This window comes from Melampsora larici-populina, assembly GCF_000204055.1.
Source record: "Melampsora larici-populina 98AG31 unplaced genomic scaffold MELLAscaffold_51, whole genome shotgun sequence".
Taxonomy (NCBI): domain Eukaryota; kingdom Fungi; phylum Basidiomycota; class Pucciniomycetes; order Pucciniales; family Melampsoraceae; genus Melampsora; species Melampsora laricis-populina.
In genome coordinates this window covers 65,522-190,539 of record NW_006768815.1, presented here as the reverse complement: position 1 = coordinate 190,539, position 125,018 = coordinate 65,522, and the positions used below count along the sequence as shown (strand labels likewise).

At 40.4% G+C, this 125,018-nt stretch overlaps 22 protein-coding genes across 22 annotated transcripts; 11 read left to right on the top strand and 11 right to left on the bottom strand.

Moving 5' to 3' along the window:
* Positions 1-9,214: 9,214 nt before the first annotated feature.
* MELLADRAFT_67224 (uncharacterized protein) lies at positions 9,215-10,502 on the bottom strand (the record flags this gene model as incomplete). The annotated part of the gene is made up of 5 exons (XM_007415424.1): positions 9,215-9,856; positions 9,930-10,033; positions 10,119-10,223; positions 10,295-10,378; positions 10,445-10,502. 5 exons carry the CDS (start codon positions 10,500-10,502, stop codon positions 9,215-9,217), a joined length of 993 nt encoding a protein of 330 aa, XP_007415486.1.
* A 2,145-nt stretch (positions 10,503-12,647) lies between these two features.
* Positions 12,648-14,030, top strand: MELLADRAFT_111171 (uncharacterized protein; the record flags this gene model as incomplete). Its single annotated transcript, XM_007415530.1, has 4 exons — positions 12,648-12,839; positions 12,923-13,268; positions 13,381-13,485; positions 13,633-14,030. The coding sequence occupies 4 exons, from the start codon at positions 12,648-12,650 to the stop codon at positions 14,028-14,030; spliced, it is 1,041 nt and encodes a 346-aa protein (XP_007415592.1).
* Positions 14,031-16,453: 2,423 nt separating this feature from the next.
* MELLADRAFT_50176 (uncharacterized protein) lies at positions 16,454-20,430 on the top strand (the record flags this gene model as incomplete). Its single annotated transcript, XM_007415531.1, has 9 exons — positions 16,454-17,300; positions 17,388-17,758; positions 17,853-18,059; positions 18,153-18,381; positions 18,451-18,600; positions 18,683-18,967; positions 19,046-19,453; positions 19,546-19,834; positions 19,908-20,430. 9 exons carry the CDS (start codon positions 16,454-16,456, stop codon positions 20,017-20,019), a joined length of 2,898 nt encoding a protein of 965 aa, XP_007415593.1.
* Positions 20,431-20,795: 365 nt separating this feature from the next.
* Positions 20,796-22,973, top strand: MELLADRAFT_92635 (uncharacterized protein; the record flags this gene model as incomplete). The annotated part of the gene is made up of 5 exons (XM_007415532.1): positions 20,796-21,367; positions 21,442-21,814; positions 21,911-22,212; positions 22,254-22,340; positions 22,436-22,973. 5 exons carry the CDS (start codon positions 20,796-20,798, stop codon positions 22,971-22,973), a joined length of 1,872 nt encoding a protein of 623 aa, XP_007415594.1.
* Positions 22,974-37,016: 14,043 nt separating this feature from the next.
* MELLADRAFT_111168 (uncharacterized protein) lies at positions 37,017-37,839 on the bottom strand (the record flags this gene model as incomplete). Its single annotated transcript, XM_007415423.1, has 5 exons — positions 37,017-37,204; positions 37,312-37,371; positions 37,494-37,653; positions 37,703-37,711; positions 37,834-37,839. 5 exons carry the CDS (start codon positions 37,837-37,839, stop codon positions 37,017-37,019), a joined length of 423 nt encoding a protein of 140 aa, XP_007415485.1.
* A 1,543-nt stretch (positions 37,840-39,382) lies between these two features.
* Positions 39,383-41,093, bottom strand: MELLADRAFT_111167 (uncharacterized protein; the record flags this gene model as incomplete). Its single annotated transcript, XM_007415422.1, has 9 exons — positions 39,383-39,561; positions 39,672-39,926; positions 40,013-40,101; positions 40,175-40,340; positions 40,431-40,510; positions 40,588-40,678; positions 40,752-40,771; positions 40,848-40,878; positions 40,958-41,093. The coding sequence occupies 9 exons, from the start codon at positions 41,091-41,093 to the stop codon at positions 39,383-39,385; spliced, it is 1,047 nt and encodes a 348-aa protein (XP_007415484.1).
* Positions 41,094-41,954: 861 nt separating this feature from the next.
* MELLADRAFT_73039 (uncharacterized protein) lies at positions 41,955-43,290 on the bottom strand (the record flags this gene model as incomplete). Its single annotated transcript, XM_007415421.1, has 3 exons — positions 41,955-42,650; positions 42,744-42,890; positions 42,963-43,290. The coding sequence occupies 3 exons, from the start codon at positions 43,249-43,251 to the stop codon at positions 42,208-42,210; spliced, it is 879 nt and encodes a 292-aa protein (XP_007415483.1).
* A 5,551-nt stretch (positions 43,291-48,841) lies between these two features.
* Positions 48,842-51,075, bottom strand: MELLADRAFT_117855 (uncharacterized protein; the record flags this gene model as incomplete). Its single annotated transcript, XM_007415420.1, has 5 exons — positions 48,842-49,297; positions 49,361-49,817; positions 49,884-50,021; positions 50,097-50,883; positions 50,952-51,075. The coding sequence occupies 5 exons, from the start codon at positions 51,026-51,028 to the stop codon at positions 49,074-49,076; spliced, it is 1,683 nt and encodes a 560-aa protein (XP_007415482.1).
* Positions 51,076-51,238: 163 nt separating this feature from the next.
* MELLADRAFT_111164 (uncharacterized protein) lies at positions 51,239-52,698 on the top strand (the record flags this gene model as incomplete). The annotated part of the gene is made up of 7 exons (XM_007415533.1): positions 51,239-51,307; positions 51,409-51,534; positions 51,608-51,655; positions 51,729-51,777; positions 51,850-51,971; positions 52,042-52,351; positions 52,619-52,698. The coding sequence occupies 7 exons, from the start codon at positions 51,239-51,241 to the stop codon at positions 52,696-52,698; spliced, it is 804 nt and encodes a 267-aa protein (XP_007415595.1).
* Positions 52,699-52,982: 284 nt separating this feature from the next.
* Positions 52,983-54,077, bottom strand: MELLADRAFT_92629 (uncharacterized protein; the record flags this gene model as incomplete). Its single annotated transcript, XM_007415419.1, has 5 exons — positions 52,983-53,118; positions 53,213-53,310; positions 53,393-53,651; positions 53,747-53,864; positions 54,014-54,077. The coding sequence occupies 5 exons, from the start codon at positions 54,075-54,077 to the stop codon at positions 52,983-52,985; spliced, it is 675 nt and encodes a 224-aa protein (XP_007415481.1).
* Positions 54,078-54,492: 415 nt separating this feature from the next.
* Positions 54,493-56,811, bottom strand: MELLADRAFT_45216 (uncharacterized protein; the record flags this gene model as incomplete). Its single annotated transcript, XM_007415418.1, has 5 exons — positions 54,493-54,902; positions 54,972-55,042; positions 55,108-55,897; positions 55,974-56,313; positions 56,388-56,811. 5 exons carry the CDS (start codon positions 56,685-56,687, stop codon positions 54,532-54,534), a joined length of 1,872 nt encoding a protein of 623 aa, XP_007415480.1.
* A 196-nt stretch (positions 56,812-57,007) lies between these two features.
* On the top strand, positions 57,008-60,458 carry MELLADRAFT_117853 (uncharacterized protein; the record flags this gene model as incomplete). The annotated part of the gene is made up of 12 exons (XM_007415534.1): positions 57,008-57,085; positions 57,513-57,667; positions 57,886-58,293; positions 58,368-58,551; positions 58,637-58,664; positions 58,743-58,828; positions 58,914-59,065; positions 59,130-59,363; positions 59,518-59,594; positions 59,660-59,827; positions 59,930-59,997; positions 60,076-60,458. 11 exons carry the CDS (start codon positions 57,617-57,619, stop codon positions 60,150-60,152), a joined length of 1,533 nt encoding a protein of 510 aa, XP_007415596.1.
* Positions 60,459-66,979: 6,521 nt separating this feature from the next.
* On the bottom strand, positions 66,980-67,845 carry MELLADRAFT_73034 (uncharacterized protein; the record flags this gene model as incomplete). Its single annotated transcript, XM_007415417.1, has 1 exon — positions 66,980-67,845. The coding sequence occupies one exon, from the start codon at positions 67,838-67,840 to the stop codon at positions 67,430-67,432; it is 411 nt and encodes a 136-aa protein (XP_007415479.1).
* Positions 67,846-68,906: 1,061 nt separating this feature from the next.
* Positions 68,907-70,471, bottom strand: MELLADRAFT_50170 (uncharacterized protein; the record flags this gene model as incomplete). Its single annotated transcript, XM_007415416.1, has 4 exons — positions 68,907-69,176; positions 69,245-69,556; positions 69,639-69,713; positions 69,798-70,471. 4 exons carry the CDS (start codon positions 69,834-69,836, stop codon positions 68,907-68,909), a joined length of 696 nt encoding a protein of 231 aa, XP_007415478.1.
* A 9,040-nt stretch (positions 70,472-79,511) lies between these two features.
* On the top strand, positions 79,512-79,865 carry MELLADRAFT_67213 (uncharacterized protein; the record flags this gene model as incomplete). The annotated part of the gene is made up of 1 exon (XM_007415535.1): positions 79,512-79,865. The coding sequence occupies one exon, from the start codon at positions 79,512-79,514 to the stop codon at positions 79,863-79,865; it is 354 nt and encodes a 117-aa protein (XP_007415597.1).
* Positions 79,866-86,948: 7,083 nt separating this feature from the next.
* On the bottom strand, positions 86,949-87,445 carry MELLADRAFT_92624 (uncharacterized protein; the record flags this gene model as incomplete). The annotated part of the gene is made up of 2 exons (XM_007415415.1): positions 86,949-87,269; positions 87,338-87,445. 2 exons carry the CDS (start codon positions 87,443-87,445, stop codon positions 86,949-86,951), a joined length of 429 nt encoding a protein of 142 aa, XP_007415477.1.
* Positions 87,446-88,763: 1,318 nt separating this feature from the next.
* MELLADRAFT_79059 (uncharacterized protein) lies at positions 88,764-90,731 on the top strand (the record flags this gene model as incomplete). The annotated part of the gene is made up of 5 exons (XM_007415536.1): positions 88,764-88,828; positions 88,901-88,929; positions 88,997-89,068; positions 89,175-89,306; positions 89,390-90,731. 5 exons carry the CDS (start codon positions 88,816-88,818, stop codon positions 90,500-90,502), a joined length of 1,359 nt encoding a protein of 452 aa, XP_007415598.1.
* A 10,834-nt stretch (positions 90,732-101,565) lies between these two features.
* MELLADRAFT_67211 (uncharacterized protein) lies at positions 101,566-102,158 on the bottom strand (the record flags this gene model as incomplete). The annotated part of the gene is made up of 2 exons (XM_007415414.1): positions 101,566-101,576; positions 101,627-102,158. 2 exons carry the CDS (start codon positions 102,156-102,158, stop codon positions 101,566-101,568), a joined length of 543 nt encoding a protein of 180 aa, XP_007415476.1.
* Positions 102,159-105,250: 3,092 nt separating this feature from the next.
* MELLADRAFT_111157 (uncharacterized protein) lies at positions 105,251-105,657 on the top strand (the record flags this gene model as incomplete). The annotated part of the gene is made up of 2 exons (XM_007415537.1): positions 105,251-105,476; positions 105,539-105,657. 2 exons carry the CDS (start codon positions 105,251-105,253, stop codon positions 105,655-105,657), a joined length of 345 nt encoding a protein of 114 aa, XP_007415599.1.
* Positions 105,658-110,254: 4,597 nt separating this feature from the next.
* Positions 110,255-111,177, top strand: MELLADRAFT_92621 (uncharacterized protein; the record flags this gene model as incomplete). Its single annotated transcript, XM_007415538.1, has 5 exons — positions 110,255-110,419; positions 110,544-110,648; positions 110,720-110,774; positions 110,881-110,969; positions 111,067-111,177. 5 exons carry the CDS (start codon positions 110,255-110,257, stop codon positions 111,175-111,177), a joined length of 525 nt encoding a protein of 174 aa, XP_007415600.1.
* Positions 111,178-118,019: 6,842 nt separating this feature from the next.
* Positions 118,020-118,212, top strand: MELLADRAFT_92620 (uncharacterized protein; the record flags this gene model as incomplete). Its single annotated transcript, XM_007415539.1, has 2 exons — positions 118,020-118,164; positions 118,205-118,212. 2 exons carry the CDS (start codon positions 118,020-118,022, stop codon positions 118,210-118,212), a joined length of 153 nt encoding a protein of 50 aa, XP_007415601.1.
* A 281-nt stretch (positions 118,213-118,493) lies between these two features.
* On the top strand, positions 118,494-118,711 carry MELLADRAFT_92619 (uncharacterized protein; the record flags this gene model as incomplete). Its single annotated transcript, XM_007415540.1, has 2 exons — positions 118,494-118,626; positions 118,674-118,711. The coding sequence occupies 2 exons, from the start codon at positions 118,494-118,496 to the stop codon at positions 118,709-118,711; spliced, it is 171 nt and encodes a 56-aa protein (XP_007415602.1).
* Between the last annotated feature and the right edge of the window lie 6,307 nt (positions 118,712-125,018).

Genomic DNA, 125,018 nt, shown 5'->3' with positions numbered 1-125,018 from the left:
TCAACTCTACAGCCTGTAGTCCATAGGTCGTCTAAAGATAAAGAACAACTAGCTTATTTCAGTGAATGTGTTAAGAAGATGCATGAGAATATTAAAGTTGTTCATGGTAAACTTGGATTTGGTTTAAATAATTACAATTCAATCTTGTCAGACCTTGTCCACCATCTTGAAATACAACACAATGAATTGATCAGTGAGAACCAAAAGTGCCACAGTGAGTTGATTGAGTTATTGGATATTAAAAAGATCCCTTTAGACAAAGAATCTCTAAAATAGATGAGTGATTTAGTGAGTAATAGAGTACAGAAATTACTCGAAGAAAAAATTGAGTCTACTCTACAAAATAATAATACCTTGAGTGTAAAACAAGAACCTTACAATTTTGAAAAGAATTTAGACGCAAAACTTGATCAGAAATTTGATCAACTCTTTGAAAACTTGAGCAATAAATTAGAAGCAGGTATTACAAACAAAGATCTGCTTACGCAACAATTGCAAGCTGAAAGAATTTTACATTCCAGGTTGGATTCTTTGGAAAATTTCCTTAAAGATATGGATCATGAGGGACGGATTCAAAGAGAAAAGATTTTATCTGAAGTTATACAGATCAAAGAAACTATTGCGGCAAGTCCGTGTGTAGAAAAAATACAACCTGAAGTAGTAAAGCCACTGCCCCTTAGGGACTTTGGAAGAGAAAGTCTTTTAAGAAAAGACATTGAAATGACTGTTTCACCAGCACCTGGGAAGAATCCTGAGGATGTAAGACACTTACTCAGTGATCTTAAAGAACAGATTGCAGCCCTTGAGTGTGGAGGGAAAGAACAATCAGTAGTGGTTAGAGAAAACAATGACGCACTTGAGTACAAAGAAGCAGTTAGTAAAGCGTTACGCAGAGACTGGCCTAAAGATTGGCCAACTTTTGATGGTGAGGGTGAATACAATCACCATGAATTTATTGATTGGGTTGACAGAACATCCAAAACTATGCAAATACCTGATGAACTTATAGTAGCCAAACTGGGCATTGTGTTCCAAGGTGTAGCCCGACAATGGTTCATAGATTTGGCCAAAGACAAAGATCTTCGGACTTGGACGGAATGGAAAGCAGCCATGCATGAAAGATTTGGTAACCAAGCATGGAAGAACAAAATGCAAAAATTATACATGGCTGACCACTTTATACCACGGTCAAACGTGGACTGTGTTAAGTGGGCGAATAAACAAAAGCAGAGAGTACAGGCCTTCCTGCCTACAGCAACACAAGAGGAACTTGTTGAAAAAGTTATGTGGCAGTTACCAGGTAACATGCGAATTTTTGTCACGAGCAAACTCAAGGAGCCAGCCAGATGGACTGACTTTTTATTAGCTTTGGAGGACATTTGCAAGACACTGTCGGAAAGAAGGAATACACAAGTGGTAAACAAGGGTAGACCCTTCATTCCACGGACAGCAGAGCCTCCAACCAACAGCAGTGCAAAAGCAACTGTTGGATCAACTGATAAGAAAAGCAGTAAAGCATGTCACACATGTGGGAGTACAGATCCTACACATGTGTGGAAAACCTGTAAAGGCAAAAACAGAGCTATAAATGAGGTTGATGCAACGGAGGAGACACATGATCAAGACATTGCGGAAGTAGGCATGGAGTTTGTTGAATATGTTAGTGATGAAGAAGATATCTTTGGGTTACTACAGGACGGAGAAGTGGAAGTCATTGAAAGTAATTTTTGCACTGACATAGATATTTCTCAGTTACAAGCGGAAGCAGACATGCCCATAATTGGCCATACTAAAGACGGTATACAACACATCTCAGATGCTAAGTTGCTCAAATCAAAACCATCAGCAGGCAGAGCTCACACATTAGGCTTCCATAGTCTTACAAGAGTGATCGTCGAAGGTGTAGAAGCGGAGATGCTTTTGGACAGCGGAGCATCTTGTTCTGTGGTGGGGAGCATTTATTTGGGCACCATTGTTCCTGATTGGAAACACAAACTTATGCCAAGTAATGATAACATGAAATTCTCCGGATGCAGAGGAAGTTTGTTTCCTTTAGGTGTTATTAACTTGAAAGCAATATTTCCCCATAAGCAAGGAGGGGTCCGCATTGACGCAGAGTTTGTAGTTATGGAAAACTCACACACAAAGTACTTCATCCTTGGAGATGATTACCTTGGTGCATATGGTATTGATATTTTCCACAGCGGAGAAAAGTATTTCACCATTGGAAATGATGTTAAGAAAAAGAAGTTTGGACTACCACTCCAAAGACCAATTTTAGCAGGACTAAGGGTCACTCAGTCTGAAGACCGGCCGGAAATTGAACCTGTGGGGACACAGATGTCTCAAATGCAGAAGGTTGAAGAAGGAATCAAAGAAGCAGCTTTCTCACCTAAGCTTGAGCCAGAGCAAAAAGGAAAGATTGTAAAGAATTTGGGCTAGGAGATTCCCCTTTAGGAAGCATCAAAAGCCATCCCGTCCATGTTCAACTCAATATTGAGAAGCCTTACCCGCCTATTCTGAGGAAAGCAGCTTATCCCGCTAGCCCCAGGAATAGAGTAGAGATTGAAAAGCATATTGAAGAGCTGCTGCAATATGGAGTTATCCGTAAAGTAGGAGAGGATGAAGAAGTAGATATAACTACACCAGTCATAATAGCCTGGCATAACGGTAAATCAAGGCTATGTGGTGATTTTCGAGCATTGAACACATACACAGTGCCAGATAGATACCCACTTCCTCGTATTGAGTATGCGCTCACGAACCTTGGAAAGGCTTTGTATATTACACTCATAGATGTAATGAAAGGTTTCCATCAAAATATAGTAGCAGAAGATAGCAGAAAATTCCTGAGAATCATCTGCTATCTAGGTATTTTCGAATATCTGAGGATGCCATTTGGAATCAAGAATGCACCAGCATTTTTTCAGAGGATGATGGACATAGAGTTTTCTCAAGAATTACGGGAAGGCTGGGTCATCATATACATTGATGATATCATCATCTTTCATGATAACTGGGAGGATCATATCAAAGGAGTACAAAGGATCCTACAGAAAGTACGAGAGATGGGTATGACTATTTCCCTTAAAAAGAGTCATTTTGGTTTTAAGAGTGTAAAAGCTTTGGGCCATATTGTGTCTGGTTTATGGATTGCCATAGATCAGAACAGAGTAGCAGCAGTTCTGAACAAACAATGTCCACAGAATATTAGTGAACTGCAAGCCTTTTTGGGATTTGCAAGCTACTATAGGAATTACTTGCAAGATTACGGGAAAATCTCCAGTAGTTTATACAAACTTTTAGGCAAGGGTGTTGCATTTGAAATGACCAAGGAAAGGACAGAGGTGTGGGCCACTATTAAACAGATGATTAGTAGTGCTCCGCTATTATTGCAACCAGATTTCACTAAACCTTTCAAACTCTATGTAGATGCTTCTTTTGATGGTTTAGGAGCAGCACTTCATCAATCCAGGATCATTGATGGGAAGTTGCAAGAGGGACCAATTGTGTTTATATCACGCAAACTGAAAGACAGTGAAACCAGATATGGGTCTCCACAACTTGAAGCTCTGGGATTAGTCTGGGCGCTTGAGAAACTCCACTATTATTTGGATGGAGCGTACTTTGAGGTCATCACTGACTGCACAGGAGTCAGGTCTTTGATGAATATCAAAACTCCAAATAGGCATATGCTTAGATGGATGCTTGCAATCCAGGAATACCGGCCTTATATGACCATTACACATAGACCTGGGAAAATGCACAACAATGCAGATGGATTGAGCAGAATGGCTTTACCCAATGATGAATCCAATCCAGCATGGGAGCCTGAGGAGGTAGAACTTGACATCCCAGTGATGGGATTGAGTTTGGCTGAACTTAGTGATGAATTTTTTGAAGAAATTCAGAAGAGTTATAATAACGATCCTAACACTACAAAGTTGATTAAGATTATGAGTCAAGATAAAATAGATATGTCTTTAGTTACCAGTTTGGATTCTCCATGGAAGGAACTTTACGCTGAAGGAAAATTTTCTTTGCAATCTGGATTACTCTATTACAGAGAAAAGCATACCTCCGTAATAGTACTTGTGGATAAAGCTCATAAAGAACAAGTGCTCAAAGTATGCCATGATGAGATACTTGCAGGACACATGGGTGAAGATAAAACACTAGAAAAAGTTTGTACTACGGCATGGTGGATCAAGAGAAACCTGGATACCAAGATGTATGTTACAGCTGTGAAAGATGCCAGAAGGCTAATAAAGCTACTGGAAAGAGGTATGGCCTATTACAACACATCCAAGAGCCAACATACCCGTGGGAGATAATTAATATGGATTTTGTCACAGCACTTCCACCAGCAGGAGTAGAGAACTATAATGCTTGCCTGGTTATTGTTGATAGGTTTTCAAGACGAGCTAGATTTCTGCCGTGTTACAAGGAGTCTACCGCAATGGATATTGCCCTTTTGTTTTGGGAAAGACTGATTAGTGATGTGGGACTTCCTAAAGTCATAATCAGTGATAGAAATCCAAAGTTTACTTCAGAGTTCTGGAAAGGACTTTACAGTATAATGGGGACCAAATTAGCATTCTCTACGGCACACCATCCACAAACGGATGGGCTTGCAGAAAAAATGACTCAGACCTTATCAGAAATGGTAAGGAGGTACTGTGCGTTTGGGCTAGAATACAAAGACAAAGACGGGATTACGCATGACTGGAAAAGTCTATTGCCTGCTTTAGAAATAGCTTACAATAGCAGTATACACAGTAGCACCAAGAAGAGCCCTTTTGAAGTAGAGAGAGGATTTTGTCCTAGGCTTCCCAGGGACAAATTTCATAGTAGGGATGTGGATATTCACCCTACCTCGCTAAGTTTTGCCACAATGCTGAACAGAGCAAGGGAATATGCTACTAAGTGTGTCAGAGAATCAGTAGAGTATAACAAAGAGAGATGGGATAAGTCACATAGAGAACCTGAATTTTCTGTTGGAGAACAAGTACTGCTTTCCACTGTTAATTTCAATAATATCCAGGGACCAAAGAAATTAAGAGATCAATTTGTAGGCCCTTTTGTGATATCAAAACTAGTTGGCACGAATGCAGTGGAACTGATATTGCATGGCGAGTTAGAAAGGAGGCATCCTGTTTTTCCAGTTTCCCTGATTAAGAAGTACACTCCTCCTGAGGCTAGTGATATTCGACAAACAAGGACGGTACCAGTAGTAGTCATACCTCCATATGAGCCAGAAGGAGAGAAGAAATTTTTGCAGATACTCAAAGATAAACGGGTTAAAGATAAGGATGGTAAGGACACCATCTTATACCTGGTCAGGTATAAAGGTAAAGGAGCAGATGGGGATGAATGGCTCCCAGGAGATAAAGTACCTAACTCAAAGGTGACTCTTAGAGCTTTTCGAGCATCTAAGAGGGATACAGCAGTTCAGTAGAAGGATAACCTTCTCTGGTGGTGGGGAATGTCAGCCCTGAGCCCTGTGTACAGGACCACGGACTAACAAACACACATGTAAATATATGTAATACATATGTAATTATATGAAACTTGTCTAAAACCATAAGAATTACAACTCATGGCTCAGTTTCAAGAGTCACTTAAGTAACAAGACTTACTAGGACTTAACTAGTAATAGTAAACCTAACCCAAACCTAACTCAAAGAAAAGCAAACCTAAGCGCCAACCACAAGTTGACGCCTAGATCTGGAATATATAAACTCCTCTTCTTCCCACTCTAGAAGAAGGACCAACTTATTATCATTCCACAATTCCACATCACAACTTACTTGATTCTTACCAAGAATATTGAGTATAGTGATTTTATTGTACTTGATCTTATAGTTCTACAACCTTCCTCAAGCCCTTGTAAGCTTTAAAGCGGTGGTTCTAAACTAGTGGGACTATATAGTTATAGAACCAAGCTTTAGAATTGCATAGGATACCTCCTGAGTTGAGTGTAAAGTATCCGGCGGAACCTTTGAGCAATCAGAGTGTAAAGTTCTGCAGGCTCTATCCCCAACAGAGCTCTTGAGTAAGCTCCTTTGAAGGATTACTCAGCCATCCCACTGGCTTTAAACCCTCTTCTTAGAGGTCAACTAACTGAAGTCTTTACTTGTTTATACCAAGTAAAGACTTTGTTAATCTTTATTCCACCCTTACTTCACCTTTTTTAGTGAAGAGTCAGCCAAAAAGTAGCTGACCCCTCACAATAAGAATGAAAAAGGAAAGATAACAGAGACAGCTGGTCTGAAAACCTGACAGGCTAGAAAACAACAGGAGTTTGGTGGGTGGAATTATTTTTAAAGCTGACTGTGAAAAAGATTTTCAGAACTTTCTTTTCAAAGACAAAGTAGTTTGAGACCTTTCTGGTTAAATGTAAAAACCCCCAAACTCAAGTTTTTAAGCCATATTTGAATAAAGCTTGGGTGGGTGGAAGGTAAACGAAATTGTAAGTTTTTTTAGAGGGTTTTGTGTAGATAATAAAAGGCTTGAGTGAGAGAAAAAACACAGGAGTACAAAAATTTTTGGATGATTCTTTTTATTGCAAAGTGGGACAAGGTGTTTTCCACAACAGGATGTGAATTATAGGGAACTGATGTTATTGAAAACTATGCATCCTAAAAATCCATCCTGTGCAGGCATGTGAGATGGAAATATCTCCGCCAGAGAGGATGAGACGTTATGGTTCTGACCTGTGTACTTTCACTACCCAGCACCTTTTGACCCATTCCCGTATGTCAATACATGTACTGACTCCCATTGTTTTTGTAACAAGTGTTGATGGAATGTTTGGTATGACCTGCATGTGCAAATTAAAGTGTTGCCAATGCCAGAAGAGACAGCTTGAATTTTCCGATCCAAGGTATCTGTGGATACAGATTCCCTTGGACTGTGTGTCCAAGGAAATGATCCAAAGCTTTCTTTGGCCCCAAAGGTTGCCTCAGATCAATTACTTGAAAGCTGTGCCCAAGGCTATTGCCAAGAGGTTGAGTAGGGTATCAAAGATGGCTGTGTATTGTTGAAGAACATGCTGGACATATGTGAGGGAGTGGTATGGTGCTGTCACAGAGGTACTGACACCTGAGAGGTCTACACCACGGGGTAAGTGTGACGTGGCACAAACTGGGAGAGAGTCGTTTTTGCAACGGTCTCGTTTTCCATTCAAAACAAACGGCCCCAGAGAGGTTCCCAGATGGGACCAGAAAAAACTCGTTCCCTGAACGTATCAGTCACGGGAAACCAGGCTGTATTGGACCTATCAATCGAAGCTCAGTCAGGCAAAGATTGAGGAGGATGAACTGCTCGCATCCTGATGGGATGCTTGCACTTGGCTGAGCATATGATCTCACCTAGGTCTTCCTCACACTTCAAACCCTCTTTGACCCCATTTTGGGTCTTTTTGAAGCCAGAAAAAAAGGCGAAAGAGACTGATTTTCCCACGATTAACGTACGTTGCGTGACTGAGACCATCATGTCTGCAGTCTCCACAACGTCTCATCTGGGAACCTCTCCAGCACCGTACGAGGCCGACAACATTTACCCCCTGGTGTACTTTTTGGTCTGAGATCAGTTTTGACCAAGGTTTTGGACTTTTTGATTTTTGCCAGATGTACAGGCTACTTGCTAAAGACTACCAATGATTCATAGAAGTGCTGTAGTATAGGGCTTGTCTCTTTAATTTGTGCTAGTCCTGTTGAGCTCCATATTTTACATGTGTGTTTATGGCCTTCTGCTCACACTGCTCTCCTGTGATATTACTAAGAAAATGTATGGGAAGCACAAATATATTACATGTGAGACTCACAATGATGACCCACTTTAACCCACCCATGGGAGTCAAACCTCCATGACCCTGAATTGAACAGGTGGGGGCAAGGTTTCAAACTTCAACACCCAATTGTCTCTAAACTATTAGAAGCCTCAAATGGTGACCAAGTCCATCAAAGTCAGCCAGGGACTTATTCCAAACTTGCACATAGGAATCCTATGATTTGAGGTGTTTGTCAAGGAGTATGTCACAACAAGAAGATCAAATCTCTTGAACTTTCAAAAACTCGTCTGCATTTTGGAAGTATATTGATCTTTAAGGTGTCAAAGTAGATCTTTCATGGAGTACTAAGAAAGGAGATGCTGAATCTTTTGTCTGAGGAGTGGACCTCCAATGTAAAATGATTCTAACTGCTGAATCATGCAAAGCTGTGCCTAATACTGCCTCCTCTACAGTCAAGACCAGGCTGTGTGTGAATTGCCACACGGTTCAAAAAACGACTTAAGAGGACTTAAGGGCTGGAGTCTCCGTGCCAGAACTCGACGATCAGTCACAAGCCCCTCTGCAAGGCGCGCGGACGTGGCCGCGCAGAGAGGGCTTGTGTTAAGCTAACGCAATCAGGGCTGCAGGGCAGGCAGATTTGCTGCACTCAGAATTATCGAAGGTCAGTGGCAAAGTCTGCGTAGTTCTTTCGCAATCAAGGACGTCGGCTCAATGAGTGCAACATGTCAATTGTGTCCATGAGATTATTTCTATTTTTGCACGCATACAACATTCTTGAGAAAGAAAAAGAGAGTACAAGGCTTTACTAGTGAAAGAACACACGGAGTACACGTGAGCAAGTTACAGGAAGAAGTCGAAGGGAAACGATCCTAATGAAGAAAAATAATGATAATCAGCTGGTAGCTACATTATGACAAGAATTCATCATAAGCCTTAAGCACATCAATTGATCAGCTAGCCGTTCTTAGAATACAATTGCTGTCCGTCAGACTACTCCAAGGGAGTATGATTTCGGTTTTAGCATGGAATATGTTTTATCATCGTTTCGATTGATGTGCTACAAGGCTTGTTGAGTTGAGAGAAAAGTGGAGAAGGATCAACTAACCCTGAAAACTTTGCACTCGTATGGAACCGTAAAGTTCGAAAAATACATTCAGAGGTATTACAACAGCTCGGCTACAAATCAGTCAACAATTGGATTCAGGAATTAGCTCATATCGCAGGAAAGTCAAAATCGAATGAGGATCGGACAAAAGAGATCAGAGTTTGCACTGAGTTTGGCATGTGCTATTATGTCAGTCCACACAGCCTGATCACCCAATGGATGGTCAGACTTCTCGGTCTGGGGCGACACTATTTTGCTCATCATATCGAGGGGGAAAAGGAGAGGTGAGAAGTGAATGTAAAGCTTACCGAAGATCAGATAGCACGTGCTTTCCACTTCACATCCGGCCGTTCTATGTGCTGCCGATTCTGAACGATCTTCAACTCCAGGGCTCGGGCAGTCTGTACTCTGAGTTGCTGAGGATCAAGGGTTGACTTGGAAAGCATTTCAAGTTCGACCTTCGCATCAGAGTAGGTGGCTGAGATGATGCCTTGCACAGTTGCAAGGGCTAACTCCGCCGCTCGAGAAAGTTGATGGGGGCCAGAGAGATTCAAGAAGTGACCAAGGAGGACGCTAGCAAACAGATCACCAACACCAACAAATTGTTGAGCAACTCGTGGAAAGACGATGGCCCAGGAGATGCCCAGAGTATCACCATCAAGTCGAGTGCTGCCGGCACAGACTAAGACGCTCCCTTCGGAGTCGGGATTGATGATCGTGTCACTCAAGTGACTCACTGTACTGGCTGGAAGGGCGACTGAGGTGATGACGATGTGAGGAATTCCGTATTGAGTATGAAAGGCACGAAGACAGTCTGAAAGGCTGGCTATGTTTGCAGGACGAATGCCGGTGAGAAGCTCGGCTTCAAAATCATTCGGAGTCGCGAGGGTGGCTGTTCTCAGTAAAGATTTATAGTGCATCGGTACCTCGGAATCGACACAGAGCTTGCCGCTGTCCTATTTGACATCAACAAAGAGGGACACATTAGGAACCGAACAATGGAGGTGTGAGATGGAAAATTACACTGACCCCCATGACTGGATCAACTAGATATACAGCTTGAGGATTGTTCGCCCGGAGTTTCTGCACAAACTCTTCTAAAGCTTCGACACCTTGAGTACCTGGGGTGAAACCTTCGCTTTGTAAGGGAAAACATAACATGATCAACCAATCAATCATCTCGCTACCACTTGAATGTAAGAGGATGAGGTTACTTACCAGTGAGAAGAGCTTTATGCGTAAGAAGACCGTTCTCATGCAGAGCAGTTATACAGCTTTGAAGATGTTCCACTGACATCTTGTCTCCGCCATGATGCCCATATCCTATGAAGAAGAATATTGGAATCAGCTAGCTGGCGAGGATGAAAGAGGAGACAAAAGGACAAGGAACATACCGAGATGATTAGAGAACTGGACAGTATTAAGGGCATCGACATCCCAACCTAATAACTGAAGTGGGAATGTAGCCGACTTATTACCTGTCGATCGATGGGTAACGGTGAATTCTTCGATCACTGAGATTCAGATAGACGAGGCTCTCTGACCAACATAGCCTCGAACGACATGAGATTGTATCGTGAGAATACGAGGAGATGGAGTCATTTTAGGAGGGAAGATGTTTGGATGAACCAGCGTGCCCGGCCATTGGGGGAGAACTTGAGTTTTTCATACTTCATCTCACTTGAAGGCTCACTTGTGGTTGAGACAGATCACATAGCTGACTGTCACTGGTTCCCCGGCTTACCCGACGGACGGGCGACGTCCCATAAGCTGGAACAAATACTGTTCCGCCATGTCACGTCTCCGACCTCCGTTCCACCGACACCTACCGGCCTCTACCAAAACCGCAAACAGAGATAGAAATTCAAAATCCAAAGGTGGATAGAATGTTGCATACCTACAAAAATGATGAAATCATGCATCGTGATTTTATAATTGGATATGTTTGAAATTGACGGAGGAGGTCAGATGTGAGGATGAGAAGAGAATAATTTAATGAAAATATTCATATAGATCCAAAGTTCATTGGCTTTCTGCCAGCTCAGCAAAGCCTAGCCTACACCTCCGGGCTCCAATAGTTCGTCGTATAAATGGAAGTCGAGTTTTGTATTACGGATCGAGTTTGGAAGAGCTATCTGTTAAACCAAGACAAATGTTTTATCCAACTTCAGTCACATGTGATGCAATTGAAGGTGTGAGGCAAATACCAGAAGGTAAGACAAGAAGTTATTTAATCAAATACCAGAAGGTAAGACAAGAAGTTATTTAATTGATGAGAGAACGCGAGAGTTCGTTATCATCGTTTGAAAACCATTTGGCATTCACTGTACTTCACGCTACTTGTAACTTCTGGCATCCAGTATTCCCAAGTTGTTATGGGACAGAATCCTCCCAAGTTCTTGTTTGTGTGTCAAACCCATGAACAAGGCTGGAACAGACTCGCCCGCGACGTATGGCAACAAACTCTTGGGATGGATAAACAAATCCTATTCACTACTATATAGCACCTTCAAATTAATAGCGACCTTGTGTGACTCCAGGGAGAATCCGAAACCAATGAATCCCGATGAATATATACCGTGTCAGTCTATACCGGAAGATAGAGCGCTATGATAGCGCTCTATCTTTGTACACTCTTCATTGTTTGATTTGTTTTTGTAGCAGTCAAGGACCGGCTACTTATTTAGCCACCGTAGGAATCTTTATACCCCAAACCCTTTAGCCTCACCCGATTTTGGGTAAAAGTCTCCCCTTCCTAGTAGGCATGATCAGGCTTGCTCGCCGAGAGGGACTTTGTTAGGTCAGTCAGTTCTTATGCATTATGTTGATAATGATTTGCTTAAATTGACAGTAGAGAGAAAAGTGTTCAATGGTATAACATCCATCAACATCATATAGGTATCCAAACAATGACCTAGCCTTGATTGCATAGGTCGTATCCTTGAGCACTTTGGGCAGTGCTCAACTGGGGGATGGAGCGTTTGATCAACTATGCGGATGGGTAGCCAACCATCATCAAGTTCTGTCATTATACCATGAGAGTTGACATGGTGTTGGGCGTTGACGTAACAGTCTTTCAATATGTTGAAAGAAGCCTCCCAGAGCAACTCCAAGTAGTTATGGATGGACAGTGGAAGACTTGCAGCGAGGTGTCGTATAGGCCTCTGGGCTGTAGTGAGCTCAAGAGACCGTTCACACCGCACAACCACGTTGGAGGTAACACATAAGAACTTGAAGAAGTCTTACACCGTGAGTTTCGACATGCTCTTGGCATCATAGGCGTCAAAAATCGAGATGAGGTCTTTCAAAAACATTGATAGGCCTTTCTTTTTGCCTTTCTTTTCTCGTGGTTCCCTATCTCTTTGCACATTGATTCACGTTGTTTACCTACCCAACGATTTGTACCCAAAACGTACTTTGTATCATTTTTGTCTCCCAACGCTCTTAGGATGAAACTTGTTCTAAGAATGCCACCGTCCTGATTTGTACGGTGCTCTTTGAGAGCTGTCTGTACGATATGTATGAAGTTCCGCACTTTCCACTTCCACGCTAAATTTTTCCACTTGTCAAGGGAGGATTTTCAATATGACACTCGCTGAGGACTCTGACCCATAAAAGCTCAAGTGCTATAGCTGTTTGCTTTTTGCGATTTGTTTATTTGTCTACATTCTGAGATCTGATTACAAACCGTGAAGCAGCTTCCGATATACAACATAGCTACTCTATCATCTTCTCTTTACATCCGAAATGCGTTTAATAAATTTTCTGGTGAGTGCGATCCTAATCAGCACTCAATCCATCGCAAAGCCATTCGAGCGAGGGATAGCCACTTTAAACTTGGGCAGGGCTCCCTTGAACGTTCCAGTTTTAGGATGGAAAGACAATGAAGTTGAAAAGGCTATTCACTCTAAGAGACTACTATTAGTTCTTGACTATCATGTAGGTACCCTGCTCCTTCATCAAGGCTTATTCTTCCATAATATGCTTCCCTAACTATACTTCTTGCCTGTTCAAAATTGTAGGGTACTTTAATGGGTCACGACGTTGGCAAGCAAGACCATCCAAAGCTAGAAAAAATACTCATGGACATATCTAAGACTTCAGATCTGGTCATCTCCTCAGGAGGTCCCGCTAAGGAGCTCCTTGGACGTTTTAACAATATACCTCACCTCACAATCTCTGCTGAGTTGGGAGTCGAAGTGCTTTTTCAAGGGAAGGTCATCAAAACTGCCCCGACGGGCACTCAAGAACAAGTGCAGAGGATCAAAAAGATCTGTGAGGAAGTTAGCAAAAGCAAGTCAACATTTTTTATACCTTTTTGCCTTTTACAACAAGAAATCATTGCATTTGCTGATTTTCTAGAAACCCGTCACGATGACTTTCAGAATTTAATGAAGGTAATCTTTAATTCCCGTTACATTAATAATGAAAGAATTTGTTGACTTTCTTGCCGGGGCCTTTCCTGTTTGTTGGCTAATAGAATTGAATCGAGATAGACACATAAAAGATAATCAATTTGAGCCTTACCCTGACAGGCTATATTCACATCGCGTTCATTTTGGAAACCAACTCGACTTGAAGTCTAGTCAGTGCTAAGAATTACTCAGATTCTTCTCCATATCATTCTAAAACATTGTTCATCGTCTTTTGCATGATCAAAGCAAAGAAATACTGATTGTAATCATTCCTGGATGTTTGTTTTAATTCCTGGCACACTGGTGCCTTTAAACAGTGGTCCGATATTTCCAGACTGTCAAGCAGAGGATCCAAGATGAAGGCTTAAAAGATTGGTTGGTTGAGTTACCCTCTAGTCAAACGTTTCTAAGCATCCGACTAGCAGATAAAGACAAGACAGATCTTACAAAAACTCTTATTGAAAACGCTATTGCTGAAGGTCATGAGTTTGATTATGTGATTGGTATGGGAGATGGCGAGATAGATGAACCTTTACTTGAGTATCTAAACCGACGTAATTTTCTTTCTATCCTCGTACACAATGCTTTTCATAAAAGAGTCAATACCTTTGCTCAGTTTCGTCTTCCTGATGTTGATGGTGCTCAAGCTCTACTGCAACATATTGCAGCTGAAAGGATCAAGAGGATGGAGGTACAGGGTTCAGTCTTAACATAATCATCTCAATAGATTGTATTAGCAGTATCACAGTAATTAATTAGATGCCAAGTTTTTAGCAAATAACAGCAGGAATGCTTGATGTAGACAAGATCTACAAACCATTGATGAGTCTTTAAGAAGTGGCAAAGAAAAATTCCAGTTTTTTTCAATGTAGCTTCTTGGCTTCTTAGTCACCTGCGCATCCCCGTTGTCGGTTTTCTACTATTCCACTTCTAGTTTTGGTCTCAATTAACTGCACTGAATGAGCTTCAAGTTGTTGGATCGTGTATGAAAACCATATGGGCATGTGTTTCCTTGAATTTTCATATCATTAAGATACAGTCTTGGATTTTTTTGGCAGACATAAATTGAATGTTCTTTCTTTTTTATTGCATCTTATATTGAGTCATTCTTTTTGTGCGAAGGCAGTGAGGATTTTTGTTGGCAGACACAATGAGGGAGGGTAGCAAAGAATACATTTTTCTCAATCACCTTGAAACAGAACTGCTTGATATACCTGATTGAACTTAAGTGAGAAGGTCAGATGAGATTTATCAGATGAAGAAACAGATTTCAGTCTGTTTCTCCAATGATAGTTTAAGACAAAATACGCATTTGGAAAGGATGTAAGATCTCAAGATAATTAACTCTTTACTCATTCAGTATCATATTATGACCACATTGTCATTGTTAATTTCTTATGATGTCTTTTCATTTCTTTCATTTTTACTCTGACATCATTACATTTGTTTCCTTCTCAATTTACTCAACTCTACCTTGGTTGTATGTATGAGATGTCTTTCCTATATAAGAATGAATGTTTTTCTTACTTTTCAGTTTCCTTTCTCATTCATTCTTATCTATCTTTCTCGTACCAATAGGCACTTTGCTACTGAGAACAACCCGTGTTCTATCAAAGCTTGTCCCTCTATATAAGACTGGAAGAAATTTGTACCTGTTTTATTTATAAGCTATGAGAATGAAGTCTGTTTTATTTATAAGCTATAAGAATGAGGTGAATTATAAGAGCCATCCAGCCCATCAGTAGGAAATCCATGACCCTATCAAACCAGACTTTATTCAAAATACAAGTGAATAGCATTACCACTTTGAGTGACTGTGATCATGAGATATTGTGGGATATTGAAAATCAATGTCTCATATCTATGGTACCATCCACAACACACAGACATTATGAAGCTTGATTTCTAAGACCAGCCTTTATCATGGGTAGAGACTGATAAGCTTATGCAAAACACTGGCAAAACAAAGATAGATCACACTGGGTTAATTGTTTTTGATTATATATATAGAACAGGTACTGATTAATAAGATATCAACTGAGTTATAGTTTCCAAGTATCTTGAGAACTGCTGAAGGTTACACAATGTGGTGTGCATGCATCAGGAGCTGTGTGAAATTTGAAATGCAAGAAAGTTTGTGTTTTAGTTTCCACCTGAGATCATGGTGGCTCACACACATTGTTTTTTTCAAAAGGCGATCATGTTAGGTATTACAGAGAACTGTGATATCAAGCAGTTTTTTTAGAATATCATCATCGGCTGATATGTTTGCGGATTGAAGATGTGATGGAGTGGATGTGATGAATCATGGGATTGTGATCATGGCTATAAACAAGTTGTGAATGAATTGTGGAATGATGATTTCTGGTTTTCGTCAATCCAACTCATCGATCGACCATCAACACCAGCCAAGCACCATCCAACACCATCCAAGCACCATCCAATATGTATCAACAACAACAACAACAACAACAGCAACCACCACTTCATCCAAATCACCCTCCACCTATATCTCCTAATCTTTCTCATCAGCAACATCCCCAATTTCAACAACAACAACAACCTCATTCACCTTTCAGTTCTCAATTTCCTTCAAATCTACCTCAAAGCCCTGGATGGCCTCATCCTCCTCAACAAAACCAACCTGCTCATCCACCCTGTTTGTTTCATTCTCAAAAACATATCTATCATTCTTGAACTCATTTCATGTTTCTTTTCCATATTCAGATCCTTCACAAGTCCCATCGAACGGAGCGCGACCTCAACAGCCGATGCATCCTACTGGCCAAGTCCAACCACCCTATCAAGCTCAACCTGGTCATCAACAACAATCTTATCACTCAAATCCTCAACATCAACCTATGCATCAAAGTGGGTATTCGCAGCCATTGAATGGGGTCCGACCTGAAGGATTTCAAGTTCAACATCCTGGTGTAAGATTACCGCCACCAGGGGATCCGGCTTCAGGTTCTGCCGCTGGCTTGGCTCAAGATTTGTCTAGGATGGACCTTGGTGGTCCTTCAGCTTCAGGTGTAAGCAATCATATAGTGTCTTCCTATGTGATCGGCGGTCGACCAATCGCATTTCTGAAGTTCTGTAACAACTGATACCGTTTCTGTTCCTTGATTACAATAGCATATGTCTCAAAATGTCGATCCAGCTCCAGTGAAAGCTAAACGACCGGCTCGAGCTTATCACCAAGAATTCGGTTCAACCAGCTCAGCAGGGCCTGGAATGATGTCTTCGAACGCACCACCGGCTCCTTCAGGTTATGGAGGTGTGGGTGTAGGAGCTACCTCTCCCATGCCTCCACGTCCTCAGTTAGGATCCCCTTCACTACCTCAAACTGGATTTCCGAACCCACCAACTTATCAGCAAAATGCACCACTTCGACATCCTGATCGACCAGCGCACCTACAAAACTATGAACATCGACCTATGTCTGCCTTACCACCTGGGCCTCCTCTCCAGCCTGAGTCTGCAATTGCCCAACCTCCTCATACTGCTGGTCAACGTCTCTCAGGACCTCGTAATCGAATCGATCCTAATCAAATCCCATCACCAGTAACAGTTCAAGAACAAGATGGTCTAGCATATGAAAGTGAACCATTTGTAACTTCGAGTGCGATTGCAAGATTAGCAGGTTTATCAGGTTTAGTACCAGCTCAAGTACCATTAAGTTTAACTGATTATGTTGCAGTAGATGATGGAAATTGTTCACCAAGGTTTATAAGAGCTACAACGTATAGTATACCACATTCAGATGAATTAGCTAATGCTGCACAATTGCCAATCGGTTTAATGATCCAACCATTTGCAGAATTAAAGTATGAAGAAGGTGGTCAAGTACCTTTAGTAGATTTTAGTCAAGGACCTGAAGGACCTCCTAGGTGTCAAGATTGTAGAGGGTATATCAATCCTTGGGTTCAATTTATTGAAGGTGGTCAAAAGTTTATTTGTAACTTGTGTGGGAAAACAACCGAAGGTTAGAAGAATTTAATCTCATTTTCCAAGAGAGTAAGAAACTGATGAAACACCCCCAAAAAACTTTCGGATTTCTCTTTTTAAACAGTTAGTTCAAGTTATTTTTGTAATTTAGATATGTCAGGACGAAGGATGGATTGTCATCAAAGAGCCGAGTTATGTAGAGGTTCAGTAGATTTTATAGTGAATAAAGATTATTGGGTTCAATCTGATTCATCAGATATAAACTTAAAACCAAGAAAACCAGAACCGATGATTCATCTGTTTGCAATTGATGTAAGTTGGTCTTCAGGTAAAAGTGGAATGTTGAATCAAGTTACCAAAGGGATCAAAGATATTTTGTATCCTTCTGATGATATCAATGAAGGAGATGAAGAAAGGTTTAGGAATACTTTGGTTCCTGGTTCTAGGGTTGGAATCATCACTTTTGATCGAACAGTTCATTTCTATAATCTTAAAGTAAGTCTTCCCTAACATTTGCAAAAACAACAGTTGATGATTTTTTTTGGTTTGAGCGACTGATTCTGATGATTTTTGTTTTGTGTACGTTTAGGCTGGATTAGAACAAGCACAAATGATGGTAGTTTCAGATTTAGATGATATGTTTGTACCTTTAGGATCAGAAGCTATGTTGGTAGATCCGATCGAATCTCGTTCGATCATTGAAGCTTTACTTGATTTGATTCCGGTCATGTTTGGTGAAAATCAAATTATTGAATCTGCTTTAGGAGGACCTGTACAAGCTGCACTTATGAGTCTGGTAATTATCTCATTGATTATCGTTTGATACTTTAAGGGAAATGTGCTATTTGATTGACTTTGAAAAAACTGGTGGTTTGATTTTTTCCATCAGAAACGGTTAGGTGGACAAGTGAATATCTTTTTAACTTCTTTACCTACTATTGGACCTGGTTCACTCAAACAACGTGAAGATACTAAACTATATAATACGGATAAAGAAAAAACTCTATTCTTACCGGCTGATCCTTGGTATCGACAAGTAGCTGAAGAATGTTCATTAGCTGGGATTGGAATCAATACGTTTTTATTCCCTTCTCAGTATATTGATGTGGCTTCAATTAGTAAGTTTTGTCTTTGTTTTACGGATCGTCTTTTTTTCTTACCATGCTATTCTTTGTCTTGGTTATCAGGTGTGTTATCCGGTATTACTGGTGGTGAAGTGTTCTTTCATCCTAGGTTTACACCTACTAGAGATGGCTGTAAGGTTCTTGCTGAGCTTCGTCGTGTGTTAACACGAGAGACAGCTGTAAGTGTAACGATGCGAATCCGATGTTCAAATGGTAAGAGATTTCTTTTTTTACCTTTTTAACATTATGATGTCCGATTGAATGAATCTTGATTTTGGTTTGGGTTTGTGAACAGGGATCCGAATTGCCGAACATTTTGGTTCATTCTTACAAAGGAATGTCACCGATTTAGATTTTGGTAATATGGATGCAGATAAAGCGATTGCAGCTATTATCAAACATGAAGGAAAATTAGATGAAAAATATGAAGCCCATTTTCAATGTGCATTACTTTATACTTCTGCCAATGGTGAACGTAGAGTTAGGTGTCATAATTTAGCACTTTCGGTGACTAGCGCTATGGGGAATGTGTTTAGAAGTGCTGATATGGATGCTACTATCGCTGTGGTTACTAAACAATGTTGGTTTCTTTCTTTTCGTCTTGTCTTTTTAAAAGGTTGATACTGATTCTAATGAGTTTTTTCTTTCTCTCGATTAGATGTGGCCCAAGTCACTCAAATCCCATTAAGAGATGTTAGAGCCACCTTAACAGACACATGTGTGAAGATCTTATTAGCATATCGAAAGAATTGTGCATCATCCACTTCACCAGGACAATTAATCTTACCAGAATCATATAAATTATTTCCACTTTATGCATTAGGATTAATGAAGACTAAAGCGATGAAAGGAGGTAATGTTTCATCAGATGTAAGAACACATTATATGAGATATTTGAAATCGTTAGGTGTAGCTTCAACAGTCTTAATGCTTTATCCTAGAATGGTACCCATTCATGCTTCAGAAGATGATGTGGGTGAGTTGAAAGGGAATGGCAGGATTAAGATTGCTACACAGATGAGAGCTAGTTATCTTAGGATGGAACCTCATGGTGCTTATTTACTTGGTAAAGCTTTTTTTCACTCTCTTCCCCCCCCCTTTTTCTTGAAAAATTCATTTTAACTGATCTTTTCGATTCGATTTTTTGATTGGTTGTAGAAAATGGAGATGTGATGTTATTATGGTTAGGATCAAGTGTATCACCTAAGATTATAGAAGATTTATATGGAGTGAATTCATTAGAAGAATTAGATCCACAACTTTCATCTTTACCGATCAGAGAGAATCGATTATCAAACCAAGTTAGAAGGATGATCAAGTATTTCGAAACTCAACGTGGTGGACGTCGGAATTTACCAATCTTGATTGCTAGACAAAACGTAGATGGATCTGAATTAGAGTTTGCTAATATGTTGGTTGAAGATCAAAATAATGATGCGATGTCTTAGTACGTTTTCTTTTTTCGATAGTTTTTTTCCAGAAATGATGTCAAGATTGATTTTTTTGATTTCTTTTTACAGTGTGGATTATTTATGTTTTGTACATAAACAAATTCAAATGGATTTATCAGGTGAAAGAAAAGATGAGAGTAGTGGAATTGATCCTAGTGCGTTATGGAGAGGAGCATGGTGATCAAAGAATGAAAAAAAAACGGAAAATAAAAGGTTCATGGCTTTTTTCTGGAAAAATAAGGGCAAGGGAATTGATCAGAAGAAGGAGGGATTAGATGGGGTTTTTTCTTTCTTTCTTTGCTTTGTGTTTTCGGTTTTTTTTTGGCTTTTGGCTTTTAGCTTTTCAAGTTTTGTTACTTTTTTTGATTACTTTTTATAGAGCATTTTTTTTTGTTTTGGAGGTTGAGGAACTTGTGGTAATGTGAAACCTATAAAAGAAACTCAAGAAAGAACAAAAGAAAGAAAAGAAAGATGAAAAGATGTTTTTTTTTTGGTTTTATGTCATGTTTGTGGTTATTTGATATTTCTGATTTTTTATTGTCTTATGGTTGTTCATTTTTTTGATGGAAGTCTTTGGGATAATATTTTTTTGATGATGATGATGATGATGATTTGATAAATTTAGTGAATTTTAATGTTGAATGAATGGTTTGAAAGGTTGGAGAAAATAGAAATTGAATGATGAACTGGGATCAAATCTTGGTGGTTCTTTAGGAAAAGGTTTTGGAAAGCTGATGTTTTTTTACTCAAGAAAATTATTGGGTCTAGACTCTAGAATCTATATGGACATTTTCCACCAATGAACCATGTCTTGCAAGTTGGAGGTTCAGCATTTGTGCCTGAAGAGGTCTGAAGCTCCGAGGAGGCAGTGTGACACTCAAGCTTAAAAAGGGGTCGGCCGATGGTTGACGGATCAGGTGGCCCGGTGCCTGACGGTACATCATAATATCTCACTCGATGACATCATACTTGGTCCTTGGATGCTTGCATGGTCGATGGACTGATCAGCATTCATCCACCATGGTCAACAGTTCATTGGTCTCTTTACCGCTCGATCTTCTACTTGACTCTCTTTTTCCTTATCTTTCAACCAAAGACTTGCTTTCTCTAGCTGCAACATGCAAGCCTTTCGAAAGGCTCATTCAATCTACTGAGACCATTTGGAGAGCTAGAGTTGAAGCCGAATATCGTTTCCCAGTTACAGCAACAGGTCGAGTAGATGGATTTAAAACATTATATCGAAAGCTTTCTAAACCTCAGGTATGGATATGGGGTCAATCTAGAAATTCGAGATTAGGATTAGATGGAGCAGAAGATTTATTAGAGAAAGCTAAGATTGGGTATGATCAAGTTCCTACTCCACTTAGACTTGAAGTAGTCGAATCAAAAGCTTTGATCGATCTTCAGGCTGGTGGTTGGAGCTTTCATGGTCTTACTTTAGATGGTCATATTTGGTGTTGGGGCACTATGGATGGTTCATTTTCAGGTTGGAACGTCCCTTGGAACACAGCCGTTCATGGTGCTGGCGAGTTAGTAAAATGACATCTCTTCTTAATATGTGATGTTTCATTCGTTCTAAAGTCGATCTTTGTTTATCATCAAGATCCAGGCCTCAGCCCGCACTTCTAGAGATCAAAGGAAACTCTACGTTTAAGTCTATTTCATGTGGAAGACAACACGCCTTAGCACTCACCGATGATGGTCAACTTTACGAATGGTACTCTTGGATACGTATCTCAAGACTGATTTCAACCCCATGGAAAACTTTAAGTCAGATTTCTGCCGGATGGAACTTTTCGGCTGCATTAAGCCATTCGGGTGAAGTTTATGTTTGGAAAAAAGCTCTGATAGGAGAAGTACAGGATAGTTTGAAAGAAATAAGTGAAGATAAGGCAGATGAAATGATTGTGTTTGATTTGGAGACTACTGATAGGTTTGTTCGATGTCCAAGGTTACCGGAACATATTGTCAAAATTGTTCGTCTCATCTCTTTTCGAATCTCTCCAAGCAAAGAAGTAAAGCCAGATATACTAATTTCCAATGAGTCCATCTTTATATGTTTGTTGGGGCAGGCTACCGGTGAAGACTTCATTATCTGCTTGACCGACACGGGAAAAGTTTACAAACTCGACCTTTCTCTTCCCAACCGGGCTACTCTCCCACCTCACCTCCAACAAGACCCTACGATTTCTGATGAAGAACGTTTCAGAAGCGGCATGCATGCCTCCTTCCTTGATCAGAGTAGGAAATGGATATACCTTCCTAACTTTTGTGAGCCAGAACTACTCAATGGCGCTTTGTCAACGGCGTTACCGAACCATAGTCCGAATCCGAAAAATGATCCACGAATCACCCATATCTCGGCTCAATTTCGGTCTTTTGTTAGTTATAGTGTCACCACGGAACCCAACGGAGATTCTTTCGTGTTTTAGGAAAGAAGGACTCGGGTGTTGATGATGAACCTGAAGTGATTCCGGAGCTTCAAAAGCGAGGAGTGATCCAGTTGAGTGATACGATAAATTCTTAGCTTTCCTTGTGAGTTCTTGAAAGAGCTGACTCCTTTGATGTCTCTTTTACCAATTTTCACCATGTATCAGAATCTCCCTTGGTGATCATCACTTCTTAGCACTCTTGTCCAATGGACAACTTTTGAGTTGGGGAAGTTATTCAGCTGGAGCCCTTGGATTAGGACATCCAAGACAACCTCACCAAGCTCTTTTCTCGGAGAATTCCGAGTTGGAAATATATGATCAGCCTGATAAACCCACTCCCACTTTACTTCAAAGTTTTTCTGGAAGTGATGGCAAATGGGCAAAGGATGATACAGGGATGAAGCGTAGGTATGTGTTTGCTGCAACAGCAGCTGGATGGCATTCAGGATGCTTAGCCTTTGGAATAGACGATGATGAAGATAAAGATCTTGGATTAGGAGTGATTGATAAAGATAAAAATAAAAGTAACGAGGAAACAGAGTCGACCAGGCGACCTATTTTAAATCCTAATGGAAGGGTTAGATTTAGGATTGGATATCCTGGTCGGTTTATGAGAGGTCCTGGAAGAGGAAGAGGTGGAGTAGATCATTATGGTCAAGGATCTTCACAAGGCTTTGAACATGACGATTTTGGGCCTGAGTGACAGAGTGTTGACCATTGATTTCTCTGTATCACAAACTTGTTTTTTTGTTTCTGCTACTCTGAGGTACAACTAAGATCTTGTAAGTAAAGTCAATTGCACAGATCTTTTTACACAGATCCAAATGCTTTCATTAATTCAAAGTGTAATATTTTCCTTTGTAATGATATGTGTATAATAATCATTGAGAATGGTAGTTTTAAATCATGTGGTACAACAGACTCAGTCCACATGTTCAGTTGAATTGGTGTTTAGATTTTGAATGAGCAAGACTTCAAGGGCCCCTTTCTTTGGTGTCTTGTTTGTTTTGCACTTTTCAGTGTATGTGAAATTATCCCTTTGACAATACCTGTTACGCACCTTGTTTATGTACTAAGGGTGGTTGAGGAACACCATGGCAAGTCTTCTCTTGTGCATGATCAAATTCTGCTGCAGTTTTTCTAACAGTCAAGTAGCACAATGTTAGGTAGAGACAAGATGTATAATATGAGATATGATAAATGTACGCCTCATGTGTCAGGCCCAAGATGAAGACAAAATTGCTCAGCTCATAAATCAATTGTTTATTGGAAGGAAGTTTGATAGATATCACTACTGGCAAAGATACTTCAGATTAGAAAATCCAAGGTATCCTTGTATATAAATTCCCTTGGACTGAGTGTGGGAAGAATTAATCCACCCCAAAGATTGCCTTGGATCATTTACTCAGATGTTGTGTCTGAGGCTTTTGCCATCCAAGGAGACCTCAGATTGGAAAAACCAAGGCATCTGTGTTGGTGGTGTATATTTATTGTACATTTTTTAAGAATTGAAATCATAAGATTCAGTCATGGTGATGATTGAAAATTAATGAATTTCTACGTTCTTGGATCTACAGTTGGATCTACAGTCACATATGACCTCCTGTTCATATATATAATTGATCAGGTCAAATGGAACTTCATTGAATTCATAAAAAAGATGAATATCTTTTTAGAAGAATTCCAATTATCTTGATTTTGGATGAAGTTGAATCATCTAACAATTTTTTGAAATTACACCAATTGTGGATTTCCCAATGAGCTATAAGTTCTATATATCAATGATCAGCTTCATGAATGCAAGACTGAATTTTGAAAACTATGAGAACAAGTCAAAGTGGATACAATTTCCTCTTGAAAGTCATTGAAATTCATGCTGTCTTTGTATCTGTTTCAAATAACCCTCAACCACCAGTCAAAAAACCGCTAGCAATCAATCCAGAGCGCTTAGGAAGCAGTGGGAACAGAGCGGCAGTTGGAGAATTTGCACAATATTACAAATGTTCAATTGGTTCTGTAATTAATTGTACTTGCTGTTGTATCTCAAATAACACAAACTGTGGCCATTACTTGAAGTGGCCTGGTCCCAAACAACAGAAAGAGATATATCAAGTTATGGCACTTGAAGGTTTTTCCAGCTGTGTAACATTCATCAATGGAACTACTTCCCCACTTTATCAATGTCTAGGGCCCAATGGTAGAATAGCGGTACACAAACCTGGAAACCCAACCTAAAAACCCATGGACAAAACCCACAACAACCTGATTGTTTTGGGGGTTTTGTTCAACAGGGAAGGGAAAACCAATGGACAAAACCCCAAAAACAATTGGGTTGTCATGGGTTTTCAGGTTGGGTTTTTATGTTTGTGTACCACTAATGTTTTTTGATTGCAAAAAGCAATATACAATCAGCTGTTAAATTGTGTGTGATTGTTAGCTTAACAAAGCCCTCTCTGTACTCAGATTTCAACAATTACCATATAATCTTGCTTAAGTAGGATTTGTTTTAAAATGTTTTTGTGTTTCTCAGGCATAGAGAGTTTTGTGTCTCTATCTTTGTTTTCTTTGCACAACAAAAAGCTAGTTTGTTACTTATGTTTGGGTTATAATTTTCCTGTGCTCAAAGTTCAGAGATTTTTCTTGTTTAGTTTTACATATTTTGTTGTTTGACTTCTCAACTTGCTATATACCAACAGTGTGTCATAGCAATTGCACTCTCAAAAAACCAAAAAACTTATTATATGTGGTACCTGTACTGACGGGCCAAAGCTAGTTGGACTTGGATAAGTTTGCTTGCAAAGGAGGTTGTTCAAGCACTTCAATATTGAATGTTGAACTTAACAAAGTCCCAAGCAGGCATTAAAACCCAAAGCCTGCTTACGGACTTAGGCACAATGTGGCTTTCCTGGTGTGAGAGGTGGTGAGTTTTAATAGGTGTCAAAGGGCTCAATGAGAAACTTTTGCTACGCAAAAGCTTTTCAAATTGCCTCACAAACAATGGAAGTCTTGCCTTCCGGGCAATACCCTATATTCAGATCCTCCAAGGTTCTATTGTTGTCCAGATTGTGTCTTTTTATTTACATACAACTGTGTCATTTGTGTAACATTGTCCTCTGCTTTGGATTTTTGAAAATCAAAAATCTGCCTTTTTGGCATAAATGAAGACTTGAGCACAACTCCAAATATGGATGATCTGAGTTGAGGTTGGACTCAGATGCAGCAGGACTTCGATTTCCCCAGGTACAATTTGGAAAAGTCTTCTGCTGCAAAACTTTTTCATTGAGTCCGTTTTTCCTCTATTAATTCCCATGACCTCTTCATGCCAGGAGAGCCACATTGCGCGCAAGTCCCTCCGCAGGTTTGGTCTTACCGCCTGCGAGGGACTTTGTCAAGTTCAATTGAATGTGCTATGTTGCATCAATTTTTCAGCTTTTAGGAAAGTGTTTACAGTGAGGTGATATGAATGAATTTCGGGTGATCAATTGACCAGCAACCTTATCATTTTGTTGCCGCTGCTGGCTCTCATGACGTAGGTCACCCCCTGTCTTAAAACTACAGACGTCACAGTGTAACCGTACTTCTTCAACTCTCACTGTCGCGAAAATTCCATGTGGATGTGATCATGTGATATCCGTAGTCGAAGTCGCGAAGGAAATCGATCGGTATGTGACACTGAATGTGCCAAGTTGCCCAGGTTTTTCTGATTTTCCAGCTTTGCGGATACATATGTAGTACTTGTGTCCAGGCAAGTGAAATGAATGGATTGCGGACGTTCATTTACCTAACAACCCTTCGATTGGGCAACCGCTATTATTTATTGATTTGGCCATTCTTGCTGACAATTCAAATTCTCACCACCGCTGGGATGATGTTCATATAATATATTCCCTCCCATCAGCCTTCATTGGTTGACTATTTCACTCGACTCTACTTGACTTGAATCATCTTTTGGTGCTCACTGCCAATTATACAAGATAATTCTCACAAAGTCCATTTTTCCTATCACATAATGAAGTTTATCTTGTTTTTACCCATCCTCTCTCATCTCCTCTTCCTTGTCGGAGAAACTAAGGTGAGCGGGCGCCTTCAAGCGCGTTGGGTTCATCCAGACAATCAGGACATCAGCAGCAGTAGCGAGAGAAGATGGCTCTCGTATAGTGATCAGGGTGATTGGTCGGACAACGAATCAAATGACCCGTCAAATAATGTATTGCGAAGGCGAAAAAACGATAAACCCAAGAAACCGACTAAAGATAAAGAAAAATGCAAAGATTCGTTCAAGAAGCCACCTAAATCGTCTGGAACAAAATGTGACAAGAAAGATACAAAGGGTGGCAAGGATGATACAAAGAAGAAGCCAACGAGTCATAAAAAGAGTCATAAAAAGAGTAAAAGGGACAAAAAGAAACAACCGGACAAAAAGAAACAGCCGGACAAAACAAAACCACCGAATGGCAAGAGTGGATCAGAAGGTTCAAACACTGCGACGTGCAAAGCTGCAGGCGGCGGGAAGATGGTCGCAAACACCAACGACTGCGAAGCGTCAGTCGATCACTGTTTTTTATCATCTTTGTAATGTTTCCTGTCATAAACAACATGCTTGTAACAATCCGGCCTCTGCACCTAGCACTGATAAGCTAATTGACACTGATTTCGAATGGGTGGATTACACAGTGCTGCCAGACATGCGGCCCAAGCAAGTTTAGCGTGTGTCAAGTTCAAGAGCTGTGCTGTAAGTTCTGTCATCTAATCAGGTCAATTGATATGCTCCACCGCAAGCTGAAAGGCTTGGCTTCAACAGGTCATGACAAGGGTCGTCAAAGGCCAGGTGAAGAAAGCACAGGCAATGAAGGAGTAGGTTTCTAGCCACTGAGTACCTCTGATCAACATCTTGTGTCAACTAACAGAAACATGGACATTCTGATTGATCTGTCTGAACACAGTGCATCTGGGAATGACGCTGCAAGTTCGTTTGGAAACTTGCTCAGCAATGAATGCAATGTTGAATGTCCAATCCCCTGTGTGAGTCTTGCAATCCCACCTCTCAATATGGAAAAAAATTGATCTGGGTCTCCACATTGTCATGTTGATAGAAAGATTGGCCAGTCAAAAAAAACAGTCCGGACTACGACCTACAATGGTCATATCTCTTTTTCAACAAATTAGAAACATCCCCAACCCCTCAAGCTTGTGATAAGGAGATATTTGACGCGTTGCAGGCGGCTCCTTGATAAATCCTTTACCACGAGGTTTGCCTTTATAGATGTATGGTTTCAGTTGTTGAAGATGCACTTTGACAAACCTAGCTGAAGATGACTGTCATCTAGCCTTACTATGTTTTCACTAATTAGCTTTTTAAGTATTCATGCTTCAAAAATTTTCTCATCCTGCTGCCGGAACAGCCTTGCTGTATTCCTTGATCTCTCTGTCTTATGTTATCACTTCTTGTCCATTGTTTCTAATTATTTTGAATTTCACAAAATCACTTTCTTTTTGTGATTCTCACAATATAATATATATGATGATGGACTACAATCAAGCAGACTTCTGTGATGAAGAAATTTAGTGAGCAATTTATATGGCTAATTTAAAATCAAAATTTCAAAATGTATAACAATTTTTTTATTTTAAGAAAAATCTGACCAGAACTTCAGAAACCATTCATGCCTGATTTCTTATTTACTTGCGCAATTTGAAGTCAGATCATTATAATTAATTTTTATAATTCATTATATATTAACCACTAACTATTTACTTTTTATAATAACTCAAAAAATCAGAAGAGAAAGACTTGGCAAAAATTGATAAGGTAAAGAGCAGAGTAGTTGTTTTCATTCTTTAAGATAAGATGAGTGTGATCAATGTTGATGTATTGAAGAATTCAAACAGTTATTCATAGGAGAGCTTGAAAGAACTTACTCTGATAATTAGAAAAGGAAGGGATTTAAGAAGAGGTGCAGAAGTGGTGATACAAACAAACAAAAATCAGTCAAATTGAGCCATTTTCACATGTACAAATCTCAAATTTCATTGCACAAACATGAGTAAGCTTTCATTCAAGGCAGCATCCTTCAATAGACAATAAAGCTTAGGTGAAAGGCTGATCAAGTTGTAGCCAGAGGTTCTGGCAGGACCCTGGTATGCTCCTATGAGGGATACTGATGTAAAAATATGAATTTTGAGCTCCCACAGAGATAAGCCCCTTGCTATACCCTTACTTTCAGACAAGTTCAATTTTCCAAATCAGCTGTATGATACCTTTAAGCAGCTCTGGAATGGGCAGAAACCGGCAAAATCTAAGTCACTAGTGCATAATCCCATGAAGTGCAATTATGTGGGAGCTCAAAAGTCATCTTTTTACATCAGTACCCCTTATAGGGAGCATACCGGGGTCCTGTTCTGGCACCATACAATTTGTAGGAATTTGGTTGAATGCCACCAAATCATATCAGAAGTGTCACATATACCTTTTGCTGAGATTCCCAGGGCCAACATACAAATCAATTGATGTGTTGGATCACTAGAGAATTGATACCTGTGACAGGAATCAAGCCAGCCAAACAGAAATGCTTTTGAAAAGCCTGTTTGTTTGGCCAGACAAAATTTTAGCAGGATCAGAAATACAAATTTATAAGAATAATTAGTCATATTTTAAACAGATATGTACAGTCAATCCAGAATAGCTTGATAAAATGAAATTTATTTTTTTTAAATTTCACAGCAATACAGCCCAATACAGGCATTCTTATAAGCATATGTAGCCTACAGTCGAGCAACCCTTGATTGAATTTGGGCTGCTTACCGTTTCACCTCTTTACCCTTGATCCCACCACCTCTTTCCCATCGATACCTTCCAATACCTCTTGTTTCCCATCGATACCTTCCAATACCTATTCCAAACCACCAGTATACCATCATGCCCACCAGAAAAACAAAGAAACAACTTGCTGAGGAAGAAGAGGCCAGAAAGAAAGATTTGTGAGTATTCCAAACTGTTTCCTTCTTTCGATACTTGTTACTGACCATCTTATTTGTAGTGCGCGACGCCGAGCCCGTCAGGCTGGGCCAGAAGGCCTTAGTCCTGATCCCGGCAGGACTGGGACTCCTTGTTATTTTGACAAGTGAGTTCCTTTTCTTTTTTTCTCTTTCATCGTCTTCAAGTCTCTGATCAGCTTCTGTTTGGTTTTCAGACCCGGTCATCATTGGGAGGACCGTCGATACGGCAGACGCCAATACCTCAACACCGATTTAGTCCACATCGATCCCTTCGCCGAGCCAGGCTTCCAGGAATTTTCTTGCCCTTTCCAAATTCGTCAGTTCTTTTTTTTAAATCTCACTTCCTTCTCATTTCAATATCAACTGACCTTCGATTGATTTGTAGAAATCAATGTTGATGCTGGTATCGCACCAATAGTTTTTCCAATAGCCCACCAAGGCTTTGGAATGCCTATGGCGGCTGTTGGAGAACATCAACACGATTTAGATGTCCATCGGGACCCTCTCTTTGGCGTTCAAGAGGCCAGAAATCGAGTTGCTGAAAGTAAGCTTTTACCTTATCTATCAGAAGCTACCGAAAAGAAAACAACTGATCTCTTTATCATTAGATCCACATCGATATGTGGATCTAACTCAATCACCAAGCCCAGGCCCTGGAGAAGCTGATCACCATGTCGAACCCGTGGAGCGCAAACCAATCCCGGCCAAGTTCTACTTCAACCTTTTCCTTGCTAATCCCCTCACTGACGCCGACAAACGATCCGGTGTGCCCATCTCGTACATTGAATATGGCATCCCGGTCAAGACCCCTTTGGACATCATGATCCAAGTCGATGGACAATCACTTGGGCAGGTCAAGTCGTCTCTTTTCGATGCATGCGACGGCCACAAGAAGGGATGTGGCAAGATGTTGAGGGTAGCTGACAGCGAAGGAAGAGTGATACTTAAGGGTTACGTGACTACTGGTGGCATCTTTGGTAAGACTGCAATGCCAAAAATTTCATCCGAGGATATTTTGAAGGAGTTCCAAGCCATGATCATCTTGAAGAAGGGGAAGGAGGTCGGCTTCAGTCTCTTCATGGACAACCCAAAGAAAACCGCCAAAAACAATTCCAAAGTAAGCCCTTTTCGTCTTTCTTATTATTCTCATTCTCAATTTGGTATTGATTTTGTTTAAATCAATTGAACAGACAGTGGATTTTAATCGGGCGTTGCAACACCAACTTCCAAATGTGTTGACCGATGATCAAGTCGATGAGATGGAGATGGCGGTAAGTTTTCTTTTGATTTTTTCAATGTTTCAATTGATTCTTATCAATCTTCTCAAACAGGCTATACACGTTGAACCGGATGTTCAGGCCCTTCGAGTGACTCTAATGACGATGTATGGCTGTGTTTCAATTGGAGGTAAAGAGTGTATGGGTATTATCAACCCAGCCAACACCAACGAGGCGATGCATCTCTCACATTTGGCAATGGACATATGGGCAGAACTCTTGGCACAGGTGGCCAAAGGTACGACGTTACCTAGTGAGTTCCATCGAGACAAGTGTCGCGGTGTATGAGTCCGAAACCAGGGCCGGGACAATACCCGGCCCAAGAGAGAGAGAGCGATACAAACTGGCGAAAATTTCATTCCCAAAGTTCTGTATACGCTACATCACTCAACACCTTCAGACTCGAATTGCAAATCTACAAGATTTACGCTGTACCCCGCAAAGAAACATATAGTTTATTTCTTTCAAAACCCTCCCTCCCACCCTACAGAGAGATAGAAGACAATTGCGAACGTAAAGGCGGTGTTAAAGATCAAGCAAGCAATAAAAGATAAGCGACAGGATATAGGAAGGGAATACAAGGTAAATCAAAAAGAAGAAGTCTAACAAGAGAACAAAGTAAGTAAAACAAAGGAAACAGGAAAATCAGTAAGCGGCAAGTCAAGGTTTCATGGGCCACCCACCCGCCCCCGCCCACGAAAACCCTTTCTCGGACAGGCAGTCCCGGGCCTACGGCCCCCCCCACAAACCGGGTTAGAACCTGATGAAGGTGATAACCTACCTAGTGATTGCTTGGAAAAGAAAGAACAGCAAGACAAGTTTAGAAAAGAAATAAAATGCAATGAATAGTACAATGAGAGCTGAAACAAGACACACACACAAAGATGGACTTGTAAGTCACTTTTGATTTCTGAAAATCACTCTTTCAAGACTTCAGTTTACTGACTCTGATTAATGCCATTTGATCATTTCAATTTAGGCCATTCATAAGCCTGGAGTCACCTTAATGAGACCACCTACCGGACCCGAGTTTCGATGGTTGCCGATCAGCAAGTTACATTCCAGAAAGGCTTCAACCGCCAGCTCTGTTCAGTCAACCTCTCAAGTCCCAATAGTCTCACACCACGAGTCTACACCCCAATCAGATTCCCCAGCCCCAAGGCCACTCCCTCACTTTGACTGTTACCTCAACTTTTGTTCGATCGACGAGGACGACCAAGAAACTCGTGATTTGCTCAAGAAATACAACATCGTCAATTTTGAGATGTTTCTATCCTCCGAGCTTAGCTGTGCAGTGATGGAACGTTTCGGGTTTGGGTTTGGACAACGTGTCCGACTCCATGAAAATGCCGTATTATATCGACAGTACCTCAAGGACGAAGCTAATCCCACATTTTAAACCTCATCCCACCTCCAATCTCAAAAAACTCATCTCACCTTCAATCAAAAAAAATGTACTGGCCTCTGTGTGTTAAAGAGTAACGTTTATATGTTGTAGCCACAGTATACTATAGCAAAATGACTCGTTATATATTATCCTTTGTTTGTTTGTTTGTTGAGCAAAACTATGCTGTAATCAATCTGTTGTTTAGTTAAAAAACAAGTTCAAAACCACCAAGTGTTCAAAGTGCCAAATGAGAGTAACTTTCTTCAAGATTTTAATTCTATGCCACTCACTTGAACCAAGACTAAATGAACAACAAGATTTTCTTGTTTCTAGATTTCACAAAATATCTCATGATCTATCTCATGTTTTGAGAAACATGAGATAGAAAGGTCTTGATCATATATCAAGATTGATCCTGAGTTTGATCAAAACCTGCCTTCAGACTCACAAAACGTGACTCTTGACTACAACTACAGAAACATCAATACCTAAACCTCTTAGAAGCATGAGATTTTTCTTAAAAAAAAAATGCATGCTGTACTGTGTTCCATGTTCTCATCAAATTGGTTCACCTCCTCGATATAACTTCACTCAAGCTTATAATAAAACAATATCTTTCTTTGCATTTCTTTTGATATCAATATTGAGGCAGCTTTTACAACATTTTTTTTAAAACTCATCGTCATCATCTTTAGGTCTGTAACCACCAGTCTTGTAAAGATTGACAATGAAAGAGCTGGTACAAACTTGGCTCATTACCCTTTTCAAACATTTCAACTTATCGATAGCCTCAGCAAAAATCCCGTTCCGACAAAGGGCATCCTTGAATACCTTGAATACGCGCTCGATTGGGTTGAAGTCAGGAGAGCAAGGTGAAAGATAGACCAATAATACCCCAACTGCCTCGCACAACGCTAGTATTCCACCACGGCGATGGATAGTTGCGTTATCCATCACCAAAACCGAGTTTCGATTTGGGAAGCGACCCATGACAGGGAGCTTGAATAGAATTGAGCGCATCAGCTCATTATTCATGATCGATTTTGATAGAAACAGTCACTTACCAAGATGTGTTTCAAAAAGGCCTGGAACTCATCTCGACAATAGCCATTGACCTTGGCGTTGACTGCGAGTAAGCCCAATTCACAGATGGCAGCCAGCACAGTATAGTGATTCCCCGCCCTCGTACGCTTCAAAGACTTGGGTCTTTCACCTTTCTTGGACCTAACGTGGTTTTGTTCAACATCCTGTGGTCGAAGCCTGGTCTCATCTTCATGATGGATGAAAGGATAATCAGATCAAGTATTGAAGAAGATAGAAGTGTTGGAAAAATGAACTGCTTACCTAAGAAGACCAGACACTCTGGTGGAAGATGGGCAACTTGACCCGAGTATGCTGCTCGTAGCTCGGTTGATTGGTTGCTATCAACCTTTGCAACCTTGTGAACGGTGAGGTAAAGTCGCTCCTTGAGGTCGTTGGCAATAGTTTGTCAACAAGAGAGTAGATCGGTATGATCATACATTGCTTCCTGGACCTTGTCCAGGAACATGCACGGATCGGCTTCAATAAGTTCAAGCATGAACTGTCGGTCTTGATCGGAATATATAGTCGGACGTCCTTGTTTATCATATGAATTCGGATCTCTGATGACCGCATGAGTAAGGTCGTAGAGTTCTTTCCAACGTGTGAAGGTTTGCGCTGAGATCGAAGTGAGGAGATCATTGTTGATGGAGGCAACCGGTTGACCTAATATGAACTTATTGAGAGCAAAACCTTCAACTGAGGGGAGTATTTGACATATGGCATAACGGATATGAGAAAGATAATGGACTAATTGATGGACGAATGATTGAACGATAAGGAATGGTTGTTATCGAGGAAGTTGAGATAAGGGTGAACCCGAGGTTGAACCTCAAATCACCTATCTCAACTGTAGGCTATGCTTATAAGAATGCCTGTATTGGGCTGTATTGCTGTGAATTAAAAATAAATAAATTTCATTTTATCAAGCTATTCTGGATTGACTGTATATTATATTACAAAAGTGTAAGAGGTCAATGTCTCAAAGAATTGTGATTTTGGATAATGTGTTAACTCGTATTGAAATTCTTCTCTCTTTGAAATAAGCATTTTTCTATCCAAGCATGATTTTATTTGAAGCATTGTGAACATCATTTAACTTCCCCAAGTTAGAAGAGGAAAACGATTCATGGTACAGTTTGTCATAAAAGGATCCAATACTGCACACCTGAGCCATAACACCCACACTACATATGTGCAGCAAGCTAAGTGAATAGTTGCCTATCATGTACATACAGGTCTGCTCAGTTTTTTGCTCATCAGAATAAATAAATCACATGTTATACCACATGTAACTTTTTTGACTTTGAAATAATTGTCCCGAGAATTCACTACATATAATCCTGTAGCTGCTCAGGCATTATTGTTGAAGCTATTGCTTAGTAACAGGAAGGGTGTTGCATGCAGTTGAGTTGATGAACTTACACCAAAACGTTGAGTCAGTGTATGTAGTCAATCTTTTGAATGCTTCTGTCAATCTGTAAATAGTTACAGCATGTATTACACATGAATAACTTATCCTGTGCGCAGATAACTGAGCAGAACTGTATGTACATGATAACCACCTATTCACTGACCCCACTACACATATTTAGCAAACTTAAGTAAGTCCTTACACAGACCTAACCACTTAAGTTTGCATATGTAGTGTGGGTTATATGGCTCAGGTGTGGAGTGATAGATCATTTTATGACAAATCATACTCCCACTAATTGCTTCCTGCCCACTTGGGAGAGTTGCATAATAGGGCTTGGGCAAAAAACCAACCAACTAGTTTCTGAAGTCCATTCAGTTGTAATTCAGTTTTTGACAAATGCTCAGGAACAATTGCTAGAACAATATCAAAGCCGACAAAAAAACTTGTTCTTTGCTTTGCTTTGCAAAAAAATCACCAAAAGTCAACTGGTGGGCAGTGTTCTTGATCATTCCAAAGCCCAAACAATTCAAAAAACCAAAGCAATTTGTGCCACTCAAGCCACGTAGACACCATCTTTCCACCTTTCACAAAGGAGAGCCAGGTACAACCTAGGCTCTTTTGGAGCTCAGCTCAGTTGAAAAGGCCTGTCTTCAGACCCAACCCCCAACTTTGAGTGACCTAGCAGAACAAAAGGTCTGTGAAACCTGCACACAGTCGTTGCTGGCCATCTTTGACTTGCTTTGACTTGCTTCTCAAAGGCGCAAAACTGGTTGGTCAATTTTTTGTCCAACCCCTAATGTTTGCAGGGAAGTGATCTATTGTACATTGCGCTCACACCTGGCACCTTTTTTGTGGCCCAGGTAATGGCCTGCCATGGTAAGGCCCCTTCTAGCCAGGGCCTTACCGTGGTGCCACAATAAAGCCCTGATCTGGGGCACATACTTGAGAAACCACAACAAGCTATGTATCCAGCGTTCACCAATTCCTCAATCTCTAAGACTACTGATATCCAAATCCCTGTGAATGCAACAGATGCGACTCATCCAGCTATTCACTCAACTTTTCAATCTCAATTCAATTGATGCTCTGAAACCTGGTTATGTATGTCATTCATCAGTTTATGAAGGTCGTATCAATGATGGATGTACAATGAATAGTTGAGTCCTTCTTTCTTGTTTACCTTCCCAAAAATTTCTTCAATTCCTGACCCTTTCCTTGTGATCATTGATCATAGATAAATTGACCATCTTGATTGCCAGAAAGACTGGAGCTCCAATCTGTATAGTCTCTGAAGAATTGGTAGAAGATGTCCCATGTCTAGTAATCTCACTTAGCTATCTTGATCTTTTACAAATTATAAATAAGAAACAAGAGCTAAGCTTGTGTTCCAATTTGGAAATGGTTTAAGATTCATTGTGGCTTGAATGGCATCAGGACAATGAAATGACCACTCTTTGAAGATAACTCAAAACATATTGATTTTTATTTAAATGTAGTACATTTTAAGATTGTTGATTGTTGATACCTTTTGTTTGACTCTGTTTCACTGTTAACATATTCACATCCTTTGATTCCAAAGATTTGAATCTCAAATCAGTTTGTTTTTCATTCATCATCACAAATCAAAATCAGAGCTTCAAAATAGAGAATGATTTTATGAACAGTTGTTTTCATTTGTGTCAGCCAGAGAATGTGTGATCATAGACAACCTTGTTTTGGGTCCTTACCCCATGATTAAGCCTGTCTTTAGGGGGCTTAGCTGAACTTAATGCCCTGCAAAGGCCACAGAGGGCCCAGGGCCATGGCCTGAGCCACAGCCATGGTCACAGCCATGATCACAGCCCTGAGCCCTGCTGTGGTGTGGCGCCACAAGGATTTGTGGCTTTGGGTGTGAGCGTGGATTGTACATTGTAAACTTAAAATTTGATACCTTAGGCTTCATGATGTTTCTTATAATGATCAGTAATGGTATATTTTCTTTGAATTTTCACCAGTCTGTATGCCACTGGTGGCTGACAAATTAGCCTTGAGGTCTAAACCTTGAATTTTCCTCCCATGAGATTTTGTCCCATGAGAAGAAGAGAAAAATTAAAAGACTCCAAGATAGAAGAAAAATGTCTACAAAAAGTAGATGTGGGTGGTCACATTTTTTTTGGATCTGGGGAATAGTAATAATATCTCATGATTGGATATGTCACTGTCTTTTTATAAAATCAAATGAACATGTGATCTTCTGATTTGAAAAAGAAGGGTTTTGAGTTTCAAAAATGAAAAAATGAGGCACTAATAATGTAATCTTTTTACTAGTAAAAAAACCAATTGAAAAAAAAACATATATAAATTTTAGGATGATGAAAAGGATTTTTATAAAGATATACTGTTTTTATAAGATTTGATACGTATTGATTTTTTGAACATTGTGGAAAAGAGAATACTTAAAGAGTATATAAAAAAAGTAACTGATGGAAAACTAATTGACCAATTCATTGGGGTGACTCTATTGAGGACACTTTCAACCAAGTTCAATTCATAAAACATCCAAAACTTTCAGACTCAGTTAACTCTCTAGTCTACTATATTCCACATCTCTTAACTTATCTCAATAGTAGGTACCTGTCTAAACACATCAATCCTAATATAATAAATCTTATAATGTTTTCCTTCTTTAAAAATATGAAGTTCAGCTTCATCTCTATAAATTTCATTAAGTTGATCTTGATCATAAACATAATTCCAAAAAACCTTATAATGATCTTTTTTTCTTGGAATACATTCCACTATAAAAAATAATAGATGAAAAAAATATTGTTCAGGTTTTTTTATTCATTCAGTTTTTTTATATGATTTTTTTGATATGATTTTTGATGTTTTAGAAATGACTTACTTGTGCAAACTTGTCCTTCAAAGTTTGAGAACTTGTGTTTAGATACTAGGGTACAGAACTCTAGTGATCAAGATAAGATCAAAAATCAAGAGATGTTCAAATCAGATTCAACTCTTTCTATTAATGTATGACAAAGAGAAGTAACAATAATTTTAGATATCTCATGACTTGGTAGTACTAACCATCGAAAGATTTTTCATTCCCATCAATATAAATCATAGGTTGATTCCTACACCCAAGATTGATAAGTTTTTCAGCTGGATTCGTACCAACTGGTCTGCTAATCTGATTCAAAAACTCTTGTCCAAGATCTATGACTTTTCCTTCTGTTAAGTTAAGAGCCTTTATCATCAGATACTAGTTTCTAGATCGGATATGTATCTCAACTCACCTTTCTCATCTGAGGATTATAACACAAAGAAACACATTTACAAAAAGAAAAAGGGTTTTAGTCTTTTTGGAAATTGATGATCATAATACCGATCGCTGGATTAGATTTTCAGAGCGCATGATAGGACTTACTGGCATACCTGATTGTAGAGAATGAGCTCAGAACTGGCAAACAGAGAAAGGTAATCAAAAGTAGCATCTTGAATATGTTGACTACACAAGGCATAATAAGAATAATAGAAATGGCGACCAAGAGTGATATTTCTTAGAAACCAAATCTCTAAGAAAATAATAAGCACCACTTGATGTCTATCAAATGGGAGATTCTATCATCTCAAATGATTGAGTGATTTATGACCTCTCTAAACCAACCTTTGTACTCCAGATGAAGTTTAGAATCATAAATCGATAAGACTTTATCTTGGAAATCTTTAGTCAGACTCAAGTACACTTGAACTTGTTTCGAAAACTCCATCGCCGATGAAAACCCTCAAAACTATAGATCTCTCAATTCTCTTGTCTGAAAATCCGTAAATCTCGATTAAGTAATCAAAACGTCATCATGTAGAGAGATTTCTTACACGGTTCGGTTTCTTCAAAGATCAATTCTTTCTCGACCAGAGAAAAAATGTTTAAAAATGCTGTGTCAAATTTGTAGATCTTTATCAATGTAAGCGCTTGAAGGCAGTTTGAAGCGTACACCTGGGTGTTGTGCCGTTCGGTACGCCCTTTTTCCAAAAAGGTGAAGCGTACACCTGGGTGTTGTGCCGTTCGGTACGCCCTTTTTCCAAAAAGGTGAAGCGTACGCGCCGCAGGTCTACCAGCTTCTACCCGTCAAACTCAATTCTGGCAGCTTGACCTGCCTACTGCCATGAACTTGGCTTCGAAAAGAAAACTAGTGAGAGCTTTGAAGACAATTCGTTGACAGTGTTTCGACTTCCAAAACAGGCAGTTATGAGACGATCTGTATACATATGCTTTGAATCGGTGAGATGAAATATCAATCAATAATTGAATGGGTGGAATGAAATATTGATCGATTTTTGATCGATGTTTTGAAAGACTATTCCACAAAAAATAACCTCTTCATTGAATTTAAACCCATGATCTTTGGACTTCTCACTATTTTTTTTTGGTGGGTTTGTTCACTACTTATAAGTTTTATTGATGAGAATCGCTGACGAAGAGGTTTCCTCCTGTTTACTTCCGGACAATACCTCATTCATCTCACACAAACAATTGTCCCTGGATCAAAAGTTTTTTTTGAAAGATTGTAGATTGGTTTCTGGAGTGGTACATACTCGGGAAACACGTTGATCAGGAATCAGAAGCAAGCCTAGTGAGTTTGAAAGTCGGATTTGATGCTGAGTTTATTAAAGATTAGGTTTGGTAAGATTTCAGAAAGGAAATCTTTACAAACACACTCTGTTTACCTTCTTTATAAAACCCAACAGGTTATGACCTTCCCTCTCTTCTACAACTATATAGTTGAAGCATTTTGTCATAAGCTCAATGAGAAAATACATTTGAGAATCTGTTTCTCTATGATACTTGAAATCTTATTGAAAGCAATTTCGTTCCGACCAAGAAACCCCAATGATCCAACAAAACGTTCCAAATTAAAGAATAAATCTACAACCAAGTTTAAATGCAATTTACAAAACAAAACAAAATGAGATGATTAGAAAACCAAAGAAATGTATTTAAAGAATTGATGGATTTGATTTGATTGATTAATCGAATTAGATTTCAATGGATTAGAATTAATATTAGAATTAGAAAGGTTATTAGAATTGATTTGTGGGAATGGAATTTGATTAAGTTTTAAAAAAGTTTCTTGGATTGGATCACCTTGATCATCTAAACCGCCCAAAAAAAAACCAAAAAAAACCAAAAAAAAAACCAAACCAAAAAACCATCAATAATCAAGTTCGAAAAAGAGATAAAGAAGAAAAAAGAAACCGACTAACAAAAATCAAGTAAAATAAAATTAGGTAACTCATTAACCAAATCAAAACAACTCAAAGTTTGATTAAAAATAGACAAGTAAGAATTAGTTAAATTCAATGAATTTAGATTAGGTATTAAAACTTCTTGACCAATTAAATCGATTGAAGTATCTAAGAAATGATTAATTGCATACATAATCTTGGGAGTTGGAGTTATGTTTTTTAAGTCTTTTGAGATTCGGTTGATCGTACATGGGAAACTTGAATTCGTTTCATCTGTGATCCCCCCAAGAAAATTAAGGGAATGGGGTTAGTGAGGTTTAGGAGAGGATAAGGAATGAAGGTTTGGGTGGGTGGTTTACCATAAGGTGTTTCCCAAATCGAACTAAACTCATCAATTAAATAAGGAACCAGACCGAAATCCGCAGAATTATCAATAAAAGAAACCACCCTATTTCACCAAACCCCAAAAACCACATCAGATATTTTGAATTGGTAAAACAAGAATAAGAACTCAAAAATACCTAGTACGAGCATCAATCATTTCTTTTAAAGTAGGCCATTCATCCTTCATAACCGATCCAGAATGTTTAGGTGAATAAGTTAAAGGTTCTAAACCTGAAGTTGCGTAAACTTCTTTGATTACTAAAGGGGAAAAGTTATCACTGTTTACCCATAGAAAACTTATCACTATTCAAAACACACAAATATTTCAGTATATAGATCAGCAAAGAAAGATAGGTAGGTAAAGAAGGATAGGTTAGGAAGGGGAAAGTTTACCTTGTCTTGGGTTTTGGTCTAACCATTGTTTGATTTGAATCAAGTAATCTAATAAAGGACCTTTATCTAACAAAAGACACCTATTTTTTTTCCATACATCAGAATAAAAAAAGTTTAGTTTTTGACTTCTACCTTATGAGTTTTTTTTTCAACTTACGTGGTGTGACATAGATGAATCACTCCATTTTGGTTATGTAGTTGAGCAGTTAACATTCTTACTCCATCGTTTAGTTGTTGGATAACTGTACCTAAGAAGTGAGAATAAATGGTAAGGGTTGGGATATGATTAAAAGCTTTTTGTGGGTTGTAGGAGAAGCTTACGGGCTTGGTTTGCTGCAACACTGTAAATGAACCAAAACATAAAACAATTAGTTGAAGTTTTGAAAGGTAAGATACGAAATTGTTTGAAGGGATTACCTTCCAGCTTGAACATTTGGAGAATCGTGAGCTAGAAAAGTAAGACAAAAACAGTCAAGTGATGATGAGAAATGCGGTTTTTCTAAGAAGAGATTGTGAAGGTTTCATACCAGCAAGAAAAGTGATATTTGAATATTGACGTTCACAATATTCTTGATAGCCATTACAAAGTTCGACTTGTTGAGCATCATTAAGGACAACTTGGATTAATAAGATCCATAAACTTGTGATTAAGAGCTTCATCATCATGGTATTTGATTAAACAAAGGTAAAGTTTGATAAAAATATTTAAAGGATATAAGAAAAGTTGAAGAAATCAGATAATGGTTTTAGTTTTCATGATTTGGTGGGATGGTTGATGGAATAAAGATTTCGATTTGAACTAAAGTGTCATTGTTTGATCTGAATCAGTTTCAATCAAATTAACCAGTCCATCTTTTAAAATTACTCTTCATTCAATCTTTAACTTGAAGATTATTGAAACTCGAACCAATCCTTGGTCTACTTCTTTATCTCCTATTGATAAGAATTTAAGAAAAGAACATATTCTGGAAAATATCGCTAGCAGAGACTGTGGAATTTCGTTTCAAGTCAGTTGGTTATACTCTACTGATGCCATGAGCCAGCCCTTCAATGTTGGATAAAATCTTATGGAATCTTTCATTCATGTTTCATAGAGTCTCCTATGATCCTAACTTCTAGATCAAAGTCACCATAGGAGTCATTACTCCTGTAGAGTGATTGACTACTTTGAGTTGATCAGATTCACTAACATGAAGGAATTTCGGTTCGCTACTACAATGCGTGAATATATCATGGTCTTTAGATCGAGTTGAAGAAAATCAATTATCTTTAGCTTCAAAACTTTCTCTTGAGCGTTCGAGGTTTCAAATACTAACCACATTTCAAAATAAACCATGTCCCTTCATAGAAATTCAATGCATACAATCCATTCTTAAGTGCATAGGTCGTCCGGGCACCATATCGATGTGTTTGATCAAGATTAGATACCAATCTCAGACAGTCAAAACTTGAGCTCTTGTTATTTCAGTATTTTTGGTTTTTACAATCTTTCTCAGGTGGAGATCCTCTTGATTTATTTCTCTTACATTATCAACCTTTTGATTAACTAAAAGATACGATTCAGTTCATCATTAATAGATTTCGATTAGCCAACATTAATAAATGTAGTAAAAGTCTTACCGACCACTTTTTTTGGGGGGGATACAAGCTTGATATTAAGAATCACAACAAGACAGATTATATGATACAAACAAAGGTTTAAAGAAAATTAAAATAATAAACGATTTTTATTATAAGATAGATCACCACAAAAAGCTTTTGTATACATTCCACCAACTCAATCCAACTTCTTCTCCGAGACTTCTTCTTCTTCTTCTTCTTCTAAAGCTTCTTTCTTTGGAAAATTTCCAATAGCATCTCTAGGTAAATCCAACTCGACCAGAGCCGTACGACTCTGATAAGCCCCTTTAGGTTTCAAGATCCCTTTCCTAAACAACTCTTGACGTTTTTCTAAATCATGAGCATACATAGCAATTCCAATCCGATTCGAAATCGAAAAGATCATTCCGATCAATGGGATTCTTTGTAATAAGCAACCAATGAATCCTAGTAACCTTAATTCTCTTTCTCTTTCGGTTATGAAGATTGAGGTTTGTAGGTCCGTCATCTTTTTTGATTTGAAGTATGGGGCTAGTTGTGTTTCGGAAAACGTTAGGGATGATAAGAGTGATATGATGATCGTGTTCAGGAATGGAACGAAGTGAAGTGGAATAAGTAACACTAGAATAATATCCACATCAAAAGAACTCATGTCAATCAATCCCAAACTATTTTCTACACTTAAATCGAAAAGGATAGTTAACATGAACTTACCTTTAAGTACGAAAAACCTAACAAATGGACCAGACAAAGTATTATACCATCCCCTTTTCCTTAACCTTCTCTTCGCCTTTAAAACCGGAGCGATTTCCCATTCTTCAAAATACTCAGCCCAAAAAGAATTAGGTTTATTCCTAGACTCTAAAGTAGATTGATACACAAATTTTTTAGATTTCATAAGTTTTCGTTTTAAAGACCATTCAATCAACCAACTAAGTTGTCCAATCCAAATAGAAAAAACTGCAATTCTTTGAACCGAAAGTTTCCAAAAAAATGATTCTTCTGTATACCTAAGCAAGCTTGTGCTATTCATAAAGAATTTTACCCATAGGTTTGTGAGGGGTAAGGTTATGATTGAGGTTCCAATTGAGATTAGGATGGTCGATTTTATGGTTGATTTACAGTCTTTCCAGATCGGATACCATAGCTTTGGATCGGTTGTGAGTCTGTAGATTCCTACTAAAAGATAAATCGGTGGGAATGAAAGTAATTCTTGTGGCATTTTCTTGGGTGGTTTTGGTGCTGCTTGAGCTTCAGCTTGAGGTTGGTTCTGGATGGAGTTTTGGTTGGAATGCTCGGAATGAGTGGAAGTAGGACCCCGGAAAGCTCCTGGAGAACAAACCGTCCTCGATCCATTCCGGCCCCGGCCCTCACACTTTCACTATTTGCCCCGAGGAGAGGTGGGTTAACATGGATTTCTCGGTGGTAGGAGAAGCGCCTTGATCAGGGCTCTCGATTACATATACTTTCATTTGTACCACGTGTAATCACCGAGATATCCGTATGTAAGTACCCGACCCGAGCCGGTATGGATTTTCGTCGGTCTGGGGGGCCAAAAGTTACAAATCACACATTTCCCAAGCCACCAGTCATGTTCAGGGTCAGACATGTGTACCATCTGATAGCCCTCGTTGAGGCGCATCTTTTGCACCTGTCACATCTCTGGTACCATGTGACATGACTTCACAAAACTCAACCTGAGCCCCGACCCGAAAAACGCGGGTAATGGCCATCCCGCACCCCGAACCGATAGACAATGAGCCATCCCGCACCCGAACCGTACCCCGAACCGAACAAAACCCGGCTCCCAAGACGTACCCCGCGCCCGAACCCGACTACTCGACGGGGCCCAAAAGTATTCGGGGCCCCGACGGGGCGCCCGCGGATGCCCGCGGGCGCCCCGTCGGGGCACGCCCAAAGTCTACCTTCCGACCTCGGAAGTTAGACTTTGATCCTTCTTCAAACCCTCAACCACCCACTCCCCATCGATCCTATGCAACATGGCTCAAACTGAGCCACGTGTTGCATCTCAAGCCTCCACTCGCGCTTCCACCCCAGCTACCTCGAGTCGTCCAGATACCACCGATGCCGACGATGGCGACACCTCATCAGTGGCCACACAAACCGTCAAACGCAAGCGTTCGAGCTACGTTTGGACTCACTTTGTCAAGATCCCAGGTGCTAAAAGAGGAGACGGCTTTAATCGTTGTGAAGTTATCGATCCGAAGACTGGCAAAAGCTGTGGCCTGACATTGAAAGACGACTCGACCGGAAGTACCAAGTCGATGAGTAATCACTTGAAGTCTCAACATAAACTATTCGAGGATGGTCCAGCACCAAAGAAGCAACTGAGTGTTATTGGACACTTCAAGCAAAGCACTATAGGTGAACAGGTGAGGTTTGGCATGCGATATCATCACTTCATCTTCACATTATTCAAACTCGTTTCTCTCTTTCTTTACTTTGTACTTACAGGAAACCCTCAACGTGGAGACTCTCAAGACCTTGATCGCCTATTTCCTCGCCGACTGTGATCTTCCATATGCAATTGTCAACCAAAAGTCATTCAAGGACCTCCTTCTACTCATAAACCCTCAAACTAGGGGAATGCTTGTGCAACGACACGCGATAGCTCAGCACTGTACTAAAGTATATACACACTATGAGAAATTCATCAAGTCTACGTTTTTCGATCAAGCGGACTACGTAGCGTTCACTCAAGACGCATGGACTTCACCTAATCATCACGGATTCTTAGGAATTACGAGCCACTTCATCACCAAAGAATGGAAGCTTATGGACGTAGTAATTGGGATGCCTAATATTGAAGGCGAGTAATTTATTTTATTTTCTATTTCTTTCATTGTGTGTATTTGATTCTGACTTTTGGTGCTTTTAGGTGCCCATGATGCCGATAACTTTGCAGATATACTTTCCAAGTATATCTGCAAGTTCGATTTGGGCATGAAGATCTCCGGTATGACAGCCGATAATGCCAGCGTCAATACGAAGATTGGTCGATTACTTTCTCAAAATCCCGACCTCAATTTCGCTGAGAATCAACTCATGGGATGCTGTGCACATGTGATCAATTTAGTTGCCAAGCAAGGCCTCAAACTATTTGGAGACGACTCTTTTGAAGACTCAGAACCTCTCCCTCCATCCTTGATGAAGATTGTCGACTCTCCTGACAATTCAACTGTCGATTTGAAGACCATCTATGCTCGTATACACGGTCTGGCTATGTATACTCGAAAAACTCCTCAACGTAGTCAAAACTTTGCTAATGTGATAGCTCTTGTTCGTGATATTCAAAAAGATCCTGAAGCTGAAGCCAAGAAAGATAAAAATCAAAATAAAGATAAAGATAAAGATAGATATGGTCAACAAAACACTGACGATATTGACGATGAGGAAGACCTTGAGGTGCAACTGGACGACGACACTGTCAGCTTCTTCCAACATCGCACACCCTCCAACTCAGATGAGGAAGACCCCAACATATCTCAAACTGCGAAATCAAAAGATCGTGCCACCAGGTTGATGATCGACGTTCCAACCCGTTGGAACTCATCATACTACATGCTTAAGCGAGCCCTTCGACTGAAAGATGCCTGTGTACAGTATTGTGAACGCCAAGCCCCGAAGTTTGCACTTTCAAAATTGGAATGGAAGTACGTTCAGCAAATGTGTGATTTTCTCGAACCCCTCAGTGAAGCTACCAATCTGTTGTGCCAAAGGCAATATCCTACAATGCATGAAGTCATACCTGTTTACACGGTTATTATGGAGAATTTGTTGGAGGTAAGTACTTTCTTTACCACCTCCATCTAATACTCGATTCTGATAATCAATCTATATTTCTTACTTCAGGTCAAGGAGAAGTATGACCACGATCAGCTTTTACCAGCTGCAAAGGACATGTTTGAGAAGCTGGAGGAATACTTTAAATTAGTACTGACAAAACCAGCACCCATTTGTGCCATGATATTGAATCCTCGCCTCAAGATGAAATTCTTTGAGGTAAGTAATTCTTCAAATCATGAATTTTTTGCTTATACTAATTGAAGATTATTTGCATACCTCATACCTAGGAACATTCCGATTTGTTTTTAAGATATGACATGACTCCTAACGACTTCAAACAACACTTTATCGATATGGCATCAACTTTCACCTGTGCTCCTCCACCCTCTAAGATCAAACCAAAGAAGCCAAAAAATCGGTTTGCCGAAGCAATCTACGGAAGCGACAAACCGACCTCATACGCCACCATTGAAAGCGAGATTAATCGCTATTTGGGTGATTGTGACCGTCATCGGGGGGATATCGTAACTTTTTGGAAAGGGAAGGAGGACGCACTACCAGGACTTGCTAAGATGGCAAGGATGTACCTTTCAATTCCAGCTACAAGCACATCATCCGAGGGAGCGTTTAGCAAGACAAAGCGTATCATCGGACCTCAACGATCATCTCTTACTCCGACTAGTGTGGAAATCCTTCTGTGTCTCAAGGAGTGGTTTCGCCTCTTTGGGGCTATGTTTTTCCCAAATAACATTGGTAGAACATCTGTTTCAGGAACTCAAATTGTTATTGATGATGATAGCGATTAATCGTTTTTATCATATACTTTTCTTTTTTTGAAGGTTTTTTTACTTTAATTTTCTTTCAACATATTACTGTCTGTTTTTTTCTACTTGTTTTGTCTTTGCTTTTTTCTACTACCTTGTCACCGGTCTCAGATTTGAAATCTATCTCTTTGCTGAAATTGCTAAAAACCCGCGGGTTATCCGCGGTTCGAGACGCCTAAACCAACCCCACCCCGCGCCCGAAACCGACGGGGCCCCGATGTATCTGGGTCCAAAAAAAGGCTAACCGGACCCTAACCCCGACGGTTCGGGGCTCGGGTAACCCTCGGGGTGTCGGTTCCGGGGCTCAGGTTGACGAAGAAGGAACCAACGTGTTGACATAAGTACCATAAAAGAAGTGCGCCAGAGCGCACCACACTCACTGGAAAGTCAGCCTCGACGATACAGTGGATTCCCATCATGAACTTTTGTGGAAACCATTGTATGGTTGAAATCATTAGTAATTTCAAAGATACAGTCAATTTCACGAAGCTTGGAAAGAATGCCGCGCCAAACTGCTCAAGTTTGGCGGGCAAAAGTTTCCAAGCTTTCTGAAATCGACTGTACCGACCATTCCGCCATGGGGATTTGCCTTTTTTGCCGTGGTTGTTTGTTTGTTCCTTCTGTTTGGCTTTTGCCACCTCTTACTTTTGCACCACCTCTCAAGAACTTGCCATGTTTCAATAGGTTGTTCGTATTTTTTTGGAATGGACACTTGGTTTTATGTTCATATCTAGCAGTAGTTAAACCACAGGTATTACTAATACAAATAAGGAGCAGACACCAGGTGGTTGTATCTGGATAATTCTCCGGTAGCACCAAGTCCACATTGTGTTTCCACACTTTTATGCTGGATTAACTAGGCCAGTTCCTGTGAGGGGTTGCAAAAGCAAGAGACAACAAAAGCCATAAAGAAGGATCAAATGGACAACCACCTATAAAAAAGGCAAATCCCAGTGGCGGACTGGTTGGTATCTTATCTTCCTTGTTAAACATTTTGCAAAGTCCATCTTTGAAAACATCAAGGTCAAGGACAGTTGCTTGATGCCCTTGGATGTCAACTCGTTCTACTACTCTGCTTCTGCGTTCAACCTCATTTTCTTTTTTTAAAAAGTACGCTTCTCACGTCTAGGGGCCTATTTGGCAGCTTTATCCAAAAAGTGAGTGTTACACAAAAACCCTTTTTTGATTTGCCCCTTTTTCAAGGGGCATATTGAAAAAGTCAAACACACCAAACAATCAACCAAAAATGTCAACAAAAACTGAGCTCTTGTTGACAGTTTTGCAGTTTGGTAAAACGTGTATCGTAAAATCTTTTGACAAATGACCAATACATAATTGGCTTGGGTGGTGTACTTAACGTGTTATAGAGTTTTATAAATCTTGCCGAACGGACTCTGACCAATCTATCTAGTTCCACCCTTCCTCCTGAGCTGAGTCTAGAATACATACTCAAAGAGTTTGAGGAATTTCATCAAGAGTCAGATATATCATATCACCTCAGTCCTTTAAATTTACACACAACCTCATGTCAAGATGTGCATCAAGAGAGGGCGCGGACGCGACCGCGCAGAGAGGGCTTAAATACTTGGGCATTTTTTTCTTTTGAATTTATCTCAACTTTAGCTTCAACTCATTGCATTTATCTCTGGTTATCTCTATGACATACGCAGGTGAGCCAGCTTAGCCGGTAAAGTAAGAAATTACCAAATAGACATGGAAGAACTGTGTAAGTACTCTTGAATCTTTGGAGGGTGCGGACGGGACTGGGCGATGGGCTTAGTCCTGCTTAGTCGAAGCTGACTACAATTCAATTTCGAGGTGTGATTGGATTCTATTGGATTACATTGATAAGTTGGAGAAGAGCCGATCAATAATATCTCAGATGGAAATATCTAATCTCAGGAGATGTCAAAACCTTGTATTGTGCGTCCTTGGATCCTCAATGGTCCCATACCATTCATGGGTGCTCATTGGACAACCGATATGATTCCTTTGGTAAAAAAATGTGACTTTGCCAGTAAACCTGAGTTTAAGGTAGGGCAATCAGTTCAACTATGAACCATAGCATAAAGTAGACATGTCATCACGAAGAGCTTCAAAAAACCTTATTGAATCTTAATTTTACGCTAGAATTTGATGATATAGACGATTACCCATTCAATGATTTTCAAATCACTTTTTTCTGTCTTCTTAACGACGAATATATTACACATATACAAAACAAATACAATGAAACCTCAACAACTACCAGCTTGAAGGAATTAAACATTCAATCGAGTACTTTATAATAATCAAATAGGCTTATGAACAGTTCACAAATACTAACAAAATGATTGCTAAACTGATTTTTTTCGAGACTAAGATTCAAAACATAATACGGGGCAGGAAGAGATCTTCAAAGACTATGGGAGTATTAATTCGTATTCACCAATCTTCTTCTTAAAGCATCTTTATTCTTAGGCGTACTAGGGATCATCTTCTCAACACGCTCAATCTCGGTTTCTTCTTCTTCTGATTCTTGATGGTTTTCAGTAGAAACCATCACTGCTCGTCTTACCCAAGCTCTTCTTCTTGTATACCTACCAATCCCTGCCTTTCTACTCAGTTTCTCCCAATGATTATCCCCATATTGCCAGCCTATCCAAAGAAAAAATCAGTTAGGGTTTGATAGGAGCAATTAGTTTGTAGTAGTTTACTTACCGTTTGTATCTACATCCCATGGTACACTTGGATCTTCTCCTTCGACCATTGCTTCGGTCGATAGACCAGAAGAAGCAACGGCTTCTCTCAAATTCTTTTCAAGTTCAGAGCCAGCTTGTTGACCAAAAGAAAGTGATCCAGAACGAGATTTCTGGGTCTCTGAACGATTCATAAGTCCATTAAGATCATTAGGAGAAGAAGAATTCAAGATAGATTTCATGGAGAGTCGAAGAGGACTTGAGAGTGGATGATGTGGTTTGGTAGTCGTGTCTGGGTTGATCAGACCTGGTGAAGCTTTGGAAATCGTCCAGTCTCGATCTTGCCATTTCCATTGAATCTTTTTACCACTTGAAGTGATCGTCGGATTTGGTAACTTGAAATCTGTGGGGCCTGGTACAGGTGTATGGCTTGAATCTGTCCAATTCGGTCTTTCGTGTGGTAATAAGGTGTTGGTCCACTGAAAATCAAAAAGATTAGTATGAGTATGACATCTGGATATCAAAAAGAGAAATATAAAACGTACGTCTAGTCCCATCCACCAACGTTGGTTTTCAAAAATCGTGAATCTGACTTCGATTTCTTGTTTATGTTCATCATCCTCTTCGTCTCGCGAATGCTTAACCATAGCAGATTGAAACCCATCATCATGGTTTGTATAATTCTGAAGATCAAAAACAACAGAACAGAGTCAGTCAGAAAGAAAGTGTGAATGGACGAGAAAAAGGAGCCAACATACCTCATCAGAATCTGGTTTTGGATTCGAATTTCTAGAAGGAATAATCTTGATTGAATCACCATGATGATCACCTCTTTTAATTTCATCCCAAACTCCAATCCCACCAAACAAACAAATCCTTAAACAAACTCTACAAAATGATCTTAAAATCCTAGACCTCCAAATCAATTTTCTAAATAAAGTAAACCAAGGAGCAGACCAAAGAATTAGGATTGAACCCATAATTAAGAATAAGTTTTGGATTCCTAAGCATCTTGTTAAGAGTAAGGTGAACGGTATTGAAGTTAAAGAAGCGTATAAACATGTTTTTGATTGTTGATAATCTGACCAATTCAAGATGGATTGGATGGGTTGAATGATAGTGATCGAGAGTAAATGAGCATGATCTACAATGACTTGAAATGAATCGAGAGTGTTAATCAAAGCTGTAGGATTAGTTTGAGGTGGTGTGATTGATTGGTCTTGATTTGTAGTAGTTTGAATTGATTGATTTGGATTGATAGCTTTTAACCAAGTGAAGGTTAAAGTTAAAGTTAAGATCAAATTGAATCCAACATAGTTGATTAAATATTCAGATGATAGACAGAAGAATGACCAAGAGAAGAGTAGAAGCCAGGATGGATAATGACCAGTTGGATGAGACCATCGTATGATGAGAGAGAGTGAAGCTATTGAATTGATGATAGGTTGAGATCGAACTAAGAAAGATAAGATAGATGGAGGTAAAGAGAGTATAGTTTGAATTGGAGTTGAAGTTTTGGTATTTTGTTGATTCATATTAACTTGACTATAAGCAGAAGTGGTTCTTCATCAGTATTCAAATTGGATTCTAAGATAATAATGAAGAATACTTACTGATGATGATGATGATAATAGTGATAATTGATTTCTAAAGATGGATCATTAAGATAAGTGTCCAAGGCAGTAGCCATCGATCAGAGTCACTCTGACTCATCATCATCAAACCTTCAAGTCAAGCTTTCTTTACCCCAATCCAATCAAAGTACAAATCCAGTTTTGATTTTAAATTTTAACACTTAAATTCAACTCAACTTCGAGTATATCCTGCTCAGCCAAAAGTGCTTCATGATCACAAAAGATCAAGTCTTGAAAAACACTCTAACTATCTTCAAATAAATACAATGAGCACTTCTCAAGAAAGGACTTCAGTTGATTTGATTTCATCTATTGGAACTTTTTCAACTTGTGAGGTACATCACTTGATTCATATCAACTTACCTCACTCTCAATCACATTCAATCTTATACTCTTCAGCTGATTCCATAATACAACAATTCTGGGAAATGGCTAGATAGCTGATGCGCTTGTAGCTTTACATTCTCCACATGGTGGTTATTTACCTGATCTCAATCTTTACTCACCTGATTCAAAATCAGAATCTCCTTTAAAATTATGTGGTGAAGCTTTTACAGTCCAGGTGGATATTCTCTACGTATTATATCTCCATTTCACGATTATTGATTTATTCTTGGTTTTGCATACATCACTAGATTGTTCATGTTAGTGATTCTCAAGCAAGACGTCCTAAGGAACACTATGTAAGATTTGAGTTCTTACAACCCTTCACATCTGATCATCTTGATCTAATTGATACCTTTTTGTATATTGTAGGTAGACGCTGCTGAACCAGGTACAGTGATAGTGATCTCATCTCCTCCCAGTAAGTCACATCAACACACTGTCAATTGTTTGTATCCTTCCTCATGATCATCACTTTAATGATCCATTTCAGATACCAAGAACGCAGTGTGGGGAGGTTTGATGACTACAAGAGCCCAGTTTCGTGGTGTCAAAGGTGTAGTGATCGATGGTAGATGTCGTGATTTGGCTGAACATCGTGAAGTTGGATTTCCAGTGAGGATTGCTTCTTTCTTAACCATATTAAAATTGAAATATCTGTCTGATCAAGGTATTTTTTGATTAGGTTTTTGCAAGATCACATTCTGTTCTAGGGCAAGCTACGTTTACTCGTCCTTCAGTACTTCAAGAACCGATCACTATACATCCCTTAGATGAAGGTATACCCCAAGACTCCAAAGCTCAACGTCTTGCACCTGTGACCATTGAGCCTTATGATATCATTGTAGGTGATGAAGATGGTGTGGTAGTAGTACCCAAAGGAATGGTTGAACAAGTTATCAAAGACTGTACAAAGAATGTTGAGATTGATAAGAAGTGTATGGCTGACCTAAAGGCAGGAAGAAGTATCAAGGAAACTTTTGCTGAGCATCGAGGTAAATAATCGAAATCTTGTAAACTTGTAATGATGTACCACATACTTGTATGAGTAAGCCATCTTCAACCGTGAGAGAAAACACTACTCTTCATCTCCTCAAATTAGTGACACAGATCCACTTTCATTCTCTTTAAGATTTGAGTAGATCAAGTGATTCATGTGCCCGTAGGATTATGAGGTCTTTTGTTGAACAATGTGGCATAAACCCAATCTGGTAGAGCTGTGGATTGATGGAAGAGTTGTGATCTTTAGCGTCTTTCATCAGAGTTGGTATTTGCTGAACATCCAATCTTAGTAGACTCTGGTAAACCAAGAATGTACGGAAGTTTGAGTAGTCCTTTCTGAAAAATTCCAGTTATGAAAACTGATGAAATGATGAGTTGATCATAGACTAAACCGTACATTAGTGAGCTTTAAAAAAGATAAAGGTAGAGTAAGTAATTTCTGAGTTGATTAAACAAGAAACCCATGAACGATATATAAAGACTATACAACAGAACATTATTCGATGTGTTCCAATTTCAAAACGAAGTGATGTCAAGTGACATCAATGATATGTATGCAAAAGAGACCAGGCTAGGCATACATTACGAGAAGGATCGAGATCGAAGACAGAGAAGGATCGAAGATCATGGATCAGGTGGATTAGGTTGATCACTTGATGGATTAGGTTCATGTGAGGGTAAGCCTTTCTTCTCAGCATCGAGTAGAAACTGATTGGCATCGTTCATACGTGTGGCCTCTGCCAGTCGTTGATCAAGCCACCTGTGAAAAACATAATTCAATTTGAGTAAGATTGTCCGATCGTACCCAAGCATGTAACACATGGAGTTAAGAAAGATGAGGCATTAGAACGAACCGCTGTACTAATCCTGCATTATCTTGACGTAGCTTTGTATTTGTTTCTTGTAGGACAGAATGTTCGAGTTGAAGGGTAGCCAGCTCATCGAGTACACTCTGTTGATAGATTTGTCAGGAGATCAAGAACCCAAGTGAAACTAGAAAATTCGATGATTTCTTTTTGTCGTTTTCCACTCACTTGAATCTGTCGATCTTTTTCTTTCATGGCTTCTGCATGATTAGCCACTCTTTCCCTTAACCTTGCTACTTCTGTACGAACTAATCTTAATTCTTCTTCTTCAGCTCTTGATCTTTCATCACGTTCACGTAAGGTTTCATTCATCACTAATAATCGTTGGGCATTCTGACTTTGGGTTTTATACATTCCAGTCATTTCGTCTCGTAGTGTCGCAAGTTGTGCTTCGAGTGAGGCAGTGTAGGCACGAGCGACAGAAATACTAAGCAGAATAAAGGATTGTTTTGATGATCAGAATTTTGTAGAGTCAGTGTTGAGACATAAGAAAATGGTTGAAGATCAGATAATGAAACTTACTCTCCAGTTTGATTACGTCCATTTGGGCCACCACCATTACCACTAACTGAAGTCGAAGCTTTAAGTAGAGACGCATTCCGTTCCTTAAGAATTGTAGTTTGTTGTGCTAGCCTACGGTCTAAGATGACCGAAGATAATCAAGATGATTAAACTTGAATGAGTTTCAAATAATAAAGACCATCACAAAGAAACAAAAAGAAACAAATTGATAGGTTTGTGGAAGCGGAAGAAAGAGAGCGAATGGCTCGCAATGCTCAATGATCCGACTATAGGCTTTCTCCTGAGCATCACGTCGTTCGAGGGCTTGTTGGATCGCTTCTGGCCAGGACATGTTGATTGAAGTTGATGAAGTTGATGATTTTAAAGCTCGTCATGTAAAACTGAAAGTGATGGAATGAAACTTTTGCAAGGTGAAATAAACTCAGCATCACCTGCAGAAGTTCGGATTCGGTGTCCATCAAGAGTTTCAGCTCATGTGACATCTCTGGCCAGCGCAGGCCCCGTCAGTGTCATTGAGTGGGCGGGCTCTAGAGTGTGGACCATTATGTTTGTAGGCGCACATCCACCACTGTAAAAGAGTCAGGCATTTGCTTGCAAGTGTGATGTGTTTGTTTCCACATTTTTCTTTGAAAAAGAAGTCTTGGCTCTACGGCACAGTGGAACTTCGTCAAGCAGAGCTACCTTCATCTCTGGGGCACGTGAAATAGGGCTCACTGCGCATCTGGCCACAGAGCCTTCCACTCATTGTGATAGCGAATATAAACTTTTATTTCAAATGGTATTTTTTACATCCGTTCCAATGGGTTCAAAGTCAACAACTTCATCGCACTAGCTAGCACATCCTTACAAGCTCGAAAAACCCAAAGTCGAGCCAAAGCCATCTCGGGAGTTTGACCTCTGACAATCAAAGTTTCCCATGCACTACTGACTGCATGTGTTAATTTCCAACAATAAGTGACGATTGATGATGGTTCAAGTTTTAGGAATGCTAGTTTGACGGCATCCGGGTAACAGGCAAGTAACATCAATAAGTCACGGGCTTTAGGGTCTTCGCAGATGAGATCGGTATTGATGGTGGTGGCAAGTTGATCTGGTTGAGGGAGAACATGAGCAGGTCCAGCCTTTCGCTCTACTGAACATAACCTGACATGGGCATCTATGATGACCGAATGAAGTACATTAGTCACAGACATAGTCGATTGTTTTGCACAAGATTATGACTCACATTGAAGATAAGGACCCGTGTCACCTTCGAATGATAAGACACGATCCCACTTGAACTCGTATCCGTTGATACTACAACAACCAATGGATCAGCCTATGTTGACGGTGTAAAATTTTCAAGATACCTGAAAGCTCACCGTTTGCCAGCCATGTCCTGAATTTTGATTCCACTGAGACCTACCTCGTCTGCAGTGCCCATCGGATCAGGAATCTCCTTGTATTTGTCTTCATTCTTTAACATCTGTTCATGCATAGTATTCCGAGCTTCGTTCATCATATCCTCGAGATGAACGCTAGTTCCCTTTCGAGTACTCATACCAGCTACCATTCCAAAGTTAATGTGAACCAATCGCTTTGCCCATTCAAACTCCATGAGCTCGAGTACTTTGAAGAATTGTGCAAGATGCAGGTCCTGTTGAGAAGCTACGACGTAGATCATCTTATCAAACTTGTACTGTTCATAACGTTGAATAGCTGCTCCAATATCACGAGTGATATAAAGATTGGTACCATCATTCTTCCTAATAACAGTCCGGCCAAGCTTATATTTATCCAAATCACAAATCAAGGTACCATTGTCTTCGATGGCTATGCCTTTCTGTTTCAAGATCTCTAATGCTGAATCCATACTTTCTATTGAGACCTGACTTTCACCACTATAGACATCAAATTTGATGTTCAATCTCGCGTAATCAGCTTCGTATTGTTTGATACTGTAGTCCCTAAACCGTTTCCAAAGCGCAACTGCAGTAGAATCGCCATCTTCCATGAGTTTGAAAAAGTCTCGAGCTTTTTGTTCCAGTGCTTCCTTCTCGCCACCTTCCATGTCACGATTGATTCGAGTGTAGACATCCAGTAAGTGTTGAATCGGTTGTTCAGTAAGCTCATTCTCTGATCCATATCGCTCAAAACCAACCGCCAAGACCCCTAATTTTGGCAGAGACCGTCGTACATGATGAGTGAGTTATAAATTTTTGACACTGAGTGATCGACATATACTAACCAAATTGACGACCCCAGTCGCCAAGATAATTGATCCTAGTAACATCCCAACCATTTGCTTCGTGTAGATTACCGAGGAAAGCACCAATGATAGTACTACGAAGATGACCAGCATGAAACTTTTTAGCAATGTTGGGACTTGAGAATTCTAAGATCAACTTCTTTTTACGACCCAATGTAGAATCGTAACCTGAGGTATTGGAACCATATGAAGATTTTGAGATATGAGTAAGATCGTTGATTTGAGATAGGACGACTTTTGCAAGGGTTTTGGAACGGATTTGAAAATTGATAAAAGATCCATTGGCTTTGGCGGATTCGATCCATTCATTGGGAACAAACTATAGAACCGATCGGGATTGGAATTGAGCAATTGTTGACTTGAAAAAGGGCGTTTAGTAAAAGACGTGCGAACCTCTTCTTGTACTTTGAGGGCAAATGCCTTTGGGTCGCCTTTCAACCTGAACCTTGGTACAGCTACAGTGAGATCACCTCCTTCTTTCTTTCCTGATTCGACACCAGCCCAAATCTTTTCTAATTCACCTGGTGATGAAGTTGGAAGTCCTAGAATTCCAGCCACTTGAACGGCTACTGCAGTTCGAAATGCATCCAAAGCAATTCGACCTGGTTCTGAACCATCAAGGATTGGTAGAGGTGACAAAGACGCGAAGAGGGGTAGGTCGGAGGTGGTTTTCGAAGTCCCGGAGGTCGACATGTGTCTATTGAAGAAAAGGTGAGGCGGAAGACTATGACGATGAAGAGGTTTATAGGTTAGAGAAATCCAAGTTGATGAGCTGAATGGAATGAATTTGACTCGATTGAAGGTCTTCAAAGTAAAAAAATTCATAAATTGGTCAAAAAATTTGATCTCCTTCACGGCTCATACACATAATCAATTGAGCTTTCACTAAGCCTTTCACATCTCTTTCACATCATGAATTTTGACTATCAACACTCAAGTGACAGGTCAGTTTCGCCGCATGAATCCAGAGATATGACGTATCTTCATGAAGTTGTCTTTAGCCGCGCCTCAACCAACACTTCCCTTCAAACCCACATCTTTGGCTTTCTTCAATCAACATTTTGCCATACCGACTCGACCCTTACATTAGGGACTGGGCGAAGCTCTGCAAAATTGCAATTCAACCGTAGTTGAAAGCGAGTTGCAAACAGCTAAGCCACTGTTCAATCAATATGAAATTTCCTTATTTTTTTTAGTAAGCTTTATGGCACTAAAAAAAATAGGGTGGCGCACAGGCATGACCCTCCCTAAGACGAGCTGTCTATTCAAAATTTCCCCCCCCACCTCAGCCAAAAGCCTATGGCAGAACGCTTCTGGATAGCCTGATATACCTTTCACAGGTTGCTCTCGCTCTGGTTTTGGTGAAATCATCTGACAGTCGGGTCTCTTGGGCTTGTAGGAGTAATCCTGACACCTCCTGTTTGCATAAATCGCTTCGGTCGACTTCCAGGGGATTCATGCGCTTATTGAGGTGGCTAAATCCTCTGTCGGTCGAAACCTCGCCCAGTCCCTATTGAGCACCACCGCAATGATTAATAGAAACCTAGCTTGGAGTAGCGTGGGTTTTGATCACAGAAAGATGGTTACGAAGATGGTGGATTGAAATTCATGGAAGTCACCAGATGGAATCTAAATGGTATGGATCTCTGTTTCGTCGTCAAGTTGCTTTGAGGGTAAGGAGAGAACCTATCTTGAAGTCGCCATCCAGATCATCATCAGATTCATCATCTTCTCCTTCCTTTCCTATTGTTACCCTGTTCATATTTGTTTCGATTTTTAAAACCTTACTGATTCGCAATTCACCTTTTTTAACATGCGATCACTTTCGACTTGCCTCTACGCTTTGTGTATCTTCACTTACACTCAATCGGCATCTGCCTTCACTTTACAGCAATCCGGTCCTACGAACCAAGTCACTCCCAATAATACCTCAACTGGCCCTGCTAACAAAACAGATACAAAGCCCCCTCTTCCCGCGGCTCCTCCCACTAACAAATCCGACAGTCTTCCACCCTCCACTAAGACATCTACTAGCGTCCTTGGCATCCCGGTCCCACCGCCCTCCTTCATCAAGCCTTCCCCAGAACCCAAGTCAGGAGATAAAGCAAACAGTTCAACACTCACACCGCCGCCCAGCGCGAACAAAACTTCGCCCCTGCCCACTGATCCTGGGAAACCTAAACTTTCAGCGACCCATGGAAATTGCACAGTCCTACCGCTTACGCCAGACACATGGAAACAGTTAAAGATAGATGATTACCTCAAAAATTACCCCGGAGGAAAGACGTTGAAGCTGATCGTCTGTCTATCTCCGCTTTGATTTGATTATCTTGACTCTCATTGACGAAAGAACAATCCTACTGCTCTACACAGGATTACGCAACGGCAAAAAATGCATCCAACTTCGTCTGCGGTATTGGTGAGAAGTGTTACATTGGCCAACCATGTTTTCCTCTTGGCGGTGTAGACTGGTATGTGCTGTTTGCTGTACAGGCATGGAACACATACATGAACAACTTTTATCTCGCTGTCGGTTACGCAATGTCCATGGTCCAATGTCAGTGTTTTTCAAGCTTTTCTGAATCTCAATCACAATTGTGACGTACCATTGATAAGAAAACTATCACCTTTTGCCGGAACAGCCAGCATCAGTGCTCTCCTGGCCTCAATGTAAGATTACCTCGAGTTGTCATTGTGAACAACTTGTCAATTTCATCGCCATCTACTTATCCATTCGGTTTGTATTAGCTTCCCCGCGGTAGATCAAAGCCCAGCAAAGGCATTCAAGGAAAATTTCGCTATAAATGCTGGTTTGACTGAAGTCATGGGAACAGGTGTGTACGCGCGTCTAAGCGTAGCTCTTTGCGACCTTTCTTGGGCTTCATGAGCTCCGCTGACCCGCCTTACGTTGTACGACAGTTATCATGGACGTCATGGTCTTATTTGGGTCGGCCATGGGTCCAATCGGATGGGCCTTCAACGTTTTGAACTTCATGATTGCTGCTGCCATGGGTATCACAGCATTTGCCATAAAGGTACCTAGTGGCCCAATTCAAGATGGATACGGGGCTGTGAGTAATCATTCTTTTGATCTCCCTGCTCGACTCGGTAATTGATCATTTGAAAATTCTCCAGTGGTCTTCTACGGCTTATTTTATATCCAAGTATGAAGAATTAGCACACGACACCTTGGCAAATGCGGCCAAAAAGTTTATTAATGCCCCCATCAGTAGTGATGATGGACTATATGGCACGATGAAGGGTGGTCAATTCCTGAGCCCGACCACTCTACTCACCATTCCAGAAATTGAGGATAACATTCGCAATGTGACTCTTGCACTCAGTCTTAATATGATATTTCACTCTTTGGTGAGTCGTGCTCATTGTCTATGTCCGATCAACTCGAGCTGATCCATTTCCATTGAAGAATGCTTTCGTGACTGTTGGTAGCGATGTGAGTACAATTCTTTTGCAAGAGACTTTCTTCTATCGCGACAAGCACTGAAGAGTTTTTTACTTACAGGGTTGCACGGATAAAGGCCGAAATGGAGCATGGCCTCAAAACGATGTACTTTCGTACTGTGATAAGCCTGGTGGAACGTGAGTCTCTGTACTGAATTTGTCGATCGTCCGCCTCCTCTTAACAATTGTTTCCCTTTACACAGAATGTATAACATTATCCGATATCTGCCTGGTGGGAAATCTGGCAACAATCTACCGAATGCCAACGTTATTTCAGAAGAATATGGTTACAGCACTGAGCTCATCACACAAGTGTCTAAGAAATGCCAGGAAAAGCATGGCGGGTTTAGTTTCAATCCTTACACCAACGGGTTTGTCATCCTATTCACTGCGATCCTTTCCAACCTCTTGCACTTCAATCATGCTGTCATGTCAGCCACGATAGACTGACCCATTCGCTTGATTCTGAATAGGTCTTTCCCCAAGGATGTGACATCTGACTGCGTGTTCAATTTACCAGTGTGCTTTACTAACCGAGCAGGTGAGGATCTTAATTTGACTCTGATTAGAAATTGAGTCATTGACCGAAGTCTCTTTGCATATTTCGTTTCTGAAATAGACATCAGCCATGAAATTCACAAGAAGGGCGAGACAACTGCCGAAGCCTGTAAGAAAACTGGAGGCTTGCCACTATAAGCGATGAAACTTTGCAGGATGGATTCCTTGGATTTAGGTTTTGGCTATCTCAGACGTTCAGTCAGCAGGTCTATCATTGATTTCTTTTTCGACAAACAAGGACTATTCAATTTGTCAATGTTTGACAAGCTTAATTTTCAAAAACCCCTATAAACTTTCTCACATTTTTTTCTTTCATTGAACTTGTAAATATCCATTACACGTACGACACAAAGCTTTTTTCCCACTATATAGTTAAATTTGTAAATGTCTAAGAAGACCTCTACAACTGAATATATAAGTGCGCTCGTAAGCACTTCTTCTCCCAACCTATAGGTATGCAGACCTAAGGTACTAACCTGAATATATAAGTGAGCTCGTAAGCACTTCTTCTCCAAACCTATAGGTATGCAGACCTAAGGTACTAACCTAGTAAAGGAGGAATGATAGTGAAAGTGAGAAAAGATAATAATGAGCAAAGGCTCGTGACAAGTGATCTAAACGGTTTCTAACAATAGTAAGGTATTAGTTTAGTCGTTGTGTATAAAGGATATGGATGGACTTACTCTCTTTCCGAAAGATAAGGAAAGAGAGCGAAAACACACCAGAGCAGAGTACATATATCTCAACGATAAAAGAGAAAAACAAATTTGTTGGGAATGATGTACGTTAAGATCTCTTTGGGATTGATGTTCAGCATACAATATCAGACTAGATAATCTGAGACGTTACTACATTAATATATAATACGTTTTACCACAAACACGCAAACACAACTTCTCTAACCTGTCCTCAGTCTTGATTGTATTTCGACACACCCCCTCAATCAAGACACACTCTAAACACACCTTTTCAAACCAACACTTTTCATGTGTTCCCAGAATGGACCTGGATGCAACGGCTTGGTCAATAAATCCGCCGTCATTTCTGATGATTTACAATAATTTAAGATGATGTTCTTTTCTTTAACTTGCTCTCGTATCCAATGGTGCTCAATATCTATATGCTTCGTTCTACCGTGATGAACTGCATTTGATGACAAGTCGATGGCTCCTAAGTTATCGCAGTTTATCTCAACAGGACCATCCCACTCAAAACCAACATCCTTCAGCAAAAGTCGTAACCAAGCAACCTCTTGACCTGCCTCGGTTGTTGCCCGATATTCTGCTTCTGTCGATGACAAAGCTACCGTTTGCTGCAATCTTGAACGCCAGGAGATGGCACCACCGAAAAGAGTTGTGAGATATCCAGTGGTTGATCTTCTTGAATTCTTGCAACCGGCCCAATCCGAATCAACATTGGTAAAAGGTATGTTCCAAGATGATTTCATTCGAAAAATTTTATTGTCTTCAAATTGATAATGTATGCCAAGATTAATTGTGCCACGTAAGTATCTCAAGACATGACGAAACGCATCCCAGTGACGATGAGACGGATTGTCTAAATGCTGTGACAAGACTCCGACGGCGTAAGAGATGTCTGGACGAGTGCACTGCGAAATGTACATTAAACTACCTACTCCTGATCGATAAGGGTAGTTCAATTTTGCAAATTCTGATGATTCTTCCTCAGTTGACGTTAATAATTTTACACCACCCTGCACCGGAGTGGACGCAGGTTTGCAGTCGGCCATGTTGAAACGTAGCAGAAGTGATTCGGTCATAGATCGTTGATGAAGGGCATAGTGATGTGATGATATTCGTAGAGTTTCGATTCCAACTACACAAGAGACTTCACCTAAATCGTCCATTTCCCAGAAAGTCATCATTTCTTTCTTGAAATTGAGAATACATTCAATAGGTCCGGTTATTGCCATGTCATCAACGTGAAGATAGAAAATAACAATGTCTTCTTTTGATCTCCACCTGATAAATACACACTCATCACCACGTGCTTGAACAAACCCTGCCTTGATAATTTTTGATTTGAATTCTTCATTCCACTCATGAGCCGACTGCTTGAGTCCATAGAGCGCCTGAAGGAGTAAACACACTTTCTCTTCATCTCCTGGTTTGATGTATCCTTCTGGCTGTTCCATAAACACGAGTTCTTTGAGTCCTGAATTTAAGAAAGCGGCTACAGCATCCATACCATGTACTCTCCAACCATTTTTCGTGGCAATTGCTATCACGATACGATAAGATGCTGGCTTTCCAGTTGGTGCATATGTTTGATCGTAGTCGACACCAAAGGTTTGAGTATAGCCTTTGGCCACGATCCGAGACTTGTGCTTTATAATAGATCCATCAGGATGACATTTGACTTTAAAATGCCATCGAGAACCCACAATTGGAGCATCTTTAGGTCGATCAACAAGTTTCCAAACACCTTGCCTATTCATATTACCAATTTCTTTATCGCAAGCTTTCTTCCACTCTTCATGGTTAGGACTCTTCATAGCTTGTTTGTAACTTGCAGGCTCAGCAATTAACCTTACAGTAGATTCTACCGCAAAAGCATACGCACATACATCACCGCTTTGAATGGTACAGTCTTCCTCCCAAAAGGTCATCCCCGCCTGAGGCACAATACTTGAATGAGGTACGTATCGTTCAACAGGTCTAATTTCCCGTGTCGTTCGACGAGGCAATGCTGGTTGAGGAGGAGGGACCATAGGCAAGACTTCTTCATTTGGTGGTGTTGGAATAATTTCTTCTTGATGAATCGTCAAGAGTTGCTGAGGATCATCGTCTTCAGAAGCAATCGAAGGAATGGTTGGCAAGGGCAAGTGTGTAATTTCTTCTTCTTCAGTCGTTAGATGAGAAATATCAAAAACAGGGAGACGGGTAAATGGGTAAACATCCTCGCGAAAAGATGCATCATGGGTGATGTCAATTTTAGAATCTTTAAGCATGAAAACTTTGTAATTGCGGTTGTTTTCTGTATGACCAACTAGTATACCCTGATCTGAAGTTGGGCTATACTTGTTCACTCTATCCGGTTTTCGAATCAATACATAGGTGAGGCATCCGAAAGCTTTGATGTGAGATATGTCAGGTCGTCGACCATACCAAAGTTCATATGGAGTTTTGTTCTTTGGCAGGCTAGTTGTTGTTGTTCGGTTTGTCAGAAAGACTACATTCTTTACTGACTCTAACCAGAAACGGATTGGTAAGTTAGCTTGGATAAGCATTGATCTACCTTTCGATACAATGGTTTGCATCGATCGCTCTGCAACTCCATTCTCTTCTGGGGTATATGCAGCGGTAACTCGTAAGTAGATGCCCTCCTTTGCACAATAGGGTAAAAGAACATCATTTAGGAATTCTCCTCCACCATCAAGTGTAAGGCTCTTGATTCTTCGATCACACTGACGCTCAACAAGAGATAGATAAGTATGAATTGCATTATAAACTTCTTCTTTCTCTTTTGATTTTAGGCCAGTGATGTGACGGTATGAAGTGTGATCGTCGGTAAATAAGATGAAATATAAGCTTTTACATATAGCAGGCGTTCACATTATGCCGCTTAAGTCAATATGCACGTTATCTAATGGATGGATTGATCTGGTATGCGTTTCTGAATGCGGTTGACAATGTGCTTTGGAAAGATCACATGAATTGCAAGGTAGAGTGGAAGGCAACAAAACTTTTGATAATGACAACGGTAACCCCAACACAACTTCTCCTTTTATCATTTGCTTCAGATACGTAAAATTCGGGTGACCTAATTTGTGATGTAAAAGTTGCAATGATTCAGTGATTGGATCGGATGTTGCTGCAGCACTTGGAATGTTTGTAGATGTAGGATTACGCACGGAGTTGAGGTGTAGTAACATTGTGACAGGATGAACCCGTCCGGACATGGCGACCTTTCCTTCACGTTGAATGATAAAAGAATTGTTTGGCTTGAGAACAGTTATCCACCCATCATGTAGTAATCTACCTCCTGCTATTAAATTTTGTTTAAGAGAAGGAACAAAGAGGCAATCATTAAGAGTAGTAAGGTCACCAGTCGGGCCCATGAGAGTAACGGATCCTCGTCCTTTAATTTCCAGTGTGCTCGATCCACCTGCTAATCCTACTCTTTGATCAGAAGTAGTTGATACAAAGTGATTCACATCAAAATCTTTCTCGGATTTGAACATATGGTGGGTCGTGCCGCTATCAACAATGCCGAAATGTTCATTTTCAATTTCCGCATCTTGATCTACAATGAAAACTGCACTTGCACTTGCCGAAAACTCGGACCTATCCAATGCTTCTTGAAGGGAAGATAAAGACGGAATAGATGAAGGGTTTGTCGCTAATGAAGATGATGGATGGACAGGATTAACAGAATTTGAATTTGATGCAGGAGGACCATGTTCTACCCATTCTCCCTTCGCCTTCTTTGATTCAACCCAAGCGTTATATTTATCGATGTTCTTAGGGTTTCGAAGACAATCAGCTGAAGTATGAGATAATGAGACACATTTGCTTGGGGAACATCTAGTTTGAACGAATTTCGATTGTTTTCGCATTGGACTCGCTGCACTAGCTTCAATGATTGTTGCTGGACAAGGAGCCCGAAGCATTGCCCGATTAGCAACTCTGACTTTCAAAGCAGTGACTACAGACGCATATTCGAACGTGTTGTTGTCGGCTATATCTTCGGCCACCTTCATCCAATCTGAGTTTAGTGACATCAATAACTGTTGTCCTAATTCCACAGTACCGATCGTTCCACCTGAGTTGATATAAGCTAGATATGCCTTATGATATTCATCCATGTGCATGGGAAGAGAGTTATCACCTTGAACTAAATTGAACAATGACCGACGAAGTAACATCTGATGAGCAGAAGTTCGAGGAGAATGATGATCTCTAACTTTAACCCATAGAGAACTTGGCGTTGGTGATACATCTGGACCAAGTTCAGTTTCGATGGCCATCATTGGTTTAAATCTGGCCTTGTTGGTATCATCCATCTTTGATATCATCCATGTCATAAGACATTCGCGAACAACTTCATTATATAAAATGGTATCATTGTTTATACCCGCTTCATCTTTGTCAGATAGGAGAAAAGGTTGGAATCTTAAAGATTTAATTCCATTTCTGATGTCCATTGACCAAGTTAAGTAATTATTATCATTTAAATTTTCTGATACTAATACTTTGGATAAGATATTAACAACAGAAGCCGCGATTTGATGGTCTCTGCCGCCAAAGAGGTTAGACGGAGTAGTTGTAGTTATGGTGGTGGTAGGTGGGATTGAAGTTGACGTCATGTTTGGAAATAAACTCTCGAGTAGAAAAGTTTGTTCCCCGGTTGAGTCGATTTCTGAAACAGACTGAAAATCTTGATCGTCTGGTGCAACAGATGATGATGGTGATGGTGAGTTAGTTGGAGAATTGGTGTTTAGTTGATCACTTGGTACAGGATCTTCTTCGTTCATTCAAAGGATTTAACTGATCGAACTAGAATCTCTCGCTACCATGTAAATGTCTAAGAAGACCTCTACAACTGAATATATAAGTGCGCTCGTAAGCACTTCTTCTCCAAACCTATAGGTATGCAGACCTAAGGTACTAACCTAGTAAAGGAGGAATGATAGTGAAAGTGAGAAAAGATAATAATGAGCAAAGGCTCGTGACAAGTGATCTAAACGGTTTCTAACAATAGTAAGGTATTAGTTTAGTCGTTGTGTATAAAGGATATGGATGGACTTACTCTCTTTCCGAAAGATAAGGAAAGAGAGCGAAAACACACCAGAGCAGAGTACATATATCTCAACGATAAAAGAGAAAAACAAATTTGTTGGGAATGATGTACGTTAAGATCTCTTTGGGATTGATGTTCAGCATACAATATTAGACTAGATAATCTGAGACGTTACTACATTAATATATAATACGTTTTACCACAAACACGCAAACACAACTTCTCTAACCTGTCCTCAGTCTTGATTGTATTTCGACAAAATTGAGTCATAAGCACCCCACAATACCTTTTATGCCAAAATGACGATTCGGTGTGCCACTCGAGGGAACCACAAAATGATTTCAGTAGCAATAGATATTTCAAAGCAGGTCTCTAGGAAAAAAGAGATCCTTAGAAAGCAAAGGATTTCTTTGAACAATTCTTATCCTACATTCAGATTGGTATTGAGGAATAATCTGCATCACCTGAGTCAGCCAATATGCCCTGCATGTACGAGAAACTTTCCGGTGTTCCAATCTGTATAAAAATTCTGATTGTACTATATGGCGGTGAAATTATCAAACCTTTCTACAAAAAGCACTTTTGATGATACCAAGACTCGAGCATACAATTGCACAGACAATCATCAACTGAGCATGCACTCTTGGAAGGCCGGTCACATTCCTGTCTTTGTCTTATGCGTATACCAATCACTGTGAAGCTAGATTCATGACATGTCCACTTGAAACATTTTTTTCATATTTCTTTTCATAAAATCAAGGATAGAAACAGAAGTTGCATTCAGGTTTAAAGCGACAAAGCACTCAAAACTTCATATAAACAAAACTTCAAGTAATGTAAGCCTTTAAGTATTGAGAAGGGGATCGAGAACATGCATGACAAATGATGAGAAACCAGTCAAGTTGCCTCGTTGGAGTTACTTTTTTCAGCGAGGAAGAAAAACAAATCAAGATTTAGTTCAAGGTCAGGTAATCATTTATTTGCTGACGTCCATTGTTCCTTATTGTGTGCCAACCAACCTTCTCCACAATGGAGGTAGGTTCTTATCCATATTACAAATCGAGCAACTTGATTACAAGAATGTAGTCATTGATGGAAACAGTGGATTTCTGTCAATGCTCTCGAGCTTATATCTCACTCTTTCATGATACTTATCTGGCTCCCACCACTCAATTTCACCATGAAAGGGTTTCATAATATTTGGAGTCATCAAGCGGACACATAAATTTTCTTCAACCTCTAGCTCAAAACGAGTCAATGAATCGATGTTCACAAAAAGGTGCGACTTTTACCATCAAGACGTATACGTATAGATAAACTTTATATATGAAAACATACCCCACACAAGCTATACCACATCATCAATTGTGAAATTGAAGAAGAAACAAAAAACCCAAAAAAGAAAATAAAATGAAACCGCAGAGTGATTACTCAATAGGATAAAACGTCAAAAAGAACTCATGACAGGTAAATTTTAACAGGAATCAGCTGACCCAAAAAAAAGCAAAAAGGTTTGATCAAGAGAGATTGGAAGAAAAACAAATTTGAACACAAAGCCAATCTCACAAAAAAGTGAGATGGTAAAATACAGATTTCATACAGGTCACACCGTCTCGGAATCAGGGTGGCATGTGAGGGAGGAAGCCTCAAATTCAAAGAGGCGATTGTGTTGGGCGGAAAGGATAGGGCGGCCAACTGGAGGCGTCGACTGGTGCTCGGTTCGGCTCGATCATTAGCTTAGCCATGGGAGGCAGGCGTCGGGCATCTCTTGATCCGTCATGTTCTTGTATCGAGTCCTGAACTTGTTTTTGCGGTGGCGATCTCGATGAAGTGAATAGAAAGGGCTTGGCGAGACTTTGACTGCGCTGCATTTTCGTCTTCGATGCCGCGCCACACCTCACGCACTTGGCGGTGACCTTTCCACATCCTTTCTCACACGCTACTTGCTGACTCACAAGATATGGGCTGTAGCTCTTCTTCTTCTGGGACAATGATGATCTGGTGAGACTTCGACGTTCAGCTAAGCCAAAATCCACTGACATGCCTTTATCTCGTGATCGCATGATTCGGTCACTGATGCGCAACCCTAATCCTGAAGGCGGCTGGCGAAGTGGAGCAGTAGGCGGTCCTCGGCTCAAGTCCGTGTTCAGGGTCACTACAGGAGGGGCCCCTCCGTCGTTCGACGATTCAACGCTAGAGGCAGATGAGACACCAGGCGTAAAGTAAGGGGATTGTGAAGGAGACGATGGCGAGCCTATTGAACTGAACGATGAGTCATCGGTGGCTGACGGGACCTTCCGGTTACTATTAGTGACACCTTGACTGGAAGAACGCGAGGTAGGCCCCGCTAAACTATTGTTAGATGCTTCAGGTGCGGCTGGTACAGTGATGGTCAACAGCCGTCTCGAGCGTGCTGAGCCCATCATCATGTTTGCAGAGGATGTCTCCATGCTTACATCTTCACCGTCACGATCTGACTTTGTCGATTGAGTTAATGGTGCAAGGCAGCCGCTTGTGAGATGATGCGATGAGGACGGAAGAGATGATCCCGATGAGGACTTGGGAGAAGAGGAAGCGGAATCAGACCACACAGGGGGAAGTTTGTGGCGGAGAATGGGTTGCGGATGTGTGCAAGGCGCCGACTCGTTGTAATTAGGTGTGAAGGGCGGCGAGGGGGATGATGACCACCACCCGCGCTGGGCGGGCTTCGGAGTAAGATGATCGTCAGTCGGATATGATTGGTGACGAGAGTCTTCATCAAGATCTTGATCGACTGCTTTACGGTCAAGTGGAGGAGAACGTCTAGGTAGCTTTAGTTGGGAAGACGATTGGAGAGGCAGGGACGAGATAGGCGAAGTCGTGGTAGGCGTTTCGTAGGTGGCAAACGACACCTGCGGAATTCGGGTGAGGGTATGGCGCGGCGAGATGAGGGCAGAATGGTCTCTTGTCAGCCTTGATGGCGCAACTGGAGTAACATCCGATGGGGTATCATTGTCGGAAGCTATGACAGGGACGACCACGGGTGGTGGTGGCTTCTGAGCATCGATGTGCTCCACCACCTTTTGCCAAGTCTTGAGGCCCATTCGACAGCTATTGGCAAACGGTTTGAAAGCTGCATTGTATCGAGAATCAACACCAAATGAGATGGAAAACGAAATGGATGATTGGATGACAAGCATTGAACTCACCAATTGGACTGAGCGTCTCCATGACGGAAAAGAGTGGCAGAACAAAGAGTGTAGTGAAACCAATTTGGCTTTTCGCCTGTGCGCGCTTCTCAGCCGGGTCTAGCGTTACAACACTGACTGGCAAGTGAAGGTCGTTTTCGAGAGCGGCTTGGCGAGACCATTCGTGCAGTAAGCACGAAGACCATGTGAGAGAGATATGATGGGGTCGAGACTGAAGGACGGGAAGTTACTTGAGCCGCTTGAAACAAAGACAGATAGAAGGTGAGCATGAAAACTAACCGAATTCGAGATGTCTCCGCACTTGATAAGGCCAGCCGTGATCAATGCCTTTTCATCCAGTGAGGCTTCAATTGTACTCTCATCGTCCTCCCATAGCTTGCACAGTGCTTTGAGCTCTTCTACAATTGGGAAGTGACGTCCCATATCAGTTGCCAAAACTGAACTGACAATCACTCGTCGGAAGCCAGCGTGTGTATCCACCAATTTCCCAAATCCGTGCTGGCGTAGCATGCGGGTAAAGGTTATCCGATGAAAGTTTTCTAGAACTGAACCATCTGAAAAGACATGAGAAATCGGAGTACGAGCATTGACCTGCATCCGCACAATAAGAGAAGCAAAGGAATGTAAGCCTTTCGACATATCAAGGTGACGGAGACTATAGAAAAGCATGCACCATGAAAGCATTACTCAATCCCGGGTGGCCAACATCGTGACCTGCAGCAGCGAGAAGCAAAGCCCAAACAGTGATCTCATCCATGGCGCGTCCTACCCGTCCCACTGGCGCTCGCTCCCATTGGTCGAATTTGGCTTCACCAGCCTCATGACGTCGAACCCAATCCAGAGGTGGGACAACGCCTTGATGGGAAAGCATGGTGTAAACAGCCTGTACAACATCAACTGCGTGTCGGAAGTTGTGATAGGCATTCCGAGGGTCGTAAGCAACTTCAAGATTGTCTACTAGGCTCGTCAAACACTTTTCAGGCTGTGAGACGCCAATCTCATCAAGCTTCGCAATAAAACCAGGGGTGTATGTGAGGTAGGTAGATAAAAGGACATGAAGCGCATGTCGAATTTGTGTTGGCGAAAGGTAATTGGCGTCAAAGGACCAGGTATCTAGAATCTTCAGAAGATGTGTTCTGGTAACGCATTGCGGAGAGTGACATTCCGGGTCTGCTATCGCTAGTGGGATACATTGTCGAGGGGTAGAAGACAGAGTCGAGTGACAGCTAAATGATTCACTTTCGTCCACCGCAGAGTTAGAGAGTAGTGTTGAAGTACTTGGCTGTAGGTAAGATTCGGTCGAGCTGGTGGAGCTCTGAGCTTCTACTTCTTCGTCTACTTCGTCATCGGTGGTCGTGGACTCGGCGAAGCTTGAGAGTGATGTCAAAGATGATCTGTTTCGAAGCTGGTCAGCTGGAGTGAGAGGAGCACTATTCTTGATGACAGAAAGATCTGTTTGATGAGATAGGTAATGAGGGGAGGATGTTGGGGAAACGGATGTGATGGGATGAATGGACGAGACTGAAAATGAATGTTGTAGGACAGCCGAAAGATGGTGTGCGATCCTAAATTTACACGTTGAAAGACCGAATCAGTTGTATGTAAGCATATGAAATCAAAGGGTCAAGAGACCAAGAGGTAGCATACCACTTCTCCCCCGAAGGCGGGCGACCATTATACAAAGAAGTCCCACCCTCAGCCAAACCACACTCTCCACCAATAACGATAGCTTCAGTAGTCGGAGTAGATTGAAGACTGAAGGGGTTCAAGCGCTTGTGGCCATTGAGAGGCGAGGCGAGAAGTGCATTGGCACAAGCATTGGATTGAGATGGGTTGGATAAGTTGAGATTGGTACCAGTGGATGACATCCTCCGCAGACTACGAGGTCTAGAAGAGGAAAGGGCGTCAATCGAAAGTTGAGGCACAGGACAAGCTGCGGTGTTGGGTGGAGAGTCAGAAGAGACACTGGTGACGATTCGGATGAGTGGCGGTACAAAAGCTGAACCAGAGGGGGCTGCGTTATTCCTGATGGATGGTAAAAGTGAATGCAGTGGTGAGCCAAGGTCGAGAGCAGTAGGAGTGGTGATGGTCGGAGAAGAAGAATCAGATGAAGTGATTGAGTTTCGAAGAGTGGTATTAGTCGAGCTGAAGAATGACATAATGAATCTCAGCAGGGCAGAGGTGATAGTGGATAACAAGTGCCGTCCGGGGAGATGTTGAAAATGTTGAGGTGTGAATCGTTGAAAGTGAAATTAACTTTTTAGGTAGGAAGTGTGTATGTAGATCGCAGCCTAGTTCAGGCCAGGGGGATTGAATGCCTAAAGTGAGGTACTACGATATCACGCGAGTCCAACCTGCGTTGCGAAGGAGGTAGACGAGAAGGTTGATGGATGTGCAGGATGCAAGACTTGCAGCACCAGGTTGTCGGGGGCGGGGAAGGACCAGGAACTAGTTGAATTGGCGTCCACGAGATCCGGGGGTGAGATGGGGATCGGGTGAGAGGTGGTAAAATGAGTGATGAAATTGGGCAAGAGAGACAAAGAAGCGAAGGGAACAAAGCCAAATTAAAAAACAAAAAAGAATCGAGAATCGAGAATAGGTTTAAAATCAAAATCAAAATCAAAATCAAAAAAAGATTAAAAATCTCAATCGATTCTGAAGATTTATCAACTCAGCATTCATGAACCAATCTGGAACCACTTGAAAGCTGAAACCACAAATCCACTCTGAGTCTTGGTGTAAGATATCTAGTATACACCAAAACCTATCTGATCAATTTTCACCTCTCCTTTAATATGCAGTATTGGTTCTGAATCACGACTCTCTGAGTACGTAAAAGCTGTAGCTATCCTAAGCTAGAATTAGGATCGATAAGTATGTAGCAAGAAAGAGAGACAGGAGCAGACAAACGAAATGGAATTTAGGGAGAAGATCAGAAGAAAGAAGAAGAGGAAATGATAAGTGTAACAACTAGGACTGACTGATTTGATTGAACTGTTGTTGAAGATATAGAATTGGTTTGATCGATGGATTGAGAACGAATGAATTTTGTTTGGGCCACCTCAATCTGGGAAGAAAAACGAAAAGATGGCAACTGTGCAAAGCAGGGACATGTGAGAGCTGAACCGAAATGAGCTTGATGATAGAGAAGAAAGATTCCGAAGAAGGGAAATCCAAAAGAAAAGAAAAAACTGTACCCAATCCACCCGGACGATAAACAAGAATCACAAAAACACGACACAAGCGAAACAGTGAAAGCAGAAAGTTACAAACTTTAAACCAATCTCAGCAAAGGGTAACTTTGTAATCAAATGATATCCTCTCTTACTCTGAATAGCCCAACTATGTACATCAACTCAAGGTCATCGATACCAAAGGTTTTGATGAGAAAGGCTGAAGTGGAAGCTTAAAGCGTGATATCTAAAAGGGAAATTGGTCAAAATCTATATCATCACTCCACCTTGGAAAATAAGTACAGTCCTTTAAAATAGGATTTGATTTCTGCAAAACAAATCTTTCATTTTCAAACTCCTGAACAGATATCGAGGATATCGAGATGTTTGGCAAACGGAACTCTTCTTTATGCTTCACAATCTTAGAATGTCACATCTACGTATAAGTACAAGTTTGGCAAGCACATCCAAACCAGGATGAAACACCACACAAGTGACAAATCACAAGACAAAGCAGGATCCCAACAAACAAATCCAAGTTGATCGAGTTGGCAACAGTTGGCTGCTGGCGCCAGTTTTAACCTCCACGTTTAGACGCCACTATAGACAACGCCACCGAGCTAAAGGACGTGTATTTACAACAACCCACCCACCAGCCGTGATACATGGCATAACTAGTGGTGAAGTGAGACCAAATCTAATGTGACAGCAGGGACTGACCGCCACAACTTCGAAAAGAATTACACTTGAAAGGAATCGTGATCTCAGCATCCTAGTCTCATCGGTGAAAACAAGATACAAAAAAATAATTCGATGCTCCAAGAAAACAGGATGCCAATTTGATCAAGTCCCACCACAATTGCGAGTCATACCGGGTTTAGAGCGTGAGTCGATTGAACTTTTGTATCAATCGTACACCCATCTTACCCTCCATCAATCCTCCATCTTTTCAGATCTCTTCACGAAAATTTGTCATGCCGCATACATATCAGTCAAGATCACAACCTCGCAGACTGTCAGACTCAATGTAGCCACGAGATCGTTACACGGAGAGAAATCTTGATCTGGAGAGGTGCGATAAGTTGAGTGAAGGATTGAAATCGTAAATGAATACACCTCCAGAGAAACAGATGTACGTAGACTGGAGGCAACCAGTTCAACTCATCTTCTTGCATCAAATAAGGACATCTGAAGTGACCTGATGATAACCAATTGGGAGTACATATATCCAGAATTTCAAGGAAGAGAAACTTGGTGTCCATAGTCGTTGAGCATGCATTTTGCATACTAGAGAACATGCGGGTATGCCCGCCACAGTTTGACTTTCACAACTTAACCAGACGCAAAAGTCGCACCGCTTATACCAGTAAAGACAACTTATAACCTTTCTCCATATTCAAATACTCAAATGACTCGTGGTTAAATGATAAGTTTACCGCTATTTTTGTTTGAGCTTGATATTATTCTGCGTAAAATATCAACAGTAGCTTTGAGCAGTGAATAAAGAAGGGAACAAATTTCATGGGCAATGGACTCACTCAAGGTGAACCTGAAGTCCGTATTGACCGGATTCTCAAACCTATGTCGGAATTGTCCAAGACATTTGATTTGTGATCTCAGTGTTTGAACTTACAGTTGTCAACAACTTCAAGGTGTGTGTGGGCTTGGAGGACATTGATGCTTATAAATGTCCAGGCCATATGGAGGCTGGCCTTTTTGCAAGCATCCCCAATAGATAAAGACAGATTGGGCTTGACCACCCAAAGTGCATTTCCTAGAGCCTTGATCATCAAGAGTAATATTTCCCTTCCTTCCTACCTGATCCAATCAATGCACAACACAATTCACATTCATTTTAAATCATGCCTTTACGTTTTGCACTCATTCCTCTGGCTTTTACATACAAGAATAGAAGGAACCTGGAAAGATAACAAAAGATGGAGATTGAATACAGCTACAGGTTGTAGGCTTGGTGAGAGATTGAAGCAAATGTAAGTGGGTACAAATAATCCAGATAGAAGATTTACAGTGTAGTTCTTTGAAAAAGAGGCCAGAACAAAAAGATGCCAATAGGAAATGTATAGGGCTTTAACAGATTGGATGAAAGATAGAGCTATGAGATTAGCTTTAAGGTGGGAAAATTTCCCAGGAGGATTGAGGAAACCAAAATGGGTGTGAGAGGGTACCTTTTTATAGAGTAAAAAATGTATAGTGGTCTTCAAACATGACATATGGGGTCAGGATTCGAAAAGCTTGCTCTCAAGCCTTGCAGGTCAGACAAACAACAGCATTGCTGGCACAAATATTGGAATCAATTATTTCAGATACTCCAGATAAAAGTATTGAAGGGTACCCAAACAAAGGAAATGTGATTGCACAATCAAACAAGAAAAAAACATTGGAAATGTGCTTTATAAAACTTACAAAAGCCAGTATTTGAAAATACTCAAACGGAAGAAGTTCTAGGCTAGAACAGCCCAGGGTAATAATTTTTCTTTTAACAAAGCAAAAAACACCCTACGGGGTGGCCAGTGGACATAACAAAATATAAATAAGACATAACACTAAAAGACTAAAATATGTGAGAACCAAATGGGAACCTGAAAGAAATACATATATATATATAAATTACAAAAAATAAAATAATAATAAAAGATAATAACAAAGGTGATTGATAAAGGACGCCAACACAAAAACAAAAATGACGCCCTTCTTTGTTAGCTCGGAGTATTCTGGAAGTTGTACAGGTTGGAAAAACCTGAGAAGCCTGTACAGTGCTCCAAAGGCTTCAGAATCATTCTTAAGCCAGGTTTTGTGATTTGGTACAAGTTGGCGTCATCCCTTTGGGATGCTTTCAAAGCTCTGACGCCGACTCCTTGAAAATTGGACACTGTAATCAACGGTTGACTTCCAGCGCACCCTGCGCGCCGCAGTCTGCGCATGCGCTGTGGCCAAGCGCCGGGGATTTTGAGAATTTTCCCCACTGCGCCTACCCCCAGCGTAGTGGGTTTTCTGATTTTGACCACTGCGCATTTTTGCACCGCAGTGGCTATGGGATTGATCAAAACTGCGCCCCCTGCGCTACATTGCAACATTAAAGCAGAGTACAATATGTACATAAACAACGCTAAAGATATTGATACATTAGACAATTTTTGGGCCCCATCCATTATCCATTGGGCTAGAATCTTGTCCAATATTACCCCAATATCCTCCAAAACTCTATTACATAGGGAGAAAAATGAGAGTTGGGAAATGTCTCTTGATGTCTCCTCCTTCACTCACGCTCTCTTGCTCTTTCATGAGATCTTCCTCACCTCAAATTCCTCTCACTTTTGCTCGATAGACCACCACCTTCTGAATTATCAAATAAATCTTTAGCCACTATCTTTGTTTAGATATATCATATTATCTCAAAATGACTTTACGTAGACCCCTTTCTAAGAAATCAAAAGCTCCACTTTCAAAGAAACCCAAGTCTTCCACTTTGTCATCTCAGTCCAACCCCTTCACAAAGTCTGCAAAGCGTGCAAATACTAGTTTTCTTAATCAAACTCAATCACAAATTAATAATATAGCATCAGTTGTTGTAGTTGATGGAGACTCAGATGATGAAAATTTTGACCCCAACAAAGATAATCAGGAATTGGAAGTTGAGGAGGAAGAAGTTGAAGATGAAGAGCCAGGAGAGAATTCTTTCAATAGTACACCATCCCAAACCGATGGTAAACGAACTCGACAAGTGCCTAAAGCCTCAAAGTCCTCAACCTCAACCTTGACCAAAACCAAAACCAAAAGTGGGAAGAAAAAACATGTAAGTCTGATCGTTTCATTACAAATTCATCACATGACTGACTACTATATGGTACTATTAGACTTTATATAAACTTCCTGATAATATTGACCCCGACCAAGATTCAGAAATTGAGTTTCAAGGCGAAACCAAGTCTGGTGAACAGGGATTTGATTCAATTAATCTCTACTTTGGAAAGGAGCTTATACATGGACCAAAGCAAGTAAGTAGAAGTGTTTCAATTACGTGGTTGTCAAGAAATCTAATCTGACAAATCCTTTAGAAAGAAAACGAACCACCTAGGTGCCGTGAATGCTTGTGGTGTGGTAATGCATACACCGATGGCCGCAAAAGCCGTTGGAATCTTCTTGGCCATCGAGATGGTGATCTCAATCGCAATCACTGTAAACAACGCCACCGGGCAGTCGAGGCTGGGGCAAATCTCCCACCAACCTGGCAGGACAAGCAGGCGGAGTTAGCACGTGCCAAAGCTCAGGAAGAAGTTCAGAAGAATCACACACTTGATGGTTTCCTTGATCTACCAAAGTTCTCAGTTTCGTTACTCAACATCATATTAGTTCTATGGCTTCTTCGCAACTGCATTCCTTGGCTACGTATGGAAGATCCGTATCTTCAGGCTGCATTTGCGCTGTGCAATCCATCAGCCAAGCTATGGACGGCTTCGTGGGCAGCTCGGAAGGCGATGGACTACTTTGAGGAGTTCCACCACAAGCTGATCAAGACTCTTCAGGTGATAAGTTTTGCTCGATCTATATGATCACTTGATTGTGTAACTGATGTTGATCTTGTTTGGCTTTGACTTTGGCTTCGTTTCCCAGGATCTATCATCCAAAATCTGTGTAGTTCATGATGTTTGGACCACAAAGGGTGGAAAGCGAGCATTCATTGGTGTGGCTGTGTCATATATCGACAAAGATTTTCATTTTCATATGGTTCATTTGACCCTTAAGCTTGTAGCGTGGAATCATTATGGAGTTTTACTCGCACGCCCTGTAGGACGTTTCCTGATACGGCATGGACTACATAAAAAGATATGTTCTTTCCATTCTTTCATATCAATGATGTTTTTTTGACTCGATAAAAAGCTTACCTTGGTTTCGTGTCACACATGGTTGCTCAAACAACGGACTCAGGATCAAGCAATCCTCTTTTAGCCAAAGAATTAGAAAAGATGTTCAAGAATGCGGATGATCCTGTCTATTGGAACTCAAGTCGAAATCAGATACGATGTTATTGTCATAAATTGGCTCTCACAGTCAAGGCTGGATTGGACACGATTGGCTTTGGATCCGGCCAAACAAAACCCTCAGCCCCTTGTGGAAAGAGACTTCATTTACTCTTGCCTGATGACAGCTTACCACCCCCAAAGATAGTGCTCTCGGACGGTACTATACTCGAGGACAAGGACAAAGAAGTTTCTGGCGCAGAGGATCTTACTGATGTGAATCCAATCACAGATTTAGCTCGTGATGAAGACGCCGAGAGCAATGAAGAAGATGAAGGCCCCGACTACAAAACACAAGATCCAGAAGCCGATCTTCTACCACGTGCTCTCACCAAGGTAAACCCCCTTCGATCTGTATCCCACCACTACATATGTTTGATAATGATTTGATCAATCATCTTTTCCTAGATTCGAAGGATCAACAAGTTGATCACATCAAGTGCTCCTCGTATCAATCATTTTCAGAACTCAGCACTCCAACTCTCTTATAAGGGCCCTGGACTGATCGGGGCTCATGGCCAGCGGTGGAACATCTGGTACGATGCCCAGTCGCGCTGTTGTGAAGCAAAGCAGGTAAGTACATAGTCGAATTCTACAAATGGAAATGTATTGATTATTTCATTGCTCTTCTCTGTTCCAATTGCCATCCTTAGGTTATCAATTTCATGATCACATCTGATCAAGAAGGGTATTACGAAGGGATCACTATATCTCCCGATGAGTGGAAGGCAGTCGAGGCACTGAACAGTGTTCTCGAGGTACACATCAAGTTTCTTTTGCTCCAAGTAGGGAATATTGACTTTGTATCTCTCTTGGTCAATGTGTAGATTTTTCTTCGTTCCACCAAGAAGATGGAAATAGACGGACCAACCGCGGGATCGGTGCTCTTCCAATACTCCACTGTAATCAGCTTATTGACCGCAAAGAAGACTGCGACACCTCATCCAAGCATCTCATCAATGATAACCACGATGACTAGCAAGCTGCGACTGTACCAAACCGAAGCGTTACACTGCGACCCCATCATATTGGCAACCATACTCAACCCGAACTTCCGTCTCACTTTCTTCACCAAACAGTATCCTGAATACGCCATGAATGCTGAACGACTTTTTCGTCAGACACTCGGATCCCTTGAAGAGCCACATGGCGAAGAGCAAGATGAAAATCTTGATTCTACACTTGGTCCGACTGAGGAGTCTGACCCATTTGAAGAGAAAGGTGCCTTCCATGCATCTGCGGGTCTGAAACTCTCTGTCGATGACGAGATTGACCTTTACATGTCTGGTAAATACCCTTGTAAAGGCGATATATTGGAATGGTGGCGAGTAAGTCTTCCTTCTTCCTAATACACACACTTACTGGTACTCAATCAATCTATCTTCTCAGTTCAATCAAAAGAACTTCCCAAAGCTCGCTAGGCTTGCGAGAGACTATCTCTGTTGTGTTGGAACTTCTTGCGCTGTTGAGAGGACCTTCAGCACAGCAGCTCACATATGTACCACCAGTCGTGGTGGTCTAGTTTCACGAACGATCGAACGCGCGGTAGGCGTCTGTCAGTGGCTCAAGCATGGTTTTTATCCAGGTGGTGAAATTGGAAAAGCTGTTGTGGCTGTAGACAAACTGGTGAAGACTTTGAAAAAGAACAAGAAAGCCCAAGACTCGAGCAAATGAATGCTCGGCCATCTTTGGCCTCTTTCTGCTCTCATTCTTAATTGCTTTTGATCATTGTTTTATTTTCGTAACGTTCTTTAAAACCCTTTTAATCTTCTAATCGATTTAAACTTTTCAATGTTCCAATTCAAATCAAAAATGATCTTCTACGTACTCCGCTTCAAACTGTTCTATTCCGCTGTAAGCTCATCAGATTCGGAACTCCCAAAAATCTGATTGTCCCCATTTTACAATACCTCGCTCTACCTCGCTCTACCTCGCTCTTGTGAATCTTGGCCTACCTACCGCAGTTTTGAGGTTACTGCGCTGTGCTGAACTGCACCTTTGCCCACCGCTGGGGTTATCGTTTCTTTTGTCACTGCGCCCTCAGCGCTGCGCAGCGACAGAGCATGTTTTCAAAAGTTTGGACGCTGCGCAGTTTAGCCCACTCTGCGCGGTTCTGCGCTGAAGTCAGGTGTTGCTGTAATTGATGAATAGAAGCATAGAGTGCTTTTACCCCTTGCTATCTATAGCAAGACCTGTATGTACCATATGGAGAGAGATTGAGTAAAAAAATTGTAAGGGTACTACTTTTGTTGACTTTGAGCGACAACAAACCAGTCAAATCAGTCTCCCTAGGTCTCCCTTGATTCATAGCAATCAAAGACACATTCCAATAATATGCATCCATATCACGACTCTGGCAGCAATGAACACCTTCTCAATCAATTTATCCCAGGACGTGATGATTGTTCAAGACCATCTCACCACCCTAACTCTACTGTACAGATCTACAACCAAAGCAACCACCACTTGAATTTAGGACTTGAAGACCGGACCAAAACGGGTGGTGAAGAGGACACAGACGGCGATACGGATGAAGATGCGAGCAACAAAGACAACATAGAAGCTTATGAGTTCATACAAGAAGAAGAGGGAGATAGAGAGATGTCTGATAATGAGTCTGATAAAAATGATGATGAATCCAGAGAAAGTATGTACCTAATCTTGACTTTAAGAATGAACCTTAGTTGATCAGGTGTTGTTTTGTTAGGTACAAGTGATGAAGATGAAATTGATCAGATGGATGAAGACTGGCCTCCCTTGTAAATGGCTTAGAACACGAGTTGAACCTATATCAATGATGCTAGAGGTGAGCACCCTTCTCCAATACTACAGATATGCAGACCTGAGACTATATCAATGATGCTAAAGGTGAGCACCCTTCTCCAATACTACAGGTATGCAGACCTGAGACTAACCTAAGTTTTACGGAGGAAATAAAAAGTAAAATGTGAGATTTAAGATGAAGCTTTATAAAGCTAAAGGCACAAGTGATCTAAGGAAATTTCTACCGATAATGAAATATTAGTAAAGAGAAAGATACGAGAGCTCTAGAGATAACAAAACACTTACTCTCTTTCCCAAAGATGAGGAAAGAGAGACAAAATCAAAGATGGGACACATGAGTAGTATATAAGACATCTACCACACAAATACGAAGTAAGAGACAAAGTTTTACAAAGTTGATTGGGATTGATGCGCGTTACAATAAAACGCAGCTTTCTTGATCGTCTCAGACAAGAGACAAAGTGCTCAGCATTGCTCAAATACATACTTGGTTTTATCCTTAACATTATTTCCAATTTTATAACACAGCTACCATAACTTAAGCCTCAGTCTTGATTGGCTTTCAACATCCCTGTGGTATGTTTGATTGTTGCAATGAATTTGGTTTTAAAACTACACCAGTCTCATATATGTATATCTCTGATCCCCTATCAGGAGTCCAACCAGAGCAAGGGTTGCACCCCCCGTGTGAAGGCAAGATCTTTAAGTCCAAAGAGCTTGGCCAAAAATACCTTGAGGCTCATGCACGGCATCAAGGTTATGCAATTGTAATCAAGTCCAACAAAGGCCCTCATGGTCAGAGCCAATACTTCTACTGTACTTGTGGTCATCAGAAAACCAAACGCACTGCAAAATTGTCAAACACTGATAAGGACTCAAAAAAACCACAAAGTGGTAGTACAGCCAAATCAGGCTGTGGTTTTGGATTTTCCCTCAACTACTTGAAGAAACAAGGTCATTTGAAAGTTACAAATCAACACGCTTGTCACAACCACAATCCATTCAAGAGAGCAAATGGCTTACCTCGCCTGCACCGCTTTAAACCACAAGAGGAAGAATCAATTCACACTTTGAAATAGGCTAATGTTTGTTCTCAAACTATTAGACAAATGCTTCTGGGTAAAAGTGTTCATCAACCAATGCAAGATATATACAATCAGACAGCCCGCTCTTGAAAAACCAAACTTGGAGGGAAGACAGCCATAGTCAATCTGATTACACGACTTCAAAAAGAAAATTGGTTTTATGCAATGAAGCTTGGACCAAATGGAGCTGTTGAATCACTTTTTTTGCTCATCCCACTGCAATCAAGATGGGACACCACTTTCCATATTGTTTTGGACTAGATTGCACATACAATACCAACAAATATTGCCTTCCTCTCTTACATATTGTTGGATCAACTTGTTTCAATTCTCCTTCTCGCTTGCTTTCTGCTTCATGCAAAAAGAAGAGTGTCAGGAATACACTTGGGAACTTCATCAGCTTGAAAAACTCTTCAAGCCACATGACACTTGGCCAAAGACTTTTGTAACTGACAAAGAACAAGCACTTATTGGGGCAATCTCTTATGTTTTTCCGGGAAGCTATCATATCTTATGTATGTGGCATATCAACAAGGCCATCTTAAATAAATGTGCTTCTATCATTACGGTCAAAAAGGAGTGGGATGAATTCTATGTTTGCTGGCATATTTTTGTAGCTTCTTGCACTCAAGACAAATACAATGCTAACAAATCCAAACTTATCAAGATTGCACAGCATCACTCACCTACAATCCTTCAGTATCTTCAGTCAAACTGGTTACCAATAGTAGAAAAGTATGTGAAAATGTTTGCGAATCATTTTCTTCACTTTGGAAACCAAACCACTTTGTGTGTTGAAGGTTCTCACAGTTTTATCAAAAGCTTCCTCAAATCTTTGTAAGAATATGAGGATTACACGCTCGACGCTGTGAATCTACGATGAACCTTTATAAAGGTGAAAAACAACGCTCAGCCTTATGCTGACGAGGCACGGCTGACAACTAAGATAACGAGTACTAAACTCGAGATAAGACGAACCTGAAGAGGGAACAAGGATGATTGAAGTAATAAAAGACTTTCAAATCAATTTCCTCGATGGTAAACATGTACACAACCACAAAGACAATACTAACCTTTATAAAGGTGAAAAACAACGCTCAGCCTTATGCTGACAAGGCACGGCTGACAACTAAGAGAACGAGTACTAAACTCAAGATAAGACAAACCTGAAGAGGGAACGAGGATGATAGAAGTAATAAAAGACTAAAGAGAAGAAAACGTAAAATCAAGTAATGTGCGAAAACAATAGACACTTCAGCATTATTAACGTATAAAGAAAGTAAGCGAAAAGTTATTGATTTTCTGAGCTTACCTTTCAAATCAATTTCCTCGATGGGGAAAAAGATTCGAAAGGACACAGTGGAGGGTTAATAAGGAAAAATAACACATGAACCAATTTTTTCAAACATGATATGAAACATAACCAACTAAACAAACAATCCCAATGCGGTCAGTCTTCTAATGTTCTCGTTTAACACCCAATTGATTTAATCCCAATCCGGTCATCTCCTTCTGACTTCATCCTTGTTACCTTCTCCATCATGCCTTCTTATTTAATTTGAATTGATTTCTACCTTGATGGTTTTGACACTATACCCGAGAATGAAATTCTCCAACAATCTTCTGTTCAGGACTTTTTAGCTTGTTTAAAGCTTTCAAACTAGCAATTACGCATCAAAACACTGAGTTTGAATGCCAACTTTCCAGTGAGCTCCAACAAAGACTCAACAACATTGATGAATGCTTTAGTTTATTACACACCGAGATATCTCAATACAGTCAACTCTCGATGTAAGCAAGCCCTATGTACGCATATCGCTTTTTAAGCAAGGGTTGGCGCGCGATTTTTTTTGGTATACGTGAGGGCCCCGCTAAAATCAGAATGCTTGATGCATAATGATTAAAGCATAGAATGGCGGGAAGTATGCTCTTATTGCGAGAATATTTTGGCATATGTAGGCATATTTCCCACACTAAAGGGGGAATATGCTCTTATAGAGATTAATTTATACTACATACTGGTTAGCTTCCGGTGGATGTTTCTCAGGAAGTCAAGTGTCAAAAAAGTCTATTCTTCCCTAAAGTCACAGGGTCCAAAACCTCTGCATGTACGCTTTGATAGCAATGAGCATTCCCTCCCTCTCCCTTGAAATACAAACTCACCTAAACCACGATGTCCTCACCAAAAGTTACTGCTCTTATGAAAGAAGTTTTGTTATTGTCTCAAAACTGCCCTTCAATCAGGAAAGCCACCACTGATGACAGGCTGTACAACATGTTCAGCAATCCTCCTGTTGATCCCAGCATAGACGAGGACACCATTACAATTACTATCAACACCAACCTAGACAATGTCTATGGGGTCGATTGTGGATCAACATACTTACTCAGCGGAATACATGGGATTCAGTGTGTCTTGGATTATATAGACACCGCACAAAAGCATCCCAACTGGACATCAAATGTTGATTCTCTTGTTCTTCTCAAGCTTGAAGGTATGAAGGACAAGTTGAAAGGTATGACTGGCTGTTGTATCTTCATGGGACTCGTGACGGGTTGTTTATCCTGATTTTGAATATAAATATCTCTCTTCATCACTTAGCGGCTGGGGCTGCACTTCCTGCTGCTAATCGAGCTTCGGGACCTGGGAACACGGGACATAAGCCATCAAAAAAGGGTAAGCCTTAAATCCACTGGTCATGATACAATTTTACTAATGCTTCCTTGATCCAAAGTTGCCAATAAAAACACTTCCAATGTGGCCACAGTGTTAGATTATCACGCCGCGTGAAAGAAACATCCATTTTTGGATGACGATAAGGATGCTGGTCCAACGGTCAAAAAGAACAAAATTGCCGAGAAAGACACAACCAACTCGTCAAATGCCGAGAAAGACACAACCAACTCGTCAAAAGCTGTGATTGCCCGCCGTTCCGTCAAAGATATCGGTGAAAAAATCGAGATCCTCGCCTGGCATTTCAAGAATGCCAAGACTCAAGCTCAGACTGCCGCTCACTTTAACATAACTCAATCATCATTAAGCCGTTGGATCAAGGATTCAAAATCCTTAGCTGAAGTCGTTGAAGCAAATGGTGCATCGGTCAAAAGACAGCGCCCAGAAAAATTCCCTGAACTTGAACAAGCACTCTTCCATTGGATCATCAAAGCAAATGCACGCGACATGATTGTCACCGGTGATATCATACAAGCAAAGGCCAAGGAGTTTGGCAAGCTAATGAATGTGGAGATGAACTATTCGGACGGATGGCTTTCCAAATTCAAGGAGAGACACAACATCCGAAGCCGAGTAAGACATGGCGAAGCCGCAAGTTTTTGTGCCACAAACCTGCAGTGTCAAGGAATTAGATTCCCCCATTGTACAAACAACATCACTGCACCAGACTGAGTTAATCCAGGCTGTGTTGCCGCAGGATACATTGTAGGTGAGTTCAGCTAAACGAGCTAATCCCCAGGAGGCGCAGACAGTGCAATCTAGGATGGCTGAATCTTTAGGGTGATCTTTGTTCAGATCTTGAAATAGAGCAATTAGGTCTTTGAGCATGAAAGCCAGCTTAGGAGGTTTGGATGGTTAAACTTACAGGGCACCTGCTTGCGCCAAAGACCTCAGCATCACCGCTACCCAATCCTTCACAACATGAGGGTAAGGTATGTGATGAAAAAGGTGCCATGGTTGAAAACCAAACAAGTACTTCTTCAAGGTGCTCACATCAACATCATTTCCATTTGAACCTAGCTCAGTCAGGCCTGCCCAGAAACAGAAGCTGTAAAAATCCTTGGGGCTTGCGGGTAGGACAAAATCATAGATGCTTTTGCTTTCCAGGTATCACAAAAAATTCTTGATGGCGGTATTTTAGCTACGTAGAGTGTTTGGTTTCCAGTCATTTGGTAGGTTCAGATCCTGTTCAGAAATTTTGATAGAGCCATTATCCGACAGGAATTCAGCCAGCTGTCGCAAGTGATACATTTATTGGAGTCTAAACAGGCCTATTTGCATCAGCAAGCATCTACAGTGCATAAAGGCTAATCTCAACTACAGCTTTACCCACCGGCCCGGGGCCTAATTGTTGGTCAAAGGAAAATCCAGACTTTTCAGCCATGAGGAACGTGCTACAGAGGCAATACACACCCTCAAAACATCATTTCTTCACTCAATCCTTTCCCCTTATCATCCTGATCTGTTGATTCGCGTGGTATTTGGTATTTTATTGCTCTATTTGACTTTTCAACTTTTGCCTTTTGTAATATCATTTTCATGGTCTTGTCATCCTTTCAATATGGTTACACTTTGAAACAAACAACTCAATCTTTACATTGTCTTGATCTTGACATCATCTTGATCTTTGCCTTAACTTGATCTTTACATCAAAGCAATTTGTACCTTAACTCACTCTTCACCTCAGATTGATCTTTGCAATGTCACGGTCTTTACAGTGTCATGCTCTTTGCAAAGACTCATCTTTTCATAGACCTAATCATTACAATTATCAATCTGCTCACCATCAGATAACCCATCAATCATCCCAGACACCCTACACAAATGATTTTGAAATTGCTTGCACTCGGTGACTGCTTTTCATACTTCTTGTCTACAGACTGTGAGTGACTTTTGCTAACTGATCTTGTGAGATTTCTTAAAGAGATGCTCTGCTCCCTAATTGCTCAGAGGAGCTGAAAGGTACAATTGTAAGAACTTAAGCTAAGACCGTGAAGACTTAAGCTAGGAGCCACAGGACATAATATAGCCTCTTAAGACGTAAGCCAGGAACTCAAGTACATAAGCTAGGTACTTACGCACATAAGCTAGGTACCTAAGGGCTTAATTAGGTGGCTTAGGTATGGGTCCCAATTGTTAGGCTGGTGAATTTTTTTTTGGGGGGGGTCCCTGGTTCCTATGGACCATAGTATCAGAATCTAGCCAGTCCCATGATTCCAGAACTATCCTAAAAAGGTGTGAAAGGTTAAGCCAATATCTATAACATTGAGTTTGAAATTTGAATTTATTTTGCAGGAGGACCTGTGGTTGAGATTAGCCTTTACACACTGTAACCCACACAAACACATACCCACACAACTTCATAACCCGTGATAATGCATAGAATAAATCCTAAATCTTGAGGCTTTTTACTGCTAAATTAGACAACAGAATTTGATAGCCTGTCAAAATGCATAGCAAAAGTCTTCCACCCAAATTATGTAATTGCAAGGGTTAGACTGTATGCCTTTGATCCAAGCATAGGATTGTTTGTCTGGTCCAAAACGTCAGGGAAGGTGGGACAATATTTCAGATTTTGGTGATATTTGGCTTTTGTTACACTTTCCAAATTTGCACTCTCCCGGTCAAGATTTGTATAACAGATAGATTGGCTGGTAAGCTCACACCCAAGACTTCAGCTTCAACAATAGTGATAATGTGGAATCCAAAGCCAAGGCGGAGATACTAAATCTACTACACACTGTACAGCTAGCATGTGACCTGTTGTGGCACAGTTGTGTAAACACAACACTCTACAACAATTTGGACTTTGTGTAACCCATACAGGCTGCTTCCATGGTCCGGTGGCTCAAATATTTGCCCACAAGACATGTGTACAGCCTATATTTGGGATCTTACACGCTCCAGTGGTGAGGCTGAGAGCATGGGAGCCTCCTTATGGCAGGGCAGAAAGTGCAGAAAGTGCAGAAAGTGCAGAAACCACGGAAACCACGGAAAATATTGCATACATACAGGGTAGACCAAAGTGAGCACATTTGTTTCAGCATCCAACAGCAGAATGGATTTTTTAAGCTATGGCCAATGCAGTTCGTTCCAACCACACGTATCATCCAGTGAAAAAATCAAGATAAAGTGCTTCTTGATGAACCAACAACATTGCAGCACAAATTACCAGCTGGTCTCTGATTGTATCAAACACCTACTGGCCAACCTTTCAAGATGAAATTGTTCAATGGTATGACATCCATCAATATCATATAGGTATCCAAACAGCAATCTTGGCTGCATAGTCCTCAAGCACTTTGGGCAGTGTTCAACTGGTGTAAATAGCAATTGATCAACAACGTGGATGGGTAGGCAACCATCACTGAGTTCAGTCATTATACCATGAAAATTGACCTGGTGTTGAGCAATGATGTAACAATCTTTTGATATTTTGAAAGCAGCCTCCCATAGACCTCCAAATACCAATTGATGGACACTGGAAGACTCGCAGCAAGGTATTGTATAGACCTTTGGGATGTAGTGAGCATGAGCAAGTTTTCTAAACACTCTACCACATTGGCGGCAACACAGAAGAACTTCACCATATCTTGAATGGGGAGTAATGAAGTGATGTTTGCATCATGGGCATCAAGAATTGAAATGAATGTTTTTAATAACATTGATCAAGAATTGAAATGAACATTTTGATTTTAACAAACTTGATAGGAATAGGCTTTGCTACCCATTGTTTCCTATCATTTTACTTATTATTACGTGCGTAATATCAGGCTCTGAATCTTTCCGAGGTTTTGATCCGAGGTATCCTTTAGCGCCAAAAAATACCTTGGATCAAATCCTCATACAAGATCTGTCCAAGGGTTTCCATCCAATGATGCCTTGGATTTTTCAATCTGAGGCATCTATGTTGGCGGTGCGGAAACCAGCCCACTTCCCAATCTGGATGGTGCTCTTCAAGAGATGACTGTATAGCTCAGTACAAATTCCACACTTTCCACATCCATGTGGAATTTTTCCGTGCTTCTTGTTCAATCAACAAGTCACAACTTTTCACTCACAACCATGGACAAAATATTTTCAGGATACTATAAAGGTAAGTAATTTGCTCTTTGAATCCTAGCTTTCAATCTTATCACCACATATCAGTTGTTGATCTTAGACTTATATGTACATATATATCTTCCTTTTAGTTATTTGGAAGACAATGAAATTGCTCAACCCTTATATAACAGAAAACAGTGCACATGTCTTGAAACATTTTGGGTTTAAGAGGTATAGTGGGAACCATCAAGACACAAGAAGCCACGGACCGGGTAGTTTGTAATTACATACAACAAACATCTGATTTTCCTCTGGTACACCCTTGACCGTCAGGAATAAAAAAAAAAAGAACTTCGAAAATTGGTCTTCTGAGGATATTTTTGAATAGCCCTGAACAAGAGGACCCCAAAAATATCTTGATTTTTGAATTGAGTGATATTTGTGACTTTGGCAATCTTTTTTGAAAAATTATCCGATTAAGTGGCTCTTGATGGTTCCCACTATATTCTACTTTCTCTGTTTGATGATCTGTCTTTGCCAGACCTATCAACACATATCCCTTGATATATCATCTTGGAATGGAGTCTTATGTGTGTTTCTAAACATATAAACCTTCAGATAAGTTCTCCTCACGTGCTGTCACAGGCTCAGCCCTTCTCACCCCCGTGTTGCGGGTGCACCCCGTACAATACACCAGGCTATCGGGCGCGGATCGGATACCTATCTTTGGGTAAGTAAACGGGTACCACGTTATGTTGGCGGGTCCAGTAACTCCGGATCGGTCTCGTCAGGATGTCCGTCCCCCTGCGACGAAAACCGGTCGTCCCTGGGACATCCGCGTGTCCTTGTGGTGTATATGTAGATTCCCGATCACGATAGTGAAAAGGAACTTTGTATACATAACCTTCTTTATCTGCTCCTAGCTGCGTTTTGATCCTTGACCATCGTTTCAACTTATCGACTTTTATCGTTGACTTCAGCCTCACTCGTCATGGGTGACGCAGGTCAGTAGTTTGTCGATCATGTTCATTCCTCGTAACTCTTTTCACTGGTCACTGATGCATCTCGTTTCCCAGGGTTCTTCAAAGGTACTTCGAGCGAGCAGGTAGGTTCATGCTCGAATAATACTAGTTTCCGCGGCTCCGCTGAAGAGCACGATTTATTTTCTCCAGGATACTCGCTTCAAAGACAAAGAAAAGTCGCTGCTCAAATCCATCAATTTTCCTAAGGAACTCGATAAGAAGGTATGGCAGATACAAATGATGCTCATTTGTGCAGTCTTGCTCAGAGTGTTTATCTCTACAATTTTAGAACTGCATATCTCTGATCCTAAACCCGGCCTCGATCTAGGTTGATATGCGCAAAGTCGAGATGACGGTGATGAGGCCATGGATTGCGCAAAAAGTGATGGACCTTCTTGGCTTCGAGGACGAAGTCGTGGTAGAATATGTCAACGGTCTTTTGGAGGATCCAGCGAATCCAGTAAGCCCCCTGTCCAGCTTTTCATCAATTTTACTTGTGATGAGGCCAGATAACAATCTTAGCCTTTGACTTTATCAATTTAGATTGTGGACCCTAAAAAGATGCAGATCAATCTCACCGGTTTCCTCGAATCCAAAACGGGCCCTTTCATGTCTGAGCTTTGGGTCCTTTTGTTATCTGCGCAAGACTCGCCTCTCAAAGTCCCCGCCATATTCATTGAACAGAAGAAGGCAGAACTACGTCAACGTGAGCAGGCAGACATGGAGGCCCAAGCAGCGGTAAAGCAACGACAAGAGCTTGAAGCTGCAAAGGAACGTAAGATAGCGGACATCAGGCAAAGGGAGAGAGGGTTTCCTGGCTCCAACAACAATACCTCAGGTCGACCTCGATATCAAACTGAACAAGGACCAGCGCGTGGAGGGACGAGACACTCCGGTAACGGAAACTACAATCGCAATTCGAGCTTTGTACCACCGCGTGATCGTGATTCAGGTTGGGCAAGCCGTGCAGGTGGTAGTCGAGATAACAATACAGTCAACAGGCACCGGACTAGGTCTCGTTCGCCTGATCGCTTGTACTCCCCTCGCCGTAGAGAACGCTCTCCATCACCTCGCCGAGAGCACTCACCCCGTCGAGACAGATTGCGCTATCCTCGCCGTCAGCGCTCCCGATCAAGATCCCATTCACCAATCCATAGTCGATATGATCGAGATGTTTCCTCATCTCATCGCCGACGGCGCACTTCTTACTCCCGCTCGCCACAGCGACAGAGATCACCTGCTAGATCGAATCGCCACCAGAATTCAATATCCCCAACACTCAAGCGTCGCGCGTCCCCAGCGCGACCTCCAAGAAGCGAGAAGTCTGCTCATTCTATACACTCGAAAGATAGTCTTTCTTCAGCTCATCGTCGGAAGCACTCTGGTTCTTCATTAGAACATGATTATCATCACACTAAGCATAGGAGTCCGCCGTATGAAGCCTGCGGACGTGATCATAACCAAAGGGACCGTGATCGACCCCAGATACTCCACTCACCCCACTCTGAAGGGGTGGGAATCTCAATCAAAGGCATAGCTTCGAAACGCGCCGTTCACGACCACGATGAACTTTCAAAGCGCTTAGATGTACACCCCGCTGAAGTTGTCGATGCCAATAGCGATGGCGACCCACCTAAAGCTAGTGCTTCTTCTTGACTCGACTCTTATCTTTCTTATTTGTTTTCAATCCTGCTGATTTCAAACTTTCACTCGCAGTCCCGCACAGACATCGTGAGCCAAAATACCAAAGAACGTCTACTGCGTGAGAAAGTCAAATCCTCGATGCATCTGAGGAATTGAGAAGAATTTGTTTTTATGGGCTCTGTATCTGCACTTAGCGTCACTAAAATGGTCTATCCTGTGCAATATTGCTTTGTTTATTATCAAAGTAGTGTGCTGTATTACACGGCCCTTTGAGTCCAGGAACCACGTGGAATTTCCCTGATGTTTCAAAACTCAGACAGAGCAAAAGGCTCTATGTTTTCAACGCGTAAATTTGTCTTGGACGTCAGAGCTGCGCATGAAAGGGATTTTCTCAGCAGATGTCAGAAGAGTTATGGCCTAAACCCTAAACCAATAACAAAGTTGACACCAAATCACATTTTCCAAAGGTTTTCAGGCTGCAAGATTACTGCTTTTATCTGAATAGTATGGCACTATTGATGTCACAGGGATACAGTCAAGTGGTAATGGGACAATTGACAATATTATGACAATGGAGTGGGATTAGAGAGAATCAGTGTCAGCTGAGACTTACAATAAGACAAGACTCTTGAGAGCAAAAGTTGAAAGGTATTGATGGGAACCAAGCTTATCACTTATAAGGCTTGGTGATAACTGTTGTGTTACAATCGACTCTAGCTGGGGGCTAGTAAACAATGTTAGCACAGTGCCTGTTGAATGTGTCCTTGACGTCAAGGTCACAGTGCTATCTACAGATTCACTCGCAATTGAATCGTTTCCAAACAATATTGAATCAGACGACTGAGGATAATGGCTTATACAGTCAAGGCTTAGTGCGCGTTTGGTAGAGCTTACAGAATTTTGTACACCACCAGGTCACTTTTTGTTGAGCAACCGGCGGTGAGGAGTTCAAAATTGTACGGGTGAGATCCGGTTCATACTCGGTGTGCCCACTACCCGGGCCCCGGTTTTACAATGGTTTGATTGAGATATGGTTAATCAACGCTGTCCTTCTGGTTGATCAACTGTATTTCAATCAAAGCATTGCAAAACCGTGGTGTTGTTCAACGTTCCCGCTGGTTCATTCATCAGCGGATGAAAAGCAGTTCCAAAGTGGAGTGAAATCAATAGCTCAACGGTTGAAAAGTCATTCAACACTCATTTAACCTTTACCAAAAGACGTTGTACCCTTTGACTAAAGATTATCAATAGTTTCAATTACTTCTTTTTAACATCTCCAGCAAGATATCTTTGATTACCGTGAGTTGGCTATGGCTGCATCAAGACCTCAGGGTGTACCAGAATGTAAATGGTTCAACTTACTCAGGTTACATTCATGGATGCATGGAGGCTAACATCAATTTGACTTTTACAAATCAATTATCAAGGCTTTGAAGAAATTTTCAGGGACAAGATGATGTTGTCTATAAATGCCTGGCCTGTAAAGGAAACAGGACCATGAAGTTTGAATCAATTCCTCGACACTGCAAAGGTGAAAAACATCCAAAAAATGTTGAAAAGTGGACAGCAAATCACATCACAGCTGTAACCTCAACATTGTCTGAAGATGATGAGACAACACACAGCTCTGATTCACCGACCAAGGCATCTGATGATCATAGTATCCTAATTGATACAACCATGGCTACTGCTGATAGAGACTCAGATTCGGGCACCGACATTGAGGAATATTGACGGCGGGCAATTATTGATCTGTGGACTTGCGATTATTCCCATCTTTTTGCTCTTCCTGGTGATGAAATCACAGATGACAGTGAAGATGACCATTCAATGAATCATCAAATGTATGAAGATGAGTCTTCTGAGGTTCCAAACAGCGAATCATGTTCAGACATTTCATCTGGTCCCAATAAAAGGCCCGTCAATACAGATTCTTCATCCTGGGCTCCCTTCTCAAGCTTGGAGGTGTGTCAATGTAGCCTTGTATAGTTGAGACAAGGTGTCTCAGCTAGGCCTGCAGCATCTTTATGTTGATTCTTTTCGAATTTTATCTTTACTTTTGATTTTCAAGCAACTTGTTGGTTTAATGATACTAGGCTCAGGCAGGAGCACAATGTTGGTCGATCAATTTGAGAAAGTGAGGTCCTTTATTGGTCTTTTGGACGTAAAGATTCCTGGTTACAAAAGTCTTCAGAATTGCTGTTCAAAACTCAAGAAACACTACGGTTTTGATGTCTCTGAAAGTCTGAGTGCGTTGGAAAAACCGTGATTTGGACTTCAAGTGAAGCAGATATTAACACAAGTAATTATCACCTCACTTTTGATATAAACATGTTATCTTGCAAATTACTCACATGTGAATTCATTAGGAAGTCGCAAATCCTTATGTCATGGAGCATCTTCAATCAATTCCCGAACTACCTGGTCCAACAGACAAAGTGAATCATCTATCACAAAGTAGAAAGTGGCGGGAGGAACTGGATAAAGACTTGCGCGTACAGATGGTCAATGCACCAAGAGGACATTTTTATGTATTTGAACCAGTGGAACTCGTTTCTGGACAGCTTGTAATCCCTGTATTCTTTTATCAACAGGATAATCAGATATTTGCAAAGTGCACCCCTGCACGTTTAATTTATCACAGTGCAGAGCCCAGTGATGGTCCACAAATCCGTGTGCAGTTTCAATCAACTTCCAACTTTAATTCCAAGTCTTTAGATTCAATGAATGTCAAGTACTTTTCAAAGGTTTTTGAAAAAATTGAAGTACGCAAGGATCAGTTGCTGAAGGATAATTGTGGTGATCACATGTATGGTAAGCTGTTCAGACCACTATATTTACCAATCATTGTCAAACTTATCCTGTATCTTAGAGGATGTTGGCGGAAACTTTGTCACAGTCCCTGTACAAAATCCATGGAGGAAGAAATTGGGGGGTAAGATTATCCGCCACATACCTCTGGTGTTGTATTGTGACGATCTCTCAGGGAATATCTCAAAAAAGTGGAACAAACACATAGCTTTCTACTTCACATTGGCCGGATTACCTCCCAAATTGTCTAATCAAGAGTATAACTGTCATTTCTTGACAACCTCAAACACGGCAGGTGCTTTGGAGCTAGCAGATCCTGTGATTGACGATATCAAGTGATTCATCTCTCTTAATTTGATAATGTGAGGATCTAGTCTGAAATGTTTAACTTTTTAGCAAACTCAGTTCAGATGGATTCATAGTGTATGATCACGTTGCAGAAGATGAGGTATTGGTAGTACCCTTTGTGCTATGTCATTTGGGTGATTCACCTATGCACACAGAAGTCACAAACACCATGAATCCAACGGTGTCTCTCACTCCCTGCCGTATATGTGACCTTAAGGTTGCAACACTGATGGACAAAAAATCAACAAAGTATGCGAGTAATTTTGTTGGGGTTGGTGAAGATGGAACCAAGGTGATTTTTTCTATTCTGATAATTTGTGTGTATATAAACACCTCTGACACGCAATTGATTCCATTACCATGATAGTTATCTTTACCATTACGAAGCTGGTCGGAAACCAAAAGCGGTACACACAATCTTTGGGACTTAGCCCAGCGCCCCGGTACCATTGGTGCTTTTGAGAGCAAATCAGCCGCACTGGGAATTTGAGACCATTTAAATATGTTCTTTGTCAAGAAAGTTCAAGACTTACACCAAGATCCAACTATTACAAAAGAATATGTTGCAAAGCTTTGCAAGGAACTTAATGAAAGATTTCAAGACCGCATATTCAATCCTTTTATTCGGTTAAAAGGTAGGAAACAATTTGAATATGGTACTGGAAACAACTTAAACTGACTTGTGCTCTTCAGGATTTGACAGACATCGCGATACTGCTGTGGAAATATTGCATGTCATCCTGTTAGGTGTGGCAAAATACCTCTTACAAAATAGAATGCAACGTTGTTCAGCAAAAGAAAAGAATGAAATATGGGGCCGTTGGAGATCTTTCAACACTTCAGGGTTGAATGTACCACTGATTCAACCCAAAACAATGATTAATCATCTTCTTAGTCTAACTGGCAAGGATTTTCGTGTGGTTCTACAAGCAGCACCATTCATCTTCTTTCAGTGTGAAATGTCACCTGAAGAAAGTGAAGCATGGTTGACTCTCACTCATCTAGCACCTTACATCTTCCAGACAGAAATCACCGACGTAGAAAAGTTGGATTTAAAATGCCATATAGAGATGTTCCTCAAAGCAATTTTGCAACTTTCTGCTCAATGGTGCAATAAACCCAAGTTCCACATGTTGGTTCACTTATGCGATTCTATCTATCGTTTTGGTCCACCATGCCTCTTTGCCACCGAAAACTTCAAAGGGTATAATGGCAACACTAGGAACCTTTCTATCCACTCAAATCACGGAAGTCCTGGACGTGACATAGCAAATTCATCCAATAATCATAGGCTTACCCGAAGTATAACCTCTGGATCTCCAATGTATGACAAAATCTTGAAATCCTATGTCAGAGCAAGTAAGAAAGTCACGGATATTTTCAAGACCAACAAGTTATTCCAGAAAGCAATGGGATACAATTCGTCATGGAACCAACCTGGTCAATTGAAGACTGGAAGTAAGTCCACCCTCAGAATCCTGACTCAATGACACACTGAAACTTATCTAAATTTCAGAAGTTCATGACACACAACCTTCCAACCCAAAAAGTTTAATTCCAGGCGTAATTTATAATGCCCATCGTTCAGAAACGTGGAAGGTCCTGACGTCAATGACCTTGGCAAATGACCAAGCAGCAAGAGACAATGTTTTTGTTTCTATAAGTTAATATGATTTGAAGGCAATGCATGGTTTCTATAATTGATACATATTGTTACCTGGCTTTGTAGGCTAAATTTACACCTTCTCCAATAGGAAAGATAATTGGAAGGGTACGGAGGGTCTGGGGAGTTGGCAAATGTGACCCTGAACATTGTAAGATTGAGCTGATTAGATGTAAGACAGGTGATGTGAGCGTATTCTATGGTATGCGCAAGATAAAGCAAACTCAGGATATTGTATGGGTCAATCCGGGCGTAAGCAGTTTTAATTGTTTTTATCTTTATAATCCTTCTTATTGATTGAGAACTAAATGAAATATACATCTTCCAAATAGGATATTGAGGGTGTATTAAATATTCAACATGACTGTTATCAAAGTGGATGTACAGTACAGAAGAATCGACCTGTGATGATAGAACACCAGATTTCAAAAACCCTGGATCATGCGGTTTCCCACATTGAAACAAATCAGTTTGTCCTAAACGCTGGAGGCTTCTATTCAGCAGAACTCAATCGAGAATGGGGACAGCTATCATTCTCAGATGTCTGTGCAGAAGATTGGATGAAAGCAATCAAGGTCAGCCTCAAGAATTGGAAGATACAGTAAAAGAGAAGCAGACACAGAAGGAGAACAGAGATAAAAAAACACAAGAGAGAGCTTTAGCAAGACAGGAAGGCAAGTCTTTGGGCAAAAAGAGAAAAATCAATCTGACTTCACTTGGTACACAGCTTGAAGTACCAGTTGCTGGGCCATCGACAGGGTTTACTAGGCCTGGAATTTGATGTAGTGAATCAGTCTTCATGAACTTGTGTTTTATTATCATAATATTAGCCTATTGAAAGAATAATTGTTAATCGTAATTTAGAATATTCTGTTCATTGAGGTTGCTCACAGCCTTCCAACAAAAAGATCGATAAAAGAGCAAATAGGATATTCAATTTATTGATATTGGCTCACAGCCTTCCAACAAAAAGATCGATAAAAGAGTGAATAGAAAATCAATTTATTGATATTGGCTCACAGCCTTCCAACAAAAAGATTGATAAAAGAGCAAATAGGATATTCAATTTATTGATATTGGCTCACAGCCTTCCAACAAAAAGATCGATAAAAGAGTGAATAGAAAATCAATTTATTGATATTGGCTCACAGCCTTCCAACAAAAAGATTGATAAAAGAGCAAATAGGATATTCAATTTATTGATATTGGCTCACAGCCTTCCAACAAAAAGAGTGAAGATTTAGAAAGAAAATTTGTTTATGATTTGAGGGCGAAATCAACTTCATCAAGCCAGTGTTTATATAGACAAACTTGAATAACCTGGGATTCAAAAGGCTTTGTAGTGATCAAAGCGATATGAAAAGTCATGGCTTTTTATTGAAATGAAAAGTCATGGCTTTTTATTGAAAGCTCTCCCAAGTGATAGCAAGCCAATTGTGATTCTACTCACTTTCAAGGGCGAAAAATAAGTAGGAAGTGACTTGCGGTTGCATTTCCTTGGGAGATGAGAGCTCCTTATATAGGCGAGCATCTCTAGGGGTGATACAAATAAGGAAATGACAAGATAGTGGTAAGACATGGGATGATTGGTGATTGTCGTGATACAAGCTATGTGGAGGAGAGATATGACCGGATCCGGTACTGCTGGATTTGGTCTTCTGGTCAGTGGATTTGTAGAACGGTACATGATTTGGGACGGATCTAGTAAGATCCGTTTACAAGTGATGAAGTACAGAAAATAAGAGAGAATAGAAAAGCATGAAAAGCACAATGACGCGCAGAAAGCGCGTATAATAAGAACAAGGAGAAAAGTCCAAATAAGGGAATCACACCATCCCCTCCATAAGAACGTAAACTTTCCAGTTTACGCTTTGTATTTCCCCTTGATTGTTTGCGAGAGTTCTTTGGTTCCCTTCTCGCTTAGGGAGACCATTGGGTCTGAGAAGTCGGTCAGGAATTCATCTGAAGCCCTTCCCATAACTGTCTCAAAGGCTTGAAGGCAGATGATTAGATGACCCATTGTGTTGTTTTCCAGCGGCCTTATCTCGCTGGTGAAGTCTGCTAGAGGCGAAGTAAAATTTGTTGGTAGATCCTTCAAATTTTTTCAAACGGCAGCCATTGACCTTAGCTTTCAAAACGTGTCCATTGGAGGTCATGAGGGTGAATGTACCGTGGGTATCTGCGTCTTGTATGATAAACGGTCCGTCCCATTTGGGATGGAGTTTGGACGGTTGTCCTTCGAATTGCCGGAGAACTTTGTCTCCCGGCCGGAAATTACGTTCTGTGTATGATTCTTCTTGCGTCACAGACCTTTCTTGTGCTTTCTGATCGAGGTCGTTGATGAGATCTTGTCGCCTCGATTCTAGTTTGTTGACTGCTAAGTTTTGTTGTCGGTGTATTAGCTCAAGATTCTCAAGTGAGTTATTGAATTTAATGCTTACAGCCTCAGAGGGTAACCTAGCTTCTTCTCCGTACGCCATGTAGAAAGGAGAGGCTTTCATGGAGTGAGAAAAAGATGCACGGTATGCAAACAAACAAGTATTAAGAAAGTTGTCCCACAAGTTTTGGTTGTATGGGCTACAAAACCTCCAAAGGCCATTGGTCAACGTTCCATGGAACCTTTCATCCAATCCGTTTGTCTGCGGGTGGTAAGGCGAGGTATTCTTTTGTTTGATGTTGCTGTCTTTGAGGTAGGATTTGAAATTGTGGGAAATGAATTCGGAACCGTTATCGGTAATAATTTATTCAGGTAACCCGTGGTTCAGAGTGATTTCTTTGACAAGGGCAACTGCGGCATCTGAAGAAGTTGAGCGGAGGGCTTTAGCGTAGGCCCAACCAGTGCCATAATCTATATGGCGGTAATGATATATTGGTTTCCTTCAGGGGTCTTTGGTAATGGACCGACAAAGTCCATTCCCCACTTCCTGAAGGGTTACCCACGGGCCAAGTATTGGAGGGGCATACCTTGTTCTCCAGAGGGTGCTGCGTGTACTTGGCAAGCCCTGCACAGGTCAATCACACTTTTGACGGCGTTAAGGATGTCAGGGAACCAATACTTATTCTTGACAGCTTGGACGACGTCTTTGTAGTTGCGGTGGCCAAGGTCTTCGTGAACTCGGTAACAGATTTTCTCGGCCTCACGGCGGCTAGTTGGCACCGTGAGTTGTTCTAAATGCGGATCTTCTAAACATATCTTGATCATTTGGTTTCCGTCTAATATAAAGTCGCCGGCTCCTACCAAGGTCGGGTCCATTCCTGACTGAAGTTGTAATTTGTTCTTGAGAAGTTCTCGATACTCGGCTTCAAAGTTGTGGATGGTGAATAGGGAAGGAGCGGTCTCTGGGGGGTCTAAGTCAAACTCTGTGTTTGGTTTTCAAGAGAGGGAGTCGGCAGCTAACTGTTCCTTACCGGGTCTGTAAACAATGTTGGTATCGAAAAATTCCAATTCATCTACAAATTGAGCAAGCCTTCTGTTAATATGCTTCTGAGTCTTAAAATATTTAAGAGACTCATGATCAGTTCGGAATAATACGGGCGAACCTTCAACGTAGCCACGGAAGTGTTTAAGTCCATGAATAACAGCTAATAATTCACGCTCTTGAGCCTAATAATTCTGTTCAGTTTTTGAGAGTTTGCGGGATTCAAATGCAATTGGGCGTAAGTTAGAATCTTTTAGTTTCTTCTGGTATAAGTTGCAATCAAAGCTTACACCTTTGGGTACTTCGAAATCGGTATCTTGTTAGAGGACGGCGCCAATGTTGGTTCCGGAAGCATCCGTGTCTAACACAAAGGGCTTGAATGGTTCAGGGTGCTGGAGAGGGACGGTATTGCAGAGACAATCCTTGAGCTTTTCGAAGGCGGATTTCTCTTCATCCCCCCACAGAATTGAAGACCCAGGCTTGGGAGATCCTTCCGTCAATTTGTAAAGAGGGGACGCAACAGAGGAAAACTTTAAGATAAATCATTTATAATATGTGCATAAGTTCAAGAATCCCCGTACTTGGGAGATATTGGTCGGGGTAGGCCACTCAACTATCTTCCTGATCTTTTCAGGATTCGTCTTGATGCCGTTTCCATCTACTACGTGTCCTAGGAATAACAGCGAAGATTTGCCAAATTTACATTTCTTCCCAGAAACGACTAAACCTTCTTTCTTGAGGATCTCGAAGATAGATTTGATGTGCAATTTGTGTTCTTCTTTGGTTTTTGAGTAAACTATAACATCATCTAAATAAACCAATGCGAACTTATCAATAATATCCTTTAACATGGTGTTCATCATTTCTTGGAACATTGCAGGAGCATTGCACAGCCCAAAGGGCATCACTTTCCACTGATAGTGGCCAAACCTACAGGTGAAAGCTGTCTTTTCCTTATCCGCTCCATTCATTGGCACCTGCCAAAAACCGGATTTCAAGTCGATGGTAGAGAAATACTTAGAGCCAGACAGGAATAAATAAGCATTGTCAATGCGTGGAAGGGGATAAGCGTTTTTTCTTGTCACTTTATTCAGTGCTCGATAATCAACACATACCCTGTTTGAGCCGTTGGGTTTCTTTACCAAAAGTAGTGGCAAACTCCATGGTGAATCGGAAGGCTCAATGATGCCTTGTTCCAGGCTTTCTTCTACAAATTGTTTAATTATTGCATGTTCGGGTGGAGTATGAGGTCTTCCGTGAGTTTTAATTGGTCGTGCGTCTCCTGTGTCAATGTGGTGTTGGTACTTACTGTTCACAGTTGAGATCTCTTCCTTCCAGGATTCCGGTGCCACCTGCTTAGCCAGACGTTCTAGCAGGTCACCATACGAGGCATTGTCTATAGTGAAAAGTTTGGGCTCGTATGATCTTGGCCTGATGACAAATCCATTATTGACAATATAATTTCTGGTGGTATAGTTCACAAGTGGACTAGTCTCTTGTAACCATGGTAGACCAAGAATGAGGGAGATGTTAGGAAGAGGGAGCATGAAGGCCTTGATGTTACCACTACACCAAATTGCAAATTTACCGTGGAGTTTAGAAAATTGAGTAGACATAGAAAATTATAGAGAAGCTGGCAAGGGTGAGAGGAATATGAAAAAATAATGGGGGGGGCCTTTGATGCATTCCAATTGTCTGGCATATTTTTTCATATTTTTAAAACCACAATGCATATAAAACTACACAAAATATAATATCTTCTGGGCAGAAAATATAAAAACCCACAAACAGAGATATTGAGCAGTCTTGGAGAGAGGCAAAAATACACAAAAATATGCATATTGTTCCTATGGTTGAGGCCTTGGATTTGAGTATTTTTTTGTATTCTTAGCGTGCAAATTGTTGATTGTACTAACCAAAAACCTCCAAGTTTCTCAGATTACAACCTGTAACAGAGATTGGAATTTGGCCAAGGGGTGACAAGGGGATATCTGGAATCCTATATCCCTCATATCTTTTGCAATTCTGGGTCAAAACACTTGATAGTTAGTTTATTAGGAAGCCATGAAATGCATTTGAATGTTATGTTAATGCATCAAATGTGTAGCTCCGCTACAAAAAAAGCTATTTGTCTTTGAAACAATTTCCTATGTAGCCACATACATATTCTTTGGAATCAGATTCAGGTTTTTTGTCTGAATGAAAGATTCAGTCACAGAGTTTGGCTTGTCAATGAACAAAAAATCAAGTGGTTTGACCAAGAATTGACAAAAATATAAGGGATTGTTGAATTCAAATTATTCCCTCCAATGTCTGTTACAGGTTGTAATCTAACAATCCTGGAGGTTTTTGTTAGTACAATCAACAATTCTCACACTAAAAATACAAAAAAATACTCAAATCCAAGGCCTCAGCCATAGGAACAATATGCATATTTTTGTGTATTTTTGCCTCTCTCCAAGACTGCTCAATATCTCTGTTTGTTGGTTTTTATATTTTCTGCCCAGAAGATATTATATTTTGTGTAGTTTTATATGCATTGTGGTTTTAAAAATATGAAAAAATATGCCAGACAATTGGAATGCATCAAAGGGCCCTCCCATTATTTTTTCATATTTTTCTGACCCTTGCCAGGTTCTCTATAGTTTTCTATGTCTACTCAATTTTCTAAACTCCACGGTAAATTTGCAATTTGGCGTAGTGTACAGTTGAACGTGGCCATGCTACGGTCATCTTTGAATTCCAGTTCGAATAGAGCGATCTTAGTGCAGGCTTCTTCTGCTCCGTTGGCAAGTCGGACCCCTTGCCTATCGACTGTTTTGATATCGATCTTATCAGGGCACAACTGTTTCATTTTATCCACGCGCTCTGTTGAAATATAGTTAGCAGCCGCACCGCTATCAATGATTGCATCCAGAGGGATATTGCGAAATAAGCAAGGATAGATGGGAAGGGAAGTTCTGCTGGTTTCTTCATGTGAGGCGAGGTCTAAGTGTGCTCCATAGTAGATCTTCTTCATGGAGCAAGGGGCCATTTCAACAACTGATAGATCAAGAGATTTAGTGACTAGCCCAGGCAGGTTAACGGCCTGTGGCTTCATGTCTTCATAGTCAGTTATGTCTGATCCTGCATCAATAAGTTCACCTGTTGATGCTACTGCCGCAATACTAGATTCATCGTCATCAGGTGTACATACTGAGTCGAATTTGTCTCTATCGGCCCAGCTAGTGTACAAAGTGTTGAGGATATGATTCCACTCTTCAACGCTCGCGAGTTCTCTTTCTGCTAATTTGACTGCGTCGGGGAAGCTAGGAGGGGAAGGAGTTTGAGCGGTGGTATATTGATAACCGTCGATAAGAGAGCGTCCTAGTTTCATCTTCTTCTCGGGGTTTAACTCAAGAGCCTTCTCAATGTCCATGTAGTACATGTCATACTTGTTTTCTGGATCGTGTGCAGGGATTTGCTCGACGGGGGAATCTTCTCTTGCAGGCCGCTTATTGTTGACATTGTTGATTTGTTGGGCATCTAATGTGAAGAACACAATGCCGTTAGAAGTTGTTGGTGGACTTTGTTCATTTCCATAAGCCGTGCAAGACTTACAGCATCTGTAGTCTTTAGCATCTTTTAAGACTCGTACGACTGCTTCTCTTTCTTTTTGTAAGTCAATTAAAGTTTCCGGATCAATGTTGTTTAAGGCTTCAAGATAGTTCTTCTTATACTCTCCAAGGTCTTCTCGACGGTCCTTGGTAGGTCCATCAAGTGATTCTGAATATTCCTTTGAGGCTCGATACATTCGTCCATCGGCATCAGAGAACGGTGTAATAAAAGGTTCTTCCGTCTTCAGCTTGTGATCTTGGAACAGTGGTATAAAGGAGTGAAGAGGGTCGGGGATTTTCAAAGAGGAAGAGAGTAAATGATCCATGATTAGTAGGTTAGGTTTACGACGATCAGAGTTGTTATTGAAACGGTTCTTTGATCCATTATAGGATTTCTTTTTGTTTCCTCGAGGGCACTTGTCAGCCATGTGTCCTTTATTGTGACAATTATAGCACTCGACATTAGTTAAATCAACAGAGTCCAGGTCCATCGGGCCAGAGCCGTTAGTGACTGCGTGCGGTTTACCAAAAGAGCTAGATTGTCAAGATTGATAGTTGCGGTTGAAATTGAATTGATGATTTCTGGTCGTAACCTTTGAAATTTCTGTTATTTATCTTGACTGTGTGTTCCGCTTCTCTCGCAGCCGCGTATAATAACTCCATGTCCTTCTTTGACCTGATACCTTCTTTATTGTTTATCTTTTCTCTATAGTGAGCAGGGAGTTTATCCATAAATTTAAACTTGCGTGATTCAAAGGTGAGGACTTCTAAAGGCATGTATGCCATTAAGCGACGAAATCTGAGTATATAATCATTGAAGTCGCCTTTATAATAACATACTTTGATCTTCTCCATGATTTCTTTGACCATCATGTTGAAGTTATATTGTCCTAGGAACTGTTCTTTGAAACTTTGATGATTGGTGACGGCTCCTCCTTGAGACTTGCGAACCTCGTGCCAGAACATATGAGTTTCTTCGTCGAGGTAAGATCCTAACATCTCACCCCAAGAGGCTTCAGGGTATCTATGCATCTTGAAGTTTGATTCTAACTCGGAGAACCAGAGAGTGGGATTATCACCATAACCAGTGAACTTTCTAGGCTCGGCGCGAAAGGCGTCGGGCTTGGTTGGAGCTGGGGTTTGGTTGCGTTTATGGAGTAGGTTCTCAAGGTGGCCGATTTGGTTAGACTGTTGTTGGAATACATTTTGATTTTGTTGGCGGAGATCAGCAATTTCTCGAGCATGATTCTGTTCACGTTGATGTAACTTGTTACCAAATTGCTCGAGTTGGGCTTGGATTAAGCGAAGATCTTTGGCAGGAATTTGAACGAATCCATTGGGGTCCTCCATCTTAGGTGCTATGCTGTTCGTAAAGGTTTTGTTTTTTTAAGAGTGAGAAGGAATTAAAACTTTGTTCTTTAAAGGGTAGACTTGATCAGAGTCTAAAAACTACGTACGTGGATTCTTCAAAAAGAATGTTAAGGGATTCAAAAATCGAATGGGCTAAAAAGCACGATAAAAGGTTTCGAAAAACAGTGACAAGGTTGTTAACGGTTTGTAAGGTGTTTGTAGGTGGTTCTGTGTGTAAGGGAAAAAGAATTTCTTTAATACTTCTAACTAATCAAGGGAAGAGTGTTGTAAGGGATTGGAATAGCTAGCTAAGAAATTCCAAAAGACTTACAAAAAACAAGGAAGTTGGTGCGAGGGTTTGTAGGCTTTGTAGTTGTTGTTTCCGATATGGATATCTGAGTTGGAATTCGAGGAATTCCAAAGTTAGGGGAACAAACAGAAGCACGGATTAATGTTATTGAACTCTTTTGATATCAATTTTTAGGTGATTGGAAGTTAGAGAGGAAAAAAGAAAATAGTGAAACACACAAATAATTATTTGTGATTCTACTCACTTTCAAGGGCGAAAAATAAGTAGGAAGTGACTTGCGCTTGCATTTCCTTGGGAGATGAGAGCTCCTTATATAGGCGAGCATCTCTAGAGGTGATACAAATAAGGAAATGACAAGATAGTGGTAAGACATGGGACGATCGGTGATTGTCGTGATACAAGCTATGTGGAGGAGAGATATGACCGGATCCGGTACTGCTGGATTCGGTCTTCTGGTCAGTGGATTTGTAGAACGGTACATGATTTGGGACGGATCTAGTAAGATCCGTTTACGAGTGATGAAGTACAGAAAATAAGAGAGAATAGAAAAGCATGAAAAGCACAATGACGTGCAGAAAGCGCGTATAATAAGAACAAGGAGAAAAGTCCAAATAAGGGAATCACACAATGCTGTTTCTTTAAAGCTCTCTGAAACAATTGCAAGTCAATGCTTTTTCTTTTGATTGAAAGCTCTCTGATGCGATTGAAATCCAATTTGCACAAATCAGAGCTTGCTGATCAAAAGTACCCAAACCCATATTGAGCAAGGCATGAATGCAGTTCATTCTGGTGCTTTCAGCACAGAGCAAATGCTTTCAACACAAAGCATCTCGAAAGCATTAAAAAGAGTAATTAGAAATCTTAGAGAAGAAATGACATGAATCATCATTGAATAATGTTATGTTTCCTCCGAGTAAGATATGTGTTGTGGACTTTGAGAGAAAACAAAGCAAACACAATGAAAATCTTCCCATGAATATGAACACAGGCTCTCATTTGATGTCTTTATAAATAAAAGCCTTATTGGATTGGCATGCTCATGTTGGTGAAAAATTAATCAGATGACGCTGAAGAGTGTTCATCATTTCACAGATGAATGACATGTGTCACCAAGACACATGTCACCAAAATCAGTCTACTGGCTCATCTCAATTCAGAACTTTCTTCCTTATCGTTAATTTCTTTTTTATTTCCATCTTCACTTATTTTTCATCACAATAAGCTCACCTCCTCTGCAAACAATTCTCACTAAATCAAGTTTCAATGCGTCAAGCACTTTACAATCCACTTCTGCCAAGATCTGATCAACAATCGGGTAAACAGGCCACTCATGAGGAACCATCAAAAGAACGCACTCAAAACCGCAAACGTTTGGATGACTTGGCTGACCACAGAAAGAAATCTTGTGTGTCCCATACACCACCTGAACGCCCATCCCAAGGCGGCATCCAACCACAAGATCTTGAGAAGTTTAATCAATCAGATGAGTGTAAGTTTTTGACCTGTGCTGCTGAAACTTCAACATTTATTTTCTTTGACCCTTGTTACCAGCTGATCATCAGTCCTCTGCAGATCGCCAACACAAAATTGTTGGAAAGTCCAAGAGACAAAATAATTGTAAGTCTTATTTAACTGTGACATACCAACTCAATTGTAAATATGTATGCTAATTGACCTTTGTTTTTGAAACAGTGAACATCAATGAAGTGAACGGTTCTCAAGATGAAGACTTTGAACAAAGCAATAAAGATGATGAATACAATGAAGACAATGAAGACTACAAAGGCTACAAGGACGGTGAAGAAGATGAAGACTACAAAGGCTACAAGATGATGAAGACCATGAGAACGATGAAGACCAAGAAAACGATGAAGATGATGAAGATGATGAAGAAAATGAAGACAACAAAAAAACCCAAAAAAACAATAAAAACAATAACAACAAAATAGCCAAAACCCGAAGACCTGTTGCTCAAACAAAGTCTCATAACAGAAGCCTCCCTTCCGAATCATCCTTGATTTTGACCCACATGACTGGACCAGCATTACAAACATTCAATTGACTATCAAGTCGTGCTCAACTTGATGAGGATCATCAGGTAATGGGACGTAAACTGTGCAATGTAAGTTCTTCAAATTGATTTGCTTTTCTTTCAGCTGACTGATATTATTTCTTTATTTACAGGAAGAAACTCCTCAAAGCCAATTCATGGCGCTCATGGTTTCTAACATCGTGACTCATCAAGAGATGACTGACATACATAGGGAGCTTGCTGAAGTAGAAGATACTGTCAAGCAGCTCTCATCTCACCGTAATCGTGGGACTTTTGATGATACTAATCAAACACTCAGGGCAAGTGATGTTTTGCACTTTCACAGCTCTGTCAATTTAGGTATATTGACTATTCTCATGAAAAATCCTAACAGTGTGCTATTAAGTCAAATGCGATCAAAAACATACTGCAAGGAGACATTCAAGCTTACACTTCACTTGAAGACAAAGAAGGCGATCAGGACCAACTTCCCCATTCCTTGTATGCGAGGACCTTGGTAAGTCTCTTTGTACGTCTCATATATTGCTCTATATTGTTAATGTTATTTTTTGTTGTAGAATGCAATGCTTGCCTATCCTAAAACATGGAAGAAACAATACCTACCTGCTGATTATGGAAAGAATGCTGATTCGGGAGATGCAACACTTTTTCATCAGTTGATCAGGACTGTGTTGAAAGAAGCGCGAAAAGAATTCAAGGATATTGTAAGTTATTACATTATAACATTTCATTTATCTAAGTATCTTGACGCTATTCTTATACTGTTATACTGCTATATTTATCTTTCACAGCTTCTTACCAATATTCAACTTTCAAAGCAAGGTAGTTTGCCATGCAAATCAAACGTACCAATAATTGACAGTATTTGGGTCAAGGTAAGTTAATCTGCCATGTGGTTCAAAGTTTTTCGTCTTTGACTGATAAGCTGCCTTTTACTGAAACAAATAGCTTTATAAAAAGGAGCATGGGAAAGTCGGTGGGGACATAAAGCCCCGGGAGGATATTGTCAAGGAGCTCACCCATCTCCAGAGTACCCAATATGCATTTCTTGTAAGTCAATGTTCTGTGATATTCTTTTCTGTTGACTAATACTGTATTACTCAGGGAATGCAAGCTTGTCATTTGGGCTTAAATCCACTGGAATACCACAGCAAAAGTGTTTGGGCTGTCATGGACAAAAAACTGGAGTTCTTGCGAAGTCAAACAACAAGATATTGTCATGCGTAAGTGGTATTTATTTTTCCTGTTCAATTTGGCTTTGAGAATCTATTAACGGATTGTGTGTTAAAACAACCAGATACTTCTTTCTATGTTTACAATTGGATCATCATCGATTTGATGGTCAGAAAACATTTGAAGAACTCAACAATACCACCAATTTCTCATTACCTAATGAGACTTCCGTACGTGATATGATGAATGAGCTTGATGAAACTTTTGGAACTGGTTTAGCCAACTATGAGGATCTTTATGAAAACCCTGAGGATTAGACAACTTAAGCTCTTTCTGTCATTTTCACCGCAATTATCTTGGCTGTTGTCTCAGGTAGTTGAGAAGTTTTTTTGATTGTGTCTCAGTATATTTTTAGCTTTCCAACTTTATTTTACTTCTTTCAAGTCGCAAGCAGTTTATCATTCTCATTCTGATTAATCTGCCAATACTTGAGGCCCTCGGTTCATCAGGTGTATCTTTATCTCGTTTCTTACACACACAGCTCTCACTTGTATCATTGATTTCTTTTGTAGCTCTTGTCATTTTTTTCTTAGCACTATTTATCAGTGAAATCAATGGCTCAGCATGATCTTTCTCATCAAGGTGAACATTGTGAGACAGAGAGAAATTTGTCCATCATGATATAATGGCTGTGTTTCATCAGGTTCTCAACTACTTGAGAACGGTTGAACAACAGACAGGGGTACTGCGAGTCAACTTGACTTGAGCAGTACAACTGGGTAGTTTCCCGCTGAACCTCGGGTTTTTCTCCGCTTGAACCCGGCGGAAAAACCGGACAAAAATCCCCATTGCAGCACGGTTTGGAAGAGCCCGTTGAAAAAAGGTTCTTCCCCCAGCCAAGAAAAACCGGAAATCAACCGGGGAAAAGTCTGGTTGGTCAACCGGAATAGTGACCTGGTGGTGTACCTTTTAAAAGGTACGAACTTTCCGACCCCGGAAAGTCGATTTTCATTTTAAACAAAAGCTATATTTCATTCGGTAGTCAAAAGCAGAAAAGCTTGTTGACCATTTGAAATTCAACTTAATTTTTTAAATCATCCATCTTCTCCGTTCTTCTCAGTCATCACAATATCAAACCATCACATTTTTAACATCAGCGCACATGTTTGATTCCTCCGCATCTTGGGCGGAATTAGATGAAATCCTTGAACCTTCATCATCCGAGGGAAGTAACCCAGTAGATTGTGATCAAGAAATCATCAATTTGTTACTGGCAGCTGCTCTTGACCGTGCCGAGCTAGCACAGCGACCAAAGATACCATGTCAAACTTCCGCTTTATGTGGCCACGTATACGAACAAGAAATCATAGCCGGTAGTCCAGTTAGATTTTGTGATGTATGCCGCATGGATCGAGTTACTTTCTACAAACTTCATATTACATTGAGGCCGTATCTAGAGAATACGATCCACACAACAGCGGTCAAGCAGCTTATGATATTCCTTTACATTGTTGGAAATGCCGGTTCTACCGTTCTCACTGCCGAGCGCTTCCAACACTTGGGAGAAACAATCTCTAGATACTACAACAAAGGTGTATCGGCTCTGGTAGACTTGAAAGATGAATTTATCGAACAACCTGGCCCAGAATTCCCAATACCTGATGTTATTACCTCAAGTGCACGTTTTCGGTCCATGGTTTAACAGCTGTATTGGAGCAATTGATGGTACTCACATACCAGCAAGTGTTCCAGAACAAGATAAAGCTGCTTATCAAAATCAAAAGGGTATATTGAGTCAAAATGTACTCGCCGGATGCCGTTTCAATATGTCATTCAACTTTGTAATGGCCGGCTTTGAAGGGAGCAGTAGTGATGCTCAAGTTCTTGAAGTCGCCAGGCAGGATGGTGCCTTTGTAGTACCAGCTGGTGAGTCTTGGAATAAACTTCACATTTGTATTTTTGCTGACTTTTTGAGTACAGGACAATATTATTTAGTGGATGCCGGCTATGCTAACAAGCCCGGTTTTCTCGCACCTTTCAGAGGTGTTAGATATCATATCAAAGAGTGGGCGGAAGGGAATCAAGGCCCTGTGAATGATCAAGAGCTATTCAACAAACACCATTCTGGGCTTCAAGCACAGGGGCAAAAATCGATGCTCACAACTATGTGAGCGTTGAAATTTTTGTGTTTTTCTCTATGTTTGTTCCCTTTTCTTTCCATTTTCTTTCCCTTTTCTTTCCCTTTTCTTTCTGCTTGTCAGCTCATTATGTGATCAACAGGAACTGAGGAGATGAATCAGGGCTCCCTCAGGCAACATTCCTTAGCAAAGAATCCTGAGGGAGGGCTAGCCCATCTGCTCACTTCATCTAAGCCCCTCAGCTCATCCTCAGCAACATCCCTTGATGCCTGATGATCCAGGGGACACCTGTGGCTGGCTGGGCTTTTGTCAAGCTAGCCTTGTGTTGGGTTTTGCCAACGCAGCCACAGTTACTGTATTGGTAAAGCATTGTCAATACTAGTACAGTACCTGGCTTTTTGGATACTACAAATGAAGGTACTTGGTACAGTACCTTGCACCAGGTACAGTACTCCGTACAGTACCTACAATCTAGGTACTGTAAAAAATGCCCAGCAGTAAAGTAACTTTGTGTTCTGCTAGGTACTGTACTATACTGGTATCTCAGGTTTGCAGATAGGTACTGTACTTTACCGTACCTACGGCACGTACTGCCCAGTATCTCACCATACCTTGAGTTGGTACCCAGCACATTGGGTGTATTGAAAGGCTTAAGAAATGATAACTAAGTTGCTTATTTATATATAAATCATTGATTAGGTAATAAATATCAGTAGAGAGTGAAACTGAAAACAAAAATACTAATATAGTGCTGGGAGGAAAGGGGATTGATCAAGAAAATCAAAAATACAGGTACTGTTGACTACTGTACCAGTATAGTACCTATATTTTAGGTACTGGCAGGGCCGGTACCGGTATCGTACCTTCCGCGGCTGGAAAGTTAAACCAGTCAATGTTGAGTTTATGGTCAGTGGTCATAGTATGGATGGTCTTAGAGAAGCTCCATTGGAAATCAAAGGTGAAGACGTTTATAAAAGGATGCGATGGGAGGCAGGTGTACATTGCGTACAATGTGTACCTGTGATGCAAAACACAAGTTTGGTTCACACTAGTACAGCTGCAGTTATTGTTTGAGGGTTGTTTTTGTTCTTCATCAATTTTCTTAAATAAATTACACTAGAGTACACGCAGCTGAATGATATGATGATCTGATTCTATCACAAGGGCTCTTCCGTTTCTTCTCTCTGAACAGGTCTTAGCTTTTGATCCTGGAAATCAAGACAGGCAAGAAGAGGCCTTATTTGAAGATAAGGATGTAAGAACAGAGACCATGAGATCACAGGGTGTTGGTGGTCAAGTTGAGTTTTAATGCAAAAACTCTTTCTCAATTTCTCTGGACCTGACCAATTTCGAGCTTCCTTCTTGTAGCATGTCAACAAGACTGAATCAGTGGTCCGATTGACACATGTTCCGAACTGGAATTGTTGTCTTGATGCAAGACTCACAATTGCAACATCAGGCATGCAAGTACCTTGATCTCATATCCATTGAATGTCATGCATGCTAAGTTTCCTTTGAACAGAATTGAGCCAGAGTATTCATGATCCTAAGAGCGATATTATCAGATCTAAGAAATCAACAAAAGCAAGTTGAAGAGCGTGGCCTTAGACTCTTGCAAGTCAAAACCTCTGATTGAGATCAAAAGATTTGGACATACAATTTTCAGCAGATTGAGTGATCAAGTTTTGTTAATTTGAAGTGGACCTTCAACGGAGTTGATTTGTGTTTTCCAGGGACGAGTCACAGATCATAGGATTGGGTTAACTTTACCCAGGCTACATTATGTGATGGAGGGTGATGAAACTTTGGAGTCAATCTGGATGTGATTAGCAGAGGATGGATTGAAGCAATCAATCAAAAGCCTCCTAGAGGGGTCTCCCCAATAGCCACCGTAGATCTCAATAAACACTGTAGAGAAATCATTCCTTTGTAGAGAAATCATTCCTTCACCTCGAGTCCAAGTATAACCACTGTGAACAGCAAATTTAAAAGACTCAGCACAGATTGTGATTGCATTGATTGAGATATTTGAAGTTTATTCCACAAATGATGTCTCTAAATATGTTGGATACCGTCTTCTGGTGCAATGATGTTTGTGATTTGTTACTCGGTCATATCATTGCAATTCATTTCATTTGTGTATCATGGCTAGTCACAACTTCAAGCTCACTTTTAAAACAAATACATATTCACAAACATCAAACGACTAGAGGAAAACTCCAAAGAAAAATGAGATTAAGCAAACAAAAATCACTAGTTGGTTGTAGACGTGAAGAAAGGAGAAGGGAAATCTTACCAACGTTGAAAATGATCGTATACAAACTAACAAAAAAAACAGCCAAAATCGAAATGTTGAAGGTATAAGAAACAAAGCTATGATGATGATGCTTAGTGGATCAGTTGTAAAAATTAAATAAAATACACACCTACATCAAGGGTCCAGATCGATTTGATAAAGTCAGCATAGCTTTGATTTCAGGGTAGAGACTTAATATAAACAATAACTTACTTACATATGGACATGCAAGATCTGAATTGAAAGATTGAAATAGAAATTGAAGTTTATACAAAACTATAGAACCTAGAAAAGGAGAAAAAAGATTGAGTTAGTGTCAGTACAGTTGAAGAAGATCTAAAGAAAATGAAGAGATGAAAGAAACAATGACGTACCTAAACAAAAGGAACGATCGATCGACCTAGAAGTGCAGGTATCAACAAAACAAAACAAGAAGTCTAAAACCAAAGATCGAGATGAGAATATCAAGATTGAGATCGAGTGTGGTGGAGGCTTAGAGTTGAGACAGAATGAAAGATCCGATGAAGGGAGGAGTTGAAGGTTGAGAACCTAGAAACAATCACATAGAAAGTAAAAAAAAGAAAGAAGATAAAGTTAGCTTCAAGAACAATAAAAGAGATTAGTAAAGTAGAGAATCCTTACCTAAAGACAAATATCGAGATTGATCGGTCAGATCTCAAAAGCAAACAGTAAAATAAAAGTAAAAGATAGGTGTTAGTGTTACAAAAGAATGGGAAAATGAAGTGTGATAAGGAAAGGGGGACTGACCTACGGGTGCACACAGTAAAACTTAATTGAAGGTCCTATACAGTGGTGAATTGAGGGACTGGGCGGCTGGAGGCAAGAGAGCGAGAGAAGGAAATGGAAGGCTGAGGTGAGGGTAGGCGAGTTCGAAATAATACAAATAGAAGGGAGTTCGTGGGTTGTTGATTATTAGGTTTGTGGGTTCCGGGCTTTTTTATTTAGTGTTCGTTCGTGTGTGTTCTTGAGTGTCAGAGTGTTTGTGTTAAAGTGTGTTAGTGTGTTGGAGTTGTGATCGAGTTCTTGAGTGTTATAAGTGTTAGAATTGTGAGCCTAAAAGTGTCGAGAAGAAGACAAGAAAGGAATAGTCATAGTTAGTTTAAATCAAGGTGTTCAATCTAGAGTCAAAAACAAAGAAAAGTCTTACTTTTAAGAGTGTTGCGGCCTTCATGTCTTTATTTTGTTGTTGTGAGTTGTTTGCTGAGCTGTGTTGTGAGCTGGTTGTCAGATTGTTGAAAAGAAAGTAAAGTCAACGTCAAACTCAAGTCGATTTTGTCAAACTTGTGCCTCTTGATCCAATTTGAGGCCGGGTTGAGCGGGTCCTGGAATTCAACACCAGACCTGTAATCACAGAATTTGAGCCGGGTTCCAGCTGTGATTCTTGGGTACCCCGCAAACCAAATTTCAACAAAAGCGGGGTAAATTTGTGTTGTACAAAAAAAATGAGTTTGTTTCCATCTTGGAGAGGTTCTGAGCTGTTCTGAGTATGCCTCATGAGCAGATCCTGAATACTCATCTCAGAGACTGAGCCTAAAGCATGCTCATCCATGATGGAAATGAGCATTCTCCAGCAACACCAAGCAAAATCTGAGCAAAACAGCCTGATTGCCTGAACACTACCAAACTCATGAATTGAATGATTCTGAAACAAAATGAATCTTTTTTGGAGACTTCAGGAAAGTCTACAACGCTCACATAGTTGTGAGCATCAATTTTGGCCCCTGTGAAGGATGTATTGAGCGGACATTTGGGGTCACAAAGATGCCGTTTCTGTGTACACGTTTTATGAGAAAATATCCCATCGAACGACAGGGCGACCTTGTTGTAGCGCTGTGTGTACTTCAAAACATTGTATTACCAGGGGGAGAGGACAATTTCTTTGAGGAGTTTGATCAAGATCAAGATGCCCGTGATCAAAATCTCGCCAATTGAGATTTTGAACACTTTGAGGTTGCTACTGTAGCAGATAGAGAAAACGCAGATCGTGATTGTTTGCTTTCGGCTGATTGTACGTGGGAAGATTATGTCGCTCAAGGCCAACATTGATAAGCAGCATAAATGTAATTTTTTTATTGTGGATAAAAGGATGTAATTACAACAATGTTCATACAAAGAGTAATTACATATATATTAAAAATATTGATCTCGTGAAGTCCTTGTGCTACAGATATGACATATTCTGTTATTTTATGGATTGAATTAATACATTAGCCACAGTGTTTCTTTTTGAGAAAATCTCGATGCAATATCACGTTTGCATGTAAGCAAAGACAAGGACCAAAAGCAAAACCTAAATTTTTCATGGCCTCTATGCTAACCCTAGACCCTAACCCTCAAGCTGTTGCATGAGTCAATGAGAAATTGATCTTTCTTTCAAATCATCATTGAAATCTGAAATAAAAAGTCTTAATCATCTTGTTATGTTACAAGGTAGAACAATTGAGCTGGCCAGTACAGGACAGAGAGGGACTTAGTTAAGTTTGAGTGTGTGTAGGATAAATGAAAATGGAAAAACCCCTGTACATGTATACACTTTGAGCTGTGGCAAGATATAGTGTGTATTTTCTTGATCTATAACTTGTCTTGGTCACTGAGTATATATACCACTCAAATCAAATTTAATCCCCGTTTGATTAAGTAGTTCAAGTTTCAAAAGTTGGCTTCTTGCATGGTTAAGTGTAAGACCTGCAAAGTATCTACTTTGTGAATCTCCATGGTTCACAAATAGACCAAGCTTTGGACAAGGGCTGACATTCCTGAGCCATGCAGTGTTATATTGTATATGAAGAGGTCTGGTCAATGAAATTCTAACGCCAATACCAATACCAAGACCAATTTCCAATTCTGTTACCAAAATCTTAACTCTGAAGAGATGCTTCCAAAACCTCAATAGTTTGTACAACTTATGCTCTTTTGTTTTGCAGCTGTTTTTTTGTAGCTTTTTACGTTCTTTTAATAATTTAACCATTGTCATCAAATGGATGTAAATTTGTATATCCCTGCCCTCAAGCAAAAACTCAGCATTTATGCCTTGGTATTGAGAGCATGAGCACCGAGTTGGCATTTGAAGGTAATACCTCACAAGTTTACATTTACTGAATACACATGTCAGTTTCAGGCATCAGGCATCTTTCAGATTCACAATTTGCTTCAGAGGTGCGCACCAAATGAAAAAAATCCAGCTGACACTGCCCTCTTTTTTATTTGAGAATCAGTCACGCTTTGGCTATCAAAATTGCCTTGTACAATTGTTTCTTCACCCCAAAGTGGTTCCTTACATATAAATTTCTCAATGCACATATACATGAAGTGCTTTTCAAGTATGTGAATGCCACATTCATAATTACGGCATGATTTGATTCTACTTAAATAATGTGTGACCCATCCAGCTACTATATCCCCTGTTTTGCAATGATAACTCCTCAATGGTATTTTCCACTTGTCCCTTACACATCAATCCAAGTATGGTGCTCATCAAACCCACTCATCCGCAGCCAAGTTCTTACCCTCCTAATCAATTTCACAACACTTCCATATAAATTTTGTCCAATCATCACTTTGGATTTATTTAAACTTCGGTTTTGTATCATCTCTACACTCTGTTCTTATGTCATTTCTGATTACAAAGCTTACCCTTGTTCCCCTAATTGGACCTCTAACTATGTCTCAAATCATTCATAATGACACAATCACCCTTTCATCTTCTCTGGAATCTTTGAAATATTAGTCAAATATGTCCATACAATACATTCCCTTGTGTTTTATCAATTGTGATTGGATATCAGGCTACCATGACCTCAGACCAATCATTTCCATATCAATTAAGTTCAAACTTCTAACTTTATGCTGAAAAATGCTTAAAATACTTTTGGAAGCCTCTGATCTCTGTGTGAATTGAGTATATTGTCACAATGTGTGCTACACCACCTTTCAACCTCATTTGGATTTCATTGAACCTTGGATAGTTGTTACACAGTTCTTGGATTGACACGAAATGATGTGATGAGTTGAGCATGCAGAATCTATCCTGATGACTTATCCTAATTCATATCCTTGTTTGCCTGATCCTGACTTTCCCCTTCCAGCCACTTGGATCCTACGGATCAACTCTCTACTTATTGGATTTAGAGGCGGGCGAGCCCGCCTAAGCTCTAGTTTTGAGTATTTTCACGTAAAATCGAATTTCATTTTGAGGGTACAACTAATAGAGTTAGAGTTTAGCTTGGCTGAGCAAAGTTGTAGAGCGGAAGCAGAAATTTTTTTATGTCCATTCAGAACTTTGATACAGTCCCTATTTCTTTTCTTTTGTCAGGTTTCAAGGGTAAATTGGCGGATTGTTCAGTTTTTGTGGTAAACAGCTCAGTTTTAATGATAAATGTGTGCTTGAAAATTTGTGAATGATACATGTGGGCGCTTTGAAGATTTTTATCAATTTTAATTTGGGGGTTCATTGAGAGTTACGCTGTGAAAAAGGTGTATGAGGGTGAATTTCGAGTTTGAGGGGTGTTTTTGTCCTACTTTCTTTTTTTGTGTGTGTTTCAATTTTGATATAGTCGGGTGTGTCTTTTCCTCCCTTTGGGAGCCTTTTAGTTAGCAAAAATTATTATTAGAATTTAGAATAAAGCTTTGTATCTTTTTATTATTATTATCTGGGTGAACAACTAATGAGAGTTGGGATTTTATAATATTAGACCCTTTATTCACTTTTAATAATTTCTTGTTGAGTTGTAAGCTCATTTGCTCATTTGAAAGGTGCCTGAGTGCGCCTAGATAGTGCTACTTTTGATTTTATTGTCCTCTTTTAGCCTGGTTTTTATTAATCCAAAGACTTGAAGGTCTTAAATTTAATTCATTGATAATCACAGTCCCTGTTTGAGAAGGACATTTCTTTCCTGTTTGAAGTCTTTCAATTCACCATATCAAGACTTATTCCTCTTTAGATTGTGTGTGTTGTTGGTTGTGTCTTCATTCATCCCCTTCTTGGCTCTGCTTTCAGCTGTGTACTGAAAGAGTTCTACATCTGGTCCCTCAAATCAGGATCAAACCGATGACCCTGAGATTTACAGTCTCGTGCTCTTCCAACTGAGTCATATAGGGGTTCTTTTCGTTATTTCAAGCTTGTTTGTAGGATACCAATTTCGTGGTAGTACTTGGATATTGGTCTACTTCAAGGTTTTTATTATTTAGAAGTACTAGGATATTGGTCTTCTCAGTTTTTGAATTGTTGGTCTTCAAGATTCAAGATTTCAAATTCAAGTTATTAATTATTATTCTTAGTTGATTATTGCTCACTTTATCATCAATAATTTCGTGGTTATTGATTCATTCATTCATTAACTTCACTTATAGGTTTCATTTGATAGAAATACTTGGATATAGGTATTCTAGAATTGATTTGGGTACTCAAATTCAATTATTCACATCAAGTTTGATTTATTTGATTTCAAGTTTAATTATTCACTTCAAGAATTATCTTTCATTCAGAGTCTGATTCATTTTAAGATTCAGTTTGACATCAAGAATTATTTAAATCAAGTTTCAATTATTTACTTCAAGGTTCATCATTGAATTCAAGATTTATTTATTTTTTATTTGAAGTGTTATTATTAAAGATCAAGAATTTTATTTACTTCAAGTGGTTTATTTTACTTCAAGACCAAGAATCTTATTCATTTCAAGATTCATTTGACTTCAAGTTTTGTTTATTCACATCAAGATTTATCCTTAGTTTAAGTTTTATTTGATTCACTTCAAGACTTATTCACTTCAAGATTTTTTTATTTTACTTCAAGATTTATTCAGAGTCTGATTCATTTCGAGAATTTTTTTTATCATTTACTTCAAGTTCAAGATTTATTTTAGGTAATTACTTCAAGAATTATCTTCAAGACTTATTTTTTATTTTAAGAATTATTTGCTTTTTGACTTCAAGAATTTTTTATTTACATCAAGTATTATTTACTTCAAGAAATTTATTTACTTCAAGTTTTAATTGATTTTTATTTCAAGTTTCAAATTATTCAATTCAAGTTTTTAATTCACTTCAAGAATTATTATCAAACTCAAGTTGTTAATTTATTCAAGTTATCATCAAGAATTTTGTGAATCAATCATTCATTAACTGTTTAATTCATTGATTCATTTTGTTTAATTCAAATGGCTGACTTATTCAATAAAGAATGGGATAAGGAAGACATCAAGGCTAGCTCAAGTGGTTTTGATGTTTTGAATAAAGGAAAAGGAAAAGAATTAGCAAATTATCAGGTTGCTGAAGATAATATTGAAAGTTTGATGGATGGTTTAACTGAGAAAGAAGTCATTCAATTATTACAGAAATTCAAACAAGACAAGATGAAGGCTTCAAGAGATGAGAAAGTTCATAGAAGAGAATTAAGAAGTGAAGGTGTTTATCACAGTGACAATTCAGAAGATGATGGTGATGCTCAGCAAGTTCAAGATGATTTATTGGGCAAAGGTGTTGGAAATGAATTGCAAAGTGATGAAGAAGATCAAATTGATCAAGAATTCAAATCAAGAAAATTGAAGGATGAAATTGTTGAAAATGAAATTAAGAAGAAGTTGAAATCAAACAAGACAAGAAGAGTTGTTTATGAAGAAATCAGTAGTGAAGATGAAGATCAGAAGACAACAGTCAAGATTCAACCAGTTGATAAAAGTTTATCATTTAAATCAGGTGGTGATATGGAAAGGTTTTTGAGAGATTTTGAAGATGCTGCTTTGATTGATAATGCAAGTGATAGAGATAAATGTCTTCAAGTCAAGTTTTTTATTAAAGATGATGAAATGAAGACCATGATTGAAGCTATGGCAGGTTACAGGACTCAACAATGGAGGTTATTGAAGAATGAAATGAATGAATTATGGGGTGCGGATACTCAACCTTTGTATACAGATGAGGACTTGTATAAATTATGTGATGATTTGGCTAAAGCTGGAGGTATTTCAACAAATGATGCTTACGTCAAGTTTGAAAATAAATTCAAGACCATGTTAATTCATTTGGAGACTTCAGGTCAGATTGATTCTAGTGATTCAAGATCAATGGCAAGATACACTACACCAAATGACATCTTTTCCCCGGGGGTATAGAAAAGTAGTGCGTGCATAGAAAACCTTTTGTAGAGTACTTGTCTATACCCATAGAGATCAAGTCCACTATGCCCATACAAAACATTCCGTTCTATACCCACAGATAACAACATTTCTACAAGCATGTAAACTACATTTAAGCCTATACACAATGTTCTTCTCAAGCCTTCTTGAATGGGCCAACATGATCCATCAGGAATGATGTAAGTGCGTAAATGGTATCTGTCAATCTGTGTAAGATTGTTCATTCATGCTCACAAATGTTTCTGAGAATGTGTGAGAATATCTTGTATGAGCATAGAAATGTATTTTTGAATGAAAATGATAAAAATAGGAAATCAAGATGCTGTAACTTGTGGTGGCTCCCTTTGGGTCCCAATACATACAGCTGAGTCAGCTCAAAGACAATACTCAATTGCTCAATCTCAAATATTGTACATGATGTATCAAAAGATATTTATTATGGGTATAGAAAATTAATCTATGTATAGTTTTCTATGCCAGCACTACTTTTATATACCCCTGGGAAAAGATGTCATTTGGTGTAGTGATATTACTTCAAGGCTTTTTCATCTCATATTCAACATCAAATCAAGATCTGAATGGAATGTGAAGGTCAATTGAAGAAGGCTGGTCATCATTATAGAATGGTTCCTTTGAGTATGTTGGAAAATTATGTTAGTAGAGTAATGCAGATGCATATGGCTTTTGGAGATTTAACAAAGAATGAAGAAGAAAGATCTTCATTTAAGAAGGAAAATGTTGCTTCAGTGATGGCAAGGCTTCAGTGATGGCAAGTTTTAGGACTCAAAGACAAGCTTCATTGGGTATTTCAGGTGGTTCAGGTGGTACAAGTAATTTATTGGATCAATTGAAGAAGAAATTAGAAATGGTTGAGAAAGAAAATGAAAATTTGAAGAAAGGTGGTGCTACAGGTGGAAGAACTTATGGTACCAGTGGTAATGGCAATTCTACCCGTGGTAATTATGGTGGTAATAGAGAAAACAACTTTTCAAGAAATAATTATGGTAATAGGAATGAAAATGATGAATTTAAAAGAAATGAAGGTGGTAATAGGTCTGTTTATATGTGTTGGTATTGTGATAGAGAAGGTCATTCAATTCATGATTGCAGATATGTCAAGCAGGATGTGGATGATAATTTGGTGAAGTTTGATGGTAAATCTTTCTTTCTTCCTGATGGAGACAGAATTCCTTGGGATCAGAAGCCTTATAGAAAATTAGTAATTGAAAATTCAACAAAGGTTACTGAAAACAAAGTCAAAGTTGAAAGGGATGAAGATAAAGGAAAGGAAGCGGTTAAATCAAGCTGTGGAACTTTAAGTCAATGGAATATTCCTTCAATTTCAAGTCAAAAGGAGTTATTTTTGAATCAGATGCAGCAAGGAGGAAAGTGGATCCTTTAATCAAGAAGAGGACTTCACTGTGTTTTGCTAATTTAGATCAAGATAATCAAGATTAACTTAATCAATCAACTTCAAGAAATGATGAAGGAAGAAAGGAAGAAATCATTATTACTGATGAACAAGCTGAGGAATTTGGACGTGAGAATTCAGAGAGGTTTTCAACACCTGGTTGGGATGGAGTTGTGGAAAATTCAAGAGATTTACCTGCTTCAAGTACACCTCAAATTATTCCCAAGAAAATTTTAAAGAGAGGTACTAGAATTGAAGATTTAAGTACTGATTCAGATTTAGAAATTTTACCTGGAAGTTATCCAAATACTCCAGATCAAAGGCATAAGGTTTTGAGGGACATTTCAATTGAAGATGGAAGAACTTCAAGAAAGCCAACTTATATTTCACCTTTGAAGAATGTCAAGAAAGAAGAACCAAGATCAAAGTTACCTGGTATTGTTTCAAGTAAGAAGAATGGCACTTTGGAAGGTTTAATTGATAAGTGTAAAGAAATGAAGGCTCCTCAACTTACAATGGAGGAATTAATTAATTTAGTACCTGATTTAGTTGATGATTTGAAAGTTAAAGGTGGTAATGTTGGAAATGGTTTCAGTATGAGGGTTAATTTAAGTTCAAGTGGTAGTATTAGGCGTAGTAATGAAATTATTAAGGAAGAAGATATTGGTCATATGTTATGATCCGGGTTTCACAGAGCTGACATATAGTACATACATATCACAGACTTGTAGCCAGTATGTTGTACTCACCCACGTGGTACATATGTCCTTTTCTCTCCATCCGACAATCACAATACCAGATAGATAGGACCCACCTCTTCCCTCGTCCCAACCCCTGACCGTGACCATAACATATTGTCGGATCCTATCGACAAGCGACGAGGACTCCTAAGAAAACCAGAAGAAAAAGAACTTACATCAAAACCGAAAAGAACAAGACAGAAGATTTACAAGATTAGATCGGATTTACCAGATTAGATTAGAATTACAATTAATTGAAGTAACCTTAAAAAAGAGAACCTTACCGATTCACCATTGAAAGACAAACCTTATTTACATTCCAAAACCTTGATACCAACCTTCCCACTCTATCGTACAACGCCACAACGTCACCGACATTTAGTACCCAAAACTTCGACGAAGACGTCGATACTGGAAGTGAACCGGATCATTTGTTTGTAGACGTTGAATCCCTATCAAACCCCGACTCGGTCAACATGGAGGACATTCAACGACAATTGAATGAACTTACCAATGCGTTGAACCAAGAACAAACATTGCGCCGACAAGCCGAAGAGAGACTTGCTGAGAACATGCAAAACCAACAACCCGCGAACTCTGAACCGCCACAACCCATGCAGACAGCACCAAACCCTGCTGATACCGCTCCTCAGACCAAAGGTCCTAAAGTTGCAACCCCTGACAAGTTCCATGGGACTCGCGGCGTACCGGCTGAAGTCTTTGCCAGCCAAGTTCAATTTTATATCATGGCTCATCCGTATCAATTCCCGGATGATCGTAGCAAAGTCATCTTCGCGATGTCCTACCTCACTGGCACGGCAAGCAGTTGGGCACAACCTTTGACCAACGAGCTTTTTGATTCTGCTACATCCCATCTGGTCACGTTTGAGCGTTTTGTTGATAACTTTAAGGCCATGTATTTTGACACGGAAAAGAAGACGAAGGCAGAAAAAGCATTACGTAGTTTAAATCAGAAAGGCAGTGTAGCTACTTATACTCATGAATTTAATATGCACGCGTCTAACACAGGATGGGAAGTCCCAACTCTCATCAGTCAATTTGAGCAAGGTCTCAAGAAAGAAATCAGAGTTGCAATGGTATTGGTACAAGAACCGTTCACCTCTATTGAACAAATATCCAACCTTGCCATCAAAATCGAAAACAAATTACACGGAACAACTGACACAAGCACCAGCCATAGCTCCACTCCTGCAGACCCTAATGCTATGGACCTGTCTAGCACGTACACACGGTTAACTGACGAAGAACACGCTAAAAGATTAAGATCTGGATTATGCTTCAAGTGCAATCGCCACGGTCACATCTCTGCCGACTGCCCGGATAGAAAGAACACTTGCAACCCCATTCGCAACCCCACCAATTTCAGAGGCAGGAATGGTTATCAGAGTCGGATTGCCGAATTAGAGATTAAGATAGCTTCTTTGTGTAGTAAGAATGACGATCAGGAGGATAGAGGGGAGGGTACTAGTAGAGCAGATGCGTCGAAAAATGGCGGAGCTCGAGACTGATTGTTGTGCCAATCTCGAGCGAAGGGGAAGTTGAGGAATTGGTCGAGTTAGGTTCTAGTCAAATTGTAACATGCAATAACAATGATCCAAGATTATTTTACAGAACTGAACTCCACATGCCCCATACTTCCCGAGCCACAACCACCGCGCCTCTTAGCTCCCTACTCTTGATCGACTCAGGAGCCACACACAACGTGTTAGGTGAGTCCTTTGTGAACAAGACGGGACTCCTCCATTATGCCTTCGAAAGCAGCCGTGATATATCCGGCTTTGACGGTTCACCCAGTCGGTCATCACATGAAATCGACTTAATCATGCACAGCGACACATCACCTTCAAGATTCGTCATCACCAGAGTCAAAGACACCTATGACGGGATCCTTGGAATGCCCTGGATCCTTCGACACGGACACAAGATCGACTGGAAGAAGGGGACCTTTTCCCAGGACGAACTCACGATTGCCGTTGCGGCGGCAACGTCGTCAAGCCCGAAAACACTCTCACTTGGACCCACTTTGGAGCCCGTGAGGGACGCTAGGAGATTTGGCGAGGGGGTGTGTATCAGTAACGATACGTTAACACCCCCGCAATGTGTGTATAATTCTACCTTTTGTGATAACCACCCCGTTTCAGCTGGCAAGCCTGTTTACATCCTAGAAAACTTGAACAACCCCGAAACGAAGCTCCCAACGCTTAGCGATCCAGTGTCACCAGAGAGCCACATTGCAACTGCCCCAGCAGTGTCGTCAATCCCGGAAAACCTCTCACCTGGACAATTGGATCCCGTGAGGGACACTAGGGACTTTGACGAGGGGGTGTGTATTAGAAATGATACGCTAACACCCCCGCAATGTGAGCATGATATTTCCCCACTTTCACCGCGTAATCCAGAGCAAGCTGGCCAGCAGGATCCTCTCCTGAATAATGTAGATGTCGAGATCCACACAGCAAAAACTTCTTGGTCAACTTCAGCCAGATTAGCAGCCACAGGAAAGAAGGATGCCCCCCCCAAAATCAGTCGAGGAACTTGTACCGTCTCATTACCACCGACACCTGCATTTGTTTGTCAAGTCCAAAGCGCAAAGACTCCCACCAAGAAGGCGTTATGATTTCAAAGTCGAACTTGTCCCGGGCGCCCAACCACAGGCCAGTTGAGTGATACCACTGTCCCCGACAGAGAACGCAGCTTTGAGCGAGTTAATCAACAACGGACTGACCAATGGAACCCTTCGCCGAACCACTTCACCATGGGCAGCGCCTGTGCTATTCACCGGTAAGAAAGACGGTAATCTCAGGCCATGCTTCGACTATCGTAAACTTAACGCACTGACGGTGAAAAATAAGTACCCACTTCCCTTGACGATGGACCTGGTTGACAGCCTACTCGACTCCGACAAATTCACTAAACTCGATATGCGCAACGCATACGGTAACCTACGCGTAGCAGAGGGTGATGAGGACAAGTTGGCATTCATCTGTAAAGAGGGTCAATTTGCACCATTGACCATGCCTTTCGGCCCTACAGGAGCGCCTGGATATTTCCAGTACTTCATGCAGGATATCTTTGTGGGACGTATAGGACGGGATGTAGCTGTTTTTCTGGACGACACACTGATACACACGAAGAAGGGGGAAAACCACGAGACCGCAGTTGACAGTGTACTAGATATATTCGAGAATCATCAACTATGGCTGAAACCCGAAAAGTGCGAGTTTTCTAAGGACCAAGTCGAGTACTTAGGACTCATCATCTCTCACAACCAAGTTAGAATGGACCCGATGAAGGTAAAAGCAGTGTCTGACTGGCCAGAACCTCGAAATGTCACTGAACTCCAACGATTTATTGGATTCTCCAACTTTTACCGGAGATTCATTGACCATTTTTCAGCTACGACTCGACCACTCCACAATCTCACAAAGAAAGCAACACAGTTTGTATGGGACACGAGATGTAGAGCTGCTTTTAACAGATTGAAAACTGCATTCACCACAGCCCCAGTCCTGAAGATTGCAGATCCGTATCGACCATTCTTACTTGAATGTGACTGCTCCGACTTTGCCTTAGGAGCGGTCTTATCCCAACGCTGCGACAAAGACGGCCAGATTCACCCGGTAGCTTTCTTATCACGGTCTTTAGCCCAGGCAGAGAGAAACTACGAGATATTTGATAAGGAACTCCTAGCAATTGTGGCATCCTTTAAAGAATGGCGACACTACTTAGAAGGAAACCCCAACAGACTTGAAGTAGTAGTCTATACTGATCACCGCAACCTTGAATCCTTCATGACAACTAAGCAACTTACAAGAAGACAAGCACGTTGGGCAGAAACTTTGGGATGTTTCAATTTCACTATCAAATTCAGACCAGGTTACATGAATGCAAAATCTGACGCGTTGTCGAGAAGACCAGATCTCGCCCCCACCAACGAAGAACGACTCACATTCGGACAACTACTCCGACCGGAAAACATCAATGACAAAACCTTCACAGAGATTGCAAGCATGGATTCGTGTTTTGAGAGTGAAGAAGTGAATT